Here is a 144,179-nt window from a genome sequence, read left to right on the forward strand (position 1 = left end):
CGGCCAAGGCCAAAGCATGATCAATTTGTCTCTTAGCTTAGTTTCTCCACTACATATATCAAATTGCAGATTTTAGGGAATGGGTTGTGCCTGCCTAGAATTTACGATGACTGTTAGAGACACTGGCATGAGTGCAAAACCAAGACAGTGGGGGAGAGAGAATTATTTTTGTAGGGACTTTACTTCAATAAAAAGATTAAATGCAGAGCGAGCCAAAAATATTTCATTCTTCTGAACCATGGAGTGCTGTATTTATGCCAACCTATAATCAGAGACCTAAAGACTGAAATCCCAGAGGGGAATTGGATGCTACAGTAATGGTAACATATTGAAAAGCATAGCGCTCTCCCTCTTACAAGGCAAAATGAACTAATACAGCAGGATGGATCTCGTACTTCATGTAAAGAACTATTCCTCGAACACCACTGTGCCCACACTGACATTCTGTACTGTAACATGCATGTGCTTACAAAACCCTTATAGATACATATAAACAAAGACACAAGCACTTGCTTTGGAAACTGGCTTCAGCAGTACTGCCAGCATTACGTGCGCTTGCTTGAAGTGCTACTAAATTTGTTTTCATCTTCACTGTCGTCTGACTCAGCAGCACCTTTCAGCTCACAGTTTTGGTTTTACAACCCGCATCTTTACTGCCTGGCAACAAATGGCAGATAAAGTTAGCAACTAGCTAACTAATGAGCATTTAGCTGCTAAAGAGCCAAATATTTTCCGAGGGAGTCTGTGGACACCAACATAAAAAGGCTAAAAGGAGACTCAACTTTGAAGTCAAAAACGAATGCTAATGTTGTGCCACATCTGCTGGATGTGTGAATAGGTAATCGTTTGCTAGTATAATCACTGTAACAACAGAGATACTGTAAATGTTATGTGTATAACTTGTTCACTGCACCTAAGAGTAAAAAAAATCTTTTAATGCTGCTGTTAAATATAATAAGAAAATAAATAATAAACAAAACAAATGAAAAGAAAGTCATTGATGTATCATTTCTCTGAATTAAATGCCAGATTAAAATATAGCTACTTGATTATTTATGTGTTTTCCTGTTTTTCATAAATACATATCAGTGGCACAGCTTCAGTACTATTGTAAGAAACAATTGGAAAACCAAACTTTTCCAGCAAATACATATTCATTGGGTAAATATGTGGTTGGTTTAGAACAATTTTCCAAAAAGAGTTTATCAAGAACAGGAGGATTAGAGATAAGTCTTAAGTGCTGCTATTTCTTAAGCAGAGGTTTCACCATAGCTGTTTTGAAAGCTTTGGGGAAGAGGTCTGAACTCAGAGAACACTTTATGATAATGGTTGTTTCCTGGGAGAGGCAGTGGAAGCTGGCTTCAAACAGCTTGGCTGGAATAGGGTCAAGAACACAAGTGGATGAATTCATCCTGCTAATTGCAACACTGATTGCATCTTCTGTCATCATATTATGGAATGACACTCTAGGTGGAGGTTCACGGACAGGGAAATGCCAGGGACTTGGTACATCCACATTAGCATTATTGACTCATATAGTGACCATTATTTTGTTTAAATAACATAATACTTCTTGACAGTTAACATTTTGAAGCTTGATTACTTAGACTGAAAGGAGATGATGGATTTAGAAGACTACTGATTGTAGAAGAAAAAGGCTTTGGGAATGTTTTCTGAAATCATCTTTAAAAAAAAAGATATAACACAACTATTGTACTGGCACTATTTCTGTAAATTATTATCTTTTACAGTGTTAAATGTTAAACACAAAGGGTTCCTACTTTGACTCTTGGCTTTGCAGCAATTTCTTTGTTTTATCTGATCATTAAATTTTTCTTATTTCAAACAAACAGTATCTGCTGAAAACTCATGTTTATTATCAAAGTCTACAAGGTTGTCAACAGTCAGGGTGAGGTGGAGGTGTATTCACCACATGTGTAATGTAGCTTTAGCTTCACAGTCAGGGTTTAGGCGTAAAAAGAAATGGAGTTTAAACACACACACACAAAGCTCACACACTGAGTCACAGTGAGTACAAACTGCTGTGCTCTAATGATCACCGCTATGTATTAAAAGGGTAAAGATCACAAAAAGAACAACTGGAGCAGGTGGAGGAGAACAATAGCAATTTCACCCCCTCTTTTTATTAGGTCTAGTATAAAAAGCTATACAAAGACAGTGTGACTGAGGCAGTAAAAGAAAGCCAATGTTGAGTTTGAAATACAAATTAATGCCATGCAGGGAGATAAAATCCCTTATGAAAAACTTAACAATAGTGTCTTGGCAAAAGTGGCTGACAAGACCAGTCCATCGCACCACACTGGGAAACGGTGGATTTTTGATGGACTCCCCCCTTTCTGGTGTTTTTTTTTTTTTTTTTTCTCCCCCCTTGCCTTGTTAATGGTGCTGGGTGAGGTCAATCAGGCTCTATTGGGTTGACCTTGGAAGGGCACTAGTGCAGCAGCACCTATTTACATGTTCAAAGGCCATGGCAGGAGCCTCCTTACAGGACCAGCGTGTGAGATTTAGCATGTAGCGGTGAGGTTGCAGACTACAACCAACTGAACACCCCTTGCCTCACCCCTCCTTTTCCAAGTGTGTAGAAGAAACTATGGTGCCTTCAGGTAACGTAAAAACACGAAAGGCCCTCTCTGGAGCTAGTCTTTTGTTTGTCCATGCTGGCTTACCGTAGAAACACAGCAGTGCAACATGGCTGACTTTATGGAGGACAATCTGCTCCTTATGTAGATATGAAGGGTGCATTTGAAGCTAATGAAAACACGATTCCTATTGTCTGGTGATTGTACACAAACGACAACAGAATTCTAAATATTATATTCCATTTCTGCCAATGGATCCCCCTAAATCATACACACTGGTCCAATAAGCCTAAAGAGGCCAACAGGGTGGGAAATTAACTTTTTAAAATGCGAATGTACAAGCCACTGACAGATAAATGTTCAATTTCACCAGCCACTCAAAAGTAAATCATTATTTTGTGTATGAAATCTAGCAGCCACGTTCATATTTTACCAGCATTTGGCTGCTGGCTGTTGCTAATTTCCCACCCTGGAGGCCAATATGGATTTGCTTGTACAGTATATGTTTGCAGTGTTCCCCCATATAGCCTGGAGAGAATGAACTTTTTGAGAATACTTAAAAGTTCTCAGTGTAATAGCACCCTGAATAATTCAGCGAACTGCATGTCTGTTTGGTGTCTGTTTTGTAACGACCTAGCTGTTGGTTTCATGCCCATGTGAAATTGATGAAACTGCCAATTGAAAGGCAACTGGAGCTTTAAATTGAAAAAAAGCAACATGGACCTTTGGAGATATGGCTCTTCACAGCAGACATTTTGACTTGTCATAGTAAGAACAGCACAGATGTTACTAATAACATGAACAATGGCTCTGTTCTATTCATGTGTCCCAGTAAGACAGGAGAGTTTGACAGTGAGCCAACACGAACAATACCACAACCCTGAAACTGAAGCAGCTAAATGGAGCCATCATTTATCAACAAATTCTTTTATTATCTACAAATGTCAAAATGCCTTCCGTGAAAAAGGCCAATTGGAGAGGGTTGTGTGTAGTAGATGTGAAACCAATATATCTACTGTAGTTTGTGTTTTGTGTGAAATGAAATATTGTGTGTTCAATCCTGTGAAATGTACAAAGGTGATGCTTCATTACCAGGGTGCGGGTTAGAAATGTTTCTTAAGGGATATGCTTTGATTCAGGGAAACATTACCAGATATGTCAAGTTATTTTAGAAAAATATGTCAAAAACTGTAAATCATATATTTATGCTTCAGAGTTCTGGCCTGTGTGGAAGTAATGAAATCAAGTGACCTGGTTCCACAGCCCACCTTTACTGTGCATTATGGTCATGAATGTAATTCTTTGTGTATGCACTGACCATGCAAATCACATTCAGATTTCCAAGACACATGTTAATGTGTATTCTAAATGTATTAAGGAAGACCACTGGAACACATGAGTGGGCCACGATAGACAAATCCCTGGTGGGCCAGTAGTTAGTTCATTATACTCTTTCAGACAAGTGACCACAATTTACCACAAGAGTCACCTATAAAAACACTTAATGTGATGGGGAGGTTTAAAAAAAAAACAGAGTTCTTTAATCATATCTCTCAACGCTCTGCATCTTGTGACCCATCTAAATCATTTTTCAGTGCTAAGTGTGTGTCATTAGAGAAGTAATTTAAAGCCACATTACAGTTTACAAGGCCCGAGTGAGCTTTCAAACCTACTAACAAACATCCTATTGAGCATATTAAGTAATAATACATAATTGATGGCATCTCAGTGTTTTCAGCGGGGGTGGAATGGAGGTGGGCTGCCCTGGATAGTGCATGACAGCTTACCTACATGTATGTATTAATGTTTCAAATAAACAACTGACATTTGTGTTACATTTTCTATGATTAAATCAAAAACTTGCGAGGAAATAATAGTACAGCAGGAAAATCAATATAAACTGTATGATGGAGGATATTTCAACCGGCAACAAGCTCAGCTGCTGCTGACTAGGTCAAAACTGCTAAAATGAAAAAAGAAAAAAAAAATCTAATACAGATTCCACATGCGTGGGCTGATTACCTCCGACTTTGTGGTGTTTTATTTAACATGTTATGATCAGAAAGAATACATTATCATACATTAGCAGTAAGTGCATTAGAGGCCATCACGGCCAATCACGTTACTTTCATGCCCTTTACATACAGGGCTCACACTGACAGTTTGGCACTCCTGTAGAGAGGATTCCTGAGAGGGAACTTATTGTTATGTAGGACATCCAGAGGTTCACACGTGAAGACAGCAGCTCAAACGTACTGCAAAAAGCAGATATTGACTGCTTTTACTTGAATTCACTTTTGCGGACAAAGATCCGATGGCTTCCATATTTTCTCTGTGTAATAGAGGGCAGCCTGCAGTTCAAGAGCACTGCAGTGCCATAAATAAAAAGGAAGTGGAATTCATTATGTGGTCTAGTTTTTGCATGTTCTTTTTTCTGGTAGTGTTTTCAAAGTTTATTTGAGTTAAATTTGACTGTTTTACTGGCAAAAAGAAATAATTGCTCATAATTTGGAAACAAAATATTTGCCTCTCTAGTCTTCATATTGCCACATGAATGTGGTCTGAGAATAATCCACAAACAAAATGAGATTTGGAGATTTTTTTCAAACACTATGAAACTAAACCCAAATAATTTCCATTACAGTCACACCTCTACCTGTAGGCTTTAATTCAAAATGCAGAGCTTCAGGTGACACTTTGGCCAGACTTGTTGAAAAAAGGTGACGTGCACAGCCGTCCCCACCCAGGTAACCTGGTTACTGGATGGGGACACCGTGTGAAGACTGGCAGGAACAGATGGACCTGAGGGAGAGACGGCAAGTTTGATGTGCACATATGCATGGAGTTTTCTGTGGTTATTTTACAACAGTCTGATGATGCCCAAAATTTCACCAGCGGATGTGCCATGCGCAACTGTGGCCTGATGGTGTGCAACACACCAACAAGTTAGAGACTACAGATGAAACGGATACTTGCTGCCTCAGGATGGCTGTAAAGAGAGTCACCTAATAACTGTCTCAGATGGCAGGGCTGGTGAGAATCACTCATTACTCTTGGCTCTGGCATTGATAAAATATTGTGTGTCACATACCAGCTGGTTGTAAATTGTAGAATAAAAGTGGAAAGACGAACGAAAGGCGAACCAAATACTATGGTACAATACAGCCCTGAGAATTTGTTTCAGCAAAACAAGAAAACACTGGATTTACAGGAAGTGCATCCACCAGGCAGCGTAAAAAGCAGTGTGAATTCTTCACAAAAGTGCCTGGGGAAGTACAGATAACAGCCTCACTCTCACTACTAGACGCATGTGTCCCTTTTTTCCATAGAGCCTATTTTTCAGTTGGCTTTGGAATATTTTCAGTCAATGAATATGTTATTTTATGTCCAGCTATGTTGAGCGGCTCCTAGGGGTGGGCGATATGGCCAAAATCGTCTCTCACAGTATATGTAATTTAACATGTATTTTAGCACAGTAATGGCATATATCATGGTATAGCTCTTGTCAATTAAAAACATTTAAAAAAAACCCTACTACTACATGCTTCATCACATTTTATTCTCTTTCTTCTTTTTTTCGAACATCCATACAAACAAAAACAACTGCCTCACAAGACAACACTTGAGTGTTGAGTTACAAACAAAAGACTCAAACAGTAAAACACCCTTCATTATCGCCACAAACTACTAATGTGAGAACTTCGTAAGCAGTCCTGCTGCCCAAATCACGTGACCCTGTGAGGCAGCTGTATTGATACATCACACTGCTGACCCTGAATATATAGGAGAGACACCAAGCGGTTTTCTCATTTGAACTCCGGATGTCGGCAGAATCGGGTCCAGACATTGTCCAGAGTTGCCCTGTCACACATGCAGCACATTTGTCTTTGTCAGACGTGTCACTTAATGGAAATCCTACATTTGGTTTAGGCAAGCGGTGGCGCCTGGGCGGAGTGTGCAGTACGAGAAGGACTCACTATAACGATGAATGACTGTGTAGATATCAGTATTACATGTATTAGCATGTACCCACAATATCAACAAAGGAGCGGAAAGCGATGGACAGACAAGCAGAAGAAGCAGAGTATGAAGCAGCTACACTCAATGTCATCAATAGGTCTACTCGCTTGCTGTGTAGCAGGGTAGCAGTGCACACACTGTGAATGACAGTGTGTAAATATGGCTTAGTGGGCTACGCACCTGAATGATTTCCTACTTTTGTCTGTTTTAATTGTGTTTCTTGATATATGATCGGGGATCTGCACAAAGTATTTTATTTTGAAAACTGACCAGAATATATATGGCGTTCCTGCGTCTGACTTCCACGTCCGTCAAAAATAGACTAGACTTTGAGGAAGACGGCAAAGAGCTGCTTCACTGTCCAAATCTTAGGTCTTTTTTTCTGATGTATACTTCAGCAAAAAAAGATATAATATGCTTAGCCTTCAAATTCAATTTTCATACTTGAACCACAAAAGAACCTGCAGGATTTAGCAAAATAGAAATTGTTTAAATCAGAGTATGTGAACTGCGATAGACCATTTAGTATCAGGTGAACTCAACTTAACTGATTAATCACTAATGTGATTCAGTGTCCTTTTATATTGTCTAGGGAGGGTCTAAATTTAAATCATATGCAAACTGTACAATTAAAATTGGCCGATGGGTCATGTGGAATGTAAGTCAGACAATGGGAGAAATGATGGAAAGAGAGCAGCCGATTTCCACCCCCAGGTTATGGGGGTTATGGCTGATAGAAAATAAAACGTCCATTCTTCCAAAAAGTGTTAAAGTCTATTGCTCTCCTCATGGCCCCCAGAGGCCATAATGTTGCTTACACTGCTCATGTGACCAAAGTGGTTTAAACTGACCAGTCCCCCAACCAGCCAATATTCAGAAAATTTCTTCCCACATTTCCAAGCACTGGCCAGGAAGCTTACCTACAGTCCTGACATACATGAAGGAGGACAAATCCTGCATCAAAGGGCTAGAGTCATTCACCTTTCATATCCCTCCCAATTTAATTCAAAACTACTCATTTAGATTATAGGACACTTTGGTGTAGAAAATCAGTTTCTACCTCCCTCAGTCTATAATCTTTTAAAATGTATACTGTTGTGGACTGTATAACTGCAAGCACAACTCCTACTCTCATCTTCATCGTTAAAAAGTCATTTGTGTTATATGTTGTTTGAAATACGTGATCAGATAATAAGTACATAAGTGATCCTTTTTTGTACTTGTCTGATTTTAAATGATTATGGCAGATTTTTCAAAAATAAGCATTAAATGTTTAACTTAAGTGAATATATCTGAATAGGTGTATTACATTATCCTGAATAAGCTCAGGTTTAAAAGCAACGCCATGGAAAATGTTAAGGGAAGATGCATTAGCCCACATGTGAAAGCAAAATATCTCTCACTTTCCTGATTGTGTCAAAATGTCCAAATCCTGAATATCTTAAAGAATTCCTGCATAATGCAATTCCTCTACATTATGGGCAAAAGGGAAAGCTCATGTATAGCTGATGAAGAGTGCATGTAGTGAAATTGTCCTGCACACCTCTCACTGCACCTAAATGAGGTGTCTGAAGATATTAAATAAACATTGTTGCTGTAGTTAGTTAGTTCGAATAGAATGTTTTGAAGCCAGCCCTTTATTGCATGCAGTGAAACATGTCTGTGGAATTTGAATTTCAAATGAGCATCCTTTGAAGATGAAAAAAAAAAAATCCTCTTACTTTTGAAAGAGGTGGATATGTCCCAACAAGGACTGCATGGCAGGGTGCAGCACAGTGATTTTATGTGGTCGGACAGCAACACTGGGTCAAACAGGTACACAAAGAATCTGCTCTGAAAGTGGATAATGATTGCTGGGTCGAAGGAGAACATGTCACGATGCAAGCCAATTGAACAGATGGACGTATGTGATTGAAGATTCAGAGGCAAGCAGAGTTATCGCCGGACGGGGAGGCTGGAGACTTCTCGATCGGATTGCGCCCTCGTCTAATTGAGCTGGTTTCAGATGCGGTGGCCTCAAAATGACAACAAGATTACAGCAATGAAAGAAACAGCTTTTTCAGCTGGACCTGTTTCCTCCTCCTCTGACATCAGCACATATGATTCTGAAGTGAAAGAGTTTCCTGGAGGTCAGAGGTCATTTTGTGAACACTTCTCTCTTTATGTTTTATTTACTTGCATGCCAGGTAAGATGAGGGGCTCAATGAGAGAGAGAATGGGGAGTTTTTGTGGGTATGTTTCTGCTGGCAATATCTGAATTTCCCTTGGGAGTTTTATTCAGCTATAGTGTTGAGCACTGTCAGGTTAAAAGATAAAGAAAACTTAATTTCCGGTACAAAATTGTCATATCTAAATTAAAAGGCAACACTTTTGGGCTCAAATAAAAAGTCTAAAGTGAAAATTAAAGATCCGAGTTCCCAAATTACATGTCTGGTGATACAATGGGCAGTTAATAACATGTTCAGGATTACTAGATTTATAATAGACTCTCAATTTTTTCCCTACTCTGAGAAAAGGCCGCTCCTGACCTGAGATGTTCAAAGAGAGATTTAGAGCCGGTGGAGGAACAGCGCATGAGAGAACATAATAATTAGCAGCTCAAATGTCACCGTCACCAACGAGCTACCAATTTAGCATGCAGACATCATGTCTCAGACTTCTTCTATTAAGGAAAGAGGCAGAGAAGAAAGAGATGTGATATCCATGTATCACTCTCAGGAAGTTAGATAAAAACAATCATGGGCAAAAACAATGTCTGTAGGGGCTGCGACCCCTGTACATTCCTCCCTGGAGAGGTTTTCCAGCCTCTCTGCCTCCCAGAGGGCTCCCATCTGTAGGCATGGCAAGGCTCTGCCTGTCCTCCAGGGATATGAGGCCCCTCCTGCTGCTGTACAAATACTCATCCACAAGAGAATCTCTGCTCTGTGAGGCAGCAATCAGACTATAGCCCATTTACAGTCAGAGCCACAAGAGGAGTGATTCTATTACACAAAGTTTGACAATGCCATGTTATCTGTGTGTGTCTGCAAGCCGTGTTCTCCATTTGACGGGCATCGTCTGTTTGAAGTGAGGGCTTAATGTCGGCATGTGTGGCATGTGGCCTGTGCGTACAGGAGTGTTGTGGAGTGCTATCGAGGAGGACAGCTCAGCAGAATAAACTGCACTCACGTTTGCACGCAGAGCTCTCGTGATTAGATTCTCTAAGGGCTTCAGTAAAGATAACACTTGTGAGGATAAGCCTTTGCATGGCAGGATATGTACAGTGTGTGTGCGTTTGGGGGAGGAGAAGGAGGTGCTTTTGGTGGTGGGGGTCATACACCTCACCTGGTGAGCATGTAATGATGTTGTCAAGGCCACAAAGACCTCCACAGAGCACGGATGAAGGCTGACGCTTCTCTCCTGTCATTTATAAGCTGATTATTTCTCCTCTGTATTGAACTCTTCCTGTACGCTTGTTGTGAGCTCTCCAATACACAGACAGGAAGTAATGCTAATCAGGAAAAATAATCACAAAAGTTAAGTCACAGTCAATATCAAATGAAAACCTATTCAGTGCCTGCCGCTGAATCCTGTGGAGGCACTTTGTGACATCAAGCCTGGAGCTTTAACAGACCCAGGCATTACTGGATATCACACTGCCACAGGTTTAGACGATGGCAATAACCATCTTTATCACATTAATCAGCTGTGGCCATGAGGAGCAATACCTCCAATTCACTTCACATATTAATTAGCATCAACATAAGACACAAAGAGATGGCAGAAGAGGACACACAGACATAAGACAACTGAGACACTGCTGCTTGACTTATTTCTCCACGAAGGAAAAGATATGTTCCTGTACCATTATTTTTCTTCTAAATTCGTACAAAATGTTAATGCTTACTTACAACATAAAAATGTTGAGAACATAGGATATTTCTTCATAGACAGAGAAAAGTTTTCAGACTTGTCTCACACACCATCAGCTACTCATATGTCCCTGAGTGAGAGACTGAGTGCCACAACAGCATTCCTCTTCACTTTGGCAAAATGAAGACTCCCTCCCCTGCTTGTAGATTCAAATTATTGAAGGTTTGTTAATGTTACACTTTGAGAAACATTATATTTTCAGGAAGTCACAGCTATCAATCTGAGTCCTGCTCCTCTTAGAGACACACTGAATTGTTTTTTTCTCCCATGCCTGACCTTCTGAACTAACTGTATATTTTATTGTAAGAGATGTGGAGAGGACTCTTGCATGCTTCAGCAGTTGAGGCAACCAGGGCTGGTGCAGCTACACATCACGTCTCCATGCTGAGGCCCCAAGGCAGCAGTGTTAGCGCTAAATTGACAAAGCAAGTAGATGTGACAGGAGGAGTCATAAAATTGCATTTTGTAGGATCAGTGTTTTCCCGTCCTCTCTTGTCCCTCAGCACTTCAAAAATTAGATCATTGCTCAATTCAAACCAATATGATTTATCATCGGCTGGATCCACGTTGCCCGCTCGTTGAGTGAAGATGGAAGAGAGAGAACCAAGGGGCCTCTAGGGACAGAACATGTAGATTTGCTGTGGTTGTAGTCACAGCACAACACTGCAATTTCTGTCTTGTCATTGACGAATGCACATCATCTTTATGACTCTGTGACTGTAAGATGCTTCATCAGAGCTGATATTTTTATCAGTGCCATCTCAGGCCATTTGTGGCTTTCAGGTACATCATTTTCGTGTTTTCTCTCATATATTATAGGGCAAGGTGATGGCTGCAGGAGAGCCATTCTGACAGCAGCTCGTACAATCATTTTTAGGGAGATTGAAATGTTTGCCATCGGCATCAAATGTGTTCATAATCTGGAAGATGGTCATGTGGTACGCCACACCACAGTTGTGCATGCATTCATTACAATGGAATAATTGTTGCTTCCCAGGGAATAGCCTATAAAACCCCAATGGCTTAGCAACGACTCATCGCTCTTTTTCGCAGGACACTGCTGGGCTCCAGCTTCTTTATCGCATGAGAAAGACAGCCCTTCGAGCAAAGATGAAATGTATCAACGCTACTGTGGCTCCCTCCCATCCCTAATTTCTTGGGTGCTATGGTGGAGTAGATTGCAGAGAGACTCTGTGAAGCATGAAGCCCTGACTGAATACTGGGTCAGCTAACAATCTCAGACCCCATAGATACAGTACAATGGGCCGAGTTTCATATTGGCCCACACCTACTGTCAAGCAAACTGAGATGAGATATAATTGAAAACATTGGACTGAAGCTTTCTGCATCTCTAAACTGCTCCTGAAAACCGCCCCCCAAATTGGCCTCTCATTGGCTTTCAGTGTACATGTATATAGGTCAAATTCCCTTTTGCAATTATTCTTCTTTTTACAGGAAGCTGCAAAAAAGGTTTTGTCATACATGTCTTTGCATTGCTTAAATAGCTCATGGTGTAAAAGGGCCACAACCTTCTGCCCTCGGTGATGAATTGTGGCATAGTCTGATCATGTAAATTATCTGCTCTTTATGCAAATCCACATCCAGTTAATAGGTGCTGAATGCTGTGCTATTACTGAATGTTGGTGTTTAACATGATCAGAGTAAAATACTGCAGCATTTCCATTTATTGTCTACCATGACCTTCCACCTCTGTACAACCACATACAGGCAAGTGCATTTCACAACATTAATATCATGGGCTCTAATAAAAAAGAATAATGTGATGAATACGATGTCCACACATTCGTCGAGCTCTGAGACAAAGGACAAATCCCTGTCCATTTGCAGTAGTATTTCTGCATAGTTGCAAGCATGCGTGACAAGGATGAAGCCTCATTTGGCTGCTCAATTAATTTTAAAGGTTTTTACACTACTAAGCACATTGTCTACAACGTAATGACTACAACAATAAAACGTATATTTAATTTTGTTGATATGTGTGAACTGTGATTATAATATTTTTTAGGCAATTTCAAGAAAATTTAAAGAACTGTTTGGCAAAGTTATAAACATCGATGTTGAACAGAGCCTCTCAAGAGGATCACTTTCAGCTTTTCTGTTACATTGTCAAAGATTCACAATATGCTGTGGAGTTTTTAGAAACGTATTATATTAGTTTTTCACTGCCTTTAGCAACACAAACAAAATATACTGGGGTGCAAATGAAGCAATTAATGCACTGCAATGTTATGCACATGTACAAATACTTATTTCTTCTTTCCATTTAGACCATAATTTTGATTATTTTTCTCACGTTATACATGGTCTGGTATTTGAATCAATTTGTACAACTGGTTCAATACAGGATTGCTTCCTTTCTCCTTTCGTATTTTTATTTCATATACAGATGTCTGTCATAGTAAATATCAAAATCGCCACACATTAAATACTTTCTTATTAAGTCAGATTAATCACATCCACCAATAATAACCAAACGATAACCAATAATGCCAGATTTAGGGAACTGGTAGTGACATCCAAAACTTAAGAAATTATCATTTCACGAAAAAAAAAACAAAAAACAAATGTGAGTTTGTGACGTTGGACATTGTTGGCCAGCTACTGACATAAAGTGTTTAAACTTTTTTTCTTTACATGGTTATATTGTGTATTTTTACATTGTTTTTATGATTGCTGCTTGAGAGATGAGAAAACGTATATGAAACTGAACTTTCAGAGAGGCAAATATCTTAAACTCACAGCACCTAAAACTGAAACTATCTGCATGGTCAGATACCACCTAGGGGTGAAAAGACTCTTTGATTAATCAATTTAAAAATACTGCAAATGAGCCTCTTTGAAGGTTTAGATGCCATGTGTCAACAACCATTAGCGGTGTCTATAAAGTTTAAGGCTACAGACCTTGAAGTTGAGACCAATGTGAAAGTGGCACATGAAAGCCACCCTGAAAGAAAATGCGATTTACCGCCAGCACACATTGGCATGTCATATATATATTATTTATCCCATCTCTCGCTTTCAGTCTGCTAGTCTCAAGTATTTCAGTGAAAAATAACATTGAAAACAACAACATAGAGCCACTTGTAAACCTAAAACGTTAACAACAGCACCACATTTCAGCCACAGATTTGGTTGTTAGAAGGCACCCCTGACATTTACAGTTGTTTCTTCTTGCTATTTTACTATTCAGCTCTGCAGGGAAGCAAATGCTACACTGAACCGTACCTGTCTTCAAGAACTGTGACAGCAGCAGGATGATTGCGAGGGTGATTTGCTTCCGCAGAGTCTTGTTTATTGGCAGCCATTTAGCCAAGCGTGTCATCAAAACCTCAACAGAATAATTTATCAGTTTATAGTATGCAGCAGTATTCTCGCAGAGATACACTCCTGAGCAAAGGAACTGTGGTACAGACAGGAAACATGTCAGGAGATTACAGATATCTAGTCTGGTTTTACTGTGTGCAACACTGGGAGTTCACCCCATCCAGGTTTTGTAGGAAAATATTCTAATTTCTTTTCTGGCAATAACATGTAAGCTGGCAGCACGCTGAATAGTAACAGAGTCAACCCACATTTGCTGATACCAACACGTGACTCTAAGCTATTCTTCCTATTGATTCATTCATTATTCTTCTTTTTTCTTACTTACTTAAGATATCACATTTCATTAGAAAGGAACCTGCCCCTAATCCTAACAACAAAGACACATAATGGGAAATGGCTCGTGTCAAGTGGTGCTGCGATGAAGGGAAAGATTAAAGGATAAATCCTGCTTTTTGATGTGATATTCACACAGTTCTTACGCCTGTGAATAGTTTAAGAACCAGATTAGACTGGAATACAAGTGTTGGCTCTCTGAACAATTAAAACAAACTGTGGTATTCCACATTTGCCAGGTCCTTTGGAAAGGCTCACCTCAGCTTTACGACAAAGTAAAGCGGCAACATCTCTAAGGAACCATGTCAGCTCTGCAACTCTTGCATTATTTGCATACTTTAATGTGAAGTGGTGTCGGTGTAAGGAGAAAAAACAAACTGCACTTTACCATTATATAACATCTCATTTCTCAAGAAACCCTCACAACACATCACATGAACACATACTATGAATGACAGCATTTCTATTTACAGTAATTTACAATGCGCTGTAAGATGACATACAAAACAACCGTCTTGCCCCGTGGCTCACAAACAACAGTATGGATTTTATCTAGCTGAAAAAAATAAGTGAAGAAATCTGAATTTCCATCTTGGACTTAATCTGTTCACACTGCCTAGGGCTTGGTGTCCAACCTCAGGGGAGCCCTGGCAATCCCCTGACTCTCTCTGGAGACCAGCAGAGAGAAATGTGCAACAGAATGGAAATCACAACACTCTCAGCCCTCCCAGAATGCTATTGAAAGCATTTACAGTACACTGGTTAAGACACCCAACCAAGCATTGATAATGAGGGAGAGAGTAAGAGAGAGAGAGAGAGAGAGAGAGAGAGAGAGAGAGAGAGAGAAAAAGTGTTACTTGGCAGTATTTACAGGCAAATACAAAAAGAGAGTCAACTCTAATCTTGATCTACCCCTCTAGTGGACTTGGCTATTGGGCTTTTCCACTCCTGGCTGCACCGGGTCAAACCGCGCTGATTTGCATTTCTATAACTAGTTTAGCTTTCAGGTCAAAAACACGCCCGACTGCCTCCAAGCTGGTTGCTGTGACATCAGATGGGCTTCGTCATTATTCAGACATGATTCAGCGACATGTTAAAATAGCCTTTGCGCTTTCTTTACAGTTATTCAGAGAAATCATGTCAAATGTGGAGAAGTGACTGGATATCCCAGACCTGAGAGAGACGTAGCTGGAGACAGAGTTTGATTTACCGATAAAAGTCCTGCAGCAGCTGATTTCCGCTTTCAGCGTCAGACATTAAAAAATCTGTCTCCAGTTTTGTCTCCACTCAGCAGTCTTTTAGCAGGCCGATCATCCATGCTGTGTTTCTCTTGGTGTTTTTTTCGTGTCTGTCGGCTTCAATCTGGTCAATCTCTGTGTCCTCAAGTCTCATGTGTCTTAATATCGTGTTGTTCTTTACTTTTCTCGTCTTATTTGCTGGGGACATGTAATTCTCCAGCCAAGTGTTTGGTCTTCTCCAAACAAATTAAGAATAATGTACAGAAAATGCTCCATATTTTGCCAGTCAAATCAGCTGGCGATTTGTTATTGAGCTTGGTTCATTAACAGATTGCCCCTTTAGTCTATGACTGTTGGGAATTCCTGAGCAGGCGGTCATCAGAAATAAACACTGCTGAATTTTGGCGATTGACCAATCAGAATTGAGTATTTAAGAGTGCCATCTTCTAACTTGTGTCAGTACATTATGCACTGTGCATTATTTTTGTTGTCATTGAGGAATGCACTTTTTCAGTTTGTTTAAATAGAAATGCTTGAATCTAACTTGTGCCAGTGCATTAATTTTCTATATATATTTATTTTTTGTAAACTTCTGGAATGCACTTTTTCAGTTTGTAATTCTGATGCATGTATCAGCACCAGTTCAAGGGGCCTTTATTTTGTATATCAGTAAGTAATGCACCTTATTTAAATTGATGTGAGATGTCATTAAGAAAATGTTTGAGAGGCTTGCAAATAGTTTTTCATTGGAAAAATAAATATCTCTTCATTTAAAGAGTCAAAGCTGTTTTTGGTTTTGTTCGTGGTATTGATGTCATGATGTTAGGTATATGTGTGTGTTATCGGTTATCAGTATCGGCCTTAAGGAGCTGAAAGTTATCAGTTATCGGTATCGGTTTTAAAAAACAGTTATCATGCATCCCTAGCAGATACTTCATCAGTTTAAATCATCCCATGTCCATTTTTCAAGCTTGGAGTAGTAGATGGCGAGCAAAAATCGTAACAACAGCCTGAAAATCCACAATGATAAGTCGCTGGATACCAGCAACTGTTTCACAGTGCAACAGTATACAGCACTAAAGAAGGCCCTGCTTTTAAACACCATCAATTCAAGACCAGCACGTGGTCAGCTAAAGACACATCTTCAAGTGCGTAGCCCTGTTGTAATGGAGATTCAAATCCCTGCCATGCTCGGCTGATATGAGTCAAACCAAGTCAAGCCAAGCAGGCACATGTGCATAGTAAAGGGTTATTACAGCAATGGCCTGTGTGCTTCAGCCCTTTGATGCAGTGTTAGTGAGTTTATGAATGACCGTCATGGGGTAGGTGTGAGGGGATTACAGATGCTGGAGGACTGGGGAAAAAGAGCCCTTCACCATAGGTCTACCTGAAATGTGCAATCATCTGCCACAGAGAGACAGACAGTTAAACACTGGGGGAGAAGAGAGAAAGTGAGAGCAGGTTCCATAAAATAATTATCATAGACAGGCGTGACATGCCTTGTAGGGCTGATTGCCTCCCCGGTGCTGGTAACAGGGGGGTTTCAGAGGGAGCACACTCTGCAGATGACTACATTATTTATAGATGAAAGAGGATCCAAAACAGAGCGATCAATGCACAGATGAGACAGGCTACCCTGCGACTCCAACCTGGGCGTTTGAGTGCACAGCAGAATGAGATGTGAGCGCTGCCGAACGTGCAGGTGCAGGCTATTTTAATGGCTCCCTGTCCCCTTTCCCCTAAAACAATCAGCTATTAAGTGGCCACTTCTGTCATCTGACTGTGGGGGACAAACTCCAGTCTTGTCCTCATTTGGGAGAACGAGTAAATGAGCCAGCATGAGCATTGAGAAGTTATGGCCATTTGGGAAGATCCATCAGAGCAGTTTGCCGCCATGTTTCCAGGTTTGAACACGCTCCTGCACACAAGCACCCTCACAAATCTTTTGTTATCACCGAAGTGGCCGCTGTGAAACCACCACACCATGTGTGATACGGACCGCTCATGCTAGCCAGGGAAAGGGATAGGAAGTGGGACCTCAGAGAGTACATTAACCTGCACCAATCTGCCAAATACAGCAGCAATTTCACACCTGAGTGGATAAAAACATGACCATTCATTTTTGCTGGTGACAGGGAAAACCTCACGGCTTAAATTCAACCATCATGTATGAGACATATGTTCCCCATCATTCAATAGAGCATTTGCAGTGGCTGGCAAAGACACTATATTTATTTAATTCGAATTATCTACTCAATTATTTTCTTCAATTATTCTCCTCACAAACATCTTCGGTGTTTAGATGTCATTTCACAGATTAGTGTGATCACATGACATCATTTTTAGTATGACTAACTCTAATTGGCCATGTCTGATGTGTGGGCTGGTAAAAAGCAAAACAACAGCTTTCAAAGGGAGCATTCATTCATGATTGTAATCAAAAAGCAATTGTAAAAAAAAAGTATACAGTATGTTAAGTGTGGCGTTCTTTACTTGTCTTACTTGTTCTTCAGAAAATGGTTATAGATTATTTGGACTGTGATTTTCAGCGGCTGCAAATGCTTGACTAGACGAACATAGTCTGCTGCACCGTACAACATTTTGCCTTAAGAAATACAGAAAAATCTTGCTTCTTTAACATTAAAGGGCATTTGTCAAGTCTCATTGGAGTAATAAGTGACACCGCTGTTTTGCTACTGTGTGTTTACAGAGAAGCTCTGAATCACTCTGAATGTCTCAAATCTCTTTTAAACGTGATTATTTTCTTTCTATTACAACATTTAATGCAAACTATTGTTGTATGTATTGCAATCATTTCACTACAGTAATTGCAGTTAATGTTTTAACAATAACAAGACAGTGAGTGCATTTAATATTTTAGAGATAATCTCAAAAGAATGATGGAATTAATGATGTGTACACTAGATGTGTACTGTGGATACAATGCTGGCTGGCCCCAGTTTGATGATTTCTGCTTTCCCTTTCCTGAAAATTTTTGATGTGCAGTTCCTATCAGGACCTCGGTGGTATGAACTTCAAGTTGACACTGCAGGAGAGGAGTTTTTAGATGCTTTGATGTGTGATTTCAAGTGAACAAGGGCGAATGTGATGTACATGCGAGAAAAGACACCAATTAAGGAAGGCACCACAGTCCCAGGGAAGTCACACCATTATTTCTTTGAGACCCACTCAAACTCTGACAAAGGGCATGAATCAAACCAAACCCTTAGGCGAGGGCAGGAAAGGAAAAGTGTGTGTGTGTGTATGGTGTGATGTGACTGTCTCCAAGTCGGTGTGTGTGTGTGTGTGTGCGTGTAGAGTGTATCTGGCACAGTCGAACTCTGAGACTGGGCAGTAACAAACAAGATAAGACAGTCAGTCAGTGAAGGAAAAGGAAAAGAGGAGAAATTTTCAAGGGATCTTCAACAAGAGGAAGCTCTTGAGACAGGCAATGTGATACTTTAAGCCATACGGCACAAAGGCATGTTCACAGCAAGCACTTTTATGGCTGTTAACTTGAAATCTGCACAGGTTAATACTTTAAATTGAGCTATAGAGAGCTACGGAGCAAAAACAACTGCAAATTACTTAATGCCATGGGTATAAGAATCTTGACAACTAGCTTTTAAACCTACAAAAGCTGAAAACATGAAAATGAACAGTCTGAAGTGATGTTCACTCATTTTCAGCTGTTCCTCAGAGTGTTTTTAATTAATATGAACCAGAAAAGGTCAATTGAAGCTCAGACAGCAGTCCATCATTTTGAACTGAAAATATAATTGTTTTAAGTTGCAAAGGTAGACAGTGTGAATTGCATGGTTTACCCTCCACATTATTCTGTAACATCTTGGTCTGACAAGGCACCAAAGGTCAGTCCAATGAGGGAGCCAGTGTAGGCAGTGTAACTTTTCTTTGCCTCGTTTTGCTTGTAATACAGGAAACAACCACTCTATATTATACTTCTGCATAGCAGTTCTTCTAAATGATACTGTTTTATGTGCCAGAGACAAATACTTCCACTCATGGCTGCTACAGAAAAAGCAAAGCTTTAATGTTCTCCCATTGAACAAACACAAGCTGCATGTTAACCTGTAACAGCCCAATAAGACAAAGCTTCTTGCAAAATATAATAGTCAAGGGTAAATGTCTAAATGTCTTGCCTTGACAAGAGGAACCTGGCACACCACTATTACTGACACCTACATGGACAAAATACAAAAAACCCTATTAACCTTTCACCATTCCATTTTCTGTCACAGAACACTCTCAGATTCCTAATGAAAGGATGAGCATGGTTCACAGTAATAACGGCAGTTAGTAACAAATATGAGACGGAAATTTTCAACTGCCAAGTTGTTTAATAATGTTGGCATTGTGAGAGTCAACTTCAAAAAGGGAAAAGAAATGGTTTAAAGGACCCCCGCTTTGTAAATTAGCCATGTCCAGGTTAGAAATGATTGGCTTGTGCAGTGGCAGTAACAGCCCATCAATAATCTCAGCAATGGCAGCTGGGCTGGTGTTATCTGTGAGAGCTGAGTACTTCAGTGCTACTGAGAGTGTGTTTTTTGGTGCTTATTATGCTTTGGTAAGTAGCTGCAATAAATTTGGAACTAAGCAAAGCCACGTCTATATGGTCTCTGGTTTGGCTGCACTTACATGTCAGTTGTCTTAATGTCAATTATATGAAAATAAATTTGCATCCCTATCGTTAATATACTACTGTAGATGGTTTTAGCGACTTTCATTGCACTGTTCTCTGCAGTAAAACTACAACTGGACTGTGGAGTGTAAAAGTGATGCACAATGTTTTGAAAGCATTTTGAAATTGCACTTTTTGAAATTACACCAGATCATTCACATCATCCACCATGTTAAAGGCTATAACTGAGTTGTATAGCAGTGGAATTTATTAAGTACAGTTAAAGACTCAGATCTTGTATGAACTGCAATATCTTGATATTAATTTATTACCATAATTGTGGTATGAATGAGTGTCTAATACCCTGTGTGATTCACAGTTTTGTGTGTCAATGTGGTATAAGACATATCAGCTAAAACAGAGTGTCGCTAGTTGTCAGAGAGCCCAGAATTCATAGTGGCTCGTCTCCAGACAGTGCTGCATGGTTGTGCAGAAAGGACATCAGATATAAGTCACTTACTACATTTTAATAGCCTACACCTTAATGAAACAATGTACTTTCTATATTTTACATGAAATTACAAGTCATTTACAAGTCAGCCAAGTCAATTTTAATGACTTAACTTCATCTCTAAAGACCTTAAATCAGCATATCACAAAAGGGATTTTGTGGGTTAGGGTTCATGGAGAGATGGCTAGATAGAAATTCATAATAATGTAGCCACTGCTGGTTTTACTTCATACTTTCCTGAGTTTGAAAGGATAAATAGAGAAAAATAATGACATTTTTCAAAACCTCTCAAATGGAAGAGGTTTAGCAATTGCTAAGTTACGGTTGCTATGGTACAGGATAATTAGAGAGCGTGCACATGAGGGTGTGACTCAGCACTATCAGTGTACGAATGGGAGCCAGTGAATAAACATTAAGAGGATGTGAAATAAAGCATTGTTTATGCAGCTGCTGCCTCCGTCGAGTAAGTAGCCTATGCCAGAATCTCAATTCTATTCCTGTTCTTCAAGACTGTCCAAGGAAGTAGAGAGAAGTTAAAAGACCAAAAAACAGCTTTTATGGATGCTTATATAAATGCAGATGAGGAGTCCAGAGTCCTTAAATCTGTGAAAAAGTGAGTACACCCTCCAGATAAGATGCAGGGGTTTGTGCTTTGAGCTGGGAGAATGCAGAGATCTGTTCAAAGCGCTGATATATTTAGCAAAGATTAAAGAACCATGTGATGCAACAGTAACACAAACGGTTGAAAGATGCACTTTCTGTTTTGTGATTTTATACGGTTCAGTGTGTAATTCATTTAAAAGAGGACAAGTCGATTCCACACAGTGGCAGGTAACATGAAAAGATGACTCATTCAACACTTCTCTATGTCAAGGCTCCCCTCTTACCTTTTCCCTACACTTTTTTTCCTACACTTTAGGATGAGCATTACAGTCTCATAATACTTGTCATGCATATGAAGGCAGACCTCCATTCCCTAAGCTACAATCTCTGTTATTTACCCTTTTCATTTTTGGAGGAATATCCTCCCTAACATTACATTTCACTTAATGGTATGTGAGAATTTATGTCTAAAAGGATTTTTACGCAAGGACTATGTAATAACCACACATTGAAAAAGCAGCTCCAAACATCCATCATTCCCTGTTCTGCTCTGATCCAGTTTAAACACTACTGGGCTTGGCAGGAAAGCTGCAATAAAAGCAACCTGACATCGTACATTGTCACATGATTCCCTGCATACAATAGTCTTTCTATGAGAGCTCAGCTCAAGAGGGATAAATCTGAATAAGCACTGTAAATATATAAACAACGTCTCACGACAGATTTTCCAGGAGATGATGTCTGAGTTTTGTACATCTTATCACTGTGTCTCTGTCATGTAAATGACAAAAGCTCTGAGGTTAAAGGTACTTTTGTTCATATCTGTAAATCCTCAGGGTCACCCTCAAGGAAAGCATGATGTACTTTAGTGGAGGCAAATGTAGATCTGCTGGTGCATGACCCGATCAATAAATGAGACACGGACTCTAGGTTGGGGTGTCACGGATTTCTTTCTATTTATCTATCTAATTCTGCCAGCAGCAACTAATGCGTCACTGTCAGTCTGCAACTGGAAGGCGATAAAAGAGTAAGACTCCAGTTGCAGGTCACATGGGGTAAGGCGCTGGACTTCACAAAATTCTCTGAGCAGGACGAGAGAGAACTGCCAGAGGCAGTTTGCTTTGTGGTGCAAAGCCTCGGATTACGCCCTGGTGAAGAAGCTAATTGGCCCATAGTGCGTTTTAAGTCTAGTCCGCTCATGATTTAACTCTTTCATTAAGTGGTGCTTGTATGCATGCTCTGCACTCACAAGGACCGAAAAGGAAATAGTCTATGGAAATGATAACCACAAAGGACCTCATTTATGAAATACTCAGTGATAAAGTGCATTGTGTGCTGCAGCAGGACCCAAACTCAATCACTGTCCTCAAAACACCAAACACTTCATGTTGGGCTGTTGGCACATTGTAAAAAGGAGTATACTTCTTTACACACAAGAAAAAACATGTAGACATCAAATTTTGACAGGACTCGTCTTGTGGGGAATTTCAATAAGCTGATTCTTCAAATGTGCAGGTTTGGAGGTACAAAGATGGAACAACCAACCTTGAGCATGGTGAGACAGTTTAACAAGGAGTTCAGACCCAATTATTGACTGAACAGATGTTATATTCTATTTCAGGGCACGGTTGTCATGTCAACCAACAGAAACTCAAAAGAACTCATCCATTTCTCTTTTCAGGCTGACACTTATTGAGGGACAAACTAATAAGCTTCTGAGATGTACTGCAGTACTGTTCCCAAGCAGTGGCCTGTTTTTAAGGTTTTTTTGCCTGGAACAAGTCTGACGAAAACAAAAACAACATCAGGACAATGCGTGTGTCTATTTATACATGATACACGTCAGCTTTTCAGAATATATTTGGACTTGTTAGACCATGCAGGGAGGCAAAGATGGGCCGCTGACCACATTACTGCAGGTCAATTAACCAGTGATTTTTGCTGTCATGGGCACTGAGCTCCGCACAACATCAGTTATGATGCGCAGTGGTTGCTGGTGCAGCTGCCACGCTGAACACCAGCAAAGTTCGGGCTGGCTGGTCATGGGTGACTGCTGCAAAACATTACATTTTACAAACAACACTATCACACCTCACTAAAAGGTAATTTAAAACAGATAAAACCAGATGGCCTAAAAGTAAATGCATTAAAAGATGAAGCCAGCCGTTTGCTGTTATTCACATACTGTCATAAGGCCACAACTTTATGTCTAAAATAAAGTACACATTTATGCAAATGATCGCTCCGTGTAACGTTTAATTCAAATTGGTGCCTCTATCCTTATCACATATTCATGGGGCCACTCAACATGCAATGAAGTATTTACATTAAGTCCCTTTGTAAAGCATTCTACATACTGGAGCACTTCGAGTTAGTTGCACCGCCCGGGGCAAGAGTAGAAGCAGGAGGCCTTCTGCAGATGCCACCGACTCACTGATTACGAAGTCCAAAAATCACTGTTGCCACTAGAAACAGTGTGTGCGCTTCATTTTGCTGCACACCTATTACTTTGCACTCTGTCTGTCTGGGCAGAATCTATAGGGCAACAAAAATTACCCGCACGTAGATGTTTGAGTGTTTCTCTGAAGCATTTAAGGCTTGATGTATGTTATTATAAAAGCAGTGTGACGGCAGCTGCATTGTCAGCACTCTGCTGTTCCACTGGCTGATGGGGGCTGGGAGCTGTTTGAGAACTGGCTGACTGAGGATATGACAAGATAGAGAATATTAAATTACACAGTCCCAACAATAATTACATTTTAAATTAAGCATCTACGTATTAAGGGATATTGGTTAATTTCTAATGATTCTCTTGGGACAACTTATACTTGTCTCTTCTCTTTTTTGACATGGTAATTACAACATCTCTAAATGTGATTTTCTTTTTTCCTGCTATCTTTCAGCTGATGGCTAAAATAAAAACAATACATATTTACTGATCTACTGATCCATGCATGACAGACAGACATAATATCATCATGTTTGTCAAATAATGATACAAAAAAAATCCCATTGGTTGCTTGCTGTAGAAGAATAGAAGATAATAGAAGTAATTCTAATAAGGCTGAATCAACGTGTAATATATGACTTCAGCCGAAGCTTATTTCTGTGTGACAGAATCAATGTCCAGGAAAAACCGGATAGGTCTGTTGGTGTTGGTGTGTGTGTGTGTGTGTGTGTGTGTGTGTGTGTGTGTGTGTGTGTGTGTGTGAGACATAGTAACGTAAATTATTACATTTTAGGGTGAAGACTTGGGTTACGGTTAAGGTAAAGTTAGGTTTAGACTAAGCTCAGGATAAGCGTCAGGGTTTGGCAGGAAGTGGTTATGGTTATCTTTAGGGTCCAGAAAATGAATGCAAGTCTAAGTAATGTCCCCAAAAGTGATGGAAACACACTTCTGCGTCACGTGCGTGTGTATGTGTGATGCCATGAGAAGTTCACTAAACCATTTAAGTGTACTCCCTCCCTCGACGTTCATATTGAACTGTCGTCCACATCAGGCAGTCTTCCAGGAACAGAGCAATCAAGGAGAGAGAGCAGACTCCTGTGGCACTGTTCCACAGCACAACCTAATTTTTCTGTTGTTTTGCACCCTGTTTCAAACATATAGATGGACAATTACCCTGATTCATTCAAAATGTAGATGGGTAGGGGTAAGACTGGGGGGTGGGGTAAATATACAAATCCAAATTTAATGTTATGGATTAAATGAGGAGAGATACATACTTCCTGTCTGATAAATACAGCTTCTCAAGTGTGCATGATGACTGAAATCAGGCGTGGAGAAGAGTACCAGGTCGTGCTGTGAGGCTGAGCTGAGTTCATGGCACCATCACCACAGAGAAATTATTTAACATCACTTTTAATTAAGTCAGCGTACATAGCAGCTCATTACAATGGAAGGTTGATTTACTCAGTATTTCCAGCTCAGCTCAGTTCAGTGGTGTTTATGCCTGTGTCTGTGTCCATTCAGGCTTTCCCCCATGCTCAGTGGTACCACTGCAGGCTTATGAACATTACAACATACATGACAGCAGTAATATGGAAACTGACAGCTGAATAAGAATAGCACTGGTCTTTGTGATGCATTATTCTAAATGACCTCCAAAGAGATAGTAAAGGCAGCATAACCATTTTGTGCATGCATTGTTTTTCTGAAGGTTAAACTTGCCCTTCATGGAATTAATTCATTCTTAATGCACCAGCCAGGTCCTCCAAAATGTTGTTGGGTAAGGAGGATGAGGCGTGCTCCATGCACAAGTGAGAAACTTTTCTCAACATGAGTACTGTAGTTCAACAATGTAAGAAATGTGCAAAAACAAAGGTTGTGATTGGAAATAGGAATCGCCATATGCCTATGTGTTAAGCTTTACAACCTGGGTTAAACTCTTAGCTTGCACTACAAGTATCTATTATACCTGAGGCAGATTTTTTCATGGACCAAACAAAACCTGGCATTTACTTTAGTTGAACTGCTGTAAATGCTAATCCATAAAAGGATGGTGCTGAATATTGTTAACCTGATACTTTTGCCATTGATTTCAGTGTAATAATGCATATCTATAAATTTAAAACCAAAGCCTGGTATTTTCCTTGATGCCATAGACCTCTGTTGTTGTTCAAACATTATAAGTCACATTGTTGCAGAGTGTAACATGTTCCCTGATTACTGTCAGAATGGGAACTGTAATTTAGTCAATCCCACATACACCATCCCAATGCAATAAATTTGCACTCATGTTCCAAATCTGTGTCTGAAAATAGTCCCCAGCAAATGTACTATTTACTCATTCCCAGCTGTCTAAGCAAATGATTTAGTTCTTTCAAAAAAAATGTTGTATTTGTGACTTGTGTTTAAAGATTTTCATATTCCGATTGAACTAGAACAAACTCATTGTTGGTTTTTGCTTTACACTTTATAAAATGAAGAAAAATGGAAAAAGAAAACAGTTTAAAGTTTAAAATAAATTGAATTATTCTTTGATCAAAATTTACTTGCACAAACCAAACAGTCATCGTAACCACAGTTGTTCTGGTTGCTTACACTTGACCGTAAGCTAATGCTTCCACATGCACAGATGGAAATAACTTGTCCAATTTGTGTTGTTGCCACAATCCAATTTGTGGTGGGGGAAAATCGTTGTCATATAATTCCTGTCCACAGGAGCTAATTTTCGTCTCAGAGTTTGTGCTCATTTCACAGAATTCTATGACTCTTTTAGAAGCATTGGCATTTAGCTCATTAAATATCGAAATACACATAACGTGTTAACTCCCCACCTGAGGGCTGCATTAGCCACTTTCATTTGGATGCAGATCATTTAGACCAACACAGCAAAATAGCTGCTTACAGAGCTGGCAGAGAGAGCACTCTTAGTGGGAAAAATACAGAATAAACAATTCCACCAGTGTAGAGGGACAGGTTTCACATCAGATAATAGTTGAGAACTGAGGAGGGATTATTCAGTGAATAATAAGATGGGTGCTTTCCTGCTGGAGTTACTATTGTAGGTCTTGCTTATGAAAATTAACGTGACTCCAGCAGTACACTTTATCATAGGGGATGAAAGACCAATTAGTGATTTATATCGTCACTGTCCCACAGTTCTAATTCTGGCTTTATCAGAAACAGTTTTGGACTAATAAATTGGTTGTCATGTATGTTCCTGCCTGAGTGTTACAACAGGTAACCATGGTGACAGAGGCAACTGCGCGATCGGTAAATCATCTCTTTCTGAGAAATGCCACAATGCTGCTCTCCCCCTCCGGTATAGTCATAACTACACTAGATGCTGGGCTTTTCATCTGCTCTCTGTGCTATATTGGATAGCCTTTGCTCCCTATCTGCAAAGCAGATTTGGTCCCGCTGCGTACTTTGGCCTTTGTTTCACCACTGGCCAGCCAACTCGCTGGCCCTGAGCAAACATACATTTTTGTGGTTTAACTAACTCTTGTCCTAATTAGCTACAAATCAGAGTGCATTTGAAAATCATCACTAACCTTACCTATAAAGAACACCAATAAAAATGAGCAGGTCTTCGATTAAAGCATTTAAAGCCCATATGTAGAGTGGGGCAGTCGAGTACATTAAGTGATTGTACTGGATTTCTATTGGCATTGTGCTATGAAGAAAGAGAGATGTGCACACACACTAGTGCAACCACAAAATACTGCAAACATGAACTATGAGGTCCATGATTTCTCTGCTAAATACTCCATTATTTAATGGTAGGCTCTTTAACTCTCAAAAACAACTCTCAACTCTCTCTTTCGCTTTACTTTTTACTTTTCAAGGTCCAGAAAAAAACTCTCTACTTTAAGGACCAGATGTCATTCAAAATTGGACGTGTTTTGATTGAACACACAGCAATGTCAATATAATCAATATGTTGCTCAGCATGTTACCCAGCACCATATCTATAGATAATCCTCGCTCTGGTTCCTGTTCAGGGCTCTCTGAAATCCTCTTGACCTGTCAAATCTGTGTACAGTGTGTGTGAGACTCTTACTTTACTAATAACTGTGCTGCTTCACAGCCTGTTACCACAGAGGGAGACATGTCGGACACATTCTCTCAATCTTCAGATGTGGAGACTATGTCTAGCTATTTGATTAATGCTGCAGCTGGGAGCGAGATCTAATTGTAAAAGCAGGATAAACACTTACTCGGAGAAAGGAAACGGTGCAAATCAGACCACTCCCCAGAGTATTGAGGAAGGAAATTGGTTTAAGGATGAGACACACACTTGCGTACCAATGCAGAGCCCTGTCACCCCACTCTTACTCTCTCTATCTAACCTTCTCCACCCGACTGCGGCACCTTTGATTTAAAATTTCACAAAAAATTGAGAATGTGACACAGCTCTTTTGCTTTTTCCTCCCAACTGTATTAGCTATGCTTGTCCTGAGAGCACTAAGTCAGATCCTTGGATCTGATTGTAACTGATGACTTGAGAAGATATAAATCACACTTGAATTGCAGCCCTGAGATGTCAGCCATTAAAATACAGTGCTGGGTACCCGGAATACATATGAGATGATTGGTAGTCTGCAATGCTGGATGACACGACTGGATAACCTTATGCAAAGGTGTTCAACTGAATGTTTAATATCTGGGTCTGTTTAAATAGCTGTCAGGATGTATTTCAAGTAAAGCAACTGAGAGTATCATTTAGGGAATCTTAACACATAGAATAAGGAATATATATTTAAAGCAGTTCTTCCTCAGGGTTGTAGAAATCATTTCCACACAAGAGCTGAAGAGCTGATCGAACAAGTCCAGCTCAAGATGCTGGATTTAGGTGTTTGCAAATAATCCACTGGCCTTGACTGAAGACAACACCGTGCCACGAGGGGAAAGCTGATAGCCACAAATCACTCTAGCCAAAAGTCAATTAAAGAGCCAGCTAAAAAGCATTTTACATCTAATTACATCACACAAATCGTCCTGGACAGCACACACATGTTCACCACAGCCATTTATTTGCAATACAATGACAGCAGCACTCACTGCAAAGCTTACAGTATTAAGATTTTCCCCCCCAAGCTTGCCTAGTGAAAGGAGTTTTTAACATAATTACCTATGTCTGTGCCACTGCTGATTCTATTACTTTTTACTGCCTTTTTGTGATTCCTTGGGAGCTGATTATAAAAGTGACTTTAAATGAAAAGATAGCGCTCTTTTTAGTGCTGGCACCATTTTACTGGATTGCATAGCATCCAACTCTACAATGTTTTCAGACTCACAACCCCAGAGATAAGTATCCTGCACCTGCACTCACATTAGAAAGAAGTGATTTTAGGATATAGATTTTATTTAACTGGTCTCAGAAGCCATGCCATAAAAAGAGGAAGGTATGAAATTGTGTTTAGTGAGACAACCGTGTGTGAGGGGTTCTTAATCAGGGGAAAACCAATGGATTACATGGGATGATTTGGTGTAATTTATTTTAGAACCATGATTTTCAACCTGGCATCAATGTTTCATTTTAGTAATGGTCACAAATATCAATTTTCAATACACAAATATCAATATTAGTGCACCATTAAATGTCTAATTTTAATTTAATTTTCCTACTCTAATATTCAGTCACTGGCGTACCATCATAACTAGTCCTGACAGAGTGAGTGGCAGTGCTGCATGTTTTGCTGAACACCTCATCTTGGGCTAACATGGCTCACCATTGGCTGTAAAAAGACTGGCCCTAGACTCACAATAAAAATCTCTGACCTGTCAACAGGGGAGGAATTTTACACTTTATGAGATTAACACTGGGGAGATTGAAAACCCCATACCTCATTACTAATTACACTTCTACGAAGAAAAGCCAAATGAAATCCCCCAAAGGACAATACTTCCATTAAACATGATAAGTGGGTTACTGTGCTACTGTAAACCTGACACGAGCAGGCCAGTATACAATTCAGAACCTTACAACAGTTATCACTTCTCCTGCTGGCCCTTCGGTAATTAATGTTCTCGCAAATTCCCAGCTCTCAGCCTGGAGCTGTGGCTTTGGGGGACTTCTAGAACCTTTTTCCTCCAGACAGCCCCCAGCAAAAATAAAAACTAAAAATTGTGAAGATGTCATTATTAATGACACCATGGAAAGGTTAAACTCAAAAGGTCAGGGAAACTGATGGAAGACCTTCAAATTAGATTAAATGAATCCCATTTCCTTCAAACTTTCTGCTCTTTCCAGCTGTCTGGTGTTTGCTAAATAGCGAAAAGACATTTCATAGTCTGCACTGCTGTGACTGTTCAGTAACTCATCTGAATAAACAGGCTATGATCCAATACTTCTTTGGGTTGATATTGTACATGTGAAACCTGTCAAATGATTCCACTACAAAGGAGCTTGGCACAACAAATAAAAGACGCTCTGGTGTATTTGTAGGCATTGGAGAGCATTAAAACTCCAAAATAAATGAAACAGTCTCCCAGGGTGCCCAGGTTGACCCACTGGAGTCTTGGATCCCGTGTACAGCTATTGACATTCCAGCAAGGATGACCTGCTTTGGCATTATGGGGCTCTGGCATGTGTAGAGCCTGGTTCACTGGTCCTTTCAACCAGTTTAACATGATACTCCATCAGAGCCAAGTCCATCTATCCACAACGTCCACCTTGGCCCTGACAGTCAGTCAGCAGTCTGTGTTTACTGCTAATTCTCTCTCACTTGGTCCACAGTTAACACTATTCCTGTGTTTATGTAAAGCATATCGCAGCAGTTTTAAGCCCACCCAATCCCTTCCTCAACAACCTGCCCTCCCTCCAGTCCTTCCCTGCCTCCCCTCGTCCTGGTCCTCTAATTTCAAAATAATGGGAATCTCTGAGAAAACTTACCTCATTGATTAAACTGTCACACTTGACCACTATGATTGATAAAACTTCATTCAAACATGTCATGCGATGACAGCACTTTGAGTGACGCAGCAAAACACAAATAGGGAGGAACTAGCGGTAGGGTGTTTTGACACAAGGGGCTGTGCTGTCACCTTTGTGTCATATCTGCATTCAAATGCCTCATGCAGCCTCACTGTTCAGTTTTTTACTTACAAGGCCATGGAAGATTTAGGTCTCCTGTTTCACATCAGAGTTGAACCCGTCTACTTATTATCTGTCAAGACTCGACAGGTCTGTAAAGACCAGCTGTATTTACAGAGATATGTTCGTCGGGGGACAACTGCAGTGGGTTCAGGCTTAAACGTGAGGTGAGGCTTAGAATCTATAAGCCTATAGCCACACAAAACTATGCATACAATTTTGACATGCCTGAGACGACTTCAACGCTAATCGTGTTTTGTATGACTCATTTTCTGACTGGAGGTCTTGCCCAAAAGAGCCCATATTTTTCTGAACAGCTGTGATGGGAGAAATTAAGCACTAAACCATTTTGAGGCAGGGCCCCTGAACATGTGTCCTGCATGAAATAATGCAAATAAAAACTGGAACACCAGGTCTTGCCAAAATGTATTCCCTTTCATATTAGGTGGGAATTTCCATGTATGGTTTCACACTTGCTCGATTGTATCAGTAAAGTGAGATGTATTTAGTGCTTTTCTGCAAGATGCAGCTGATTAAACTATTCAGGATCTCTCTGCAAAAGTCAGCTAGGGTTGGGCCATATGGATAAAACTCTAAATTGCAGTATATGTAATTATATATTACAACATCAACATGTATCAAAATATAGTAAATTATATTGAAAATCAATAGATAATCAGTTTGGATGGATAAAATACCAGACAAGAATGTATGTTTTTGGCTAATCCAGTGAACTAAATTCCTTACAAAATCACATAAAAATCGAACACTTTCACAAACATGTCCTGCTCATTGATTTGCACCATTGTCCTCAATTGCCTACCATTCCCAGAGATATCAAAAAGATAACTACCATGGTATAAGCAGTATGGCAAAATCATTGATGGCAGACAATTTTATATCATCCCATAACATACATTGTTATATTGCCCAACCGCAAGTCCAGCTACAGTGAATATACAGTGCTTCCCGCTGCTGTAGAAAGCTACAATTCTTTTCTGCTTAAAAAATTACTTTATGACAATTAATCAGTTTTCAAAATAGGTGATGAATAATTTTATGCTTATTGACAAGCACCACAGCAAACTGGACAGCTCTGCTTAAAGAAAACCTCAGTTCAATATCGGCCTACAATTAAACAGAAACTACAGTGTTAAACATGTGAATGTAGTACAGGGCCATATTCATCAGGGATTGATCACATGTTTAAAACTGAAATTTGATTTACCTACAAGTTTGTAATCTGGTATGAGCCTACAATGTAAACAAGCCTGGTCTCATTCCCAGAGCGTCAAATACTTAGGCTTTGTCATGCCCCTCGGGCCCCAGGCTTTCAACTAACTCCACTGTAAACCCATCCACAGCAACATCAGACACTCCAAGCAAGGTGATGTAGTATTAAGCGCGGAAAAAGTCTGCAAATGGAGGAAGGTGGAGTGGACAGATGAGCCAAACAAACACATGATGCTCTCCCAGGTTTGGTGTCTCATGAGGAACCAAAAGTGAATCTTTTCCTACATCTCAACAAGTAATTTTGATACCTAACAAAGGAGTTTTGGTGCCTAAACCTAACCAAACTGCAACCATTTCACAACATTAACCACATGTTAGAAAGGCTCTCTGGCAGGAGGGTTTTGTGTGTAGCTGGGATCAGAATGTACAAGACAGCCGGAGCAGTCTTGTACAGCCCGGATGGGTTTACACTAGAGTTAGTTGAAAGCCTGGTGAGTCTCATACAAAGGCTACACGGTACCTTCGGCGTCTGTTTGAAACGCCGAAGGCCGTGACAAAGTGTCGGTATTTGATGCTCTGGGAATTAGAACAGGTTGTGTAAACATGACAGTTACTGTGACAGGGCCATGGAGGGCTGGACTTGGACTGGTATGGAACTGCACAAAGAGAGCAATCCCTGTCAGCTCCAGGGAAAACAATTTGCAAAAGAATGCAAAGTTTTTGGATGGAAGGCAAGAACTATTGCAAGGGACTACAAACGTTATGTTAAACATTACCTATGGCCTTTTAACAGCATTGCAAAGTGGATGCACACAGTAATGCAAGAACAGTTAATAATTATTGCAATGTAATGTAAAATCATATTAAAAAATTTCAACTGCGACCTTCAAGGCTTGAAAATGTTACTTCAGAGAAATAGACTGTGTGATAAGGCAGGCACTGATGGAGCACAACACAACAGCAAAGAGCGTCAGAAATCGATCACATTTCTCAGAATGTTTGCTTTACAGCATTTTTTCTGCATAGATATTGTTACACTGTGTGCAATTTTCTGTCCCTATAATTTTCATTGTACTGTGAAGTTTACTGTCCAGGGTCCACCTGTATATAGTTGAGTGAAAGTCATTTCAACTTTTGACAGACCAGGGTTGTTGTTTTTTTTTTTGTTTGTCTTGTTTTCTTCGTGCACTACAACACCAGGGCAACTCATGTCAAAGGCTACATCAACACACACTGAAATCCTTGGGAGTTTTATTATTACCATTAGCTGATGTGTGAGGCCTTTATAGTTTCAAACTTTACAGCCTCTTTCCACAGGCAGACTAATTCCAACCACCCTGGATATATTAACATTGTAAGGAGCAGATTTACTCCTACCGTAGCCACTCGTAATAGTCAGTGAGGGCCCACTTTACACAGAGATGAAGTGGAAGATTCATATTTTAAAATTCTATTCATGATAATGAATATGAGTAATATTGAATGGGTCATTATGGGACTCCAGTCCTACAATGAATTTAGGGCATAATCCTAAATACCACTGAGAAATGTACGGCCCACGCTGACTAGGTCTAGCCAGACAGCTTTTTCCCCCTCTCTTTCTTTCTTTTTTCAGTCAACAGTGTGTGCATGGTACCACATACTGATTCGCTTTATAAAGCACAAGTTCAGTAAAGATGTTGGGGGCCTGGTGTCAGTGACACTTCTGGAGGAAAGAGGATTGTTCAGAAAGCAGCAAGATAACAATCTAAAAACTGTGGATTACAAGTGCCGCGTTCAAAGTTTACACTTGAAATCTTGACTTAATGACTAAAAACTGCACACTAACACATGCACCAGACATGAGCACCCCCCTGTGTCACGACTGCAGGAAAAACGAGATTTAAACAACAGCTTCGATGTTGCTAAACAAGGAGGAATAACCAGACATCAAGGCCTTCTGGGGTTCTATCACCAAATCAGAAGCGCATATACAAAACCACACAAAGCAACGCAAAACATGCCAAACCCTACCATATCAGGTGTGTGCCATATGCAAAAACACTACAGGAGCACAACACCGGTGGTAAAAGTAAAAAAAAAAAAAAAGTTTTACTCACCGTTGAAACCGCTGAGGGCAGCGAGTGGGTGTTGAGCCATAGCTGATGACGTCCTTCCAGTCATTAGTGCACTCGCAGGTAACGCTTCCCTCAAAGGTTAGCCGGACCCCCAGCAATGCGACGAGCTGCTCCTTCAGTGTGTGATGTTAAACCATGACTTGCAAGCAAGACAGTGACAATGAATATGAGTAATATTGAATTTTTTACGAGCTTTTACGAGTTTACATCAACATTTCATAGAGGAATTGGAGAATAGTCTGGGCATTTTTGCTCCGTGTTCATTTCAGGCTGTCTGGGTCCACTGAAGCCCGAGCAGTGAAAGCTCCGCGCAGCGTCATTTCTTCCGCACACTAACGGTCACTCCGGCCTCTTAGACTATGCACTCGCACTGGAGTGTTATTAAGCTTTGTGTAAATGGACTAGTTAGGTGTGACCACCCTTACTTTGTTGGTCCCCATGCTCCCCACAGGGCAGCAAAGGCGGGTGGACGACCGATAGCCGACCGCCCGTTAGCTCCACAGAGTTGAAGTTAACTAGCTTAGTGGTCAAATCTCAACTCGGCTGATGTTCCTCACTTGTTGCTCTGTCCTCCTTCTCCACTGTTCCCTTGTGCGCTACAGCAGCTCACATCCCTTCTGGTTTACACCTCTCAATCATAAACGAAGACGAATGAAGAAAAGTCTGTCGTTTTAGTCCGTTAGCTAGCTTAATTTTGGCGGCCTCTCTCGTTATTTGATGCCTTTCTGTTGCGCATTTTGTGCTGCGCATGCGCAATAACTGATGACTTGCTGGGAAAAGTACTGCACTGATAGCTGTCAACACCAAAAAAATCAAGTCTCCATATGCAAATACATAGACTTGAATGTGAAAGTTACAAATATGTAACCAAGAATATTTTACCCAAATCAAACAAACTGTTATTTCACAAAATTAGATAAAATGCCTTATTCGCAGTTTTAACTTTTTTTACCAATATATCTGCTTTAAATTATTGCACAATCCAAAAACATATGCACAATAGTACCCATATTATGCAGTTTGATGAGTCATGTTTACACTATTTTTCCAGTTTTGATTTTCTAATGAGTCTATGATCAGTAATGTTGCCATATATTTTCCAAATATCTCCTATTGCACTATGAAGCATATTTGCGTTATTTTTTTTCCTCTTACTTCTATTTATCAGTGTCAGTGTATTTACATCTGATCTGATAACACAATCTGTAAAATCCAGCCTAAAGTAAAGGAAGAACAGTTTGATTGCTAAAGTCTTCAGGGCAGGGTATGGAAACCTTCTCACTCGACTGCCACTATACTTCTCTCCTTTTAGTTCACATCCATTTTCTGTGGCTCATTCAAAGCTATTCTGGGAAACTTAAGAAAGAATCTTAAGTTGATGTAGATGAGGTAGGGTAAGGGGTCTAACAACTAAATAATTAATCATCACAAAAACCCCGAACATAGTGATACCTAAAATGGCTGGTATGTGTAAGAATATGAAAAAGTGGATTTGTGTTGTTCGTGGCTTTTCAGTGATGACTCAGACTGACTTTGATGTGCGATTACTGACAGCACTTTGGGAAAAACAGACCGTTCATTACAAATACTTTGTTGCTTCAGATAGATTTATCTACACATTGTGCACTTTCTTGAGTCTCCCACAGCATTTTCTTCACAGTGTGATGTTTAAGAAACACCACCAGAAGACAGAAGAATTTGTTTGATGTTATAAACTGCACTTTTTTTAAAGAGAAAATAACCCACAACAGCACAGCAACCCAACTACAGAAGTAACAAGAGCATACTGTATATAGCCCTCAAGTCAGTAATGCAGACTATACAGGAGGTATGCATACATGATATAATACCTTAATTAAGCATGGCAGTGTATTTGGCGGTGTGCTTAAACTCATTTTACCTTTGAGAGCAAAAATTATTCTTTTGGAATTCCACTTTCCCAGTACTAAACCTTGCTACTACAACTCCAATCTGGCAAAGTGGCAAAACAAAGCATAAAAGGAAAATGTGGGTTCACAGGAGGGCAGAAACACAATACTTCAGTTTGCAGTACAGGTAAGAAAGAAAGAAAAAAACAGTGGTTACATTTCAACTGTTTATTAAGATATAAAGCAGGCACATGAATACAAGAAACGTGTGCACTAATAAGTCAGCTCTCAATAAAAAAAATCCACAGCAAAGTAGTGTGATATCACTCGAGAATCAAATCCAAACTCAAATACAGCAAGAGACAAACTGTGAGGAAAAACGCACTGAAATACTCTCTCGAAAGGCTTGGCTCTACAGTACAAAAAAAAATCCACCTGTCAAATAACCATACATACCATCCTGCTTTAGCTCACAGATGTCAAATGAGCAAGACAAAGATTCAGCACCAGGACCAAAGCAGCAGGATTTCAAAGCCTTGCTGTACACCAATGCACCACTATGCAGGAGAACATCATGTATGACTGGAAAACAAGCTGCACAGAGCAACTGCATCCCAGTAGTTACTTGAAGTATCTCCTGATCATTTTAAAGCTCCAACACCTGGCAACTTGTTTCTAATTTCTTATAAAGACTGTGCATGATGTAAAACCTTGATTAGTGTTCAAGCTTAAGGACAAGGAATACAAACAATAAGCAAGAGTATAAAGTCAGTGAAATCCCCTCATCTCCTCATCTACCTCTAAGCTCTGGAGAGAAAACATATTGATCCCACAATTTGGACACATTTTTAGACTGTGGAGGTGTTTGGTCTCGTTGACAGTTAATGAAGCTTGTCGGCTTTGGAAAAGACCGACATGGGGTCTGCTCATTGTTGAGCCCACTGGGTTCTCCCAGACTCTGAGGAGTCGAGGCTTATTTACAAAGTTAGACTGAACTGGGTGGATCTGTGTGCCTTAAGTGTAGGATCAAGCACATGAACCAATTATGCAGAAAAATAGAAGTCTGGAAGGAATATTCTGTCACCTTTGGTTTGCTTCATCATGTGAACATGAAAAAACATCAAGAAAATAAAACTTGAGATGCTTCAATTATAAAGAAATGACAATTACCAATCCAAATATAAAGGGGTACAAATTCAGCGCTGAAAATAGTGTTAAAGATGAGTTTAAACTCATTCAAACAGTTTATAGTGGCATAACAAATTATGTATAAAGTTATTAAAATGCAGGCACACATGGAAATATATTGACTTTGGTTCCTGAAGGCTGAACCAAAACATATTTAAAATCTTACCAGTTAGCCCAGCACATCCAAATGAACTAAAGTTAATGCTTAAGTTAAAACAAGGCAGTTGAGATTTTGCATAGTTGATATTTGCAGTACAGATGATATTTAGCCATAATCAAAAATTATAGTGGAAAACATCAGAGACCCCGCAGTACTACTATTAAACTGGCTAGAATACAAAATAAACAAAAGCCTCTTGGAATTAGTTCTGTTAACATCTATGAAATCTAATTCCCTTCCTCCCCTAAACAGGAAAGAAAAAAATGGGAAATGTACAAATAATGCTTTTGTCCAGTTGATTTCCCTCAAACTGAATTTTCCAGATCAGAGACAGTTAATGCTACAGATTAGAGCAAATGTAAATTTATGGAATAGAAATGAGGCAATGTAGGAATATAGTGGGTCAAACAGACAAGCCGTCTATGCAAAGGTGGAACGAATATCATAAAACCCTTTCTTTGTGACTGAAAGACGACATCTATCTTTATATAAACTCATTGGTCAATATTTTGTGTTTTCTTGAGTCAAACACAAGGAAGTCTAGATGCTATCCATGGCTTTAAACTCGCTCAGAGCCTGCACAGGGTTGATATGCTTCTTGTGAGAGGATCTCTTGACTCTATTGGTTTGGCCATCATCCTGCTTCTCTCTCTTCACCAGAGGCTTTTTCTCAGGAGCTTTCATCCTCCAGGAGATAGCTGGCATATTGAGGGCCTCCATGCCTCTGTTCTTCTGGTACTTAGTTGATGCAACATAGGAGGCCTTGACGGTGGACACCACTGTGTTCATCAGGTTCTTTGCAGCTTGAATAAGGGACATGGCGCTGTCCAACTGAGCATAAGGAAGAGACAGGAGAGAATAACAGAGAAATGGTTAGCCTTGTAAAATGGTAAAAACAAAGCAGGTTCATTTACATAAGTTTTGAATTCAAGTCTAGTGAAAGTAAACTGTTTCGTCTTTCAAATGTCTTCCAGTTTTGTAATGCAAGTTTTCTGGGGGAAAACCAAGATGCAAGTGTTTGTACAGAAGAATTAACGACCTTTCCGAGTTTGTCTGGCATACAAACAGATGTGAGGAATTTGAGAATATGGAAAAAGGTCACACTAATTTAATCTCCACAATTTAATAGCCTCAGAGACACCGGTGACACTTGACTGGAAGTGTTGGAAGCATAGGCTCATTTCAGCTCTACAGAAAGGAGGGAGGAATTCATTAGTGACTGCACACAGAGGTAACCGATTTTAATTAATTTGCCTGGCAACTAAGTGGTTAATTACTGCTTAAAAGGGTCTGTAAACATTGGTCTTGCAGTGTTATCTTAAGCAGTAAAACATTTGGGCAACACTAGTCCTTTCTAGTGCAGAGATAGCCATTATTTCAGTTTCCTGTTTATTCTATATAAAATATAAGCAGCAAATTACAGGCAGAGAATAAATTGTAAACCAACAGCTGATGCCAGTAAGTCTATTTTTGATTTATTTGAGCAAAATCAGATAATAAAACTTTAGGAAGCAGCCAATGCATTCTATTGATTCAATTATCTTTCTAGCCAGGAATTAAAAGTACCCTGTGGAGATTCAATTGTAAATGCAGTTCTGTTTACATTCATTATAACCAATGTACATTGTGTGTATCCTGATTCACTTTACTTGTTAACCCTTTAGTGTGAATGTTTTGAAACCTACACTGTTTCCATGAGCTTTCGTTAGTGTCTGGCCTTTTGCAAAGTCAAGATTGTAAATCAAAGACAGTATGTCCAAGGTTAAAATGATGTTGAACTTACCCCAGAGACAACCAGCTCTCCTCCCAGGTTCTGCACCTCAGCCTTGACTTTGCTGCAGATGTTGAGCTGGTGGCAGTACAAGGCAATACGCTGCAGGTAAGCGAGCAGGTCCTGCTTACAGGTGGAGTCCGGGCACTACAACAGAGAAAGACAACATGTCAACTAATGTGCACGTCTGTTCCTATATAAGCACAAACAGGTTTGTGGTTATAAGACCACCTGCTTGCAGATTGAACAGCAAATCAATTTCACTTTAGTCATGGCACAACTCAATCTGAATATTTATGTGATTCCAGAGATGCAATGATCTCACACTATCAGGATGAGTTAGTAGCAGTGTGACAGGTAAGGTAGACACCCACATTAGGGACATGCTCAGAGCCAAAATGACAAGCTCACGCCTACAACCTGGTAGATTGATAACTCATCTTCACAGGGTTAAGCATGATCAAGTCACACAGAATGCAAATTCTATTAGAAGGCAAACACGGCTGTCAATCAATTTACTTTTAGGTGATGGTAATAATCTTGTGTGAAGTCTTTTTGGAAACAAAAAAGATTTGATCTTAAAGCGTAAACAGCAGCCCTGTTTGTAGTCAAGAAATGTTTTCAAAACCATCAAAACAAAGCCATCATCCCAGCTGTCAGTTATCTGGGTTCATGCAAGAGAAATGTTTGTGAACCCTCCATCCAATGACAATGACTTTAGGTGTGACCGGTTGAATAAACTGCTTGGGGTCGTAAAAGCACTCAAACACGCTCCAATACATTCAATTAAATCTTAGAGGATACATGCAATGAGTGAGACAAAGTTTAGTTTGTGTGGAAAAACAATTTTGACACCATAGGCTCAATACCAAGTTGGAAAAGCCTCTTATTCTTGTGTCCGACAAAGCATTAACAACACTGTCAAAAGTCACCTCCAAAATACATTGGAGCCATAAAAAAAAAATCAAATCAACTCCAAGAACTCCAATAAATTATCATAAATCCCACTTGAAAGTGGCAGTATGTGAAGCGCCTTAGAAATGCATCTCATTTATCATTGGCAATCTTTTTTAATTATTTCATCTCATAATTAGACTCAGGTTTTACCTTGGAAAACCATTTTCAATCCCTCTCTTAGTTTGCTAAACAAGTCCCCTGCCAGCAAAGTAATTAGGCCATAGTACTCTTCTTTGCTGCTCATCAAGTGAGGGGTGTAAACACCCTGATGGGGCTCTAAGGCTTTACATCAGATAGCAGATCTGAGCAGAGTGAGCTGACATACAAACAGTATGTCAACAAAGATCATGATAGGGTGAGACTGACTCTGTTCCACAAAATCAGAGGCTGGCAGCTTTACACATCACCCACTAAACTAACCATACCTGTGAAAAGAACTGGGGTGACCATATGAGTGAGCAAGCCAAGAGAAAACACTGGCTAAAACACCAGCGTTTGCAGGTGCTTGGCTGTCTCATGGAGGAGTCCTTTGACAGCTGTTGATTCGGAGTGTTTGCACGGCGCTACTGGTGATGTCAGCACTTGTGCTATAATCAGATAATAGCAAAAGATGGCCAGAACTGCTTGTACACAACTCAATGCTATACTGTCTGGCCCCATATGGCATAGGGCTGTAATGTTTTCCTTGGAAGACCTAGGCATGGGAAGGGGACTAAAAAGTCAACTCCAACCCCAACTGCTTGGGCCAATCCCCCACCAAGCTTTAAACTAAGGTTACTGAAACCGCATCAGGAAGCAATTACTCTCAATTGAATCAAGCAGGCCACGAGAGTCCCAGACCCAGAAGAGAGCTGCGAATGCAAGCGTGCAAGAGTGTTTGTATGTGTCTGGACAAAATGAAGACGCATTGACACAGAGAATGGATATCTCTCAATAATGACCACAACCACCATTTAAGTGAATTTATCTACAGAAAAAACGCTGTTTTCTTTTGCAAAATGTTTTTGGGTAGAACAGACCAGGACTTATAGGTTTAATAATGGCTGAGCATATTGCTGAGCATCCCTGGTGTGAGTGTAAAGCGCTCCTCTGAATATAGGGCACTCAGTCCCAGATATGTATACCCATGCATCCACCACAACTGCACTCACTCATTCACAGCATACATCAGAGTGATGGGCTGCTATAGAAGGATAAGGACACATCCTTTCACTGCTCTCAAAGAAACCCACCATATGTACATGCATAAAGACAAACAAAAGGTCACAAATACAACTAAACCCATTACAAGGATGCCTTTCATGGGAGCTTTATAGACATCCTGTTACAATATTAGTAAAGTCTTCTCCATCACTCCCATCCACTACTGATTAATAGACAGTTGGGCTAAGTAGAGAGGAGGGAAATGTAAGAGTTGATACACTATTAAAGAAGGGTATGCAAGAGGAGATGAGGGGAAAGAGTGCTGGAGGGGGCGATCATCATACAGGAGAGGAGTTAATACATGGCTGAGACGCTGGAGAAAATAGAAGAGGAAGGAAGGTTAAAAAAAAGCAGAAAGAACCAGCGAAAAATAAGCAGTTGGAGAAAAGATGAGGATGAAGAGTGAGCCAGAGGGGGAACAGTATGGAGGAGTAAATAAGGGGGAGAAATCCAACTGGGGAAACGGGACGTAGACAGGAGGCTTCAACTGTAGTTGGAGGGGGGTGTAAGTAAGTAAGAGTGTGTGTGTGTGTGTGTGTGTGTGTGTGTGTGTGTGTGTGTGTGTGTGTGTGCGCGTGCAGACACACACATGCTATAGCAAAGACCTGGGATGAGGCTGAATGCAGCAGCCATGCTAATGAGGGCTTGGGGAAGTATTCAGACGGCTGAGAGCAGGGCACTGTGAAAGCATCACTTGTGCTCGTACTCAGCTCAGCTGCTGGCTTCACTCAGCACTCAGGAAACTCTGCAAGGCTGCTCTGACTGTGACATTTGAATACATAAGTTGCACAGAAAAGAGACAAGAACACCTTGGATTGTTTTAGTAATGCATATAGAAGGCCTGTGTGTGATTAACTCGGATGGTATCCACAAGATGATCTTTGTTTCCGAAACCAAAGTAATTTACTGACTACCTTTATTTTAATGTTTCCAGGAGATGATGTTTCAGTAGGTAACGCACTTTTCACCACAAAACCTTCGGGTCTCTTAGGTCTCCACCACGGGAACTACCCCTTAAGAGTATTCACCACTACCCTGCTACACAGCAAGCGAGTGGGCGTGTTGATGACATTGCACAGTGTAGCTGCCTCGGACTCTTTTCTGCCTGCCTGTATATTGCTTTCCACTCCTTCATTGACATTGCAGATACATCCAAATACATGTAGTATTGACATCAACGCAAAAATTGTCATCATTATGGATGAGTCCTCCTCCAACTGGACTTTCTACCCAGGCACCACCCCTCACTTAAACCAAACGGAGGATTTAGGAATTAGCGTCTCTGCTATATATTTAGGGCCACCAGTGTGATGTATCAATCCATCTGCCTTGCAGGGTCACATGATTTGGGCAGCAGGACTGTTTACCATGTTGATGTGAGAGCAACAGTTGGTGGTGATAATCCACCGCTGTTGCATTTCTGTTCTCATTTGGAACCTTAAACCCTCCATTTTTAAAAAAAAAGCTAGTTTGGCTGTTTTGAGTCTTCTGTTTTTAACTGAAGTGTTGTCTCATATGAAGCAGTTGTTTTTGTTTGTATGGAAGTTCTAAATAAAAGAAAAATCATGTCATTTAGTATAGTATTATTTGAAACCATTTCGTAATTGAATTCACATAACAATTACTATACCGTGATATACTGTGATTTGTATGAATAATTAATAATAGTGTAAATAACGAAATGATAATGGGGCATATAATGTAAGTGCATTGGTTCAACTTATATGTTAATGTATCTGCAGGTTGTACAAACATCACTCAGCAGTCATGTTGAAAATCACATCTAGTCTCATCATACACAATTGGTTTCCATTTCACAAAACAAACTTTGCTCTCATGTGAAAAAGAAATAGATCATTACAATTGTTTCCACTGAGTTATGCACTCCTCTAACAGTGAGTACAACTGTAAGAGCCCATCATGGTAATTTTTCTTTTTTTTCTCTCCTTCCAGTGCTGTAGAATGTGCCTCAAGCCCGATGATATAGCCACTTTCTTTTTTTTCCCTACATGCTGTGTGGCCAGTTATGGACTGGGATTGTTAACCTTGCTTGGTCAGCTAGTACTGAGAGATGGCAAAGCATGAAGAGGGGCACTAGAGACTTCATCACACAACTCTGGAACCTCCTTTCAAGGAAAACTAAAAGAAAAGGTGAGTCACCATCTTTCAAAAGAAGCCAGCAGTTCATGTAGAAATGTCAGTGATTCTTGAGAAGTTGTCCTGGTCTCTTCAATGTTGGCTTTAAGTGCTTTCTCTGAGTAGTGGATCATTATTCTATTTTGTTAAATGAATCTCTTAAAGTAACAATGGCTTACATGACTTGTAGTATATTCCATATTCATGAGGGTCTCATTTCTGTATGTGTGGTTAGCTCTTCCTTTATTTTGCATTCCTTAGCATTTAAGCTGTTGCTCCAGAGAGGGTTCAGTCTAAAACAAAAGCAAAAATCTTTCCTTTGACAACATACAGCTCACGGAATAAGAAAAGGAAATGAGGCAATAATATGACAGAGCAGGATGTTAAACAAAAGGATTTCAATGTGCTACGTGTTGGGTAATGTCCATGATATAAATGATGATCAGGAAGGTCAGGTCCCATCATTGGAAATGCCATGCAGTTCCGCCGAATTCCATTATACAGAGCAGAGGCAGAGCCACTGTGCTACTGCCGCCCAGCACTGACCTTTCAGGACGCATCACCCTGAGGAAATGCCAATTTCCAATATTTACTGACATGGCAGCATTCTAATGTGCCGCTGCCAGCTAACTGTTGGGGAGTGCCACAGGGCTGTGAACACAGATGTATTCTGATATGTTTTGATTTTCAGTCACTTCCTGTCATGAGAAAATAGATTCCCCCTCTGTTCTCAGATCTAAGCGAGGTGATTTTGAGTGTTTTTTTAAGAGGCTCTTCATTGGAGGGACTTTGCCCATTGTTTTATCCTCTAGACTTTGGCCTGGTTATTCAGAGAGCCAGAAAAAGTGTAGCTAAACGGCTAAAAAAATCCATTCTTATTTTCAAATGTACACTGATAATAATAATGTATGTAATAATGTATACTGATAATCTCTTATCACAACATAGTGACAGCCCAATATGTTCTCCTGCCACAGTTAAAAGACAAGCTCAAACAAAAACAAAAACTTTGGTTCTGACAGGCTTCACTGTGTGGTGTTGTGGCTAAATCTTCATAGCCCAAAGGAGAGAAAAAAAATCCAAAACCTTAAACCAGGCAGCACACGCTCTGACATGTAACACATCTGTCTGGTGGAGAGGAAAAAAAGCAAGACATTTGTGTGCCTGTGTGTGTGGTAGAGGGTTGTGGATAATTAACCGCACCTAACCTGAGAAAGAACCTTCAGGACTAGAAGCCACCAGGAACCATAATCTGCCATTACACCTCAAAAATGCCATGGGGGTTGCAGTGATACAGCGATATATATGTTCGAGTATGCTGACTGCCCAGGGAAAAACAGGGCGACTGAGATCCAATGGCATAGTTTAAGGAGATACAGGAAACGAAGCTCTGAAGAGACCATTCTGTTCTGTAGGCGGAAACTGAAGCAGAAGACAGGAATACACAGGGATAGGAAATGATCGATTCCAAGATGTAGTCAGTAGACACCTCAAGGTGAATACACTGCAACATAAAAAATGTTTAATATATTAAACAGACTTTAAAACTTGAAAACAGTGGCAGTGAATACCATGATGAAAAATGACTGAAAAGTCCAAGTGAAGATAGATGAGATGGCTTCAATCCACTGAGAAAAGTAAGAAATCTAAAAGAGATTTCCCATTCACATGACCTCTGATGAAGTCGAGTATGCTCATGTTTTCTGTGTGCAGCCTAGTTAATGGGTTTTACAGTTAATGTGCTGTACATTAGATTTTGTCTGTCTGCTGCTGATTCTGTTACCGTTGATGGCTAAATATAAATCTGCCATGGCCTACCGATATGGAATCAATTCAATATCAATTTCGAACAGAGTGATGATAGCCAGATCCCCTTTCCTCATTGCATTTGCTAAAAAGATGCTCCACATTTGCGTGGGGCCAATTCAATCACACTGGCACTTTGGAATGTTAATGTGGCACTGAAGCGGACAGGGATTCTGGGTATGACAGGAGAAAATCAAGCTGGGGGCAAGCCAAAAATGGCCAACAGTAGAGGTAACCACAGGGACCAATTAAATGGCCCTCATCAATGTTTAATGCTCAGGCTGCACCTGTCAGTCAGGTAATTCACTTTAGTACTTGTAAGCAAAACTGATAACACGGCTGCTACAGAATAGGCAAGTACAAACAGGCATGTTTAAAGATTTATACTTTTTTTTATTTTTTGACATTCAGACTTTTATTTGGCCACATCCTTTATTCCTTTGTATCACTTGATACCAGAGTGCTCCAAAACCTCAGATTTGCATTTGCAGGCTGAAAGACAAAGATGCCTCAGGCTTTCAAAGAAATGTATTCTATAGCTATACACTGTTTCGCCTGCCCATACTCATCCATTCTTGACCCATCCTGAAGAGGGTCTGTCCACAGGTAGGAATAAACAACTTTATACAACCGTCGTTGGCAAGCCAAGCAGATTCTGCACCTCTAGGAGCTCTTTGGTTACCAAAGGTGGCTCTTTCAAGGCCAACCTATTTTTACCTCCAGCACTGACAAAAAAAAAACAAAACATGAAAATATTGAAATCGATTGGGACTTGATACATTTTCTCAACAAGCAAATAAGGTGGGCCTCACTTTGTTCGGCTGAACTGCAGTTGGCTTAGGGCTGACCCTTGAACTGCTGAGCTCAGAATTTGTGGACTCTCTGGGTGATTCTGCTTCTCCACCACTGCAGTAGGTAATTTACAGCCCTGTCTGCTGTAATGCGTCCAGGGCCAGAGCCAGGATTAGACTATGACCAGCAACAGAGCCCATGGATCACCATAAATCACTACTGATTGAATGCAAATTGGAAAAGTACACTATGTATGTCATATACATCATGAGAATAAAGCTTACACGTGCACACGCATACGCACACACGCGTGCACACACACACAGCTTGCACGTGCCCATTCTCAAAATGTGCAAGCCTTATTTTATGTGCATGTGTATGTATGTGTACATGCAAGTGTTTATGTGGTGAGCAGACAAGCAGCAAAAATTTATGGGCTACATACTGGCTAACACATTTGCATTATAAATCTCAATTACATTGCATTATTTGTTTACCAGCCTGCTCAGATGGAATTCTCATAAGGTGCCCTGCAGAGGAGCGTCATAAATTCTTAATAAACTGCAGTGCAGACCTTTGTACGGCTCTGACCTAAATCCTGCAGCTCATCTCTGCACTACACTCATTTCTTTAAAATTTAATAAGGCTCTATTACACATATTTAACTGTTTTTCAGTAACCCCAAACTAGACCATGTCCACCTGCGCATCTCTGTTGAACAGAATGTGCATGTACCAAAACACGCTACAACACAGTGTTCCGAAGGAAAACGTGGAGTGAGATGCTGTGCTATCAGTCTGGGACCATCTGCCGAAGTGTTTCATATGAGGAGTAAACCCTCATGGACCCTGCAGGCCAGAGGCACAGAGCACAAGTGATTAATATGCCTAGGTTAATGAGCAGTCCCTGCATTGCGTTTGCTCCTCTGACTCTAAGTCAGTATGTGTGCATCTTGGTGGTGATTCACTTAACTACTGCTGCTGGAATATGTAGACCATCCCGATGTGCCATGCTTTTGGTATAAGCGGGCCTGTGGCATCTCCTGCTTTCTTAGAGATACAGACCTAAATATAAACTGCCTGCGTAAATAAATAAATAAATAAATAAAAAATGCCACCTGGCAATTATACTGCTAATTAAAAGGCGAAGCACTCTTAATGGATTCATCTCTCAGGAGGGATGTTCCTCTCTCCACACAAATACACTCCCCGTTTTTTCTAGCTCTCTTATTTCTCCATCTCCCCCCCCCTACCCCATGTCCATCCCTGGGAGCCCTGGCTGATGTGTTACGGGTGAGTGTTGCCTGGTCTGCTAGTGTTTTGGTCTCTGCTGAGAGAGAAAGGCTAAGAGGGACAGCTGGATGGGTTCAGAGGCTGGAGGGGTCCTTACTGTTGGCAAAGACTTCAGTTCCAACAGCCAAAGCTCTTCATTTATTCATACTTTGAGTGCTTCAAACCCCAAAATCCCTTAATAGTGTACACACACACAAACATACACATACACAGAAGATAAAGAAACGAGTACTTACAAATAGTTGAGGATGGGAGAATAAAATAACCACCCAAATCTAACACATCCATACACATGTGCTTGAGGAGAGGCAGGCCAGTCAAACGGAAGTGTTCGTATGTAGGCATAAACACACACATATATGCATGCTCACACACTCACACACCTGCACAGTTGCCCATCTGTTTTCTTTGGGGGATAACACTGTTTTCATTAAAGTGAATAAGCATCTTCAAAAGCGGCAGTGAGGCATAAAAAAGTCACTTTCCAGAACGGCTTATTCCCTATTCAGATGATTTGGATGCAATTAGGTCAGAACAGATCAGACTTTTACTTTGTGATAAACGTAGGCTGTAATATTAAGGATCTGAGGGCACCTTAAATAAAATATCAAATGTGCAGGGCTCTTGGAGGCCAGCAACTCATTATGTCAGACTGTGAGGGAGAGATCTATGCTGAAAGCTAAATGCAGATGTTTCCAGTGTATGTTCGCATAATTGAAGCCCGATCATTCACCACTGAGACAAAGGCACTTGACATACCTCTTACGTCCCCTTAGAATGTGAGCCAATTTCTTTCTTTTTTTTTTCTTTTTTGGCCATTATCAGCACATGTGCCAGATAGTTCACACGAGCCCCAGCAGCCCCATCTTCTCATTATACAAACAACAGAGAGGAGCTAGGATGTAAAACTAAATAATCAAATCAATGATTAACCACAGCGTTGTGTATGTAAACCTGGGCTGTTTAAAGACAAATATTAACTAACGGTCCAAAACAGATTCAAACAGATTTGTTAATGACCGATTCATAGCATTAAAATCCATGTGTTGTAGTCAGCCCTTTAACATTCACTTAATCTCATTACTCAACCAAGGCTTTCTGCTGTTGCAACGTTTTGCCAACATATCAGTAAAGATGTCAACAAAACCAGAGTAAAAGAGAGACTGCCAAACAGTTCCAATGTTATCAAAATTGAAATCTTACAGCAAACATCTAAAGCCATAGTATGCCTGACTGAGCATGTGTTCTTGGACAGAAATGGAAGAAACCCACAGCTGGTACATCTAAACTATATAAGCAAGCAATGTCTTTACAGTAGGAGACCTCAATCTGACAACCATGTCTGGTTGCAAACATCACAACTAAACTCCTTCATGATTTAACAACAAAATGTATACATATTGCAGTCACAGAGGCAATAAGTCTCTGCCTAAGAGATGCCCCATGAATAAGTTGGGGGATAAATCATGTACAGTATCTCCCTGAGGTGTGGTACAGTGCAAGTATTTAAGTGAAATATGAGGCCACGGATAATTGAATGTGTGTTTCCCTATGTCAAGGACCATAGTCTCTGGGGTGAGGGATAGACCTGGAGAGATGATGGAATCGGGAATTGGGGAGTGGGAGATGGGAAACCGAGAGAGAGAGTGTTTGATCCAGAAAGAAATTGGCAAAGACTGGTAAGGAGTGTCTCATGAATAACACAAATCATAGCGGTTTTCAACATCTGAAGAGCTGTGCCGTGGCAGCTTTTTTCTTAGATTTGCTGCTAAATGTGCAAATGAGAAAAAATAAAATAATGAAATAAAAAGTATGTCTGCAAAAAGAAATTTCATGTACTAGATGTTTTTAAGCAGCTTAAAGTAGTAAGGACACGAAATATTCAAACAAAAAAAGTTTGCCTCCTATTCGGAGTATTTAAATCTGGCTCATGTGCAGATACTGTTCAGGAAAACATTTAAAAACAAAAGGCAGGTGTGTCAAAATGAAATCACTATGAAAGCTTCATTTTTTCAAACTCAGTGCAGCAGCACACAGCAATGTCAGTTCCTTCAGCAACACAGTATCTGAGAACGAGTTGAGCATTCCATTAACAAAAACCTGTCAACCTGTGTACCACAGTCTGAACATTCATGACTTGGTAGATATTAGTATATTTAACATATGTGCTCTTGTCTTCTAACAAAGCAATTACACACATTCTGAGTTTTTTCATCAGAAATTCTCAACAGGGTAGTAAAGTTAATATGATACTGGAGCAGGGTTTAAAGGATGTCATTTTACTGCAGACATCATTGCTAAGTCTGTACAATTTTTCTATACAAGTGAGTAATTTTTCATTATGTGTTTGTGTTGCTAATTTATTGACTGATACAATTCTTAATATATTGGGGTAGCTAGCACAGCGATGAAATGTATATCAAACCCTTTGGGATGAAGCTTCATTAACGACTTACATTGTCAGCAATGGTGCGGCCCAGCTTGTCCATTCTTGATCCTGCCTCTGCAATTTTCTTGGCAGCGCTGATGACATCAGAGGTATTCTTCAGTGGCCCTTTCCCCCTGGGGAGAAAACAGTGAAAAGATCAGTCACTGTTTCTGATCTACTGCAACCTCATTGAATATGCAGGAGTAGCATTTCAGTCATGGAGCAGGAGTTTGTTTTGGACAGTTTTTTCTTTTCCTTTTTTTCAGGCAGGCAAGTACGGCTATGGGACTACTACAGCATCATGTTGTTCAGTCAGAGCCGAGAACGTTTTATAACCCATTAAATGCAGAGGGGCAGCTTCACTCTCAGGGCTGTCCTTAAAGACAGACTGTGACGGTGTGCTGTCACACTCTGTTGTAACAATATCCACTCCACTTACAAAATAGGGTGTTAAACTCATTTTTTCCTGTAGTTTTAGCATATGATACATAAAATACAATGGTAATATGATTTTAAGAAACTGACAGTGCTATCATATTCGAGAATTCTAAGAACCCCTGATTCATGGTATAGCGCCACCAGTGCTATATGCTTTCACAGCATCACAGCATAAACTCTCAGGTCAATCTATTTAGCTCCTTCTATTTAAGCAGCTTTGAAGGGTTTATTAGAAGGCTGAGAGGACTTGTTTCATGTCTGTTGGAGGAGAAATATTGGTTACCCTCTAAAATGCATCTGACATATACACACACACTCTTCATTTGTGTGGTCATTTCCATCCAGATGTGGGACAAAGAAGGAGAACCACAGAAAAAAGGAGAGAACTGGAAGAAGAGAGTACAATTCAATTTAAAAGGCTTTGGCATTGTCCTAATGTTAAACATCCAGTCTTGACCCTTCTTGAGCCAAACAAGGCTTGTCCCAACATGGGTCAATCCAGCCCTGACCTGACCCACTGTAAGCTTGTCAGCCATTTGCCGTTTTTTTCTGCCCCCACAAGGGACTCTGGGACACAGTTGGCAAGAGACACAAATTGGATTCAAAGCTGCTCTCTCTAGGCTAAAAAATGAGCCATCCAACCCAGAACAGATGGAATTTTGTGTTCTGTTCTCTCACTTCCTCTTCCCTCTGCTCCCATCTCCAACCCTTCCCCTCTTTTGCTCTCCCTCTGCTGGAAAGCAAGTCAGGGTCCTAGCAGAAGAGGCCACGCGTCAGAACACAGACTGGCAGCACTCTGGAGACTAGACAACCCCCGGAGACAGCACTGGAGGCATTGTGATGAGTTCTGGGTGGGGAAAAACCTGTATGGAATGTTTTGAATAGAATGTTGCTTGTACAATGTTGTAGTTTGTCCAAATAAAAAATATCACATCAATATGCACACAGCAACCACTGATTCCCTTTTTAAAAACATAGCTTCCTTCAGCCTTAAGAAATGAAGGGCCAGCGGCTAAATTCCCTCACCATGTCCAGCTCTGCCTAGGTGGTCAAGTAATGACAGGGAAAAGCACAGAGAGGCCAGGGAAACAGACAAGAGATCTCCTGACAAGAGAACACCCTTGTAAGATTTTTGTAATGGATTTATACATTGAGGAGGGACTGAGGAAGTCTGGTCTGGTGACAGCTGTGGGCCTCCAGGTGGGTGTAAGCCACATCGGGCCGAGCACTCCACAACACTGAATGCTCTAAGATAGGTGCCTCCCAAATATGTTGTATGTTTCCAAGCTACACATGCCTTATTCATGAGAGCTGCCATTCAGCCATAAGCGATGCAGAAGTCAAGAAGAATCTCTCTCACTCGCTGCAGATTTGTCAAGAGAGAGGTCTACAACAATTACCTCATACAGCATTAACCTTGGCAGGGCTTTGTGCCAGCTCAAGGTTGAGGGGGCAATCATTTGGGTGGCGGCTGAATTAGCCAGCAACTGACCTTCCATGTGCTACTGCTGCAAGTGAGAGTCAAGGCATAATGTGAGGATATATATTCAGCCCGACAAATATCCATGTGTGTTCTGTCAGACACACATACAGTCATACACAGAGAAATACACAAAGTCTCAAGAGTGCCAAATAAGAAAAGTCACAATACTAAGATGTGGTATTAGCTAAACTCTAAATGTAACTGCATTACTAACAGTACAGGCACAAAAGCTATTCCAGCAGCTTTCTTTTATGAACTCTATTTCTGATGGCAATAACAGAGCATAGAGAATATAATGTACTCATTAACACTGAATTCAAGTCATATTCACCAGTCACTAAGGTCAAAGACATTAAAGTTTGACCCAAATTACTCAACAATATTGTATTCAAGGTATTAAATCCCTGATCTACAAATTAGACTTCAGAGTTGCCATCTCAGTTTCTAGAGTGCAAATCCAGATACTACACTGGATTTATGAGCACATGAAATTAGAAAAAACATGCAAGCAATGCAGATAAGATCAGGACATCTCATGATTGCAGTTTCTAGGTGACGGTGGCACAGATGAGCCATGGTACATAACTTCTAATACAAAAAATTTCATTCGGAAAACCATAGCTGTTGGTGGAGTCCCATTATGGAGCAGCATTCCAAATTAAAAGCATCTTTTCTTGTAAACGATTTATGGTGATGGTTTGTTGAACCTAATGCTCAGTATCAACACAATACGTTCTTGGTTACTTAGTATAAACAGCCAAAATCGGGCCAAACATTCACATCCAGCATTCAGTGCTGGACAGTTTGATACTAGCATGTCAGTACTCAGAGTTGAGAATCTATGCTGCAATTCTCAAAAATGTAGTCACAATTGAGCTCATAATGGTTTCCGTTTGTTTGCTTTTCCTTTGCCTGTCTAGCTTGGTTGTTGACTGAAACATCCCACAAAAAATTTTTTAAACATATTTGGAATTAGACAAAGTTAATATATTTACTTAAGTAATGCTCAGCCAGTGATAGTAGGGCTGTAATGATGTAAATGGAGAAAGCGTTCTCCCGTAAATGCAGTATTGAACAAGCTTCAATGGGCTGTTTTCCCTATGGCAGTGATTTTTTTTTTTTTTATGTCACTACAATCAATAACCTCTTAAAATATATATACACAGCTGACACCATCTAATAAAGAAACATGGATGGCACTCTGAGATGGAAGCAGCTTCATTTGCATTCCATTCACACATGTGTGCAGTGGATGAAATGCAACAGACAGAATTTATTTTTTCTTGGCCCTTCAGATGAATAAGAAGCTAACAGAAAATTGCAGGGTTCTGTGTAACTTAAGTCAGATCTCTGGCAATGTTAATATTTTGAACTTGCTACAGCTTTCCAGTATTGTGCGTCTTTCGCCAAGGAGACAGGATCTTTGACCCGTTCAGAAGACGAAGATAGAGAGGCAGCATTTCATAGTCATTACGGATGTGACTCAGAGTTAAGCACAAAATGTCCTCTGAGTAATTCACTTGAAAATTTAAAAAGGCACAGTCATACAAATACAGTCAGGCGCAAATAAAGTCAGCCACTCAAAATGTCTCCTCATATCCTCCACACACCAACACACAAAGGCACGCACACCGTGTGAGCTATACAATCATGCAGAGCTAGAAATGCTGTCCAACAATAATCAGAAAGTGTCAATATTATCACATCTAGCCAAAAATCCCAATGTCGTGTACACACAGCACAAACACAAAATATGGCTGGGATCCTCAAATGATCTGCTAGCAAGGCTTCTGTCATGTGTACATATAAAAGGTTTTTGGACTCCTTTACCAAAAAAAAATCTTCATTACTGTCATTTTTTCTATTCCTTAAAAGTCCCTAAATGTCTTGTTTATCAATGTCATATCCCTTGGCAAAAGGCCGTCAGAGGGAACAAAAACATTAGGTTTTTATTGCTGCTTAGCTAGAGGCACAGACTAGTGGGATTCATAACTATGGCATATAAAACTATGATGGCTACACGCATTGTGGTATCGAGCATACGGTGCACTAACATAGACTTGGCTTGTAGAGCCACTGTACTGTCGAGTGATGCAAAGGTCTGTGAGACCTTGAGAGAGTTTGAACACTGTGCATTCGTTAAAGGGTTCAGGGTTCATTATACTTGTCTGTCATAACAGTACTAGTATATTTAAAAAATAACAAAAAAATTGTTCTATCCTGTTATGTTTTTAAGTGTTTACAATCAGTACTTAGAAAAACAAATATGTTACAGTGTCAGAGACCATTACATTAATGTTGTCTGGGCAGGACTACCAATTAATTTAGAAGTGGTAAAGAGGCTCAAAGCCTCTGATTCGAATTCTTTATTTACATTTGGATCATTCTTGCTATAAAGTCTATGTGATGTTGATTAAATTCGAACACATTTTTCATCTCTCTTAAGTAGTTCGTTACACAGGCAAGATGTGCAAACAACAAGCTTTTCTGCAGAAATCAATACGTAGTGATGTATAAAATATGAATCAAGTTCTAAAGTTTACAAAAAATACCCTGGTTGTAACAACAGAAACTTTCAGACATGCTCAGTTTTTAGCAGAGGCATATTTTTCATATGCTATTACTTCATACTACATCATGATTCCTAAGATGTTTTTCCCAACCATCTCTCCACAACCTTTACTGTCTCAACAAACCACTGACAAGGGTGAATATGGCCACCCTTTAGCAGCTCTGCTGAGTGAGACTGTCCATTTTAGATTTACAGTGCACACCCAGCTTTATTCATGTACCAGAGAGAGGGAGAGTTCATGCACTGCTTATGGTTGTGCACATAAAGATTAGGGGAGGATGAAAAAAAATAATCAAGAAGAAAATCCTACCTACAGTGCTGCTCAAGGAAAATGAAGAGCGTTGATGCATGAACAGTCGTGTTAAACTGGGTGCATAGTATTGTGTAGATATGGGCAAATGTTGGGAAACAAATGCAGGCTTACTGAGTGATTGTATTTGGCTTAACTTAAACATGCTTTCTGTCTTGGAGGCATTTTGGTTGAATTGCACAAGTATTGGAATATTAATGTGAGGATAGTAAGATGACATATTCAGATCAGCCCTGTGAATGGAGAAGGCACTACAAATACTCAAAAACAAATACAGAGACTACAAATTTAAAATGTGCTGCCACACTACAAAGCATCCATTCAAATGTCTGGTCTGAAACCAGAAAAATATCTACAATTCCAAAATGGACCATCACTTACTAGGGAAGAAAAATTGCTCTGGGTGTGAGCCAAACCTGTTAGTCCAAACTCACCTGGTGAAGTCTGTCATCTCCATCATGATCATGCACATCTGCTTAGCCAACACAATGATGTCATTGCCACTGTCATCCCACTTGGACACTTCAGCATCCAGCTTGCTCTTCTCTTCCTGGAAGCTAGCCACCTGTTCTGCAATCTTCGCCTTCTGCTCCTGGGGCAACTGGGCCATGATAGCCTGAAGGAGGAATTATGGAAAGCATCAAGGGTGAGCACACTAGACCTCAACATACTTTTATGGAGGCCATTTCTATCTCCAGGGTATTTTGTTTTACATCATCCCCTGTGGCTTCCATGGATGCACACAAGACTTCTTGCCAGGCAATAGCATTGTGTTGTTGGAGATCAAAGCAGAGAACCACTGTGGTACTATGGTGCACTTAACTTCTGTGTCCCTAGATTAACTTCTTTCATACATTCTCTTGTGATGTGTTAGCTAGTATATAGCCTAAAATATATACTAAAACGTGTTTCTAATCTTCTTCCTCATGTTTTAAATGGGGTGGGCAAAACATTAGAAACACCTCTCAATATGTTGCAGTCCAATTCAACACCACGGCACACTATAGCCTGAATAATGAACATACAGTTATTAATACCTCTCTAACAGTATCAAAACTGCACATAGTCAAATGTAGAATTTATGGCTGAGCTGCTATATTAAATTGCAATGGCCACTGAATGCATATTTATTAAGATAGTCACTTGTTTTTTTAACTCTTAAAAAGCTTTAAGACTGAAATGGCTGTATGAATAAATACCATCAATGTACAGAATGGACATTTTGTTGATTTGTTCAGGTTAAGTGGAGATTGTATTTCTTTCTTTCTTTCTCTATTTTTTTTTTAACTACAAAAGCTGGGTTCAATACAGGGTTCACAGCCACTATTATGAGACATCTTTCTGAGAAAAAGATACATCTATTGAACTCTATGCCTCTGGCCACTGAAGAGGATCAATATAAGGGCATTTAGTTTAGCGGTACTTGATATCATGTGCAAATGTGTTTAGCACCATTTCTATCCATCCTCTTGGGCTGGATGGTTAAAGGGCAGCTTCCAAACAGGCAATCAGACATTCAATGAATGAGCTTCTGAGGCCAAAGTGGGCAGACACTTAAGAGTAGGAAATCAAATATCATCGCAAGAGCATTCACTCCACTCCTGGTGAATGGGACTCTCTCTCTAGAATCACCTAAGCTTAAACAAAGCCGTTCAGGGTGGCGCAAAGATGAGAAGCCCCCACCCAACAAAACAATCAGATCATCTGTGATGAACAAAACAAACAGCTTTGAAATATACTTCTGGCCTCAAGCCTTGTTTAGTCTTGAACTCACCTACGGTGCATGTTTTTCAGTTGTGGGTAAGGACTATTTTAAACACAACAAACGAGACCATGCTGTAAACAAGAGTTCTATGAGGATAAACTTTTCACAAATAGTTGGGTCACATTTGTTATGGTGGCACCAAGCCAACAGCGCGTAACCAATTAACAGTAAGTATGGGGGTGGAGTGTTTGAAAGAACAACCGTGGCTCGAACAACATTAACATGATATCAAACTGCTCTTCTGAATAAGTAGTATTCTAAAATATACTTCTTTGCACCAGACTGTCCCCTTTGGGCACAAATGAATGCACCTGGAAAATATTAATATCAATGTGTGTACTTTGTGTACTATTACAAATAAAAATAACACACACACACACACACACACACACACACACACACACACGTATAGTGTGAGTGTGTTTGTCCTTGGCACATAACTACCATTTCTCACGAGGTATTTTTGATGGCATCTGACAACTAAAGATTTTGATGGCAGGAGATCAGACTCAGGAATGTCTATAAATACTCCAAGAAACAATGGACAACTCACCCGTGCACTCTGGCCAGCAATAAGTTGATCATCCTCTGTCTGCACACTGGTCCTGCTGCGAACATCAAAGTCTTCAGTCTCAAAGTCAGAGTCGTCCAACTCCTCTGGAGTCTGTAATGGGACAACAGAGAGGGGAAAAAGGGCCAGTGGCCAAATGAACGGTTTGGTGAGAGGAAACAAGAGAAAGGGTAGAAAAAGGAGAAAAGGGTAAGCTGTTAGTTGTAAGTGGAGAACATAAAATAATATTGCCATACTACAGCCTTTTGAGCACTATTTAATAATCAACCTGCTTACTGTCTATGAGAAATGCCTTGACGCTGCCAGCAAGGGTAGCATCAGATAAATGTCTTCTTCCCAATAGCTTGGTACAAGAAACTGTAAACTCTAAATGAATTTGTAAATCAAGTGTAATGTGCTGTCTGTGCATTTTGAGAGGGAAAATGAAGGTACAAGCTGGTATGAAACATATTGAGAGCAAAACGTCCAAGTCCCATCTGTCGCTTCTATCCGTAGACAGGCGGGTGAGGCATGAGTTGTGTTCTTCTTGAGTGCTGCTACTTCATCTCTGATCCTTCACCTCTTCCCTAGCTCTGAATGCAAAACAAGCTACAAGTATTCTTCCATAAATATTAATATTAAAAAGAATTTCTCAACAGGTCATGCTTAAGGCAAAATACAATACTGACTGACAGGAAAATGTATTTGGTGGTGATATGGGCACAGGGAAAATGATGTGGCCAGATAGAGGTGCATTATCACGCCTGTGCCGTACTTGTGCTTATCCAGCTGTCTCAATACCTCCATTCTGTAATGGATTTGGAGGCCTCAGATCTAAAAATAGCTGAAGGTCCCTGAACAACCTTACACTGCTTTATGGAATGTAGAGATGCTCTTGTTCTCAAGGGAAGAGGAGTATGGTTTCAGATACAAAGCTGTAGTGACTCATACGCATCTCTTTCAACCCAGACAATGTTGTTCAGTGGGGCAGAGATATCACCTGCTGTGGCCTGTGCAACAGATAACCTGTGAATGTGGGAGGCTCAGAAATGATAGCTCATGATGAGGACCCGACGGGATACTGCTGTAGAGAAGTGACAACAATAACCTGCAGTTGAATTAAAAAAAAGGTTAAGCCAAGCTAATACTGATGTCACAGTAAACTAATTTTTAATACCATTTTTCATGCTGTGGCAAAAGACATTAATCAATATTTATTTTTGTAATGTCCAGCATCTCCACTGTGTGTCTGAAAGCTGAATCATGCTCCTCTGTATGGCAAATATGACCAGATAGTAAGACAAGACAGGGAGAGAGCTGAAATTACAGTATCATAACAATGCTAGAAAGTAGGCTTTATTCTTATCTAGTATTTTTTGTCTGCTGCTGTAGATATGGAAGGGCAGTCCAACAGTAAAATCCGCCATTGTTATTCTTTTTGTGACATTCTGCTTATAGCCTCTGCGAGCAGAGCAGATTTTTTTTAAAGGACAGAGCCAGCAAAATCACCTTGGGCCGTGGAGCACAGCACAAATCATAAGGTAACGACAGCTGCCCCCTGTATCTCGCTGTCAGCAGCTCCCTGACTTCGAGGCAGTTTGATGTCTGGGAGGCATATTCTCTGATGTCGCTGCAGGTGGGGAGAGGGTTCTGTCCGCCTGTCAAATATCCAAGGGACGTCCAACATAGGCTGCCTGTGCACCACTTACAGAGGTTAAAGACTTGTCTATCTTAAGTAGCCCCAACCACACACTTGTCTGTTCTGATTTAAGAGTAGGCCACTGTGCAGCGCCTGCATGTGAGGGATTTAGCGTGCAAGCGCGTGTTGATCTGTGATATTTCATATTTCTGCAGACTCAGAGCAGAACATGCCTAGTTTCATACATAAACTGTGCCAATGAAGGGCAGTTCAACCAAGCAAAGGGTTCTTCGAGATAGAAATAAATGTTTTTGATGCACTTGTCTCATTTTATTAAAACAACCATAATTAAGAGTAGGAGACTGCTGCATAGATGCTGTTGGAAATTCTTTAACTGTCTAAGCAGCTGAGATATTTTCTGCTGAAAAATAACCACAAAACCCCTGATTATCACCCCACACAATTGATCAAGGAATCCTGGTAAACCTATGGGGAAATGCATAACTTTCCCCTTAAAGATAATGGAAGCAGTTTGAGTTGAGTCTCACCATTATCTCCAGCTCACAGTTAAAAATGCCAGAACAAATCTGATGGATTAATTATAAGCAAGCCAGACTTTTCATAAATCCTCTGTTATTTTTAACACACATGCACACCTACACACACCCACCCACCAGGTAGTGTTCAGCCCGCCCCACAGGCCCAATGTTAACAGCTTAATCAATCTAGATAACAAGAGCGGAGCTGGGGCAGATGGAAATTGAATGGAGCTCTCTGGCTTGCAGTCCAACCAAAGAATGCTAATTAAAACCTCCATCTTAAATCAATTGCTTATTATAATGCAAATACTGCATAATGGTCCCCCTCTCATTTGGTTTTTGTCCATGTCTGAGCAGCATTATTCATGGAGGCCCAAGCACAGTTCTGGAGCACCACTGTCAAAACAAAATGTGCTGTCAAGACTAATGATTCCATTTCAAAAGATTAAAGTGTCGAAAATAATGCAAGATGGCATAATACAACCAACCAGCACATTGTAACTTAATGTAGCAAATACATAATTAGGTAGTGTTACACATGAGAAGTGGTTTAAACAAATCCACTTACCTCTTAATATATACAAAAATTACATTTGGCATTGTTAAGTAGTTAAACTAGTTATTCTACAAAGCCTTAAGAATTATTAATTTCTCTTTACTGCTAGGGTGGGTTTTGTTGTTGGCACATTGTCAGTCAATTATGTACCCAACTACCATCTGTCTCAGTTATAGTTCTACTCAAGCAAAAGGCCATTAACCCACAGACAACCAAGGCTGCTGTTACACTAGATTGCAAGTCAGGTCAATTAGGTCTGCACTTGCATGAGACAAGTTAATCATTGTCTTCTAGGGCTGCACGCATGTAACAGTTTCTCACATAATATTAAAAACAGCATCTGGTGCACAGACCAATGGCCATATTTATATAATTACATTACACTACAATAACCAAGGACTCTCGCAATTAGATAACTTCTGTTGAAATGTTTTAAATTAAACCACATCAAATTAATGCTGTCCATTGTAAGATAGTTGTAACCTTCACGGGACTTGTGTGGTTTTCAATAAGTTGCAGTTCCTTCATGTGGCCAAAAGCTTTTTATGTGAATGAAAATTCCCTAAAGTGCTGTCAGCTTGAACTCTGTTCATGTTCTAGGGTGGAAAAGGCATAAAACATAACATGCACTGTCCCGACTACAGAGCTGGGAAGAGCTATTGTTGAGGATTAAATAAAGCATTTTTAAAATCATGGCAGCGTGAAAATGAAGCCGAGTGTTGCAGAGGTAAAATAAACAGTGCAACTTACTCTGATCATGAGGACAGCCTTGCGAATGTCGCGAATTCCATCATATACCAGACGGGACGCGTCAATAAACTCATTCTCATCCACAGGTAGTGAGGGGTTTGCACTCAAGGCCTCTACTGCAGACTCCACTTGTTCTGTGAACCGTGGCATGACTGCAGAAGGTGAGGTGAAGGACAGGACCCAAGGAGGGAAAAAGAAAGAGGAAAACAACGGTGAATCACTCCATAAAAACACAGAGACGCACACGTACCTTGCGTGAGGAATGGTATATGTTATACTACATGAATATTTAAAAATAATTAACAGACAGAACTACATGTTGAAAAACAACTGTCCACCTACCACTTCCAACACAAACCCAACACAGAGCCAGTGGGTTTGTGATAGCATTTTACCAGAGCAGTGTGCATACTTGTCAGTCGAGATAATTATATTTGAGATTATTATAAATGATCCCCACAAAGACAATAGTTAGGCCTAATTCTCTTCTGTGCCAGTGAAGACAGTCGTCTCTGAATGATTAATTAAAAAGTGCAGTTATTACATTCAACTTTGGCAGATGGTATTTTGCACTGTTGGTCTACTTCTTACTGCACTGTCTTCTATAGCTGCATGAGAAACGGGACAAAATACTGAAGGGAACAGTACCCAGATTTGACATAACAGAGTTTTCCAATAGAAGGTCTCACAAAGCTGTCCCAGTAGGCATGTATTGTCCCCACTGATAATACAATAACAGCTCCAGAGGGCTCTCAAGCACATCTGCATTCATAATATTTCTAATTCAGTTTTTAGGATTCAGCTTGGTCTTCATCGGAGAGGCATGGATGTCAGGTTGCACATGTGGAAGCAGAGAGCAGCAGGAGCAACGAGAAAATAAAATAAAAACATTTGGTTTTGTGCTTACAGACAACTCATAACCTGCAGGCTTCCGTATGAAAATGCTAGTCAGAAAAGAAAATTTTAAATTTTGTAGTACTGTGATTGTTACTCACAGCAATCACTTCCTTCAACCAATTACTGATGAGTCTTTTAAATAATCTCACATTAAAAAGAAAAAGCGGCAACAATGCATTGTCATTCATGTCTAATTTACAGCTGAAGAACTCTAGGGCCACAACCAACTTTCAGTCACATTTTTTTCCCCTCAGTGACACAATACCACTACCAAACCCATCACAATATACAGAGAGCATTAGCATGCATAACATTTTTCAAATAGATGCTTATGTAGAGACCTTGTGATTTTTTTCCCTGCATTCAGTATTTTGTGATTACTCAGCCACGTAATTAGAGATTGCCATTTTTATTCTTGAAGTGCATTGTGAAATATAGCCACACTTTGGATCTGTCAATGTAATTAGCTTTTTGTAACTAGAATTCTTAACAAATCCTCAATACCTATACAGACGTTTACATACATAATCTTTAAATTAATGACAAAAGAAGGGAGGCAGAAAGCATTCAAACCTATTAAGTGACATACTGACTGATGAAATCCAAGTTCATTTAATAATCTACAAGTCTCTGAAACTTGACTACAAGCATACGTATGAAGAACTTAAAACTCTTGCCTAGTTTAATGCACTAATACTTGTCTACACAGATGACAGTGCATGTCAGAAGAGAAATTCTACAACAAAAGAGTGGCTCTGTTGAGTTTTCACCTAAAACACATCATTTTACACTGTGGAGAGGGCATGAAAAAATCTTACAAATAACAATCTCACGGCAGTCTGGGTCTCCAGAGCTCACGGTCTCTCTCAGCCACGGCAAAAATCCTGCTTGAACTGTAGCCTGCATTTCTTAACTTTAAATAGGCCCACCTTCAAGAGGGCGAGCAGTTTCCAAATCTGACAACTGACAAATCGGTGGCATCTTGTTAGCTTGATAGTAGTGAAAGCTAACACAGCATGCACATACTGTACTCCCTGATAATGATATAGTAGAGCATATGGATGAAAACAGCTTGTAACTATGAACCTCAAATTTAGTGGAAGATGTAACTCAGATATAACTTTGGTTAAAATATTGTGCAGACTAGTAGTCGTATCAGTCGAGTTGGAGGTGGTTGGATCCCACAATGCTGCATTCATAATAAATAAGGGAATGCTGTATACAGAGAGTATCTGCAGTAAAAACATTAAAAGAGCTCTTTAAGAGCAGACTTCTGACAAATAGAGAAGTAGACAGATCTTATGGTATACCTTTGGCTGTGACACAAAACACTGTATCAGGCATGAAGTGGACACAGCACCATACCTTAACAACATAGATTCAGATAATCTAATACATGCTGCTTACATGCTGAGCAATCAACAATTAACTAATATTTAAGGAGGGTTGGGTATGTTCACCACGTCCACCTTACTGACCTACAAAGGAAATAAGGTAAGAAAAAAGGCAGGGATGTCTGACTCTCTTCCTTACCACACTGGGCCAACATATGGCAACCCTGAAGGGCCCACTGTCTTCTAGTTTCACATATATAGTGACATGGATACAAAGCATAGCTTCTACCTGTATCCAAGAACCTTCTTATGCCGTGCAGAACTTAAATTAAGGCAAAACAAGCCACAATAATTCGAGTTAGACATGGTGTAATCATCTGAATACTTTCACAGTCAAATTATTTGAATATATGTAAACAGAGACTCTGGGCCGAAGTAAATGTAACTATTCATTGGCTCATAGCATGATCACACTTCTGGGGTACCTGTGTCAGTGAGGAGCTTCGTGGCCTCCAAAACTTTCTCTGTGTAGACTCCAGGTTCATAATTGTCCATTTCAGAAGTGACCACATGGACAACTCTGGCAGCACGGCCTCGAATAGCCCCAGCAGTACGATCCAAACCGTCAACATCTTTCTCCTGCAGAGCGATGACACACTTGTTCACATCCTCCAGGATGTGATTCTCTGGAGACATAAAACAATGATGCAGTTAGTAGTGTGTATTTTGCATTACTCAAAGACTCAAAACCTGACATCAACCTGCCTGGATGTAAATATGTTAGTGTGGAAGTATAAATTACAACAGTATTTTCTTTTTTTTTTTCATTTAAGACATTCTTTAATCAAAGATACATTATATGAGTAATGAGAAAATACATATAGTCGGGGAATTCTCAGCCTTCATTCATTAAGAGGGCCACTAGGAAGCTTAAGCATAGGATGGGGAGGGTTGAAGACAAATTCTGAAACTGCTTATTAATGGGGAGCCTGCAAAATTTAAATGTCCACTGTGTAAATTACAGCCTGTCCTTGGCTAGAGGTGAGAAGTCACTCTGCTCAATGTTTAACGAGAACTCTTAAATGGTATGTCTGACAAACCATTTATGTGCTTTAACACGTGACAGGATGTCAATTTCAGACATAGTGCTGCTGATGCTTCAGTAGTTTTCTCTGTGGAGCCCAATCAGCCTTGGTATGTATGGCTTCACCAGAAAAGACTTATACCACAGATCCTTTACAACTGTTTAACCTTCTGTTAAGAGTGGCCTTAAGTGCTTTGTGCAAATACATCGTAATACTGTCCAAAAGTGCTGTCTAGCAATCAACAGTGCATTGTACATTTTAACATTAAAAAAAAAATCCAAAATCATCTGTGATCATGATATGCAAATGAGTAACACTCACCAGACACACAAAGGAAGTCATCAATTGATGTTATGTCATCAACAGCATCAGTGAGGACGCGGACCTGCTTCTCCCACTGCTCCTTGAACAAATCCATATTGTCCTGGGCCACCTTACTGTTGGGCTTGGCAGCAAGGGCTAACGCTGCATTAATCACCTGTAAACACCCAATTACAGCCATTAAAGCACCATTACAGCATAGCCCTCAGCCACAACATTAGCATAGGTTGATTGTGCGAAGCCCCCCACTCTCCCACCCCAATGTTGGGACTGCAGCATGAAGCCAATTCATTCGTGGGAGTGATTAGAGCCACGCAGTGTTTTGAAGGATTGAATGAAATAAAACTAATAGCTGCTTGTTTTGGGGTAAGAAACATCTGTGGATATCAAAGCTCAGTGTGAATGGGAGTCATTAGACAAGATTAAAAGCAGCAGTGGCAGCAAAGTGGAGAGAGCTGGCAAGGCTCAAAGGCACAGATGAGGGACTAGTAGTTAGCATGGAAAGGCTTGAAAAGATGGGCTCAATGGTGGACAAACCATTTGCAGTTCTGATGTGAAAAACTATGTATCCAAACTGTTAAATCTGGACCTACAGGTTTTTGTACATGGATGGAAGTTTTGGAAGTACAGGTGTGGGGTGTGCAATTACAGATAAAATGGTGTTCAGAGAGTCAGAGAGGTGAGGTGGGGTGGGGTGAAAGTGAGTGAATCAATACACTCACAAGCACACACACAACACGGTTACTGCAAATGAGCACTTTTAGACATTTAGTCTTTCTACTGTACTTTTGTTGTGTTTCTGTTTGTTTCACAGTTTGATACAGTGTGTTGCTCCATGTAAACAGCATCCTGACTTGCTTCATGTACCATTTCCTGCATATGTTTACATTTGTACTAATATAAATGGCCTATAGAGAGATATTCAGTCAGTTTTTCATGAACTACTTTGCCAGCACAGAGTCCTGGAATTCAATTCCAAGGAGCATTACCTTCGGCATGGTTGTATATTCTAGCAAACAACAAACAAAAGCATTTGCAGGTGAGAAACCAGTGGGGGATCATGTCCTTGTCACTGCACTTGCAAATCCAACGAGGTATTATTTTGTTGGTCTTCCCTATCATCATTACCTCTTTTGTGGCATGTTGGTGGCTGCTTTCCATATTTTATTTAACTTCATTGTTGTTAAAATAAATAGACTGTTGGAAGAAAGACATTACCCACACACAGTGTCATGTCCAGTTCACTCCACTACCTTTTTAGCACAAATGCAGAGTCACAACAGTGAAGGAAACTAGAGTGCAGCGTATAAGTAGCACACTAATTCAAAAGACTGACAAGCAAGCTATGTCTGTTATTTGTATTATGCTAACTCTGACTTTGACATTAATTCAATAACCCAGCTGAGGTGTGTACATGGCAAATGCAAAAACGGCATAGTCCTAATCTGCTAATGAAACACCTGCATATATATAGGCTTGAACAGTTGAAGTCATGATTTAAGAAAAAAACAGCAACCTCAGAGCAGCAATTTAAATTAGAGTTTGTAAATACTGAAGCTACTATGTGTATGAACCAACAATTTTTACATTGGCAACACCTCGTGCTAGTAGTAAAAGACAATGTGGCTCCCTCTCAAAGAGGTACATAATAGGCTGGGTGGAAATTGTGGGCAAAACAGCCAGGTACCTGGGGGCAAAGACTTTCCAGTTGAGATGCTGCCATGCGGACCAGCTTCACTCCCTCTTCATTGTTGGAAATGGAGCATGCCAGGTTGGCCACCTAAACAGAAAACACACATATTCAATTTTTAGCAACAGACGAAAACTGTGACACAGTCTTATTTCGAGAGAAACAAAGAAAGAGCAATACATAAATACATAATTAAACTTGGATAAGTTCATTATGGTACCAGAAATGGAGCAGCAATACAAGTAATCCCTGTGGATACAAACTCACTGCTGAGGATTCATTTCTAAAGCTGCTAAAATGATACAATATGATGGCACCCAAAAAATAGTTAATGTCTCAGTGAACATATCACAACGCTGCCAGACTGCCATTACACTACTGGAATCAGAGAGGCAAATATTCCTGACACTTTCAAAAACGAGTGAGAACTGGAACGCTGAGCAAAGCAAGTCTTGCTTGTAGCTGCCAACATTTATGGTTTGTGAGTATATTTTCTTGTATTGACCAACAAATCAAGCTCTTTCACAATTATTTCTAAGTATTCTTGCAGCTTCCAGAGTAACATTATGTATCTACTCATATTCACAAAAATATAGGTCAGAGACTTTGAAGATCCCCATTTGTTAGTTGGGATGCGCTGGCAACAATGCTGAAACAGAATGCCTGGGATGTGAGGAACTGTGCCAAAGTGGGATTATCCAATGGACAGAAAATGTGCTGAAACATTACCAAAGGCAAAAACCAACTCTTGATTGTACTATAGCAGGAACAAGGACCGCAAAGTTTCTTTCTAACAATATTGGTATTTTGTTCTTAGTTTTAGCCATCAGTCTATATTTTACTCATTAATTTCAATGCTGACATCTAGGTCACATAGCAATATAATGCCCTATGCATTGTTGACTTTTTCATGTCTACTGGGTTCTGGGCTCAACATTTAAGATCATAAAAGTTATTATAAAAGCATAGAAATGTGGAGCAAGAGAGTGGGACATGAAGGAAAACTGCTGCTTTATGGTGAGACCTGTGTTTTTATTTTCATGATCTTTCACATAAGCTTTCCCTTACTCTCAATGTGATACCACTGGTAAAACAGCCATTTCAGCATAAAGTGACTGTGGAGGAAGCCAAACAAGTAAAAAGTCTATCCTCAAGTCAACTAACACTATTCCACTTGCCATTCTGTGCCAAACTATTTAAAGTGTCAGGGGAGTCAGTGTGTGCCAAGTCTGCGCAAACATACACCAAAATGCACCAATCTCATTTCTTACTTTCTTTTACTTACTTTCTTTCTCTTCTCCAGAAAAACACAATTACAGAATCATCAGGCCACAAAGTTTTACAAACTGATACTCGTCAGTAATATGCATTTCATTCACTCACTTGAAATAAGCAAGAACCAGTAATTCAATTATGCTGCCTAGGCAGATACACAGAGGAAGGACAATCCTATAAACTTTATCCTCATTGCTTCCACACAGTCCACCGTTTTACCGCACCATATTCAGTTCACACTGGCTTGGTTGGAATGCTGTGTGTCTGAGTCCAGATATAAACGTGATGGAAATCATTTAGATTTTAAGAGGAGATGACAAACTGAGCTCACAGCTGATCACAAATGTGTACAACTACTATTTTTTCAATTCTAACATTATGCAAGAATACCATGTTCAATGAATCACACTGTGTCACAAATATCATGCACAATAATTTGTATCTGCCTTACTGAACCGACTTTTAAATGCTAAGAAAATGCAGACATGAAAGATCAAGGAAATACAGCTAAACAAGGGCAGCTACCAGATTGTAAATACTTCTCCTTCGCTGCCAAGAGAGGAAAGAGGACAGGGGGAGAGGAAGGAAAAGGAGAATGTGTTTTGGAAGCTAAATATGCAATGTCATCACTCTATTAAATAACATTGGAGGTAAAAATCTGTGGCTGTATTTCTCTTCTAGTAGTTCTCTTAATGAAAAAAAGGTTGGAAATTTGATGAAAGGTAAGTCATTCTTAAAAACTGGCAAGCATTCAAACTTGCCCTAATGGAGGGAAGGCATTCGATTTTTGCACATTTTTACTGATCATAAATTAAATAAAGAAATGTCAAAATATCTTATATTTGGGTATTTTCTGTGTTAAAATGCCTGAAAAACAAGCTTTTACCACAGTGTAATAATTATAAAAAACAAAAAACAAATCCCCCAGTAAATTCTAGCAATTTCCAACATTGATTACACTAATCCAATGGATCACTGGTCACACCTCAATGGAGGCATCTCTGCAACTTGATTTATCATGTTGCAAACTTCGATCATTTGTAGTAGCTTTTCACTTCGCAGCTCATAAGGAAACGAGAATGTGCTCTCTAAATAAACATAAACTTATCTAAATAACGGAAACTAACTCACTATCTAATGTCACTGCCATGGCCTGGTTGAGAGCATCAAAGCTTGGTACATTCATATTGAATCAACTGTCCATTCCCTCCATTCTTTAGTTGTCAATCTTTCCATTTCATCTTCTCATTAGGATGACAAAGACACTTGTTTTTGTAATAAGGAGAAGGATTCAAACAGATTTACAGCATCTGATGAGGACATCACAGGTTGTGTATAATCAGCTGTTTTTCTAGCCTATACTTTTCCTCTGCTAACTCAGTGCCATCATTCTGAGCACCCTGGACCCTTTAAGAACATGGCCTTGAGGCAACAACACTAAGCTCAGTCTGTTTTTCTCTCTACTCTTAAGATGATGAATTTCACTGCTTAAAAATGGGAAATAGCTAAAACACTGGATTTGAAAACAAATATTAATATGAACATTTACTTTCATGGTTTAAGATACCAGCAGAACACATGAATGCAAGGTGGAATGTTTCAGTCCAACTCCCAAGAGCAAAGGGCTCCAATGGTGGTAATGTCTGTTGTCAGGTCACACAACTTTATTCATTTAGAAATTGAGTGAATTTTGACAACATAGAGTTATAGCATGCTGTTGATAGCCTGCACAAAGTCTGAAAACCCATCAAGTAAGAACTCTAATTTTGCTTTAATCATATAAATAACAGCTTTCAAAAGAATGATGTGAACAAACAAGAGTAGAGAAGCTGCTCAAAGAGGGCTACAAATGAATGTGGGTCAGTCATAATGTTGCTTTCAAACAAATGTATGCGAACTAATGCATCATTTGCCTTAAGGCAGCCTACACTTGCACAACTCATGATCTCATACAAACAGCCTGAGATTGGTGGCACTTTGCTGTCCCTATTTCTGAACAGAGGACATATTGCATTTACAACATACTCATTCCTCATGTGCTAAGGAACCAAACATTTTGTTACTTCTCACTTTGGATATTGCAACTCCATTCATTCACATCTATTTGAAGAGGCTCTTTACCAGAGCAACTTACAGTACCATTTAATACCCACTTTGCATGATGTATTTGTAGTGAAATGTCAACCACTTTCAGTCAGCAGTGAAAGCCAAGAGTACTACTGTGACGTGCCTATTGCTCAGTCCACTGCACTGATGTTGGCTTGCTTTACAGCAATGCTTTTCCTGAAAAACTATACCATGCTTGTGTTGCTAAGAGTTAATCTGAAATGATAATTATACATGATTAATTAAACATAGGCTGCTCCTGATAAGTTTGCCACAATGCTTGCTTGCTAGCTTGGAATTTGTAACTGAAATCCTACTACAACATTTTAGAAAAAAAAATAAAAATAAAAAAACATGCATGACAGTTTACTGATGACATTATTAGGACAATCAACTCATGCAGACACATCTTTGCCTCAATTTACTGAAGCAAGAATGAAGGACTGCCTGGTTGCATCTGCTCCTGCCTCTATGCTGCCTTGAGATGCAATCACACTGCCTCTAGAATTCATTTACCACCTGAACATACTTTAAGATTAAGTCAGCTGTCTGCATTCATGTCTTTTATTGTGTGTGCATGGTCATCCTCAAATGACATTTGAATTTCATATACTGTACAATAGCGGTGCCTGAATGCAACACAGAAATATGTCATTTGACTGCTCCAATGTGTGTCATTGCACTTGCACAGTGTAATAAAAAATATAAGGGAGATCGTGGGGATCATGGATCATTATTTACAACACTGCTGTAACAACTAGAGTCGACTACCAGGCAGATTTGAGCAAAGTTGCCCAATGCTTAAAACAGAACTATCAACATTATGTGGAGGACTTTTTTTTTGTTATCTTTGTAAACTTGTGTCCATACTGTCTTTTGTTATCTTGACTTGACTGTTTTCAACTGACTTGTGTTTACCAATGTCTGAAATAGAGTCTGTTTTTCTTTAGCAGTGTGGCGCAAATTTTGTCTCTCCCGGTGTTTGTGACAGCTTAATAGAACAAGCAAAACAGTTCAAATGTGACAATGTGGTCAATTCTAACATACAAAACAGCGCTCATGTCCTCTTCAGTGGCTCCTCAGATATGCGACAACCATTCCTAATATATTTGTGAATAAAAGCTACTTTTGCTGATGAATATTAGTTGGGGTTTTTTTGCAGTATATTTTTCGTTAGCTGAGATAGACACTGCACAACAATGCCTATTTCAATGCTAATATCTTCCAAGTTCATTGTAAAAGGAACTCCAGCACATCCATCTGCATGTAATAACTTGAAAAGTATGTTTTTTTAATGCTGTTCCGTAACGTAAGAAATTTGAGTGATCAAACCCGTGTTTGAAGTGTTATAAGTACATGTAGTACCGGAACATTAGGGGAGTCCACCAATGTCATGCTCTAATGCCACTTCTGACACTTCAGACCTTAAGGAGCTACTTAAGGGCCTACTCCTCCTTCCCCAGTGAATACTTATGCTGCCCTGCTTTCAGTGGACCAATGGATCCAGCTAAACTCATGGTCATCTGGCCCTGGGGAGAAGTCACTTTCAAATGTCAGAATATGATGCTATGACACAAGCATTCAAGAAATAGAAGGAAAGTCCTCTAATGGGGACAGCTGATGTTTCTGTTAGCTTGTTGCCAATCCATCCATGTCCATCACTTGCTCCTCGCACCTGCATTCTTGTTGCTATCTATATACTGGAGATACACAAATAATTCCCAAAACATGCTTGTCTGTTAAAACATGAGACCAGCCACAGACAGGTGTAAGATGCATGATGCACAAGGGCCCTTTCAAGCTATTTATCTAACTATCACCAGTACTTCAATCTGTTGCGGCAAGGACAACATTTTCCCAGAAGCAGCACTTATCCTTGACTTGTGGTTGTTTCACCCCTTTGGTTTTCCTTAAAAATTTGATCTGTTACAACCACATATAGCAATCTTCTGTTTGTCTGCTAAATATAGCATCATATGATTATCAGCATGGCCTTCAATCTAAAAAATGCTGTATGTGTGCATGTGAGACAGACAGACAGACAGACAGACACACACACACACACACACAGACACACTCACACACAGACTGAAAGACAAAAACAGCAGCCACAGAAAATAATTTTGATGTTTACAGCTTCCTTTTCATTAGGGGAAAAAGATCCCAGATTGCTGCTTTCTGAGGCACTGTAATCCTAAAGCTGTATCACAAGGGAATCTTAGAGAACAGAACACAGATACTGAACAAAAAACACTTGACAGAGTCTGATATTTAATATAAATTAAGCTAAAGTGCCATTCACTGATGGGATGGAAAGTAAAAACAGGAAAAATATGAATGCTCTATAAATGGGACACATCAGGTTTTATCTGTGAAAGCATAGAAAATTCTGCATTACCTCAATCAGCTTGTTGGCGTGCTCACGGAACACCTGTGCATATTCCTTGACTTCTTTCTCATTGCCATTCTTGGCAGCTTCAATCAGGACCAGGAGGGGAACATTGGTCTCCAGGAAAGAGTCAGAGACGTGGTCCATTACAGCTTTACGCAGCTGTAAAGTTAAAAAAAAAAAAAAAAAAAAAAGGGGGGGGGGGGCATTGTTAAAATTGTGATGGAATTTTTACATGTTTCTATACTTTTCTATTTGTTTTCCTATTTTTATGTAGCTGATCTGTAGTCTTAGCTGTTTTACTGTTGTATTGACAAGAGAATGTCCTGGTGGATTAGTTGTTGTAACCTACTGCAATTCTCCTCTTGGTGGAGAAGCAAATGACATGAGGAAATCACACCTGACTGTCAATTCAAAACAGGATTCCATGATGTTTTATTGCACACAACTGTTTTCCTGTTGCCATCTGTTAAACAAGTTCTGCTAAGACCAAAGGCATGTCAGAGTATAAGAATGGGGTGAAAACATCTGATCAGAGAGCACAACTCTGAACTGCCGTGTGGTTCTGTGGCTGTGTCTCCTCTCTATAGTGATTAAACACTTAAACACTTAGTGCATGCTACTTGCTTTCCAGAGTGGTTTGTTTGGCTCTCTATAGGCAGACCAGGAAAATTTTCCACAACAAAATAATACAGTATATCATCCTGAGCATGTGCATATAGTTTGTTGACATGCATACATAGCACCCCTTGCTTTCATATTCAAGACCAAGACAAAAAAACTTTTTCTACATTAACCCTCTGACCACCAGCAGTTTTTAAAGGTTTATTATCTTAAAAAACACACAACATTTATAATAATTGCCAGAAACTGTAAAAACAGAAATTATTGTCAGACTGTTACATTTCTAACAGTTCTGGAATGAAACTTCCATCAGTAAAAAGAGCCTAAAGTGATAGTTCATTCACTTTATTCTATGTCTTGTTTAACATTTTGTCAAAAACGAAGTATTTGCACTGATCAGGTCATGTAAAAAACAAACAAACACAAAATTCTGCCTTCCTCAGTGTAACTGGGTAGCCTTGAATGACAACGCTGGGACCTATGGTCATATGAAAACGATTCAGCAAAGTATACCGCCAGTCATTTTGAGTTCCCCCTTCTTCTAGTCATGATTGTGCTGTTTCCATAGAGGTGCAGAACTTACATATTGCAGTGAAAAACGAGCCCACAGTGAGTAAAAATGCGAGAGGACCAAAAAAACACCAATAAACTGCTTGGGGTTCAGAGGGTTTAACGTTCAACAAAAACAAGTTAGGTGTAAAATGAAGGCACAATGGAAAAAAATTAAGTAGAAAAAACCCAAACCTGTCTGCGCAGGTCTCTGGTCTTCTTGGTCATCCTGTCGATGGCTGTGTTCAGAGCATCACTCCTGTCCTTCCTTCCTGCCTGAAACATGAGCATGGGAGAAGAGTAAGTATAGTATGGTGCAGTGACAACCATGTTTCCAACATTATTTGCAGTGGATGCCCAAGGATCAGACTGAATTCAATCAACTGGTATGTCTACAGACATACTGTAGCTTCCAATATAAAGTTAATAGGAATGTTTCAAGTCATGTATATCTCACTTGTTTCTACTCAGTCCACTTGCATTTGCTTCCTCTTTCACACATTTTCTCTTTTTTAAGTTTTTTACTCTAATAGGATAGTTGGACAACCTAAAATGTATTGTTATTTTGCAAGGAATTGCTGCAAAATGGCATAACTGTAAGACAGCTGCAAAATTATTTTGTTCCAAGAACTTTCTGAATGAGGTCAGCATTATATTATGCTATTAGATACTGGTGGGTATACATATCAGGATGTTTGGTTCGTCATTAATGAATGTGACTGAATAACCCCATGAGGGACGTTTCATGTAAATAACTAGATACAAAAAAATATCTATTCATTCATCTATCCTTCTATTTGAATGTAATACATTAGAGTGACAGAAAAAGTGATCTTTCAAATTTTAGTGCAGCTGGTGCTCTGCAGATATTCAGCCTGATCCATTTCTGATCCTTTTATTTATTGTAAACCATTGTGCTCTGGATAGATCAGCTGTGAAAAGTGCCCCACTGCCCTCTGTTAAAGCAGTGAAATTATTTCCTCACTCATATGACTGGGAGTGAATCATGGAGCACATGAACAAACAGTGGCCAATAGCTTCAATTAATAATATATACACACACTGAAAGCGTGTATCCATAAAGGAACAGCTGCTGTGGGTTAAAAAACAGCGGATTTGCATCTATATTAGAGCTATAATTCATGAGCACCACACCCTCTTTAGTGCAGGTGTAAACCGCATTTACATTCAAACTTTTATTTATGCTGGAATCGAGAGAGGCTATCCAAATCCTGTCCAAGCCTTCCTGCCACCATGGACAGCATTCAGAACATTGTACAATATATTACAGTAAAACACTGAAGAAAACAAAGTGTTCCTGAGCTCATGCAGTAACATCCTTTACACAATCATGTGTTTCACAAAGTGGTGAACCTCGCTCCATTCTTGCTTGTGAGAGACTGAGCCTTTCCAAGACGCCCCTTTCATACCCAATCATGATACTATCACCTGCTACCACTGAACCTGTTTACCTGTGGAATGATCCAAACAGGTGTTTTCAGGGCATTCCACAGTCTTCTTCCACATCTTGTTGCCATCAAATTCAGAATAGGCAGATATTTACAAAAGTCAATGAAGCTGATAAGATAAAATGTATCTTAAATACATTGTCTTTGTATTGTACAATTGAGTATTTGAAGATGAACAAATTATCATATTTAATTGTGTAAATGTTTTACACAGCGTCCCAAATTGTTTTGTAATCAGGATTATAAAACTTGATTCGGGTTTCGTATTTTAAGCAATTTGTATACGTCTTTTTGGCTTAACAGGCCAACACGGCAATGGCTCCCAATTGTGGAAACCCTGGAAACACTATTCTTGACAGAGCAAGGATTGGCTTGTGTGAACAAGCTGATTCCCGAACACTGTTCCTACGCAAAAGCACGTTAACCATGTCTAACAAAGGCTGACATGCTGACAATCATGTCAGAATTTTCAAAAAGCTCTGCTTTCCCCATCAGCAATACACCCTAAGACCGGCATTTCCAGATTTCCATTTTTGCAGTGGAAGAAGGCAGCTTTGATGTTGTTTGTGTACAGCAATCCATAAATAAGGGCAGAATGTATGTATTTAAATGTATCCACATCAATGTGGACCTGGTCTATTTTTTGTTAATAAATAAAAAGCAGCTGTACAAAGGTCAGACTCACTGTGACAACACAGCACTAATAATGTAAAGAAACACTGAAAACATTATCATGATCTGCTCCCCACAGGTTTTTTTCTAATCTTCAATGAGAAATTCGTGTTTATTAAAAGTTTACAATTTATTATACATGACTAGCTGTGTAAATGATGTAGAGTATTATTGCAACATCATTGGAAGTAGTCACGCAGCTAAGCACTACAGAATAGTCAAAGCCCTAACCACTGGTCCCTGCTGAGAGCAGAGAGATGTTCAGTCACATTCTGCAAACTGCTCAAGCAAAAATGTGGAAAATCGAAAACTTTCAGGGAGGATGAAGCAATGGAGAGAGAGAGAAAGAGAGTGACAGATAGAAGGACAGATACTAGAGAATAATAAAATTAGAACAAAATTAAATGAACAAAAGAGGACAACAGGAAATACAAAGAACCAGTTCGACTCTGGGCTTGCAATGTTCAAATCAAATGCGACAGAACACCATGGATGGTGGTGGCATTGACCCGCCCCATCCCCCACTGCCCTTTGCCCACTGGGGGGTTGTGTACATAGTTCGGGGCCAGGGAGCTCCAAAGGCACTAATCCCCTGTGATTTTGTGCCGGTTGGATGCAGTGCTGTGGTAGGGCTTTAGTCTGCTCTGCCCCTACTCTCTCAATCCTATTTCATTCATGCCTAGCCTATATTTCATTTCCACGCCAGAGGGTTCTAAAGCACTTCTTCAGGTGCTTATTATGGAGGCAGTTTCTCTGCGGCATCTTTTATGATACTAAAGTGAGTCTCTATCCATCTCCTTTAGGACAGATTTAGGAACATCCCTTTTCTACAAAACCCCTAGTCCACCAGAACATGGAAAAATTCAATTGAAATAAAGTATGCCCCACATGCCAAATGATCAGAGTTCTAAAACATTGTTTTGTGATATTTCAGCAAATTCATTAATTGGACAGCCACTGATGATTTTGTTCTCTTTTATAAATGCTTTTTTTAACATCCTGAACCCTAAATGTAAAGCTAACACAAATCAGATACTGGGAACATCCACCATGCCCCCTGAGATTTAAGTGTTTTTCTCCATGTTTTCCACTGTCACATTCTGCAGAGGAGCCCCAGTGGGAGATGTAGTCTACCACTATAAATTTGGAGAATGACAGCAGCATGTGACCTGGAAAGTCCCAGGCAGATGCATGTTTTGTCTTAAGACCTGACAATTACATAATAACATTAATTAAGGAGTATACATGATAATACTAATTTTCAAACTCTATGTAAAAACTAATTTTTTTTACATACAAAAAAAATAAAGTTTATTTTAGTTACTCTTACGCTAACACATTATCTACTATCAAAACACACATTCCTTGTTTTCCTTAAATACAATTTCTTGCTTGTGAAAAAGTGCAACAAGAGTTAAAATCCATATCATACTGTGACAGGCTCCAGCAATATGAGGTCATGTTTGAGTATAAGAGCCATGAGTGAATGGTTGGCTGGGGTAGAATGCCAAAGTTAAACAGTATCTGTGCTTCATACTGTCTCTTGCACATTGTTTTTGGGTGCTTCAAATCTAGTTCATTGCAATTACCCTCACATCCATCTGCACCCACATTAAATAATTAAAGGGGGAAAAAAATCAGCATTTTTATGCACTGAACTCAACATCACATTCTGTTTAGGACTCTAAATGGTGCTGAAATAAAGCGTTCTTTTTCATCTTTCAACAAAACCCCAAATCAAATCAATTTGTTCAATCTCAAAAAAAGAAAAAAATGCTAACCACATTTTAGTTACTTTGACTTGTGGTTCATACTGTCAAGTATTTAGCCTTTTCAATTACATGGTAAAAGCTAACTAAATTTAACTTCAGAGCAGCTGGCCATACATCACATGCCAGTGCTCAAAAATTAAAGCACTGCACTCAGGATATGTAAATTATGAATATGAACCACACACCCTATGTTAGCATTGCTACAGATATGGCAATGCAGCACACCTTGGCACCCTTGTTAATGTTTATATTGTCAAGAGCCACACATTACAAACTGCATTTTGCTCTTTTATGTTATTTTGTTTATGCCTATGTCTGGTATATATTCATTCATAGCGCATGCAGAACAACAGCAAGGCGAGGCTAAGATTTACAGCTGTGGTTAATTTCAACAGCAAGCTGCCGCAACACGTTCAAGATATCAATATTCTGATGGTGACGAGCTTGTGGGAGGGAAGGGGGGATGCAAGAGGGAGGTGGAGGAAGACTGAGGTGCACAAGCAGTGTGTACGAGGCAGAGAGCAAGTGACTGAGCAAGAGAGTGAAAGGGTGTTTGTGAGTGTGGGAGAGAAAAAGAGAGAGAGAGAAACAGTAGTGATGATCGACGCCAGGCTGCCACCACTCTGTAGCAGTGAGTGGCTGCAACAAAAAGCACAGAATAACATCCCTGACTCCCTGCTCTGCTTTTTTCTCTCTCCCTGCGTCTCAGCTAGCAGACGAGAGCTCCGCTTACAGCTCTGCAGAGGCTATGCTGAGACTGAGCCGGCGTCGGAAGCAGGATCTCTGGCTGCCATCAACAAGTTAGGGTTGGAAGACCACAGCCATGAAAGACGAACGCTTGATCTTCAATTAACCATCTGAGCTGACATCATTGCGGTGGAAGGGAAACAAAAGGGCAAAAAAAAGAAAAAGAAAAAAAGGAGAGGAGGGGGGGTCTGTTCACCGGAGTCGCTCTGGATGCAACTGATCAACTTAAAAAAATATATATAATTATTTATTTTAAGGATTCGTTGGATGAAGGAAAAGATTATATCCTTTCTCTGAGCTTGGATTTTAAAGGACTGTCAGCAAAATAACAGGAATAACCATCATCTTGTGACATGGAATTTCTTATTTTGTTTCAATTGGGTGGGCTCAGAATTGCTTTATTTCCAAAGAGGCTGATTCCTTTTGTGCTTACTCAAAAGGGTTTTTTCCCTTTGGATTTTTCTTCAATCTGGTTGCTCCAAGAGTCTGCGGAAAAGGACAGTTGAATGCAGCCTCCGATGTGCACAAAAGAATGGGTAAGTTAGCCCCTTTATATGTCAGGTCTGGACATGAATAGGGAATACAAGTAAGAGCGAGAGAGGCTAAAGACTAAAAGCTCTTCAGCCTGGTCTATTTACTGCAATTGTCCTTCATTTTTCCTTCTTCACCACTCAACACACGCATAGCATATATACACATTTTAATTAACCTTTTGTATTCCATAACAGACCTCTTAAGTGCTGAAGAACACTTGAAAAAAACTCAGATTAAAAAAAAATCCAAAAGATAAAAACATTAAAGCGGCTCAAAAACGAAAAAAAACATAGAGCAAATAACGACAAATGAATGACATTTATCAGCAGAAATTTGAATTTAAGCCTAATTAAAGAGCACAAAATGAGAAAAAAATGGGCTAAATATAAATAGCAAGGGAGTGGAAACAAAGTCCAGCTCATGTATGTAACTGATCATTAGATGCCAAAAGTAAATGACATCTCCATTCGACCAAAGCTGAAGGAAATCATGTTTACATATATTATGAAAGTTGTCAATGTTAAATATCTATGGTATGTGCATGTGAAAGATTGAGAGCACACACAAAAAGCACAATCATCACCATGAATTACTAATAAGAGCTCTGCAGAGATACGCTTTCCCGCCCCACAGTTCATTTTCTTATCTTTGAACCCACCCAGGTTTCCATTCAAGGTGGCCATTGGTGGGACCTGCACCAGCGGCTCTGTGTCTGTGTGTGATCAGCATGCTCCTAGTGTGCCTGCTGCCTCCTGCATCGTGCACAACTTGCCCTCAAAAATGCCGCTGTGAGGACCTGCAGTTCTACTGCGACACCCAGGGGCTTCAGGCACCCCCAGATGGTGTGGACAAGGGTGCCCTGGGGTTATCACTACGCCACAATAGCATCACTGAGCTCAGCCCTGATCAATTCTATGGCTTCAGCCAGCTCACCTGGCTACATCTAGACCACAACCAGATTACCACAGTACAAGAGGATGCCTTTCAAGGGCTCTACAAGCTAAAGGACCTCAATCTGAGTTCCAATCGTATCACCAAGTTGCCCAACACAACCTTCATCCACCTCATCAATCTCCAGATACTGGACCTGTCCTTCAATCAGATGACTGCATTGGAACCAGAGCTATTTCATGGACTGAGGAAGCTCCAGATACTCCACCTCCGCTCCAATTTACTTCGTACCACACCTGTTCGGGCATTCTGGGACTGCCGCAGCCTGGAATATCTAGGCCTAAGCAGCAATCGCCTGCGGAGTCTGGCTCGGAATGGATTTGCTGGGCTCATTAAGCTTAAAGAGCTCCACTTGGAGCACAATCAGCTGACCAAGATCAACTTGGCCCATTTCCCTCGCCTTGTTGCCCTCCAGTTTCTATATCTGCAATGGAATAAGATTAGCAACCTAACATGTGGCATGGAGTGGACCTGGACCACTTTAGAGAAGCTGGACCTCACAGGAAATGAAATTCGTGTACTGACACCTGATGTGTTTCAAACGCTGCCAAATCTAAAGATTTTGCTGCTGGATAACAACAAACTAAGCAGCCTGGACCCCCAAGTCATGGATATGTGGCAGTCTCTGGGTACCATTGGGCTGTCTAGCAACCTTTGGGAATGTACCAAAAGGATTTGCTCTCTGGCCACATGGCTCAGCACCTTTAAGGGAAGGTGGGAACATTCCATTCTCTGCCATAGTCCTGAATATGCCCAAGGTGAGGAGATACTTGATGCTGTATATGGATTCCAGCTTTGCCAGAATTTTACAGCGCCGGTTGTTCAAACCATTAGTACAACCACAGACGCTACTATAGCTGCAGAGATCACAAGCTCCTTGTTTGGAATTATGCAGCCAACCCCCACGCAGGACTATGCAGAGGATTTTGGGAGCTTTACCACAGTCACTACCACAACAACCACAACACAAACACCAAGCACTGCTCAAGCAACTACCGCTACATCGGAAGAGGCGGCTGTAACGGATGACTTCACGGCAATGGACAACACTGTTATGACTCACAGGGTTATCATTGGAACTATGGCCCTTCTATTTTCATTCTTTTTCATCATTTTCGTTGTGTATATCTCACGGAAGTGCTGCCCTCCCACCCTGCGCCGGATACGCCACTGTTCGGCTATTCAGAACCGCAGACAGATGAGGACCCAGCAGCGGCAACCTATGGCAGATCTAGCCACACAGGTACCCTATAATGAGTATGAACCGAGCCATGAAGAAGGGGCACTCGTGATCATCAATGGCTATGGGCAGTGCAAGTGTCAGCAACTGCCTTACAAAGAGTGTGAAGTATGAACTCTTATTTATTCCTAGAGCATATGGTTTGCCATTTGACCATTTCAGATGATACAGGGTTTGCTTTTTTGATTTTTTTTTTCCAGTTTATGTAAAAAGCATAATTTCTACAAGTGAGATTTGAGAATATGTGAGAAATGATGAATGCTACAATGACAGAGGTTGGACATGACCGTTTAGGGATGATGTAGAGATAAGTCACAAATTTATTTTTCTATGAATGCAAGGTTCATATCAGGCAGGGGCAATCATTTTAAACAAGAAAATTGTAAACTGTGAGATTTGTCTCCACATTGTCTCTATATTCTGCAGCACAGAGAAAATACTTAGCTAAAAGGCCCTCTTCTAAAGGAATACATTAAGTGGAGATGTGATTTATGTCTTACTTCTTTTAAAAAGTAAATATTCAAAATGACGTATCTAACTGCATCACTGGCAGTGTAAGCCAATCACTGGGTCAAACTAATTGGATCAATTATCAGAATGCTTTTGTTTCACAGTTTCATTCTTTTGGGATAACTATGATACGATAAGGCCACTGAGATCAAAATCTAACTCTGAATTATAACTGAAAAATTAGTAAAATCATTATTTTGTTACAAATAAATATCAATCCTCTCTTGAGGAGAGAACCCTGACATTCTATTAACTATAAATGAATGAATTATTTTTTTCTCCCAAATCAGACATTAATCAATTAGGATAACCTTCCATGAGATCCAAAGGCTCTCAGTGTTTCCTGTTAACAGAATTTATTTAGGTGGCCCATCTCAAAAAAACTACTGTCTGTACCTCAAAAAGGAAACTTTTTTGTTTTTGGATATCTGGATTTCTTCCAAAACTTGTTATGTGTGGAAATGCAACTTGGAGTACGTACTGACTGGCAAAATGGTGAATTTATGTTCATTTGTATATATTGGAGAAATGACTTCTTTAATCAGACCTTAGCTCATAAATGGAAAGCTGTTTTGCAGCTGACTCTCAAGTTGCTGGATGTTAAAGCTCCCACCCACGAGGGCCAACCACCACAAATAAATTCTCAACCTGTGGGAAACACTAAGCATTATTCATCTGTGGTTAATCTCCAATATACTGCACTGCTTAGCAAACACATTGATGGCTTTCTCACCTTGGGCATCAAGAACACAATTATTAGACCTTTAAATGTACAATGACCTGTACATGGATTCTCTAGCTCCCATGCTGTGACCATAATATTTCCAACAGCTTAACCTAGTAAGTACAGTTTGCTTATTTGCTATTATGTACCAGGATCAACATAGAGACAAGCTAGTGTGAGGGTAGCAAGTAAAAGGGTAATGAACAGCGCAAATGCCAGACAGGAGAGCATTTCATTCTGAAAATAAAACCTTTCCCAGTAGCCCAGGCTCTGTACTGCTTACACACTAATCAGGACTGACAGGCTCAAGATTGAACCAATTAAGGCAAGGCAAAAAGAATCTAATATTCTGTCACCCACGCCAGTGATCCAGCAACATTTAGCTTGTTCAGCCACTCAAAAATAGTTCTAGTAGAATCATCCTACGCACCACACAAAAACATCATTGAACCTTTTACTTTAAGAAATTGGTCTTATTAGGGAAACAGAGTTGTCATTCACAGTCTTAAAAGGGGGGTAACGTTAAATCATATATACATATATATAAATAAATATAAAATATATAACAGCTCCTTTGTTAGCAGTCACAAATGTCAAGTTAAACTGTGGTCAATACCCTGAAAGCAAATGGAGATCCAGTGATAAGCAAACAGCAAGCCTGGGTCAGAAGACATTTGTATGCAGCAGGGAGAGGATGTGCATTAGCATCAGACTAAAGCTGCTGCCGCAGCCCCGCACTTCTTTGTGTTCAGTTTGGTGGTGGGGGCAGGGTAAAAGAGAAGAGGGATTGAGAGAAATTGATGGGACGATGGAGAGGGGCAACTATGGGGTAATGTCTTAGCTTATTACAACCAACCAATCTTTCTGGCTGAGTAAAGGCATTAGATAATGGACAGACAAATACTGACTGGCAGCACCTTGGGCTTGAACTGCACACTGACCACACAGCAGCAACAACTTGTCAACTGATTTGTCAACATGTCAACTGATGAGCTATCCAATGTTTGACCAGTGAATGATTCAAGTAAAATGCTTAACACCAGAAATCAGAATGTGTCATTTTCTTGAATTCTGAACACTGGAAATCAGAATATGGCATTTTCTCAATGGTTCAACTTCAAGCTATGTTTGAAGAAGTCAGTTATTAAGATGGCAAGATGCTTCTGACAGTACAGCGCCTTGGAGCAAGATATCTGATTTTGAGCAATTAGGACACAGTTTGCTGGCTTGTGCCCCCTAGAGGTAGCCAGAAGGTACCATTTGTGGCTTTGACTCTTCATTGAGCCTATCAAAATTTGGCTTTTAACTTCTAATTGAATGCTTGTGTCAATGTCTCTCTGCACATGCTCATAGGATGCCTACAACAACTTCTGAGAAAGTGTTTGTGTAAACCAAAAAGTTGTTACACTTCACATCTGAATTCAATGAAAGACATTATATACACTGATCATACCGATTTCCAAAGCCAAGCACCTCCACTTTGTTTCTATTTTTTTTTTCTTCCAGCTTCGCACTGCTTTTTCTACTGCCCTTCTAATCTGTCTTGCATGTTCAAAAGTCAAAATTGAGTTGAATATTTCTTAATGTCATTCAAGCAAACATTATGGAGAGACCTCATTTTTGAGAACACCAAGAATGGGGATGTATGTGGTACTCCTATAAAGTTCTGTCAATCATTTGACATTTCACTGTTGAAGAAAACGGTTGTATTAAGTGACTGAAAATCCACAAAATTTGTAGAAATATGCATCCCTTTGCACTCTGGCTCTTTGTAAACTGTTTTTGTTTCCTCTTGTCATCCTCTAGCCCTGGTTCCCACCCTGCCTAAAAATAAAAAAAGAAAAAACAAAAGAACCAATCCCCTCTCTCTTACCCAACCTCTTTGTGCAAAAATGAATGCTTTTCTCTTCCCATTTTCCTTTTGTATTGTAATATGTACAATTTCATATCTGTATAGTGGATAAGATGTGCCAAACTGAAAAAAAAAAAACATTTTCCCCTCAAAACATATATTTTTTAAATAAAATGGTTATAATTTACAGTGTTTGCTAACTGATGGATATTCACAACTTGGTTTGGTCTTTCATTATATTTTGGTTTAATGTGCAAATCTTTAGCTTACAAAAATACTTAAGTAAATTAAATCAAAGCCAACCCTTGATGAAGTTGATGGGCATCAGCATATTTTGAAAATTAAGAAAAATAAGTTTCTTATGTGAATTCCAATTCCTTTCCATCAATGCATGTCAGCATATTGATTAGGTTTAATTTAAGTCAACGATATAAAGATTCTAATTACACTGTCAAGCAAAACTCATGTCTCCAGGGTTCAGAACGTAAAGAGGCTTGAAAACCCTGCTTTAAGGTGGAATGATGTTGTGTTTATGCAGTTCTGAATGTGGCCATTTAAAAAGAAAGAATGGGTAAAGCATAAAAAAATCTATTTTGTGGTTTCCTGTTATGACAACTGTTAACTAAGGAGCTTCAACAGAAGGCTGCAACTATTGATCATTTTAATTATCAATTACTTTCTCAATTATGATCGTTTAGTCTATCACGTGTCAGAAAATAGCAACAGATGCCCATTACAGACCAACAGTCCAAAACTCAAAAGGAATTGAATTCACAGCAATATTCAAACAGAGAAAAGTGCTAAACTATCACATTTGAGATGATGGAAGCAACAAATATTTGTTTGTGGTATTTTTGCAAGGTAAATAACTATAATGAATAATCAATTAACTGACTGACATTTCAGCACTACTTCAATAGTTAAGTTCACCTTGCAATGAAAAAACGATATTCTGAATAATGCTACAGACACATCAACCTTCAGATAACATTCGAGAGAACAGTCAGGGTGTTTGCTGACAGCTGTCAGTTCATGCTCCACTAAAATACATTTCTTTCTGGTGTATTGCAGTATGCCCACTCTTATTTCTTATTATGACTGATCTTCTCGGGGACCAAAACACAACAGCCCCATCAGGAATTCTTTAATCCAAGCTTTTCCAATTTGTCAGAAAGTCCAGATAAGATGAAAGTGTTCAAAAGAAATTCTAAGAGTTTCCATTTAAGGCTTCAGATAGCCACTTTTCGAATGACAGTTTTACTGTTGTGTGTACTTTATCTGAAGGCAACCTGCTGTCAAAGCAGGTGGAGTTTCAAAAATGTGAACATTGTGAGGAATGTAGGCTGACATGGCTATCCAACAGCAAGAGCCACTTTAATTGTATCTGCTCTTTTTTGATGAGGCTTAAAGAAAGAAAGTGCCAGTAATTAACCTGCAGAGTGTACCCAGGTGGGGGAGAAACTAAACTGATGAGTCTGACTGCATAGCTTTAGTAGTCTACAGGGTTCAAGGACTCCAAGCCCACATATGTTTTGTCTATTCATTATGAGGCCTCCAATAAATCTACAAAATCATTAAAAGGAAGGACATATTGATCTAGATGCCCATCAGGAAATACCTTTCTAATATATTTATTGCATAATACATTTAAAGCCATTCCTCAATCATATCACTGGAGGATCCAAGTGAAAACAACAGAAAGTTGAGCAAACCAAAAGTCCACTCAATGTCTATGGACAAAACTTAACTTTCCTGTTGATGTTTTGGCAAAGACGGCAACTTTACTTCACAAACAAAATGAACATTTGGGTCATCAACATCTTCATTACGTTCTTTCTTAATCTTTCTTCAAATCAAGGATAGGATGGGATGTTTTGGTAACCTTCATAGATGTTTGTGCCTCTTCCATTGGTAAGCAGGCTACGTAGGTTAATGGTTTGTTTGTCAGTTTTGTGTTTATTGTTGATATGCGATCAGGAGTCGGTTTTATTTTGAAAATTGACCAAAATTCTCCATGCTGTTCCAGTTTCTGACTTCCAGCCTAGCTCGATCTGCTCTGTACAACCTGACACAGCTTTTGTCGAAAACAGGCTAGACCTGTATTCTTCACAGAGCAGAGCAGAGACTTGTGGGATGTTTCTGAGCACTTCTGGTGGAATCACAAGCACTGTCCGGAAGGGTTGCAATCTGTTCCAAGAGCTACAGTGCATCCGGAAAGTATTCACAGTGCTTCACTTTTTCCACATTGTTATTTTATAGCCTTATTCCAAAATGTATTAAATTCATTTTTCCCTCAAAATTCTACACGCAATATCCCATTATGACAACATGAAAAAAGTGTTTTTGGAATGTTAGCAAATTTATTAAAAAATAAAAAACTAAGAAATCACATGGACACAAGTATTCACAGCCTTTGCTCAATACTTTGTTGATACACCTTTGTCAGCAATTTCAGCCTCAAGTCTTTTTGAATACGATGCCACAAGCCTGGCACGCCCATTCATCTTTGAAGCACCTCTCAAGCTCTATCAGGTTGGATGGGAAACGTCAGTGCTCAGCCATTTTCAGATCTCTCCAGAGATGTTCAATCAGATTCAAGTCTGGGCTCTGGCTGGGACACTCAAGGACATTCACAAAGTTGTCCTTAAGCTGCTCCTTTGATATCTTGGCTGTGTGCTTGGGGTCGTTGTCCTGCTGAAAGATGAACCATCGCCCCAGTCTGAGGGCAAGAGCGCTCTGGAGTAGGATTTCATCCAGGGATTTCTCTGTACGTTGCTACATTCATCTTTCCCTCTATCCTGACTAGTCTCCCAGTACCTGCCACTGAAAAACTTCCCCACAGCATGATGCTGCCACCACCATGCTTCACCGTAGGGATGGTATTGGGCTGTGATGAGTGGTGCCTGGTTTACTCCAAACAGGACACCTAGCATTCACGCCAGAGAGTTCAATTTTTGTCTCATCAGATCAGCCATATACTTTTTCTAAGAAGTGGCTTCCATCTGGCCACTCTACCATACCGGCGCGATTGGTAGATAACTGCATTTTTGTCTTTCTGTAAGGTTCTCCTCTCTCCATAGAGAAACGCTGTAGCGTTGACAGAGTGACCATCAGGTTCTTGGGGAGGTGACCAACCATCCCCAACCACCAGTTTAGACGGCGGCCAGTTTTAGGAAGAGCCCGAAGCGATTCCGAATTCTTTCATTCACAAATGATGAAGGCCACTGTGTTCATTGAGACCTTCAAGGCAGCAGAATTTTTTCTGTACCTTTCCCCACATTTGTGCCTCAATCCTGTTCTAGAGGTCTCTCGACAATTAACTTGACTTCGTCCTATCAACTAAATGTACCACAGGTGGACTCCAATTAAACTGTAGGAACATCTCAAGGATCAGAGGAAGCAGGATGCACCTGAGCTCAATTTTGAGCTTCATGGCAAAGGCTTTGAATACTTATGTACATGTGATTTCTTAGTTTTTTGCTAAAATCTCAAAAAAAAAACTTTTTTCATGTTGTCACTATGGGGTATTGTGTGTAGAATTTCGAGGGAAAAATGTATTTAATCTATATTGGAATATCAAAATGTGGAAAAAGTGAAGTGCTGTGAATACTTGTCAATTTGTGGGTTAATGCTATAAGCAAGCAGGTAATAGAGTAGCTATCAAAATATTAAACTTAAGATAAAATCTGAGTATAAACATTGGAGAGCAAAAACTAATGAGCCAAATGTAGAGCAGCATTGCAATCACTGATAAAGACTATGTGTCCATGAAGGCACTGGCTGCAGTTAGAAAGTGGCCAAATAAGAACAAACCAGGCACTCCAGATGGCAGGTTTGGTGCCTCCTAACCAGCAAACAATTCTCTTTAGTTATAGGAAAATGTGTTACATCATTACTGCTGAAAGCACTTGCTTTTAAGTAACAGTTCTGAAAGTTCCGCTTCAAGTCTAAACAATCCTTGTTTTCTATACACAATAATTGGATGACAACAAATACTGATGTGTAACCCTGAATACCTCCGTAAACTGCATGATTACAAGCACTATTGTTTTCTGATAGGTAAAAGGCCCTTTTTTTTGATTCTGTGTGGAGTCTGAATGTTCTCCCCATGTCAGTTGGTGTTTCCTCCAGGTGCTTCAGTTCAACCGTAGTTTAAAGACATGCAGGTCAGGTGAACTGGAAAACCTACGGCCCATCGGTGTGAAGGTGAGTGGGAAAGTGCTTGTCTATGTATACGTATGTTAGGCCCGTGATAAAGTGGTGGCCTGTCTATGGTGTACACTGCATCTCACTGGATGTGTGCTTGGAGGGGCTCCAGTCCCCTGAGCCCTGAGCAGGATACAAGGTGAAGATAATTGTTTTAACAAATAAACATTAAATATGTTGAGTATGTGTAGGTGTACATGTGTATATTTTTTATTTATTTATTTATTTTTGCTTAATAATATGATAAAGCAAATCTCATTCTCCTTGGTTATTTAAAAGCAGGGTTGTGAAGCGTAATTTCCTGTTGCCAAGGTCAGTGGCATGACTGATGAAAACAAAACTTGTGAGAGCACAAGTTACAACATGCATAGATGTGGTTTGCCTAACATCCCACACATATTCATCATAGCTCAATTTGCTTCAACTCAGTCTACCTTACCTTCAACCCAATGTAATTCTCTGGCTAAACACACATGCAATGTGCAGATTCTTGTTATTTTTAACAATGTTTATCAGACTTTTGGGACTAAGAAACAGACACAAAAGGTGTAACAGTGTTCCGCATAAAACTGCTTTTGTTCATTTTACTTGTGTGAATGTCATAATAAAATGAATACATTACAATGCTCTTCGGGCAACAGAACAAAAAGCGCAATTAATATCTCCTTCTTTAAAGCAACGATAGATAAAGTTGTTATATTACCAACGAATCACACGACTATTTGTATGTGATTGAACAAACAGAGAATTATAACGTGCAGTTCCCCTCAGCTTTATAGCTTCTTCAAGTTCCAGTTCATGTATGTACGTATGTATGTATGTGTATGTATGCGTGTGTGTGTTCTTGTTAAAAATTTACTTTATAAAATTTTGTAAAATACAGTTCATATATGTAACTGACTTACCTACTGACTTTGATTATTAGTAATAAAAGTTTTTCTTTTTAACCTGGACTTCTAAACTACTTTTACGCACTCCATAGGAGCAACAAAACTCCAACAGGAAAACAGGAATGTGTGTGATAAATTAGACTGTTCAGATGCATCTAATCACAATGTGTTCACAAAAAGGGATATTTGGAGGTATTAAGTAATCCCAAGGGCCAAAACAGGGAGCTTTTTAGGATGGAAGGCAAATTGTACACTTAAAATCAGTACTGCAGCTTTCTGTGGTGACAACACATTGTGCCTCAGGCTGTACAACAAAAGGAGAAAATATCAGACAGGCAAACAATTAAATATTCATCTTAAGAAATACAGATAAATTAACCTACAGAAACAAAGGTTGCCACATTCGCTTATTAAATTTTCCAGTAACAAAAGACTCTTTCAAGCCTTTAAAATCAGCAAGCATGTTTCCCATGGTTTATTCATCCATGCACCTCTAAGAAAGGGGGATGCTAGAAATCAGTCTCAGCATCACAAAATGTCAATTTGTGAGGACATGGCACTCTTTATCCTGTTTAAATGTTGTGGGAAAAAGGGTGCATCTCATCTACCTGCCAACAAAGCAAATCAAAAAGCCTAGAATTCACCAGTAAAAGATCAAGGGCAAGGTCCAGGAAATGTTGCCTGACAGGCTGTTACTGACAGACCAGTGTTTTATGGGGGCTGTAAATATACGAAAAGCCTTGGGGACACTAAATCTTTGCCCTGTTACATTGTATGGAGTGTAATTTGTTTTAATTATGCATTTAGATAAGATTACAACTAGACACACTGGACTGCTTTCACACTGGTCTTGCTTCTTACTCTACTGCTTTTAAAACAATTGGTTACAAGAACAAAAAAACAAAAACAGCTATCAGACAACACATGGTTTGTTAGTTTTCAAGGCTTGGACATACATCATGCCTTATGTTTTAGAAACTTGTCTCAACACAAACAAAAGGTAATATAAAATGCGGACTGGTTTCCACATTAGGGATAACTTGGTATGCAGCTGTTTATACCTTGAAACCAATCATCATTTTCTCTGTTAACACACACACACACACACACACACACACATATATATACATATATATATAGACATACACGCAATACATACTTTTTATATTTTTTCTACATATTTTATTTTCGTTTTATATAGTCAAATTTCATTTTGCTTTTATAATATGCACATATATATACAGTCTACTTTTTATTTTGTTTTTTTGTTTTTTTCGAATTCTCTACCTCTGCTGCTATTTTTCTTCAAACAGGAAGAGCCGTATTGCAAAGACGAAGAAAACAGAAAAGAGGATTTAGCAAGGAGAAAGTGGAAGAGAAATGCTTAAGAGCAAAGAGTGGGAGGACTATATTGTGATACACAGAAGAAAGGTAAGTGAAAGGAGAGGCAGGGGTCCACTGCTGTGGCCAGGCATGTCCTTTTTATGCAAATCCAAATGATTACATATGTGATTACATACTTTAAGTTAGAGGACTTTAAATGTCGGTAGCTTAATATGTTTCACACAAGAGAATGATGCTACGTGCCACATAGCATCATTCTCTTACGTGAAACAATATCGTGACAGATGCTGGGACCTACAGATGCATTATTAATAAAAAATGGCAGAAACAGTTACACTCAGCACATGCCATGCCAAACTGTTATGACAATATGGAATAACTGAGGATAATCTTTAGTCTTGTTAACTCACCACGACACCACTGTGCACAATTTCAACTTCAGGAATAGAGGAAAACAAACGCTTATCCATAATCCAACAACATCATGCATTCTGCATATCAAGAAATTTCGCCATTTCTGTTTTCCAAATCTCAAAGTGAGCCTTTTGTGCCTTGCTTTTTCAATCAATTAGCTGTTCTCATGCATATTCTGAAAACATTTTCCAAAAATGTATTTACTGTACTGTTCACCCAGTGTTGTGATGTCATATTGTTAACTGTAACTTGCATGGACAACAATTGCAAGCACATAGCATCTGCTTTAGTAAGTAGTAGATGTAAAAGACACTGTTTTTTAACTAACTAATATATTCCACCTCTGCTTAAACAGCTGTGCTGACACAAACTGACTGTGCAGTAAATCTGCTGCTGGGAAATGCATTAACACACAGCTTGGAAAATTAGAACTCAGAAGAACACTTAAAAAAAGGAAGTGTTTGAAAAAAGGTATGTTAAATAAAAACCACACAACACACATTTGCTCTGAAACAAAATGGAACAAGGTTCCACTGCCTATTAGACTGAAATTTAGCTTTTAACCCACTGCTTTAATTGCTTTTATTACTCCAATCCCTGCTCTGCAAAAATCAGAGACATTTAATTCAGACAAGGCTAAAGAGTACTTTTTAACAATCAATGCAAAGCTCTGTTTCAATGCTTGTGTTCTAGTGTAGGGGTTGTAGCATTTGTAGTATGCATAATAAAACAAATCTACTCACAATTCAATGAAATAAATTAATAAAAGTGTTTTTGACATGCATTACCAGAAAATAACATCTTTTGCTCTTAAATCTCTTCACTGTGTGTTTCTTTTCTGTTTAGAACATTGGTCTTATTTGTTCTGATCATGGTTTTAATATAGCCTTAATTTTGCTATGGTAGCAAATTTAACTTTGTCTTGCATTATCCTAATTATCAGAACAGAAGGATGCTGAAAAATGACTTTGAACAAAACCCTAGCATCAATCCTTGAAATTTCTTAGGTAAGGATGTCCAACAGAATTTCTGTCAGAGTCTGAAGGAGAGGCAGAAAAATAGAGAAGGGGGATAAACACAACTTGTAGCTAGAGGGAAGGAATAGGCAGAAGGGATGGGAGAGAGAAAGAGAATGAGTTAGGAGTCCATCCAACAGCCTCAGCTGTGAGTGTAATCCCATATGCTGTAATGGCAACATACTGTTTAATGACTTGCAGTGCCCCATCTACAATCAGAATAATAGGCAGACAAAATCATGGACAGCAAACTGCATGGGCTAAATTCCCCAGCAAAATCAGTGTTGGTCTACAGTGTATAATAAGGTCAAGGAGGGTTTTTCTTTTCCATGAATTACAAATTTCAAACACACCTTTACAGCTCTGCCATACAATGACAGCACACACATCCTCATCAAGCCAGTGTGAGGTTTGTTTAGTTAAGCTTAATCACAGTCAGCTACCTGTCATACTGTCTACCATTGTTGATGACACTAGGTTGAGACACTAACTATGTGTCAGCCACAGTTCTCAGAGGATACATACTAGGTCATTAAATGCACAAGAAGGACAATGACATATTACGCTTCTCATTGATTTCCTTCATCTGGCCAAATGAGTAGCCAAATCCCTGTCATGTCCACTCATCATCTCTGTGATGATGAGATGTTTTCCTCCATAAACCTAAGTTCTCAAGTCATACAGGGCTACATGAGTGGCACGAACAGTCCAGTGAAGTAGAAAACTTGTTTTGAAGCAAACCAGAGATGCTGCATGAATGGCCTGAACCTTAAAATAAACTGGCAGTGTTCAGGATGAGCAATGAGAGCAAACCGTGGCTGTAATACCTGAGCACGGAAAGGACAGTATTGAGAGAAAATGACATGTATACTTGGCTGACATCTGACCACTTATCATTTTGTCTGTCGATGTCCAGTGAAAACATATTTTAACACACAGACAAAAGGGGTTTGTACATGATGCACAATCAAATTAAACAATTTTGTCAACACTGACTTTGTAACAATTTTCAGGTTACCAATGTCATATCCACCAGCTCCTAAATGATTTAAAACCTGTGCGTATGTTACCTGTAACCTTATGTAATGATTCTCCATATTCCACATGTATTGTACATATGAATCCGAATGAAGACATTAGCATTGAAGGAAAAAATTATAATTGGAGTAAAAACAAAACCAGGGGTTTTAGTATAAAATACCCCCAAGGCCTATCCTGACCAACTGTGCAGTAACAAACTTCTGCAGTGTTGTACCAAACTGCTCTAATGCTAAAAAGCCCTACTACATACCACTGCAAACTCAGTGCTCTGTCTCAAGTACCACCTCGATAAGCAGTTACTGTTTCTGCCAAAAAGGTTGTGTTTATCCCTTAAAAAACTACTTAAAACGATTTCTGTGACATTGCATGCAGCAACATTCATTTGCTCACTTATTAAGCAGACAGGCTTATGTCATTGCTCAATTCTCTGCTCTTGTAAATGCCCTGGGCCAGCAGCTATGCAACGGATGTGCCAGTCCTAAAACCCCACAAAACCCACAAAATACTAAAATTAGACAATGTTAGGTTACCTTGGCTGAGGCGGGTTATCACTATAGGTAGTAAGCTAGTTAGATGGGCATACTAAAATCAGCAGCTACCTTTAAGCCTATAGCAGATACTTTGACCAAATTGGAAATCAATTAGTAGCATCTGCATTATAAAGATATTTGAGCTCTGGTAAAACTACTGCTTATTGAGTGAACAAGAGTTAGAATCTATACCACAATCACACCCTGCCTGACTAAACATCCATTAGAGCCACAGGACCACTGCAACACTTCACAAATGAAATGGGCAAGCTGTGCAGTTTATGATTTTACCTCTAAAATCCAGCAAGAACAGCAGAAAGCAGATAAAGTTCAAACTCATAGATAGTTATAAACAATGCATTACCACAGCAATGAAATTTCTCTGGGTGACTGGCTCACACTGAAATCCTGCTGTAAAAAGGGAGGATATTCTGGAGGTGGTTTAACAGAACTGTTTCCAAACAGAGAATATAAAAATGTGACAGGGAAAACAACGTAAAAGAAAATTAGAACAGCTGAAGGACAGCACAGAAACATTAAAGAATTTCTCAGTTTCATTGCTCCATTCTTAATACAAGACCTCACCACTGACAACAAGATATGTTCTACTGTTATGATCTGTTGGGAAAGTTCGAGTAACAAACACAGTTCAAAAAGTCATTCTTTAAATATGCCAAATAAAAAAATGAAGCACGGCCTTTCTCTGCCCCTGAATGTCAAAATGATTAAAGATGAATTTATGTTAAACAATAAAATACAATTGTTTACAACAAAAACTGTGCTAGTGCGAAACAAAAAGCCTACTACTGAAATAATAGAAAAATCCACTGCTTTCTGTTGTGACCTGGGGTGGTTACAAGATTATGATTCAATATCCACATGACAGAGTTCCGAATTAAACACTGACAAAAAAACAGTGCATTTTCAGTTGCTGAAACTAAATTGTTACGTAATACTGAATGCATTTTTAAAGCAATATGAGAATAATATAGCCAGATAGTTCAATGATTGTGAACAGTTAACATTGATTTTGTAGATACATCATTTGGAAAAAAAAAAGAGTTCACTGCCATCACAGACAGCAACAGCTGATAACAAATCTTGATGATATCTAATTAGATTTAACAGTGTATGATGGCTCATCACCATTTAAGAATTTTGGATTAATTATGGTTATCACACAAGTTAAATAAGTAAAGCCAAATGTCTTCTTCCTAAAACAATCAGATAAAATTTCATTCTATAAGCGCAACGTATATATAAAAAGTAAAGTAAGTATGCAAAATATCTATTTACTTTTACTCTAGAGTACGTTTTTTGTTTTTATTAGAGTACCGTGCAAGGGAAACCATAGTTTGAGATATTATGCTAAAAAGAAAGCATTTTATGTTATTGGAGAGTTGCACTATAATAACCACACAACCACTTGAAAAGTGACTTCAACAACATACTAACTTATCATTTGTTTAAAAAAGTAATAAAATAGACCATCTGTGTTGTCCCAGAATCACACAGACTACATTTACACTGACTGGACAGCTATGTATCCAAACTCAAAAAAGCTAAGTGTAAATATATCCAAAAGGCTTTCAAGATGGACTGAAATCCAAGCAAATGCAATGTTGATGTTGCAAAGGTGTAAATGTGTCGATCTCTCCAAGACACCCAAGTCATCTTCTATCCTCCCATAGTGTAACTATGTCTGAGAACAGCCTGTGGAAACAGCCTTTCACTGTCTGGTTTTCTTAATACATCCATGGACTGTCTCCTTTGTCCTTGTGATAATGGCAGCTAAAGCTACACTGCAATTGCGCTGACATTAGCCATTGTTCTCTCTCATTAAAGCAACAGGGAAAAACAGGTCCAGCAATTTTCACACGTACGATCAAATACAAGGCACGCAGCTCTGCTGTAATGTTTGTCTGATCTCTGATCAGTTTTACCACTGAAAGATCTGAGTGAGTGAGAAAACAGCATGAGTTAGAACTGTGAAGATTAAACTTTCGTCTCACTCATGGTTCATATATACAGTTCATTTGTTTGTGTTAGGCTACAGATAGTTGTTAGCTAACGCTAACTAAACTGTTAATGTTGTAACTAAATTGCTTACATGCAGAAGTTATTCTTCTTCTAGCATGTTTGGCCCTTACCAAACAGCTTCAAGTGCATTACCACCTATGTCTGAAATGAAGGGCTGGCCCTGATTGCATATGGCCCAGGAAAGCAAAGACGGATTATAATCAGATTTGTGATCTGGCCAACAGAGATGAATATTCATATGTGCATAAGCATATATGAAAGTGTCTTAAATCTGATCGGGATTTTATCTGGATAAAGATTAAAAATGACTAGTGTAAATGGGGCCACTGTCTTCCTACTTAAAATCCAGCCCTGTAAAACAATCTAACAGTCCACATCAAAACCAAAATCTTACACAAAAGTAAGATGTCTGCCGAGGGCTTCTGTTCCCCTGTCTCCAAACCTGATCACTTGTTTTTGGAATTTGGAATTTACAGACCCAACCCCACCTGGGCCCTAAATTTATCTAAAGCCTAAAGCATTTAACATGTAGAGCTTGTTGGGAGCAGCACACCCTGAGACGTCGACAGAGTTGCAAGTACAGTACAACAGTGTTAAAAGTTCAATTTCACTGAGTCAATTTATATGTTAACTACACAGGCCTGATTAACGGGAGACACTGTTGATTGCAGCACAGTGTATTCAATTTATTTCTAGGCACAGTGACAGTGTTGATTTCCATAGTTTAATCATGTAATAGGTAGGACAGCGCTATTATCAAGAAAAGGCCTGGAAAGAGGGACTTACATTTATTCTCAAACACAATGTTAACTTTCTTAATACATGTTTAGAAAAGGTATGGAAGTAGTTTCAAGTGTAACTGTTCAGCTCACAAGAAAATACTAGATCAAATACTGTGATAAAATTTGCTTGGAATCAGATGACTCTTCAATTTTTTTCTTTAGAACATAAAGCAAGGTAATTAGGTAGATAATAGATCTAACCATGATTTTTTCTACAGTGCTCTGTAGAGGCAACTGCTGGGATTCACTTGGATTTCTCTTTGAAGAAATAAGACCATTTGTATAGCAAGTTAACATCATCCAAATAAGTGTAATAATTAGGTCCTCCAGAGAGGTAAATAATAAGTCGAGTTTAGCTAGGCTGAAATTAATTCATTTTTTTAAACTTATGTCTGTTGACCTTATCAATTTTGCTGTCCAACTGTCCAATAGACGCAAATATCAACCACAAAAGAGAGCTGTTGTGTTGTGAGTAAAGAGAAGGAGGTGGTGTGGTGGCAATGGGAAGGGAATGCATAGTTAAGACACTTACATTGCCCATATACTCAGAGAGAAGATCCTGAAGAGCCTGGCGCACAGAATTGCATTCAGCCACAATGCGCTCCCTGCGGTCATCACGCGTGCAAGAAGAGTCGGCCATGAGGGCAGCACCACTGATAATGCTCTCAAGGCGCTCCTCCAGGGAGGGACGGAAGCGCTCCTCACTAAACGCCAGGGGGTCCACGATGATTTGTTTCTGTAAGGAAAGGGAAAGAAAGTCAATTTTGCCTTAACTTGACGGTAACTATAAAGTGATGTCACCAGTCCAGTGTAGTAATAAACTGTAAGAGTTGAATTGTTGTCATTGTGTTAAACACTTCTTATCCCTCAAAGAAAACAAAAGACAATAAAAAAAAAAAATCTTCCTCACTTTCACATTAAAACACAAAAAAACGTTAGAGGACCAACAATATCAAAATATTTTTTGGTGTTTTTCTGCACTAAAGTAACTCTGAAGAAAGGAAAATGTTAAACTGTGCTCGAACAATTCAAACAATTCATAACCAAAGCAAAATGTCCTTATTTAACCAGAAGTTCAAACCCAGTGAGAAAAGCGTGAATAATGCAGTGTTGAGAAGTACTTCAGTTTTCCAAAATTGCTCTGTCTTAAAGCAAAGCTTTGCCTCGTGTACACGCTCAAATGAAAAAAAGACTTGATTGGTGTTTGCTAAAAACATAACTGGCTTTTCTAATTTGGACTCATAGCTGTCCTGTTCTCATCTGTCACACACAGAAAAAGAAATGCTCCTCCGCCTGTTCCTCTCCCAGTGCCCCAACTAGAGAAAGTCACAAAACGTAACTAAATCATTTGAAATGGTAAAAACACAGCAACAGAAAAGTTCTTCTAAAGACCAAATGAATGAATAAACAATTAGGCAAAAATAAAGCAGTAATACCCCGTCTGCAACGAAAACTACAAGATCCATTTCAGACAACAGATGAGCCTATAAATATGTCATTATATATATAAATATATAATCCCTTTTGTGAAAGGATCTGATTTTGCTACCTTTCATTTGAGTCACAGAAGTGCAACAGTAACACACGCTCCTCTCTTTAATATCTGCGGGATGATAGAGAACACTTTAATGTCTGGCTTCATAAGGGCAAGCCTGTTGAGAGAGGCAACTAGTTGAGATGCTAGAGAGGCATTTAAGATGGTTAAGGTATCACCATGATGCTTGAGGCAGCTCAACAAAGAAAGCCAACTTCCTCAATGATAATCAAACTCTGTGCTTCTGCAGATGCCTTATTGCTACAAATTATTCAACAATTCAGATGTTACAATTGTGGTTTATTAGGCAGCCCGGCCTCTATCACAGCCACCTCCAGCCCCCTCCATTCCGTCTAATCTGACCTCCTCTGCTTGCGTGTCATATCACCATGGCAACAGGCACACGAGAGACACGGAGGAGGAAAAAGAGAGATAGAGAGAGAAAGAGAGACAGAGAGAGAGAAAGAGAGACAGAGAGAGAGAAAGAGAGACAGAGAGAGAGGGTGACTCATTTACTAATTTTGCTTTGCACTTGAAATTGGGCATCAGAAAGGAGGCCTGCACATCCGTTTTTGGGGGATGACTTCAAGTATATGAATATAAAAAATATTCATTTGGTCTAATCATAGGCTACAAAACTCAACTAAGGTGAGACCAAGGCTCAACTGAGGCAAGAATAAAATAAAGGTAATCTGTATAAATGCAACTAGTATGTATATAATAATATAGTAGCATGCCAGATAAACCCAGCACCTACAGCAGTAATCCCTGAGTCATGAGCCACTGGCACTGACAAATGACCCAAACAAACCTCCACAGTGTAGTCAGACAAGCAAACAAGGAGCGTTAAGGGCCAAACAGCTCAATGTTCTTGACTGGCCACGTCAATCTGACTTCAATCCAAGTGAGCATGTGTTTCCCGAAAGGCCCCCAAAACAAGCAAACCTTGAATTTAGCCACAGTATAGGCCTGACAGACTACCATCAGGAAAAATACCAAGCCTTTGGTGTCAATGGGTCACACACACTGCAGACAGTTACTGACTACAAAGGATTTTAAGCAAACTGTAAAATTTTCCAACTTGAAGGACAATTTAGGATGTCTGATGTATTTTCTGATTATGAGCTCACCTAAGGAGCAGCATTACCCAAGAAGTGACAGAATGTTGGCAATGTCCACAGAGGAATTACATATGAAAATGAAAATTGCATGTGTGAAACTGGTATCCTGTAAATTGCTTGAGATCCTATGGTTTGCTTTGCAATAACCATCCTTAAGACGCCTGCAAAAGGCCATGAGTAATTAAACAGTGCATCATATGGCCATGGGCATGTAAAACATGAGCATGCAGATTGCATCAATCACGTGAGTAAACAATGTCACTGCAGGGGAAACACATGAAGTTACACACTGCTGCTTGCTAAATGACTAAATAACAGATCAGCACAAGATGTGTGATGTGTTGAATGAAAGAGCACACAATGGAAACCTGTACTTCTATAGAGCTCATTGAAAATGATTTAATTTGTCACATTGGATCTGTTCAGTGCCTTTGGAAGCTCTCTGAATATGAACAATTCTCATGTAAAATAAGACAGGGATTTTGCAAGTCTGAAGGAAGTCAGCATCAGTGAGAGGAGACAGAAAAAAGGTTAATCATCTTTGCATTTATCACCCCAGGCAGCAATAAGATGATTAGCTCAATGTTTTATCCAGCTGTTATATCAACGTTGTTTCAGGTAAATATTGTGATGACTAGTATGTCAAAGGTTTCATATACCCTTTAGTTTGATATTTTTATTAATATTAAGCATAATAAATAGTTCGTAAAAATACATTTCGAGGTAGAAGTGTAGTCCTATGGGTAAGGGGTAGGGGTAATATTGTATCACGGTATAGTAATTACGATATAAATTCAATTAAATGGTTTAAAATAGTCATAACCTACCATACTGGATCACATTTAACTAATTTCTATTTTTATTTGGAACTTACAAACAAAAAACAACTGCCTCACATGAGACAACACTTTAGTTCAAAACAAAAGACTTAAAACAGTAAAACTAACTCTCTTTCAAAATGAAAGCTTTAAAGTTCCAAATGAGAACAGAGATGCAATAGAAGTGCATAACCACCACCAACAGTCGATCTCGCATCCTCGTATCAACTCCAGACAATATCCGGAGAGCCAGGTCTGGACATTGTCCAGAGTTGCCCTTTCACACATGCAGCATACTTGTCCGTGTCAGACGCATTCTCACTTAATGGAAATACTCCGATTGATTTAGGTGAGGGGTGGCACCTGAGCAGAGCATTCAAGACAAGAACGACTTATTCATATTGATGACTGTTTTTGCATTGATATTAATACCACATGTATTAGGACGTACCCGCAATGTCAACAAAATGAGTGGAAAGCAATATAGACATGCAGAAAAAAGGGTAAAGCAGCTACACTCTGAAACATCATCAACACATCCAGTCGCTCGCTGTGTAGGAGGGTAATGGTGCAAACACTTTGAATGACAGTGTGTAAATATGGCTTAAGGAGTAGCTCCAACAGTGGAAACGATATTGCTAAATCTCTACAGGTGGACAAATTTCTAATGTTACACTGTATATCCCATCAGCCCTAGTATCAACAATTAGAGTACAAAGAATAGATAAATTCAAAATGTATTGGAAAAAACAAAAAAATGTAAAGTTACTTCCTCCAAGTCGGTTGAGGATCTTATGGACAGGCTGGATATAATGGAGTTGGAGTAAACACTGAATAATATGAACTGACTTTCGGAGATATAAAGATTTTAAGTGTGAATAAATCAGGGACTAGACAGCAACATGCAAGTGGTTTTAATAGATTGGGGTTCCTCCCTGTGCTAAATGCCAAAATGTATTCTTTTCTTTGCAATAGGAGGACCATGCCCAAATGATCTCACTTCTTGCCTAAGCGCCAATAACGACTATAATACACTTTGCTGTATTCTTCAGAACCAACCAACTTAGCAATAGTAGAGCAAAGCTCAGTAGCTAACGGCAGAGAAGGGGTTAACCTATATTTACATAAAGTCGAGATTATTACAAGATGTACTTGTAGGTACAGCACGATGTATGTCTCTTTCTGAAAGCTGCAGTTGTGTAAATCTACTTCATTTGACATAGAGATAGGAGCAAATCAAGGAATGAAGCAGTAGTGACTCAAGAACATATTCAAATGTACCCCAAAGCCATGTCCCAATTTGTCCACATATCTCGTCTTAATTTCCACCTCGACCCCAAGCCCTTCAAGGGCTTTTGGTCATTTTATGATTCAGTTGGTTTTGTACACACTTACACTTTGTACACTAAACATCTAGTAAAGTATAACCTTTCTGAACAAGGCCATGTGTACATATGTTCACAAATAAATATTTTTATTATACCCTTTGAACTGCACTTTACTGTTGCCGGGAAAAATATGATTTTAAAGTTCACGCTTTGTGTTAATCTGGCAGATACCTGGATGTCCAGCTGGAGAAAAGGCAAATGGGCTGTGACTTGTAAACCACTCATTTGACTTACATCAAAATTGTTGAGGGCGTAGGCGAGTTCTCCACCCCCTGCTGGCTGACTGAGTGCTGAGTCTTCAGTGGCAGTGGCCTGGGCGGCGTTGGAGATGCCAGACACTGCATGCTGCAGCTGCTTGTAGATCAGGTCACGGTTGGCCTTGTAGGCTGCCACATCAGGGTGCTGCAGGCAGGCACGGGATGCTGTGTACAGCATGGGTATGTTCCTCTGCAGCACCCCACGAGCAGCAGCCATTTGGTCCTTGTGGTGGACATCCTTTAGCTCCTAGTGGAATGAGATGAAAATGATCATAGAAAAGAATGAAAAAAATAAAGGGTTAAACTGGAAGATGGAATACTTACAGGGAGCTGGGTGGTAACGTACTACTCAAAATGGGCCTGTCATACCCTTATGGAGACACTAAGTGTGACAGAGTTTGTTCTGGATGACCCAGATATATTTCTGTCCCCTGCGGTAACACAACACAGTCATAATCAGGGCATTATAATATGCCTTTGCAATTTAATGCATTGCTATTCAGACCTCAGCATTATATTGTAATTACATCTTCATAGGAGGGAGAAGATTTAGTCATCACTGGCATAGATTTATGGCATGAAAAACCAGCTTGCATACACAAAACAAAAGCGTTCACTCCAAATGGAAAGCTCCCAGGGTTTTTTCCCCACTATTGCTTGAGACATGCTCAGAGAGAAAGAAAAAAATCAGCTTTTAAGCCCCATTACTTCCTGCATTCACTTTTGTTAAAAACATTTTGCTATCCATAAAAAAGTGCAATTACTAGTAAAAGTAATTTCTTCACAAAATCATCAGAGATCGTTTTGGCAAGTTTCCCATTTAAAAAGGGGGCAACACGGAGAACAAGAACCGTCTCATCTTGGGGTGAATTTAGAGATGTTATTTAAGTGCTTTTGAGGCATGAAGCTGGTGCTCATCACTGCTTCAAATTTTTGGAAAGATGCAATTCCATCATTCAAACATGTTTCCAGTGTGATGTGTCAACTGGAAAAACCTTATTGAATTCTTTATCCAACTTCTCTAAATCAGTGTCTCAATCAAGCTTGCATATTGGTAAAAACAGTCAGATATTCCATGTCCAATGTAATTCAACAATAGTTAATGTTGGAAACTGCAAAACATTTAGTAAAAATCAAAACTTTTTTACATTTATTTTTTGTTTTTGATGGTTTAGAGTGTGTGCACAGCATAGAGAAATGCCAAAATGTTGTAAACTTGAATACGTATACTTGAGGCTAGCATGGAGGATACCTTAAAAATATTACAAAAATGTATACAACTTCCTTTGTAGCTAGTTTGATGACAATTTTGACAAATAAAGGGGAAAGAAAAGGCATATGAATGCAAAATAAAAACATCATTGAGTAAGCTTTCTTTATTTCCAGTAATTAGTAGGTGTGTGCATCTCATGGAGCCTTAGTTTCATTTGGAAAATGGATCATGAAATGCACTTCATGACTACAACTTATAGTATATTGGCGAAAGACAACATGCTATTTCTTACCACAAGGAAATGGGTTTTGGTCACATTTAGAGTCAAGCCTTCATGTCCTTTTCCCACACTCCCAGCCCACTTCACTGCAATTGGTAATAAGATGACTGCTCATGCTTACTGCATCTAATCGCCCAACTAAAGCATGAGGCATTCTTCTTGCTTACTCCCTCCTAATGTTTTACTTATAAATTGCTATGTGGGTTGGAGACCATGTTTTGATAGGTGTAACAAGACTATTAACACCCATTCAGGCACCTGATAACCTCCCAACTTAATTAATTCCACCAGACTCCTGTGCTCCCCCAATTTGATTTTGCCTGTCTTTTTGGCCAACTGCACATTACCTGCTGTCTCTTGGCAGCCATGATGTTCAGCTTGTCCACCTCTGGTTTCAAGGCCTTATATTGGATCCCAAGGTCCTGCTCTGTTCCTGCATTACGCACTTTAACCAGATTGTCCTCCACCTGAGCCAGGCAGACAGAAAAAGTTAAACCATGCAATGTACAAAAGTACAGTTCTTTACCACCCCGCTTTCAAAGACTCATTTTCAAAATTGCAATCAAATCAGGACAATCAAGTAAGATGTGATTTTAATTAGCTGTAGCCTGTTATCTTACGTGTCAAGTGAAAAGGTGAAAAATTCGAGTTGACTGAAATTATATCAGTTTGGTATTAAATCAAAATTCAAGAGACTCACCAAGGACCCATTTTTTTGTTTTGATACATTTCTATGACATCTTGCCAGAGATATAAAATATACATATATGAATTCCTTTATTAAAAAGAAGCAATAAATTCCACTTTTCTGTCAAGTACTTCATTATTTACACTCACATGGCAAAAAGTATGTCTACAACTTACAAATCACTCTTGACCCAGAAATACATTATCCCTGATCTTACTGGATATTATTAGACAACTCGTGTAAACTTGCCCTACTGGGTGAAGTGGATTACTCCAATCCATGCAAATGCTTTAATCTAATTAAAGCCTTAATGTGGTCATCAACAGTATCCAGTTGTAGTACATGCATATAGACTCCCATGTCATTTCAGAGCTCAAAATAATTTAGAATTTTTATACTTTCATTTTCTGAAATTCCAAATTAGCTTGTAATATACAATATGCACAAGAATGTAACTATCTCACCAGTTTAAGCTGCAGTAGAAGTTTGTACACATCAGACATGTCTGCCAGCACCAAGAGATGTGTGACTGCTGACAAGAGGGCTCTGGCAGCACGAACCATATTGCCCCTCTTCACAGATGAGCAAGGGTCTTCTGCGAATTCTCCAGAAGCCTGTCGCATTGACTCACCTGAGAATGTGTGACAAAACATCTGTTATAATTCCAAGGTCTTCACTTGAAACAACTGTTCAAAACATTGATTGTTTCACCAACTACGAACTAGCATTCAAAGTGCTGAGACGTGTACTTAATCCCTGGTTGTCTGAACAGGAAACTGATTTCCCATCTTTTGCAATCATGAAAGAACAAACATCCTACTATCAAGCTGTTAACATGTTTTAACATTACCTTGCCTGACCAATAGTTTGTGATATGGAAATATCTATAGAACTGTATATCAATGTATTGCTAAGTCACATAAAATAATTGTTTTTTCAATTCAAACTGCATGCCTCTGTTATCCATTAAATCTGACAAAATTCTTGAAGTGTGAAACGTGTTTTTTTAATTAATAGCAGTTATAGTAATATTAGTCTACAGTAGTAGTACTACTACTAGTAGTGGTCTACATGAGCTGACAGCAGATGTCTGAGAGCCACCACAGTCAGTTCCAGGCTACAAGTTAATTGCATCAGAGGAAGTTTTCATTTGAGACAAACAGGAGTGTGTGGGAGAGATGAAACAGTCTGACGAATTTTCCCTTCCTGCTCAGGGTCAGCTCTTGTCACACAGAGTGACAAAGACACACACACCTCTTCAATAATAATGTCTGCTTGCACACACAGCCCTCTTAAAAAAAAAAAGAAAAAAGAAAAAAAAAGAGGTCACAGCCAGGACAAAAGGCTCACTGTCTGGTTTGTCCGGCACCGTGCTTTGTCCTACATTGGGTAGGCCTGTACAGTCCCCTGGGCACACAAATAGACTTTGTAGGCTCATATTATGAACAAGACGTTAAATGTGTAAATAGTTAATTTGAGTGGAGGCACTGACAAATTCAAACTCTAAAAAATGCCTTCAACAGCTACCTCTGCATTGGAGATCTAAAGGCAGCAAAAAGATAAACACTTATCTTGTCCACTTTCCTATGATGTGGAACAGTTCTATAGACTGAAGCTAAAACAGATGACACGCACCAATGGCATGAACTCTAAAAAAAAAAAAAAAAAAAAAAAATTCAAAACTAATTTGCCAGCAATTTGCACTCATCAGTTGTTACTATCTTGCTAAATACTTTTTTTCTGACTATCGCATATATCCAGAACAGCCCCATTCTTTCGGCAACACTGCTTATGAAGGTGTGCTATGATTGTAGGTGAACTGACTGCAGCTACCACAAAACTAAACAGGGTAAGCACTTTGCACAATTTCGGATGCTTTCAAGGACAAACAAAGGCTATAAGTACAGATGTTACAAAATGTGTGGCATGGTATTTCATGAAACAAAAAGGCAACACTGAAAAATAGATAGTGCTATCAACTCAGTCTTATACACTGGCTATGTGAGTGTTGCAGAGTAAGAACAGAGTGGAGTAGAGTGCTATTAATGTCAAAACTCTCACTCAATAACGAGCAAGCTGTATTTAGATACAGAGTAAAGTGACTTCTTGATTTTGACCACTGGGATGATTTCTGTGTGTTCCGGCCACAAGCAGTCAGTGGATCAGCTCCCTAACTGATGTTTGCTGTGAGAACAAAAGGCAGCAGAATGTGTGACATTTCAGTCAAACAGATTTCCTAAGTTTTCAGGAACTCCAATTTCTCTTATTTTCCTCCAGACCATCTCCTTTCTGCCCTAGTCTATTTACATACATTGAGTCATGAAACTCAGAATAACTACATATTTTCACTCGGGTTGAAATTTTTCCACTCCAGCACTTCTGTCCGTCTATATTCGAAACTATCTGCTAACTTGCATTGGTGCCGTCTTCACAACGTCGGCATGACTTGCATTCATGGCACCTCTAAATAAGAGAGCACAAATGCCAGTTGACTGGCTGAGGAGTGCTCCTTCATAAATGAAGATATCAAAAACAGATGATCCAAGGACATATCATAAGACCAAAAGAAAAGAAGACAGAGAGAGGTTAGGGTTAGGGTTAGAAAAATTTAAAAAGCCTTTAATAATTGACCTTTGTGTGTTTGTGGTTCAACTCACAGTAGACATGCCCTGATGAAGACTGAGCCGAAACGTGTTGGCACTAAGAATTACAGTGATATGATAGATGAACAGTAAAGCACCAAACACTCATATTGAGACACTAAGATTCAAATGTTGGTAGCTTTACTGGGAAATTACTGTTGCCAGTTTCTTTTTTGCTGATCAATAAACCAGCCATTTGTTCTTTTACTGTTCCAGTAAGGAAACCAAATTTCCAAAAATTGTCAAATTTAGTAATGTTTTCAAAAAGAGAAAGATAAAGACAAAAGTTGCACTATCAAACCTGTAGAACAGAAATCTCACACAGATTCTGACCATTTTACCCCGACAGGCAGCTAAAGCAGTTTGTGCAAATGATCGACAACACAGATCACAAACACAGTCCACAGCTTCAGGCTGTTATTCCCCCCCTGCGAACAAAATCAATAAGGCCATTTTCAGGGGGCAGATAGTGATCAGTGCTCCTTTAATAAACTTCCATCCTTCTAACGCTCACCTGCGGTCCACCAAGTGCATGATGAAATGATTAAAATGTATATCACACAAGAAGACCTGCAAACAACAGGACAACAAAGACGCAGACAGAGAGAGAAGGGCAAGCCAGAGAGATCAAGGGCAGGAGCTGACAGAAATGTCAAAGTAAAGAAAGTCTTGTAACTGTTGAAATGAAATGACTAATGATTTTAGTGATGTCTATGGCAAATAAAATATGAAACAAACATCCACTAAATATTAAATCATTTGAGAACAAAAGACTTGATCCATTTCATTGTATGCACCATCACCCTTAATCATCATGTGAGAATTTTTTCTCCCATTTTAAACAGCTGGTAAGTCACAGCTGGGTGGAAAATGGAAAATGCTGTCTCAGTCGGGCGGGTGTGTGTGTGTGTGGGGGGGGGGGCTACTCAATAGCCATATTATCAGTCTAGGCACGCTCTACTGAGCAGCATGGCATAGCTGACAGCCAGGCCTAGGCACCAGCTAACAACAGTCACTGAATTCCAGTCCAGTGACAGCTTACCACAACTACAGTAACATTCCTGGGCACTGCGCACTGCACAGGCTATCTAGCGACATGTCATTTACCTCCCAACCACTCAGAGCAGAGCTCAAGCAGGGGACGTCTAACTCGCTTGGCATCTGGGGAGAAAAGACACCGTGACACCAATGTCGCTTCACAAGGTGATAACAGCCACCCTCAAGTCATAGCTCCCTGGTCTCAATGGCCTGCTAGTGTGTCAAGCAACAGTCAGATATCCAGAGCAAAAAGGAATAAATGAGACTTGAAAGTGTGATGGATGATGGAATCAGCTACTGCGAGACAAATTGTAATTTAACTGGGTGGTGATTTGATGGTAGTTTCCTGTCATGGAATGTACAAGTTGTAGAATAACATGAGTGTCACTTCCGTCACACAATGAACTGGCATGTCACTCAGCAAGCAGTAATTAACCTTTTACACAGAATGCCAGACAAATCTGCATCACCACCATGCTCCTTCCAGAATGTACGTAGATAAGATAAGCCCTATGGTGTGTGATGATTCACTTTTGATTTTGTCATCATCAATAAAGACAATTTTAGCTGTGTTGCAAACTGATACATCTTGCAAGCTGACAAAAAGACCCAGCAAGGCCCCATTTTTGCCACTGGTGTGAACAAGACAACACAAGTAAATCAAGGCGACTATATGCTGCTGCTGCTCCTAACAACAGTCTATCAAAGGTCTGACATCACTCAAATAAAGGGGTGAAGGCAGCTTTCTACAATAATAGGATTACTATAGTGGAATTATATTGCAGAGCTGAGTGATATAGGGTAGGGCTGGACAATATAGTTAAAGTTGATAGCAGATGTACACTTTGGTCTCTCCTTTAGTCTCCGTAGTGAAGATTAAAGACAATAGTTCATTTTATTATGATAGCAGCAATTCACTTGTCTCTAGTCATTGGGAGACTATCATAGACTGTATACAACACCACAGAGGAAACTGCCAAAAAACAGGGGTCAAGTCCTACCAAATACTAAACAAAAATCAAATAAAGGGAACACACAGAAAGCAACACATGCGATATTCAGTAGGACGGTCTCTCTCTCTACTGGTCTAACAATATCTAATTTTTTCCTCAAAGAAGAACAGACTAAAAACAAAGACAAGGGGAAATACTACACAACAGCTAAGAATACAGGATTGAGGTGTGTGATGCTCAAGTAAAAATACCTCCTAAGCAACTTGACACTGAGATATAAGAACATATGCACTTCTAACGGAAAACATATTAAGTGGATCCTGGTAGAAGGAAAGGCAATGACGGTGTATAGCTTGATATAAATGTGAACCGACTGCATATTTAAATGAAAAGTCTCTATTAATGGGCTCCCTGAAAATGCAATTGCAAAAGGAAATCTATCAGGCTCAAAACATTCTTATTTCAAGGTCTTCCACTGGGGCAGATGATATGTACATAGCTTCTGATTTATTTATCATGCTTCCTATCTTAAGAAGCACTCTGTACAAGCCAGAAACCACACACTGATGCAATATGCATTTTCAATATACCTTGCTTGCGGACATCTTCCACAGCAGCCGTCAGCTCATCCTTAAGGAACTGACTTTCCTTTGCAATCTTTTCTCCTTTCTCCAGGAAGTTCTGGGTAGCAGTCTCCACTGATGCTGCCAAAACGTGGGCTTTCTTGGAGCGTCCTTTCTTCTTGTTAGATGGGCCTTTGTTGCTGGAGTTTACCAAAGTGGTGACCTATGGCAGGGATACAAAATAGTTCAACAACAGAGACAGCTGCTACAGGACCTTAAGATGTATTTGGCAGACTACAGTTGTGCCAACAGTACTTTTCACACATGAAATCTATGACATTGCTCTTTTGACTCATAAGACCTAAAGCACTGCTGTATTAGCTTTCCAGCAGATGCTAGTAGTTACTTCTATCCACAGGATTACCATCCACCTGTTATGTTTTTATGTAGAATGAATTGATACAATGAAAATCCAGAAAAGGTGGTGCAAAGAAAAGTGTTTCATTTCATATGACTGAAATAATATGCCACTTGCTGTTGCTCTACAAAATATGGCTGGTGAGGAGCTCCTTTTCATACTATGAATAGCAATTCTGCTTTAGCGTCACATTGAAATTTTGTATTTTCAAGAATTTTTGGTAATCAAGAGCACTTGCCCATTTCAGTTATAAACTATCTTCCCTATTATTCTAAAAAAAATGCAAACTGTGTTAATATTACCTGGGTGACCAGGGGCTCCAGTAGCCTTTCCACTGCCAGAGTACGGATCTCCAGACTCTTTGGGTCCCATTTAAAGTTGATGTTAGCTGTGTTGATGCTTGTCATGATGACTGGAATTCTAGGGGTTAAAATAAAAAGACAGAAAAAAGACAACAATTTAGACTGCACCGAAAATAAACATGAACATCTTTGTCTTCCACAATAATGAATATATGTTGTCATATGGTAGGATTGTGGCTGTACCTTGCAGATGACAGCCTTTTACTTTGACAAGAAGAAAACATTATAAAAAATGCAATGAGTGAAAAAAGTTCAGTGTCAAGTTTAACATAGTAAGGGAAGATTCCTTTATGATTTTCAGAACAGTTAGTCTCAAAAAGCTTGCGTAACAATCACAATACTAAGGTCTCTGTTTGAGGCAGACATGCTCCAACCCTAGGAGAGTGACTACCAAAGGCAGAGCACAGTAACGTGGCCCAATTTCGATATCTCTTTTCAAGCAATGACTGCAAATCCATTGATTAGCTTTCTAAAATGGATGGGCAGGGATAATCAGCCAGCCCTGAGGGCAGAGGGGCTTCAACTGAAAAGTTGGTCAGCTGTACTATGAGAACAATGTCGCAGACAGCTATTATCCTACATTGTCAACAAAGAGGATAAAATATTAAAAACACAAGAGCATGTGAGTGATGACTACCTAATGTTATAGTGAACTGCCATTTATTGGGTGGTTGTGCTCAACAGTTTGCCTTCAAAAATCCTGACTAATGTTTGCATTTGGATGGGGTATACTCATGATCTATGACCCTTTTTAACTTTTAATTTAAAAAAGCAAGCCAGTATGAATTGATGCAAATTGCCTGGTCCAGTCATAACTCATTTTAACATGGACAAAAATGTTACAGCACTTCCTTACTACTCACAGAGGCTTTAATCTACGATTACTTCATCATCAGCAATAATATCGAAAGGCCACCTCACACAAATCACCAAAAGCTATTGTCCCCAGAGATAGCTAACCACGACAGTTTTGGTTTTATTTGCTTAGCTGTCAGATCTCCACTGAGGGTCCTGAAACATCTGGGGCTACCCTGCTACCATACAAATTAATGAACTGGTTTGATTGTGGTTTGCAATGCATTGAAAGGCTACATGTAAAGAGTGAAACCTTTTCACAAAAATGCCACACTTACTTGTGGCGACCCTAATGGCAACCCATTTCTACGAAACATATTTCAATCTAAAAAAAAACTCTTCCGTTTAAAACTGGATTATTGCAAGTACCTGGGACAGTGGATGTGAAATTCTTTCACCTCCATAGTAAGGGTGTGGCAAAAGAAGTCTGAAAAATATTTCAAAATCTGACCAAATGACACCAAAACTATCTGGAAGGCTAGATACCACCGGGGGTACATGCGAGTGATTCTGGTGAGTCCTTGCAAACTACACCATTTAATGTAAGCTAAAGAGACAACTGCAAGACAGCGTAATTTATGATAAATTAATTGAAATGCCTTATCCAAGCAAGAAACAGTCAAAATAAAATAATAACACATTTAACACTAATTCCTAGTGGAGGAGCGACAGGGTAGGTCGAATACCTGGTCAACTAACTATAGGTGCTAACACTACCGTTAAGTAGCTTAAATTGCACCTGTTGTCTTTACCAGTACGTAAACTAACGTTTATGTAGCTCATTAAGTAACGTTAATGGTCACTAAAACATCTTACAAACTTTTAGACCGGTGTTGACAAAGTTAACCGATTTTCAACAGGTCACAGTTAACATTTGAGCCAACTTATCTTAACGTTCGGTCTGTTACCTGCTAACGTACAGTGTGCCAAACACGGCACCTTGCTAACGCTAATGCTAGCGACACAACAAACATTAACGCTAGCTCCGTTAGCCTCCTTTAACGGGCTAATGCGAAATAACCGTAACTGTCGTGTTAATAGGCTGTCCAATTAACTATTCCACGTAATACCGGCTTACCGAAGTATTTACCTTAAATTTAATAATAAGGAAGCGTTGTAGACTTACCGAAAACAATCACCTAGAAAACTGGAGTTTAAAAGTTCAAAATGGAGGAATGAGAATTACGGAGTTCCTTGCCTGAAAAGTTTTCCTCCCTTTTCCTCCCCTTACTGACTCAATTTAGTGGTTCTCTTAACTGGCGAGCTTGCAATGTACCTCCTTCGGAACACTGAGAAGTAAATTCGGCTTCAAAAGATCTTCAGCAGTTAGTTACCTGAAAAGTTTCGGTTAAGATTGTTTCGATGTCGCAGACTATTGCCCAACAATGGATGAGGCGGAGGGGGGCTGGGGCGGTGACCGAGTTCCTGAACTTCCTGGCAGCGGGGCAGGGCGACCACAGGACACAGCAAGCCCGCAAAACGAGGAGGTGTTTTGGGCGTGGCGCTCACTGTATGTGTCCATATATGGATTGATTATTGCTTCCATAAACTTAGTGTACGAAGTTGTGGGAGACCAGTTTCACTTCTTTCTTTTTTTGTTTTACAGTTAGTCTAAAGAAGAAACTAGTTAACAGGTATGACAAGACAAATCCTGGACTGAGATCGTCATGTGGGACTGTGCAGTTAAAACTGTAACAGCTAAATCATGTGATCAGATACTCTAGGAATAAATTCATATCAGTTAAATATAAAATAACTATTCTACAAACCTTTGGTCTCCGTAGTGTAGATTAAAGATAATAGTTCATTTTATCCTGATAGCAGCAATTCAGTTGTCTCTAGTTGTACAGTACAACCAGAGGTCACTGCAGAGCCAAATGGGTGGTCCAGCTCCACTTCCCTGAACCTCAGGTTGGGGCTAGAGTTAGGGGGTAGGCCTGGACCGGACTAAGGCAGCATACAAAGTCCTATATTGCCAACTTATAAACCTCTCCTTTTTTTGGATTTTAGTTCTCCACTGTTGTAGTGGAATTAAATCTTGCCTTTGTCACTTTGTCGCTTTAGTTTTCTAATATCGGCCAGCTGTATCATGTCAACACTCACAACCAACATTAATCAAAGAAATGATCCCTATCCTTGGTTGCATACATAATAAGCAAATTTCAGTTTCCATAACACAGCATATTTTCTTCATTAAAGTAAAATACTCATTTAGGTTGACACTTTCATTATCAATTAATTATGAAATAGTAGGCGAAAGGTCCATCATTACCTTTTGTCTACTTCTACATTGCTTGTGATAAAATCTTACCTTTTTTTTCTTTGACTAAATGAGTGTCAGACATAGTCTCAGTAGATTTTAAAGCTATTTGCCACCATATGACCCATTCTATTTCCTCTATTTCTTCACATTTATGTTGTTTATAAAATTTAGAGCAGCTTGGTTTTCAATCAGAAATTACATTCAATTGCATTCCTTCATGCCAATCATAAGCTAAGGTTATATGTTTTGGGTTCAAATGTGGGATTAACAAATTCAACAGCAGACCACAGAGAAAGACAGTGCTCCAAAGTCAGCTGATGCAGCATCAGGTGTACACACACACATACAATGAGCAAGTTGTAGTTTCAGTTTCTTATATTTTATTAACATGTAATAAACATCCTACTGCAGCAGCACTGATATTTCAGATAAGACTTTTATTTAAATAGCTAGTCACAGTGTGCAAATGTCACAAATGCTACAATTTCAATGTCAGGAAAAACTATATAAGCTATGATCAGTATGCAGCAGTCACCCTTTATGGTTTGTTGCAGCTGCGACTGATAACACTGAGACATTTGATAAACATATTCAAGAGCCAAGTATTTTAGTTTGGGCCTAATGAAGTGTGAAGGCCATAAATAGATTATCTAAAGAGGGCAGGTGCCACTCCTCCCGCATCACTTTTTCACTTTACACACACACACACACACACACAATGGATATGCAGTCTCTCTGAGTAGTGGCATCATAACAGTTTTATTTCATGGCCACAGAAAGTAACTGGAAAGACTTTGACAGTTGGTAATTACATTTTTACAGCTTGCATCTTTTTCACACCTTTTCATTGGTGTGTGTGCTCAATAAACCTCATTGTCTAAGGATAAGTATTTGCAAAAGAAAAAAATGTAATAGATTACAAAACACTGCTAACAGCCCATAGTTCAAATTATATAGTAAACAGAGAGAAAAATGCTGAAAAAAAAGAAAAAGGAGACAGTCATCTGCAATTCAAGGAGGTGGTCACAGAGAACATCACAAACAACAATGGTGTTTTGTTCTGCAGGCAAGTACAACTAACACACTTCTATTTGTTGGCTGGAGTAGGTGTTAATTAAGAAGCTCCACCAGTGCAGCATAAATTGCAGTCTTGAAGCGAATGAGCTTACAAATGTACTTAGCTCTTAATGTAGGCCTCAGAATGTAATTATTGTCTGGAAAGACATTCCTGAATATTTTTTGTGCAATAATATATCACAAAATAATTGTTTTCTCCAAAGGGCTTTTACCATGCCAAAACTGAGGGGTCATGCATTTAAAAGGCAGATTAAATTCCTACAAACAGAGATATAACAGTGAACTATCTTTAGTGCAATGCTAAGTTCAGTCAAGAACAGGAGGACCTGCTACTTACATAGCCGAGATTTGTTTATCCAATTAATGCTCTGTGGTGAAGAGGGACTGGATGTGGTGCAATTGTGTGCTTGAATGATGAATGTTTGTCCCAGGTAACAGCTTGCTGGGAGGACGAGTTTGGGAGTCCTTGACCTTCAATCTTTTTGTACCTGTTGGGCTCGACAAATGATAAGAGCACAGCATGCTATAAATAATTCCTTCTCATTAGGAGGAAGTGCACATGTTTGTCACACACTGAATGTATAATTGAGCACATGCAAATCTGTAGCGTGTGGCACTACGGTGGCTCAAGAAATAGAAAGGATGGTGAATATGTTATCTTTTGCATTCTTTACGTTTATGTTATTTAATGTGTCCTTTTTCAGAGCTTTCTGCTCAATCATACTAGCCCATAGAATAGTCTTACATTTCTATCCAGGAAACACAACGTCTTATTAAATGGCAGTCTTGGCACTGTTCCATACTGGTAAGAGAAACACTCATGGTTGTGGCCACAGGTGAGCTTCTTTCACTGTCGTGTTATTATCTATTGTTTTGCAGACATGGAAGTTACTGTATGTTATAGATTCCCATCAAAGCAGTTACTCATTTTTTGACGTTGACTGAACTGGAAGCTCCCGCCTTGCAGAAGGATTTTGTTCCTTGACACAAGGAACGCAGCGACTTTCAGTCTGCCCACATTCACCTGACTCATCCTGACAGCTGTCCATGGAGCTGCATGATGTCATCTGCAGGCTCTCCCCTCCCAAGTAAAACCTTATACCTATATGATTAGAAACGAGTGTGGTGCAATGTAGGCGTCACCCTTCTTCAGCAATTCCCGAGGGGCGGAGAGGAAAGTCAACAGGCTAGTAGCACCAATGATTACCCTCGATAGCAGTCATTCACTGTGACTTTCTTGCAGAGGTGAAAGGAAACATACATTATCGCAGTGAATTAACAAAAAGTCCCTTGGGAGGACATATCAGACATGTTCACAGTCGTGTGTTGGGACACTGATGTCATGGCTTCTGACGCCAGACTTACCATCTGATTGGATCAGCTCTTAACTGCTGCTAACCTATTGTTGGCAGTCTGTTGAGCGCCACCTGCTGTTTAGATAATGGTATCAGACTGTTACCTTCTGTTCTGGTAGAGTTAGTCTGGTGCCACCTCCCCTCAGCTTTAGAAGGGGCAGGAAGTAACTGTGTGACATGGTTTTGTGCCTGCTGCTGGACCACTGCGTAACCTTTGATTGGGAAACATTTCCTTCAGATGGTCTGTTTTTACCAAATGTAGCTTACGAAATTTAGATTTAAGTGCCCATCTCAAGCATTATGTTTAGTCTGAGAGGGATCTTCAAAGTCAAACAGTTCCATTTGAAGAAGTGATCTTGATATTTCTGGAAAACATTGTTGTTGACAATATTAAACAAATGTGTATGATTTGCTTTTTCTGCTCTCCCTGCAATTCTTGCGATTACCTTCCCTCTGTTTGCCGGATGTTTCGCAGATGGGGAGACAATAGCATGTTCAAGATCATTTTAACACGATCAGTGATTACTGACTGAAATGCAATTACCAGCAGACCGCAGACTGCAAACATACTTGTCACTCACAGTACACGCACTATTTCAGAAACCTTGTTTTATTCCAAAATTCTCCTGGGAGCTACTGCCCTAATTTCATGCTTTCCAAGTGGGATTCAGGCTAAAAGGAAGGTGAAGAACGTGGAGGAGGCCACAAAATTTAACATAATACATTTCAAAGCTGTAATGAGTCAGAGATTCTGACACCCACTGAACCTTTTGATCCAATAAAGTTAAGTCAAGTCACTGAAGTTTATTTCTAGAGCACATTTAAGCACAGCTTAAGATGACCAAAGTGTTAGAGTATAAAGTCCAAAGTAAAAACACAAAGAGAAACAATGACAGCAATAAAAAACGAGGGACGACAAACAGTTCGAGACACGACAACAGATTAAAAGATTAGTGGGCCAAAAGGCCAGTGAATGAAAATGTGTCTTCAGCCTAGATTTAAAAACAGAGATGGAGGGGGCACATCTAATATCTAGCAGCATCTGATTTCACAATCGTGGAGCAGCAAAAGATGCCTGTGTACTTCAGAAATACAGCATACGGTGTACACTTAAGCACTAAACATGCACAAGGTCACAATATTGCCAGCACTGAAGTGCCGAAGACAGCTTATGTAACATCAGACTGTACATAGCTGTGTGGCTTTCATTTTTTAATAAGGAGCTCTGAGGACATCTGTGTGCCGGAGACTTTTTTTTAAAGATGTGACATTTGGAAGCTAACTACATTTTTTATAGTGTACATATGTTGATATACATGCATTTGTTCGTCAATTGAATAAAAAACATCATCACTTTTGCAGAGTACCATATATTTTTAAGTGAAACTGGTATGGAAATGGAATGAAATAGAATGCGTGGAAGGATTCGAACTGATGGAAAGTAAGACTTCTTTGAGGTTTCAAAACTAATTATGCCTATGAAAGTACCACTAGCCTAAGGCTCCTCATTAGAACATTACAAAGCAGCCTATATAAAAAAAAAAGGTAATTCTGGAGTTAGTTCTGGATTTGTGAAAAGTTTTCAGAGTATGTTGTCGCTTATGACTGCTAATGTGCCAAAAGAGCTGGACAGTGTCACCTATATAAGTTAACAGAAAAGAAACTGGATCTTGAGACTATAAATCTTTGTTCATGACTCAAATAATATTAAAGCCTGAAGGATTTTGATATCCAAGTTAGAAAATGTAAAAGTGTAATTCTCCTTCTTTTTTATGATACATGTGTCATTGTCAGTATTGTGTATACTGTGTCACAGTATTGCACATGACACATGTATATGTATCTACTGTGCAATAGAGCAAATACTGTGCATAACTAATCCATACCAACCATGTGCAATTTTTGTTTTTGTTTCAAACCTTGTGCAATTTTTCAATATTTCTCAATACTTTCCACTGGCATTATATTTTTTTATAGTCTTTTGTTTAAAATGTCTCTACATATTATAATATATTTTGTATTTTTATTTTACATTGCCGTTGCTATTGCTATTTTTATTGATGCTGCCAGGAACACCAAATTTCCCCAGCTGGGGATTAATAAAATTGATCTTATCTTATCTTATTTTGAGAATCTAAATCTCTGTTGGCCTGTTTGATATGACAAACGCTAGGCAAAAGTATGCTATATTTTGCCGCCTGCCCAAGTCAAGGGCTCCATTGGAAACAATAAAAGAAGTAGTCAGCTAATTTTTGAATGCATTTTATAACACTGGTGGGTAGTCTCGGATAAACAGTAACAATGACCCAGGCAGTCTTGTGGCAAATTGGAAATTGAACCCAGCACGTGATAGACACGACTTCCAAGTAGGGGAAATGACCTTTCAATATTAATAATGCAGAGAGCCATGACATCATGAGGACCTGCCTGGGTCCATGTGATGCATAGAAAATGAATAGACATGACTGTACGAGAGCACCAGCTTACCCACAGCCACATTTACAGCATATTTACTTTAATAAAAATGTATCAAACCAACTACCACGCTCCAAGCTTGAGTCACTCTTTATTGAATGCAGCAGCAGAAGTGTAGTAATTCAATGAGCATATCCTCCCACACACCACACTGCTGAAGATGGCTTGTTGAAATGCTTTTTTTTTTTTCCTTTGTCTGGCTCAAGCAGAACTGATACCCCCAAACATTTGTTTGTTTACCGGCCTGCTAACACAATATCTCACACAATGTATTGCAAAATCAAGTTTTGTCCAAACGTAGCAAATGCAGTCACCTTCGCAGAACCACATAAGTCTTCATCAGGCAACGAAACAGCTGAAAAAGGGGGAAGTAATGTTGGTCTTCCTGTGTACTCGGCCATGACTTGTTTTTGACACAGTGCAAAGCATGGGTCATTGAAAGTGTAAAATTCTCACACATCAAAGAAAATGCAGTGAGGGAAAGCGATGCTCTGTCGGTCTGACATTGATTCTTTCCGATGTAAGGACTCCTGGTGGGGAGGATGTCACCGGCATCATTGTGTGTTTATGGTTTCCATCTTGAGCTGTTGTCAGTCACTTTTACCTGATGTGCTGCTGTGATTTGAATTGATAATGAGGTGTAGAAGAGAGTGAAAAGTTTTTAGCAACACCTGATAGCAGCAAAGACATCTTCCCCCTTCAGGGCTTTCAAATTCAAGAGGCATTTCTTGCAAAAATAGCTGTGTTTTGAATAATGAATACGAGATTGAAGAAAAGCTGATCCACTGATATGCAAAAATCTTGTACAAAATAAAAAATACACAAACTACAAATGCTACTCAGGAGATTATCCATTTCCCAATACCAACATGGTAAACAGCAATTTTTATTCCTCTATGAGTACTTACAAAGCTGAAGGGAATTCAGCAAAAATGTTTATCATCAAAGTGTGATGGATAATTACCCATAAATTACCCAGAGTGACATCCCTTACTCTCTCTGTAAATGCGCGATACCTGCAAGTGAAAATAGTTTGAAGAGGTGTCAGTGCAGGCAAACACAGCAAGGCTGTGCTGCAGTTTAGTCAGAAAACCACTAATGTTTACTTGGAAGTGTGTGGTTGCTGCAAACCTGCTTGATGATGGCTCTGAGGAGTGAGACACAATGTTGAAATACTGCTGGACCAGACAGCAATAAACGCCCAGTCGTTGCCAGGGTCCACCACAGTAAACAATCGCTGGGTATCTGTCAGCTGGATGTCTAATCAATCATGAGGATGTGTCCACTTTAATGCACTGTCAAGAGAGGTTTATGGATTTCTATTTTGACACGTCAATGTTGCCAATAACAGGGAATCCCAAGCGTCTATTATCAAAATTTCATGATATTTCATAAGAGGACATAAATCGGTTGTAGCATGAAATCAATGGACAGACTTCTTAGACTGGACATTTTTAATGCACTGATTTTTAACACCAGATTGCCTCATCCAACCACGCAAAGTAAATATGAGTTTGTGAGTACTTTTTACACCTGTTGTGCACATCACCATGCTCCATCTACCAATTACTTCCTTTATTGATTATTATTTTCTTGATTAAATCTATGGACCATGCAGAAAAAAGCAAAAAATGCCCATCACAAGTTCCAGAGCCTGAGATGATGTAAAAAAAACAGCGAAGCAAAATGACTGAAATGATTAATTGAATATCAAAGTTCAGGTAAATTTTTTGTTGATCGTCTAATTGATCCAGCTCCATTGCACACTGCACCCAGGTTACAGCTATGAGGTCACAACAGGTTCAGTAATTTTGTGAGAAAAAGGCTGTAAATGATATTTTTAACAATAACAACCCATCAAATCACAATGTGAAAACAATGTGACAATGTGAGAGGGGTTGCTTGTAGTAATGAAACACCAGGGAACTATTGCCTGAATCTGCAGCTCCCTTCGGCTTTATAGAGCTTTGTAAACAGGTTCAACTCATTGTTTAGCTGTCTGGCTGCAACTTCACTGTTTTGGTTCTCTCTTGCCACTGTTCTAGCATTGGTTTTGGCTGTTTTCAGTGAAGAAGCACCAAAAACCCACTGTATACTACTTGCTCAGCAGCAAACAGCAGACAGACAGAGTCAGAGACTGGCTGGTGAACACAGTGGAGCTAACAAGCCGGAGATTTCCCTCAGGAATTGGTGGAGACCAAAAACAGAGCTAAAACAGAGTGACTATTGGACCATACTAGCCAGCTGGTCAGAAACACGAATCTGAAATGAATGATAATGTTGCTCCATAACTGCTCGATGTGTAAATACTGTTGGTTGACAAGTTCACTATATCAGCTTAAGGGCTGATGATGTATCAGTGTTGTGTTCACAACTTGTAATTTATTATTCACACATTCAGTCCATTTTTTTCTAATAGGCACTTCTCAACAGTTCAAAATAAAAACAGTATTTTATCATCTGTGAGACGTGAGACAATGCTTGTCATAATACGCATAAAGTCAAATTATGAGACTACCCTCTCTAGCAATGTCCCATCTTCAATATTGTTCTCAGTTTGCAAATTTGAATTTAGATGTCTGGCATAGGTTAAATATCAAGGTCCTAACACTGATAAGATGAAATTATTTGTCCAGTAATGACGGGTGTTGCAAAATGACATTTCATTTAGTGACCTTTCATTGAAAAGCCGACTGCTTACACTTGGATGTGCACAGACGACCTAAACAGAGAGACAAGGATTTATGTCCAGAAGAACCTGCTCACACCCTGCCAGTTTACATTTTGTGTGACAGAGCTGACACCCGCTCCGTAGCAGCACAGCCACAGTGGGATAAAAGTACATGGCAGCGAAAACTAATCCCAGGGTTAAACTCCAGTTGAGTGTAGCTGTCTTTGAAGACAGACAAAGACAAGACAAAGTGATAATAGAAGACAATGTCACATTGCAATTTCATCTGGGATAGAACCATTGTCGCTCCATTTAACATACCAAGGTTATCTCGTGATGGGAGACAGGCCTGGAAAAATACAACAAGCCTGTGACAAATATCATGCAGCTTATCCAAAAATGTGTCTTCTCTTAAGTATAATGAAACCATTAAGCATGAAGCATGAAAAGACGACAATAACAAGCAGAATGTGAGGACTGACCCAGCTGTGTTTTTACAGAATCGGAGAGAGGAAATGGGTTTGGAGGGGCAGAATAAAAGGAAAGTGAGAAATGGACCTAGTTAAGAGGAGGCAGTGATCAAAGCACAGCAATACGTAAAAAATCTGCAGCCAGCCTGTGTACTGCAGCATCAGGGCTCCCACTGCATGTGTGTCAAAGAGCTTTGGTTGGCCCATTCTCACATGTAGGACCACAGTCTGCACCTTCAACCCATTTCTTGCTGATTGCTCAGCTTCATTTCACTGATTGTGGTAAATGTTTCATACACTATTGGAGGGGGTATGCCCACAGGGAGGGCTTCGTTATGAAAAATGTATCCCGACAGATGTCTAGGTCTGCCGTCACTGCCACGTAATGCTCATCGAAGCCAACAGAGAATTGATTAGAAAGCTATCTCACTGTGAGGACAAATTCTTCAAATGCTGCCTTGCATCGAGTTGCATTTGAAGAATATAACACTCACATAATTATAAGTCATCAATATCAAAGTTATTGAGCCCCTAAGATGAGAAATCACAAATTGTGGTGGAATAATGGATGCCATTTGTATTGCAGAATGAAGATATTTTTCTGTTTCCTAACCTCAATAAATAAATCGTTCTGATTTTAACATTCAATAAAATATGTATAATATGAGAGGTTTAGCTCATGGGGACAAAATCATGGAGAATTGATGCTCTTTAGCGTTACAGATCATTTTAAGTTGTTTTAGCACATTGTTTTGGTTTTGCAGCTTATGAATTTACTGTAAGGTTGAGTAGGAGCCACTCTCACTAAACACTGTGACGGATTAGCTTCCACCTGGTGAGGAAAATTGGACACCTAGCAGCTCAAAACCCACGTATTTTCTCTCAGGAGCAACAATCAACCTGAACCCTGGATAGAGCTGAAAAGGAGAGTGACTATGGGAAGTAAATACATCAATCATGCAGAAAAATGTCTCCAAATGTAGCCAGGTGTCTGGTTAATGTGGACAGTAAGTAGCACTTGTTTGCTAACATATTAGCCATTACAACGTTATAACCCTGGTAGTGACTGTGGCTGCCACTACTGGCCAAAATGGATTAGTGCCACTGTAGCACGAGTCCCTTTAATTCAGTTTGTGGGCTGCATACTATGACAGTCCATATGGAGCATGTGTACAAAATACTGACATTTCCTCACGTATTGTTTAAGAAAGATGATCAGCTTCAATGACAATGCTGGCAGTGTGTGTGTGTGTGGGGGGGGGGTGTGTGGGTGGGTGTCTTATGAGCTGGTAGATTGAGTCAACACATTTTTCATAATAAGTGCCCTTCACCCGTCACTAGATGCCATTCTATATAGAAAGATGAGCCACTTCCTAATCTCTTAATAAAAAAAGTGGAAAGACAGTTAATACTCTTGACAGATTCCAGTGTTATTTAATTATTCCAGAAATGTTGTCCTTCCATGCTGTCTAAACTTTCAACATAACATAAAACATTGGCTTTAAAACTGTCACCGTTCTTGCTGTTGACACTCTTTGTACCATTTTAACACACATCGCGCATACTTAGTGCTGTAGGTGCACTGCTAGAGAATTAAATAAACACAATGTGGAGACTTCAAGATGAACTACTCTAAACCAAGTTAAAACTGTAAAAACACACCATCAGGTCCTGGAAAGTCTCCAGCACTTGCCAGCTCTTCCTTAACAACGCTTTAAGACACCATTTGTAAATTCAGCTTTCGTTTTTTTACACTGCTTTGCTGATGACTCTCAAATTCATTTAAACATTCAACAAAATACTTTCTGTGCAACTCCTAATGTCATCCTACAGACGTGTGTAAATGTGTTGTCCAGAGACTTTCAAGCTAGCTCAACAGGACACTCCTGACTAGTCCAAGAGTTTTATGTCCAGTCCTTGCTGGGAGGTGACATTTAGGTGCAGCAAGCATGTGGCATATTACTAGGATTAACATCATCCTGTTTATCAGACCTTGTTGATACACACTGCTTTGCAAGGTGATTACTATCAATCAATGCCACCAAGTAGCCTTAACGATGCTCCCTTGCATTAGAATGACCTGTCTGTTGAGATTGGGGAGGCAAACTCTGTAGATCTCCTTAAAGCCAGGCTGAAAATGTTATTTTTTTCCCCCTCTAATGTGGTGAGCCTCAGCTCTCCACAGTAACTGCAAGTGACTCAGTACCTCATAGTTAGCATTAGGTCAGGTTCCTGCTGATTGGAATTGATTTTGCCTTCCCTGCTCTCCAGTTCCTGTGTGTTTCTGTTGATTAAAATTTATACATGTATTTGAGTGTGAATGAGAGTAAATCATAAGGTTAAATGTGCATTCTGTGCGTGTGGCTGTCTACAAACTCACCATGTATTAATTATGTTGCAGTGCTATTAACTTGGCCAGTGCTGTTTGAAACAAGGCATGATTAAAAATACATGTTGTAATGATTGAGTAAACTGAGGTAATAAGCATCCAGCCTTGGATGCCTCAGAACATTAAATGAATGTTTGTATAAATGTTAGGCTTGCTATTGTGAGCTGTGGACTGTACTGAGGCACTGCAATCTGACTGATAAGTTTACATTCTGTAAAGCTTTTTTTTGCATTTTACCCTTTGAATTTAACAGTGTTGCAAAAAACTGGGCCAAAATCCATCCTAACTGTAAGACAGACGAGCTTAAGGAACTGTAGAAGCATCTTTTGACACTGGTTTGCTCATTGATAGGCTTACAGTATGTTCTTCCTCTGACCTTCCTCCCTACTCTGCGCTGAAATGCAAAGTTGTCTGTAGCAGAGTGGTCAGGAATGTTGAGTAGCAGAGGGCCAGGGTTCAGACACAGATACAATAGCCAGAGGTATGAGTGGGAGAAAACCATACCATTGTCAGTCCTTGTTAGTTAATGGTGTTACAACGACAAGTACTTCTACTAATGGGTTGAAATAATCTGTTAGTTTCAAATATGTAGGAGAAAGTTCATGACTATGTATGAGGTGATTGGTAGGTGATATGCGAACTTTCTATTTTTTAATAATCCACCATCTTGTGCACGTCTTATATAAATGTGAAAATACATCACTGGGTTTTCAGTCAGCAGTCAATGATGTGTTGTGAAATCTGTCTGGAGCCTGGTATGAGCGTGCTATATTAAACCCGAGAATGTGGCAAGAACCTGCTGCTGTTCTGATTTTTTTCTGTGCATGTGTGTTGAAGAAAGGAGGATTTGTGGGCCAACTTAAAGCTGTTTTTTTCTGTCTCCACATGCTCACCTGCGCACCACGGATGAAACTGCAGTTGTCTTATACCAAATCGTATTGCATCTGCGGCAATGTGTGAATTTCACCATCCAATCTGAAAATAATTACAGTCCGTTGAAACTTGTCACAGTTTAAAATGAAATTCCACGTCAACGTATGCAAGATAATGGCCTTGAGGAGCAATGTATCGGCGGCAGATCGAAGACTGCTTAAAAATGAATCCAAACCATGTTAACTGACACATGACTGCTCATAGTGCAGTACTAATACATACTTTATTTCTTATATTAGCTGCTGCCTCTGCCTCCCTACTTTGTCAAACCTGCAGCATAAAAGCTGTCATCAAAAGAATTTTGATGGCGAGTCATTCATCATGCTCTGACGCAAGGCTATTGTGCTGCAATCATGAATGTGTACCGTGGTCCATTTACAGTGGAGGTGAGTTAATGTCAATTGTATATCATGTGCTCTACCTGGAGGTTGTAAATGCATAGGCAATGGACTGTTCATCCTGGGAGTAGCAGAGGACATCATAGCTGGTCTCAGCCATGCCATTTACAGTAATGTGCTGGGTTATTGGAAATAAATGAGTGGCCTTAGGTGTGTGAAGACATTTGGACATCAAGACACAGAGCAAAGGTAGGAAACCACAAAAGCAATCTCATGAACAAGTACTACATAGAGAGTATTTTCCCCCATTTTCTTTTCTTGTTCCCTAACAAACTCCTCGAGCATTTGATTGTAATGTTCTGGCCTAACAAACTTGAGATTGGGATTTATTTTCTTTTCCATTATCTTCCTCTTGATAACAAGGTAAATTATTTGGTGATTATGGTGGATGGGGAGGCACTGAGTCAATCAATTTCCAAATGGAAACTGGATGGAACAAATACAAATTGAATATGGAAAATCTGTCTCCAGGGACCCAGCAGATAGATAGACGCCTGCTCAAATCTAATGCTAAACAACTTTTGAATGATTCTAAGTCTCGCAGCCTGCCCAATGGATGGCATCGGCCAATTCAGCTGACAGTATAAACAGAAAAGGTTAAAGTTATACTGAGAAACTGTGAACCAAAATAGCTGGGGGAGAATTTTCATTAAAGAGCAAGAGAAAACGAACCACTTTGCATGGACCCTGGCTATAGTCATGGTTGAAATTTCCTCACAAAGCCTTCATCACAATGCTCCACTGACTTTGATAAATTTCATTCTACATAGCTTCAACCCAGTGATGCCCCGGCACACTCACCCTATACACACACAAGAGTGTAGCATGCACATAAACACACATGAGAAGGGAGAAGAGAGAGAGAGAGAGAGAGAAAGAGAAAGAGAGAGAGAGATGCGTGAATTAGAAGAAGAATGAATCCAGGCTCCCTTGCTCAACATTTATTGTCAGAGAAAACACACTTCCTGTGGCTTTTCTACTGTCACCCCTCAGGGACCAGTGCTCCCTTGTTCACGATATTGTCTGTCCTATATTATAGCTTTTCCCCATCTGGTAAGTATCCTGGAGAACTGCACAGCGATATGATAGGTTTTCACTATTAGCGTGTTCTTGGGTGAAATCCTCTCCTTCAGTCATTCTTCTCAACCCCTCTGAAGAGCTTGCACGCCATAACTCACACAGCCACCCATGCTTTGCAGCCTAGCCCAGGAGCTTCCTCCGAGGAGATTAAAGAGGAAAATTCTGAACGCATGGAGAAGCATTTGCTACTCTGAACACTCATCTTCACTGTCAAAGGAAAACACATGCACAATAACATATGAAGGTAGAGGAAATTGCTCAGATGCAAATGCAAACAACACAGATATAGTGTTGCTTTCTGCCTTACTGATCACTGAGGCGCTGCAAATTGCTGTTTTTTTAAAAAGGAAAAATAATACAAAAATTGCAGTTTTCTATAAAACTCTGCTCCGTCCACTCCTCCATTATGAATGCACATCTTCCCATCAGCTATCACTGTGGAGACACAGGCTTGCTAAATTAAATCCAGCCTGTTGAGAATAAAGCTATTTTTACCAGCATCATGAGACTGAGAGTCAATCCAAGCTGGAGCTGCCTATAAAGAGGAGAGGCAATCTTGGTTCTGAATGGGTCTGAACGCTCAATCAGCAATATACTGCACTCCAAAGGAAATAAGGCAACCACTTCAATCCTGACATTGATTTCTTTCTCTGTCCTCTCAAACACTGTCTTCATGATCACAGACAGTCACATAACTCCACATTACACTCACGGAAATGAGTGTCTGATGAAACATGCGGTGCTATCCATGCACTTAGATTTTTTGCTCTCATGAATTGCAGATTCTGAAGCATAGCTCAAGCTCTGTCTCAGCCTCAGTATGGCTATCTAAAGCGCTAATGACCAGGTACAGTTGAGCCGCAACTGCAAACCAATGTAATATTGCATCAAACCACAAGAGGGGGAGGCACCACCTGTTTTATTCCCAGTAGCTGAACATCAGAGCAGGTTTAGATGACAGGCTCAATGCAAAATGCACCACAAGAATGGTTTTGTATGCTGTGCTGTCCTGTTTGAGGTGAAATTTGCAGCATGGATTAAAAAGGGATGCACTGGACAAATTAAATGCAGGGATACCTGAGAACAGGGACACAAATCAACACAGGCCTGAGCCAGCCTGCTTTGATAACAGCCATAAACCCCAGAGGCTGCCAGTGATATGCTCCACTGGCTGCAATCTATTATATAAATATGCTAAAATTTTACATGCGTGTCTGCTATCCGCCCCAATCTCTATTTTGCACCAGTAATTTAGATTTGTATCATGTGCTGGAGAATGAAAGGGAGGAGGAAGATGTGCAGTGTTACCACTTGACCAGTAGGTGGAAATACATGCATATTAAGTGGATGAGTCAGTGCCAAAGAGCTTTTGCTGCAGTGCCAGGAAGAAGACCCTTTCAAGCAAAAAGATACTTTTTCTTATAAACAATATCATGTATAGAACATAGGTATTGATTTTAAAATGGCATCATATGTATGTAGTATTGATACACAAGATACAGTATATTCACTATCACTAACAGTTCTGTTGGACATGACTCAGGGATTTTGCTGTGAGTTCTGGGTAATTGTATCATTATTTTGTGTATGAAAAGGATTAAAATAAATCTTGACATTTTACAAAAAAATCTAATGTCAAGGTGAGAGCTTTCAACCACATTGCACGATGTCCCTCACAAGTAGACTGACTTTGTTCAGTTGCCATGGAAATGCAAATGTTAAAACTTTCCATGATGTAAGCAGCTGTAAAACCTCTCATCCATGTTGACGTAAAAAGTGATCTGTATATACATTTATTTCAGCACAGAGAACAGAACAACACAAGAGTACTTGAAAGACAACCTTGAAGAGGAGACCTTCAGTCAGAATGATAAAACACAACTACTAATCTGATGGATTTCTGAACCACAGCACCATGCTGTAATTTTTAGATCCAGTGGACACAATATCAGAGAAGAACTCCTTTGTTCCTGTTTGCTCCTCTACCTGATATGTCTCAAATGACAAAAAAGTTGATGACTGTTGGATAGAGCAAAGATTGTCATTGGTCAGGTACAAATCAAGTTATTGATTCCTGCTCTATAGGCTTAGTGCTTGACAGTATCTCAGTGGTAAAATCACTGAAATGCATAGAGGATTATGTCTGAGGTTGGCTGCAGGTCGATTTGCTTGTGACCAAATGCACTGATGCTGTATCTACTTCTGTAAAGTGAGGCGGTGAAGAGATGGTATTTTGTAACACACTGTTTGACATGTTCATGTTTTATCTTAAGGGCTGACAGGCGAGGTTATCCCTCGTTCATAAGATTCAAGTGTGTCTGTTAGCATGTGCAGTTAAAAACTAATCAGAGAAACCCGCTTGACCACCAGCTCCATCTGCATCAGCACCTATTCAAATTATTCATCAAATTTTATGGCTAGTGGGGCAAAAAAATTGCACAACCCTTGGTTGATGGAACGACTGTGTTGAGGCCTATGTAGTAGTCATAAATATAGCAATAAAATACAGATCAACAAATGGGTGGGGGGGGCATGCCACAGAGTTATTTGCAGACCTGCAGGCATGTGTGCTGCATACTGATAATGCTGAAACCCCACAGACACTGTACGAATCCTCCGATGCTACAGAGAGGTGAGAGCTCTCAGTGAGGAGATGGTGAGCACTAATTCATAAAACCCACTGGGCACAGCAGGATTAATAAAGCATACAGATTTTTTTTTTTACGTCTTTGAGGTGAAAATAAGCTGTTTGAGTTTTGTTTAGTTCTGGAAATCTGACTGATGTGCACTTGCACTAGTCTTTACACAACCATCAAAAGAGCAGCTGAGGATAAACTGCATGGAGGCATTTTATACTTTCGAATAAAATCACTTTGATGACTGTCAGGAAACAACATTTGTTCGCTCCCTGAGGCCTGAGTAATAGAGTAATTATGCCATTAAAAACTCAAAATGACATCAAAAGAGTAGCGCTAGATTTTGTCAATTCCACAATGCTGCGTTTGGCACTCCGTGTGGTGAAACAGCAAAGGGCATGGCCGGGAGATGAATTGTGATTTTGTGCTTTGATTGTAGTTGCATGGAAAATCTGTTTTCAGAATCTGTAACCAAATGTTGCACACGCTACTCTGCAGTATAGACCTAATTGATAGATTTTCCACATCCAGCACATTTGGCAAACATATTAATAGATGTAGTTTTTGAAAATATGGGAGGGCAATCAGTCACTGCCCTGAGCATCAATGGATCTTCAGGAGCAAGGACATCAATAGGAGCCCAGACAGGAGGAATAAGAATAAAGAGATGAATGGGGCCTGTTCAGAAGAGAACAAACGTCTTCATCAGCGGGCTTATTGACACAAATGTCACTATAGTGTTCTGTCAAAAATAGAGTCAGTTAAGAGTAGAGCTATATCATTATTACAACGATTATCTTTCTTTATCACAAGTTCGGCTGATTATCACTGGCGGTGATGTCAGAATGACTCCACCTACAGAGGCAGCTATGGCACACCCTGACATTACCATCCCCTGCACAGCACATGCCGCAGATGTGTACATGAATAAATATGCATATTCAAACCTAATTATGGATAACAATGTTTACTGAGGTCTGTACGGTGCTGCGACCTAAATAGTCAGAATTTACTCAATGGGATAAACAGTTCCATGGGTTTCATGTTCATGCATATAGCAAAATGATCATTTCATTGTTTTCCCCCCTTTCATTTGGTATTTTGTTGGTCTAGGTGGTGAAGGGAGGAGAAGGGTAGCACTGAGAGTATCATCGTTGTAGTCTATTGGGAGTGCATGATTTGCTGCATTTAGATGTATAGTGTATGAGGTGAGAATTGCAAAAAAAATTGACATTTAGGAACCTAAATCTCAAACTCTGTCCATGTACTCATTTTGTTATGTGCAAATGATCTGCTTGATGACAGCAAAGACAATGAAGCGCCCATAATCCTAATGGTGGAGTAATTTTAACCCAAACCCCAGGCTCCTGTATTTTTCCAGCAGTGACTTGTAACAGTTATGAAAGGCACAGACAAATGATGATGTAACATGTCTGACATGTAACCTTTCCCTGGGTGGGGAATCTGTGCTGCTCATCCCGCGGTTAGTATCTAAGATATCGATATCCGGTTTTGTCCAAAACTTCTGAGAATCAGGATCTTACAGTTGAGTTTGGTAAGGCACAGACATGGAAAAAACAATAGAAAGCATTTATCAAATGTATTCCTCTGGTACACTCTGGTATTTAACTCAAGACCAACCAAATTACTTCCACTTGACTCCAATCTACCAACTGAGTAAAATAAGTAAAATAAGTAAAGTAAACTGAAATAAAATCAGAAAACCAGTAGTGTACAATGTATATAGTATATCCTCTGTGTGACCGACTCTTTGCTTTGAATGTTCACTTCATCAACCTTGGGTTTCTTTAATATATCAGCTTCAGTTTTGATCCCGACAAAAACAAGAGGGGGGAACTAAAGGCTTCTCTGGGTGGGGGCTGGAGTTAGACACGGCAGGGCAGGAAGCACCTACCACTAGCCCATTTGTGAGGGAACATGTGTAAATTAGGGCTGTAGAAAGTAAACTGGGTTACAGCGTTATCCTGCTGTTAAGGTGGTCAAATCAGAAACAGCTTGTGTGTCATTCTAAGAGGCAGTTACAAACAGTGGATTTTGTGTAACTGCATGAAATTCTCAGCTGGCTGTTGTTTATGTGTGATGTTTGCGACATTTTGCCGGCTCAACCAGGTCAAGAGTGCAGTGAACACTCATATTCTGTGCTATCTTTATCACTTTAGTTGGGAGGAAAGCATGTATATAAACCCTTCTAATATCATTCTATAATATTACATATGTTGCTTGTTTCTGTTTGACTCTTAGGCCTTACAGCTGACATATCAGTAAACAGTAAACATATCAAATATTCTTATGTCCATAATGCCAGGAATGCACACTATAGATAAATGTATAATTCATCATATCCCAACAGCTGCTTCCATGCTGCAGATAGGCCCTCCCTTTCAGTTGATTAGCTTTCGATACTGTCATATGAAGACGGAGGGAACGTGTTCTGATTAGAATGACGCAGGTTATCAAAGCATGCCTATGCATGCCAGATCCACTGTGGCTCCTTGATTGAATCTTGAGCACGCAGCTTAAGACCACATACATGTTTGTGATTATCTGCATTGAAAACTGGTTAGTTACTATTCCTGGGTTTCTAGTTTATGCAGTGGGTAGTGGAAGAACTTTAATAATAAAAAGCAGCATAATGGAGTCAGTCCATGCAATGTGTGGAGGCTGTGCGATGTCTTCCTGGGATGCGTGTGATTTTTAATCCATCCAGTGTGTTCTAAGACTACCGAGGGGTCCCCTTCTAGTTAATTGAATGCAAAATATATTGACTGAAGGGCATCAAGAAGGCGTCCCAATCACAAATTAACAGGCACAAAGGAGCAGTGGTCCTACTCTGGACTCCTGATATACTGTTATGCCTCAGCTCCTCAGACACCCATCGAAAGGAGTTCTCAACGCCAGGTATAACACCCACATCTCTGCAGATACCTCGCCAATTTACCTGTCAATGTCATGCTCCATCTTACCCTTGCCTGTGAACAAACCCCTACGCGGCTTGAACTCCTTCACTTGGGGCTGAACCAGGTGAGTAACTGCTCGCTGATAATTGGAGCACATCTTCCAGTCTCTGTTTATAAAAGAAATGGGAGCCACTCAAAGTCCACAGGAATGGCCTGTGCACTCCATGAAGCTGAAAAGGCATGTTTGCAAAGACAACCCAGCAATATCCACAGCTTTCTCTATCTCCCGTTGAATCTAATCCACAAAGGGCAAGTGGTCAGTGTTAAATCGTGTGACTAGCATGCTAGTTACAGTGTGCTTTACTAGAAGAAGAGATAGCTCAAGGAGAAAGAGAAGACACATAAGTAACTCACAAAAGTGTATGAAGCACAAAATACAAGTTATAAAATCATCAGAGAGCAAACGAATAGGCTTGAAGATTTTTTTTTCAATCATCTTATTAGGTTTCTTTGAGACTGTGAAGGCCGCTTTGCCAGAGCGGTGGAAGCTGTGACCTTAAAGGAGCCAGAAGTCTGAATATTCAAGGCTCCTCCCATTAAGAAACCATTTAATTCTTTGCATGTCAAGAGTTCCATTTAAAATCAATCCAACAAGCGTCGGGGAGCCAGCAGGCCTTTTTCACTGCAGACATTTAGACTTGCCATAGGAGGAAAAGCACAATTGTAAATGATACAATTACTGATGGCTGAATTTCATTTGGCTGCTTCAGTTTCCGGCTCCGGGTATTGTTCATATGGCTGACTGTGAGACTTGATAGAACAGATCCATTGGTAATGTTACTTGTATCACCTGTGATTTTCCTAACATGACATGTGAGAAAGGAGTGTAAAATGCAACAACAGTAAAAAGCAAGAACAGCACAGAACACTAACTGGAGTCGGCTTGTGTCAGGATGTTGTTTGTAACATGAGAAACAAAAAAAATATCAGTTTAAATGCTGTTTCCCAGAATATCTACAGATTGTACACACATGAGCTTTTGTTGAATTTTGGACAGGAATTGGAGATTCCTGGTTGGTCTGTAACTCAGAGGAAGTGCTGGATCTAAAGACCCACAATGATGTCCACCAGAAAGATGGGAAGGCAAAGTGGTCATCGTAGGCCTTTTTCTGCAGCTCACATTTTGACTTGTCCTCTTGTCATCTGTGAAAAAGGCCTATTGTGAGGGTCTCCTGCTGCTCCAGGCTTGCCATTCCACACCTGCCCACCAGCTGTCACAAATGAGTTTCCTGCCTCAGCTCATCATCTGACCCTGCTGGTCCTTGTCAGTTTTCAGACCTGGTATTTATAGGGGGCAGCTGTCTGTCTGTATTTGCCACGTTGCTTTTTGCTTCCATACCTGCCATTTCTGCTTTTATCACACTTGCTCAGCCTTTTAAACATTTTTTAAACATTCTTTTGTGACCCACATTTGTTAAACCAGCCTAAGCCATCAGCATGTGCTGTTGGTTATTGATCATTATTATTTGAACTTGAAGAACCTAGTACAGCCTTCACATTACGGTCAGTTTCCTCCCAGAGTCCAAGACATACAGGTTAGGTATATTGGCAGTTTTATGAAAATTGATGATGAATCGAAGAAGTACTTCAGTGTTGTGGGAGTTGAGAAGCCTCATGAGTGCCTCCGGGGTTAGCTAGTCAGCCAGTCACGGAGCCCTCTTACCCCGCAGTCACACAGACCACTACAGCCAACAGAGCATACTGCAGCAACAATGGCCGACCAAAGCTGTTAGTCTGTTGTTGCTTTACATTTTTGGCATATTCTATTGAAATCGTGCAGCTATTGCCAAGAAGGACATGTTCACAATATGACAAAACCAGAAAATACCATCAATTAACAAGTTTTATGAAAAGGCATCCAGTTGGATTGGAGCAATGATGATTAACAAGGATAATGTTACGCTTCCAAAGCAACAGAAACACCAGGAGAACTAGCTCTAACTCATGTTACATTTGCACTGAAGTAATGTGACAAAATGCTGGTGAATCTGGTTCTCTCCAGTTGTCAGACAGGTGCTACCCATCTCTCTGGTGAATGCTCATCTTTGGGAAAATTGTGAAAATCCACATTAAGAATTTCTCAGTTTTCAGAGCAGAAGGTGATGCTGCATAGTGGCAGTGGTTTGCCATTCGACGTGCTTTTGTTTACTTCTGCTTTCCAAAACCAGAACTTAATTGAACAGTTTCATACTGTATACTATATATATATATATAGAAAATGGTTGTTGGCAGTATGGTGTAGGCTGCTCTGAATACAGTGTCTGTGTCAGTCCTGTGATTGACTGGCAATCTGTCGAGGTGTTACAGCACCCCTGCAACACTCAAGGATAAGCAGGTACGGCAAATGGATGTATGGATATATATATATATAAATGTGATATTTATTCAAGTGATGGTGCTGCTAGTCCTGCTTTTGTAGTGTTTCAAAGTCTTTTTTTCACAAAGCACTGACATTATTTTGAGGTCCACAATCACAGCCTAATTTGTTTACAGTAATTGTACTAAAAGCATCGCAAATATTTCAATAATGACATGCAGATATTTGAAAATGCAAAACAAAGCACAACTAAATGAAACTAAATGCTCTCTTGCTTCTGGAGTTTGTTTCAGGTTGGGCACAGAAATAGCTGCATGCACACGAGGTCAAGGCTGATAAACATTGTTTTCCTGTGCTCTTTTCAGTGCTTTGGTAACCTTGGTCATGGAAAACCTAAACCCATCTGATAAGACTCTTAAAATGAATCAAGACAAAATATAAATCATCTGGTATGTCACTGATAAGAGTCAGGAACAGCTCGGGGGGGCGGTTCATCAGAGACTCATTTGCTTTAGTGTAGATTCTTCCTGTTATATAATGCAGCTCAATCACTGTAACATGACATAATTGTTCATACGAGGAAACATTATTGAGCTTCATATGTTGCATCCTGAGCAATTTAAACAGAATAAAGGAAGACTGAACTCCACACAGGTTTTGTTGTGTCACACAGACACCTTATTGTCAAGTTAGTCAAACTGCTTAAAACGACAGTTGACAGAAGGAAGTATCCAACTGGTAGATGATTGTTGTAATTTTACAATTTTTCTGTTTTTCTTCCAATATCCTGTAGAATGAAATTCATCACTTCCTTTCAGCTTGACACAGAGTGTCCTTGTGGCAATGAAAACACCTCTATTTGCGCTTTCATTCCCACAAACCGGGTTGGTAGGCTTATACAACTTTTAGTGCATATTACTTGTTATATCATGAAGAGTTTGAGGCTGAGCAGTATATTGCTGTGCAATATATTCATCCCTTACCACCATTACATCCTGTTGCTAACCAGTGGTTGCTTTGTATCAGAAATACATTTAATAATGTGAAATATGCTCATGTTTTCTATAAAACATTACAAATTGACTTTCTGAGAATTGCTAAGGCACTGTCATAATTGTGAAAATATAATTGATTGTTGTTCCAGATCAAATCTATAATTGGATAAACCACACAGAGAAAACTCTGTGCTTCCATCTTCCCAAACCAATGTTTAAACAGCATTATACATCTAATAAGATCAACAGCAGTCTGCTGTCAAATCTGTGCACTTTGTGGATAAGCGGAGAGACAAAATGCCTCCAGTGTATTCTTGATCTTCATTCTTGACTTTTCAGCATGAAGAACCGGGCTAACGAATAGTCGTGTGTTTGGTGAGCCAGAGCATGTTAAGGCAGACACCACTGTGCAGTCTTTCGGGTTTTAATGAAGCTCTGATGCACATCATCACATCTCTCATTTTCTCTCCTCCATGTAATGAGAAGGACACACTGGGCAGTGTTTTTTACACTAATTTGATAACAATATTTTTCTTGCCTTCTAAGACCATACAGTGCTTTCCAGTCTGAATCTATAGGATACAAGAGAACTAGACAGAGCATTGGAAAAGCCAGACTTTGTCGAGAGCCAATGAGAGAACATAATGTTGTTATGAACTCTTAGAAAATGCGTCTCTAGTAATGTGAGGTATTTGTAGCATCGCAGTATTTGTGTAGTTGCTTTATAAGTAAATGGGTTCACCACATTCCATGAATTCGTCTTGCTCAGTGCCCCCTGAAGGAGCTGCAGAAGGCGATCATATGCTTGTCCAAAGATCCTTTACAAGATCTGGGTCATCCAGCAGCCACCAGGGACAAAACAAGCATGTCGGGACAAAAGCTATGGTCAGACTCATGTCAGGGGAGCACCTGTCCAAGCTCATTTGCTTTTTGATGCAAACAAACACAAAGTACCGTAACTTGAACTATGAGCGTGAGTTGCGTAATTCTACAATCTGAAAATATACATGACTGAATGATGGGTTTTTCTGACATGTGTTGTGCCTGGTCCAAACTCATATTGACTGACTGTCCCACTGAGAGTGAGTCATAATCTGATCAACCATCTAATCAGAATAAATATAACCAATTTATGTGGGCAGGCACATCCGGAGGACGTTACATCTGTATGTTGTAACAGATAAACAAACTCAGAATCATGGTGTTGTACAGTACTAATGTTTTGTCAGAGTTGCAGGATTACATTTATTTTTCTTCACATCTTTTCTTTCTGTGTGTGAAATTTTCATGAATATTTCATCAGGTTTAATCTGAGAGGAATCTGAACAAATAGCTTCCTCGTAGTGTTATACAAGTCATACAGTGCATCTACCGAATACATAAAGAGTTAAACACTCTACTTATCTATAAGTGGAACAGACCCCCCAAAAAAACAAATTAAGACAAGAAACTCCATACTGACAGTTATAAGCAGAAAAAAGTGTAAATGAGATGACACACCAATGGGAATCCCTCAAAAGACATAAATACAGTGTGGGAGTGAATTATAAGAGTGAATTCTACACATTTCTTCTTGAGCTCGCCCTTTGTGTTCATCACATGTCATGGGAACGCTCTCGCTCTGAACACAACATTCTTCATTGTTTTTGTTAGTGTTAAATATAAACTAAACACTGACCAGGGCATTCAATTAACATTTGCAATGACCCGCAGGATTTACTGAGATGTTTATCTTATCTTGAAAAAAAAATCATATGACATCTGAGGCATGTGATACGATTAACTGGGAACCAGACAAGGCGAACTACTGTTTTGTTACTTCATGTTTTCTATTTGGATTTGTGCTCTGCTCTAACAACACATCTTTCAGACTGGCTCAGCTATATACCTGCAGCACAGGCAAATGTATACTGATGGCCATATCTGCATATGTCTGGTCTGACATCTGCAGAATTATATACGAGACTTAATATCATTAAAGTCGCTTTTAGACCCTGCGACAACTGTGGCATTTCAATACGCATTTTCATAATTCAATTATGTGCCTCAGGCATACCATCAGCATCTATTCAATTGAAGATGGTCTTAGAAACTTACTTAAGGTCTCTGTTATTATTAGTTTTAAACTCATCTGCAGGCAGCACTCATCACTAACTGTTTTCAGTCCCATGTCTATAAAGTGTATTTAAGGACATGGAGCACAGGATGTTCTCAGGTCAGTGTCGTTTGTTGTAATGGATGTTAATGTGCGGTGACCAGGGTTTGTGCCTGTCTGATAATGGTAAGTCTGACTTTGTTTAATCACCCAAATAAAAAGTGGTGAGCCACATTAAAACACAATGTATGTGTGCATATAATGTATTGCATTTATATGTGTATGTGCATATATTTGTTTATATTCTCAAACTGTAGATATTTGGTTCTCTACTCTGCAAATTTCTGTAGGAAATGTGGAAAAGTGACGTGTTTCACAGTGGTACATTTCATACACAGCACACTGCAGCTGATTCTTGCTGTCAATCAAGTGAGAATCACTGCAAGACCAAAAGCGCTCTGCTATCCCATCACCCGTGAAGTGACACAAAAAACAATTCAATGGAAAATATGCTTGTGTTGTGTTGTTTAAGCTATCCTGTTTAAGCACCGTTTATACCCCGTTAAACACTTGACTAAATGCTACCACCACGGATAAAACAAGCACACCCATAATGTGTGAAACAGCTCTAAGCTACCCTTTCCCTCTCTACCTGTGCAGAGAAACTGCAGGTTAATTCTCTCACAAAGCAAGGACTGATGATCCCACTAGAAATCAGTGCAAACTCCTTTAAGCTCCTGTCAAATAACTTAACGTCACAGGCAATTATACTCTTCACGTTAATGAGTGCTCATCACGGCTGAAGGGAGAAAAGCAAGCAGCCTCCACAGAGTCTGTGGAGAAATCCTCTTTTTTCCACATTTTCTGACATTTTCTTTATGCTTCATTGAATCAACCCTGGATTACTTACAGGGCAAAGCAGGCACTACCTGTTGGGTCCAAGGGAGAAATTACATTGTATCGATATAGAGGAACAATTCGACATTTTGGGAAATAAACCTGTTCACCTAGATAGATGAAAAGATTCATATCATTCTTGCGTATGTACGGTAAATATATATCTCAAGCCAGCAGCCAGTTATCTTATCTTAGTTGAAGATTAGCTAGCCTGGTTCTGTGCAAATGTAGCAAAATCTGCATAACAGCAACTCAGAAGCTCACTCCTGCAAAATAAATCTGTGAAGTAATGTGCGATTGGGGCAGAGTGAATCGAGAGATGCGCAAGGTGCACTGTAATCCTACTTGCTTAAGTAGGAAGTTCAGTGTAGTTCTACACACAACAAGTTTGTTTTGTTTCTTTCTCTTTTTTCTTTTCAACATTCCACTTATTTTAGCTTCGGTCCAAGCCCCTATCTGGGATGATGAAAGGTTCATCTCCAGTTTTTTTCTGCTCTCCCTGACATTGACAGTTGCTGTGTGATTAGAGGAGGCAACTTTAATTTGATCCAAAATGCCAAGCTAGATAGATCCTACACAAACCTTTCACACTTTCAACTTCGGCTAAGGTCTTGGATACTTACATGAACTGTGTGGGCTTGTTTTGTCTTCTGTTCCAACGTCCATCGTACATATTTGTGAATTGATTTTCTTCTTCTACATAACAGATTATTGTCAAGGGTTGCTCCCTGTAGTTACCATAGCATCGTTATCTCTAAACACGCCCCCATTTCTGTTGATGCAGGCTTTGGGCAATATGGTAAACCTTATAGGCAGTGGCGATTCAGTTCTGGCATGTTGGCCAATGGAGCATTTAAACAGTTTCTCTCAAAACAAATTTCTTTCTTTTTCGAAGTTAACGACATGTCCAACACTTTGAATTCTTTGGGAGGTGAAGCTGAGGCGACAGAGTAATCTGAGGAACTTTTGAGGGTGGATAGCCTGTATGTGGCAGCTCCAGACTCTAGTCTACGCCTACAGTCCAGACGGAACTTGACCTGCTGTTGACGGGTAAAGCTGAGCTTCAACTACTCAGATCTAAACAGAATTACTTTGATATTGGTGACAAGGCAGGTAAGCTGTTGGTCCGCACTGCTGCGGCATCTAGGTTGATTCCCAGACTCCAGTCCCCGACAGGTGAAATATTCTCTGACCCAGTCAGAACTTTATACCTCAGAATGCTCTCCTGAAGTTTGGGATGATGTCTGCCCTCTTGGTCAGATCCCCTTCCCCAAAATAATGAGAATCTTGTCAGGGGTTTGGGTGACCCCATATCGGCTCGGGAAATACAAGATCCTGACGGATATACTGTTGAATTTTATAAACTGTTTTCTGTTATGGTGTCCCCAGTTTTAAAAACAGTTTTTAATGAGGCGTTCTTGACCGGCAGATTGCCCTCTACCCTGTCAGAGGCAAATATTACTTTATTGCTTAAAAAGAACAAAGGTCCTTTTCTTATGTGAGTGACGCCTATGTAAACAGTCACCTGCCAATCTTATTCATATGCATGTATTCCGTATACCTATAGATCTTAACACCTTAAGGGCTATATTTGGAATCCCAGCGAAGGATAACTCCCATAGCCATGCAGAGACTTATACCACCACCTAACTTGGCTCCAGCTACATATTTACCATATGGAGATGGAGCTGTATTCATATTATTATCTTTCATGTGCAAATAATTTCTTTCAGATTGATTTTCCCCATGAAAATGAAGACTTTGAGGAAAGAAGCAGGTTTAACTTGAGAATAATGCCGTTTGTCACATGGGTGAATGGTGGACTACTTGATCTATTTTAGTGCACAAGCAATACAAGTTGTTATTGACAGGAACAACACACACAGTCATTTTGCTGCAATCATTTTCCACCTCCGCGTTCATGTGTGCGTAGAAAACACCATAGGCATTCAGTGCTGGAGTGCATACATCACAAGGAATAAAGCATATTCCTTCTCCATGTGCTGATCACTTTGAGGGTTGTGTGTTTGTGACTGTGTTCTTTTATCTGCTTCGAATGTTATGTCTGTCCTCTGATGGCACCATATTGTGGGCTTTATGTGATCTTTTCCAGCTCTTATGAGCCGCCTCAGGCTACTGCAGTGAGCATATTATCTCATTAATGAGGAATAACATATTGTAGGTTGTTACAATTAAGTGGTCCAGGACTGCATCGTCAAGAAGTCACTAATCCACATTTAAGGTGTCTGTTATAAAGGCAGGATTTTAAAGATGAGATTAACTATCCTCAATTAAGACCTACTTTGGCTTTGATTTATACCCTGAAAGTGGCCATAAAGATCTATACACTTTAACAAGCTGTCATTCATTGTGTTGATCCAGGGTGGAGTTTTATTAAGCACTCATGCTCTTTTTCAGCACAGGTGCACACCTTCACACTCGGGGGCTGACCAGGGCGAGCACCGTCCTCAAGTGTCGGCCACTGAGCAGATGGGAAGTACGACCCTACTAACCCTGCCGCACCAGTACTCACAGTGGCAGTTGTTGAAGGAAAGAAAAGCTTCACTGCTCAGGTTTGGAGATTTGTAGCAGCCACAAGCACAAGTTTTAAATCTTTGTAGTTCATACTAACGCCACCAGTACTGTCTTGTGGAGAAAGTTCAACTTTTTCTTTGCAGTAGCAGGCTGTACAAAACCAGACAACATCATTTATGGCTATTAACCTCCCATAAACCTGTGCTGTCTAGCCACTGTAGCATTCAATAATTGATATTTGATGCCACATTTTGCACAGAACTGGCTGTTGAGGAAGTAAGCTTTTAATATGTGTGAATCTGAAAGCACTGCAATCTGTTGTCATTGGAAGTTAACATTTCATGACTTTGAGTCGCTTTAGACTTTTGCATCAAATTTTGGCCACCATCATTGCTTTGCTTCACTGAGAGATCAGCGCGAGCCTTTCCCAGACATGACTGGACTTGCTGGGCTGTCATCGGCCCTGACCATCAAGCTGACAAAGCACGACTGATTTGGAAGTTTCTCTTTGATCTATTCATCAAAATCAGTTTCTGTTGTCACAGCAGCATCACCTAAACCGAGGTCACAATTGTTTGATGATGGTATGAGCTTCAAGCAGCGGCTGACAAATAATTGATCTGTATTGTTTGAGAAATATCAATTGAAATTATGTGTCACAGTATTTCTATCACAAATCAATTCAAACAGTTATACTGTGAGGCTGTACTGCAGCACAGTGTGCTTTGCCAACATGCCCACAGTGCAAATGCTAACATGGTGATGTTTAGCAGGTGTAATGTGTTGCAATTGTTCTTACATTTATCCCTCCAATAACTGCTGAGATAATTCACTCAAAACCCACAAATGTGAACCTCATGGTGACCAGTCAGGGGAACACCAGGAGACTGTCTGGGAACTATGAATGTCTGTACAAAGTGTTGTTCCCATTCATCTAGAAATATTGACATGTTTTACAGAATACATGAAAACTTTGATCTGCCGGTGGCACTACAAAAGAAAACCCCAATTTTGATTCATAAAACGTTCTATGGCGATCTACTGAATAGTTGTTGAGAATGCCATTCAGTATTGAGTAAGTACATACAAACAATTGATTGGTTTTGCTCAAGGACAATTTAGGAAAGCACGTGACCTCCATCATGAGGGACTGCAGGCCCTCAATTTGAAAGGTGCTCACTCTGCTCCTCTCTTGCTCCTGATCCCACTGCATGTGAGACCGCTGAGTCCAAACATGTTGACTGGTGGACTTGGCCGGATGTTCCACCAGTCAACATGTTTTTGACTTGTAGATACAATCATCATAGTCACACTGGATGACTCTAATTTCTGCCTCTGTAAAAAAAGGGGGTTATGCACATAAATCTAAATCCAAGAGATGAGTGTGATAAACTATGAATTAATAATGTGAATTCAGTTCAGGCTGGATATTTTATTTTATTTTTTGCTGTCAGCAGCAGACAGAGCTGAGTTCAAAGCGCTCATTGAAGCAGGTCCTCTATGTGTTCTGGACCAGTGAGAAAGTCCCAAAGTGTGTAAGCCTTTGTGAAAATAATTATTTTGTGGTGTATTATGGTTGGTAGTTGGAACAGAAAGGACACACCACAGGGGATGAACCATATGTACTTAAAGCCAGCATGAGGTAAGCCCACATATATTCCCACCGACCTGTGGTCAGATCCCTGCTGAGCTGCTTCAAGCTCTGGATCAGATGCTGTCCTTTATAGCTGATCCACAGTGATGTCTGAACAGAGCTATCGCGTCTTTGGTGAGGCGGTTACGCAGCACCCTTTGGGGCATATTCACCATTAAAAACCTTAATTGGTATTGATAGCTCGAATTAGTTCAATTCCCTAAAGCTGAAACACCGATAATTTGGAGAAAACAAAAGTGGGGATGATTAAATCCCTTTGGAGTAACCGTGAAAAAGTTATTGATATCTTTAGTCTTACCGATTCTTCTATTTTGCTATCTTAAAGTCTCAAATGCAAACCTTTGTTATCTAAGTATCACACTTCAGAATGAATATCAGTTGCAGCACTCAATCAACATGTTGTTTACTCTCCTCCTTAATTTAAATGTGTAATCACGATGTAGCGGCCCTGGCATCTAGGTTCAGTTTCGATCTAGTCCCATCTAGTCGTCATGTTATAAGACAGAGTGGATGATCTATGGAGGGAGGGCGCTCGCGTCCCCTGAGGCGAACGCTGCGTTTGGCACAGCGGATGCGCACGGTAAATGGTCAGATCATAGTTTGCTTCCACAGATAAGCATGTTCCAAGGAACACACTTGATTAGATTTATCATTTTCCTGCTTCAAATCATATAATCGTTGTTAGGGGAATCCACACCGGGACCAGCTCAAGCAGAGGCTACGCGCTCCTGGAGAGTGCGCGAGTTTGCTGCCCAACTTTGGAGAGCGAACGCCGGCTGACGGGCGCGTTAATTCCTGCCACACCGAGGCGATTACTCAGAGGACCTGAAGATGAACGACACGGGCATATTTTACAAAAACAACCAAACAGAGAACTTCACAGAGACTGACAAGTCAATCCCCTCATCTTACAGCCACATCGACATCGCCACTTTCATGCACATATTCCCTTCAATTTATGGCATCCTGTGCTCAGTAGGAGTTATAGCCAACGCGCTGGTCATCTACGCGGTCAAAGCATGCAAGAAGAAAATGGTATCGGACATCTACGTGTTGAACTTGGCAATAGCCGACATGCTGTTCTTGCTTGTGATGCCTTTCAACATTCACCAGCTGGTCAGAGACAGACAGTGGGTGTTCGGAAACTTTATGTGTAAAGCGGTCGTGGTGGTGGACGTCAGCAACCAGTTCACCACGGTGGGGATTGTCACTGTGTTGTGCATTGATCGGTAAGTTATAAATCATCCATATCACAGATCTCATGCTAATTCTTGTCCAAGTCTAATTATTCTTTCAGAAAAAAAGAGTTACAATAATAATAGCAGCAATTCTTATAGTTTTACTACAACTACTAGTTCTACTTGTCATAATAATGACAATAATAATAATAATAATGAGAAGAAGAGTAAAGATATTTTTGCCAGTGTCTGTGCATGTGCCATCATTATTAAAAAGATAATGACGCAACACTGTATATCTAAGAATGCCCAGTGCCAATGAAGTGGGGTAATCAGCCGTGCAGCAGCCCATGAAGACACAATGTTCCCTGCGTAAATGATGTACATATGTGTCCAGTTTATGATCTGACACACTGAGGACATTTCATATAGTCTTTATGCCCAATGTTAGACCATAAACATCTCCATTTGAAGGTAATCACCTGAGCAGCACCACCTGTACTTCAAAATATCCTTTAGCTGCTTCACAACACGAAGTGTTTGACATTATATCAGCACTGTTTGGACGCACTAGCTTTGATTTCACAACCAATTACTTGAAATATTTCTGTGAAAACTGAAAAAGGTTGGCTGCAGCAAACCCTGAAAAAGAAAAAGATCAATTAGCCCTTTGAATCCGAACCTTCAAAACCAGTAAATATAGGCTGTAATCTCATGTTAAAAGGAGATCAAACTTTATAGCATTTATCAAACAAACACACACAAAAAAAATCCAGCCCATGTGACACCTCGATAGGAAAAATACAAAGAGAGACATAATTACAGTGTTTAAAACGTTTCGCAGGGCTGATTAAACATCTTGCTTGTCATCCCAATTCAATGAAACTTGTGATTAGAGTTTTCCATTCAACAGCTCCAATGATACCCCGAAGCTGCCTCTGTCCAACGCAATCAACATCACTTTTCTTTCTTTATCAGAGTATAAGAGAGTGTCGCCGCAGTGACAAAGTTAACGTCTAATATCAGCTATTACCAAGTTCTATCAACATCGTGCAGTCATTGAGGACTCAAATCTCTGTCTTTATTTTTCCTCATCAGCGATAAGACACATCACAAACTGACATTCTGATTTTGTTTGTTTTCCCCTCGTAGTGCTAACAAAGAAAGGGTTGTTTTCATCACTGCTGTCCAAGTTGTTTCTGCTTGCTCCACTTTATTTCAGGATGTGCTAGAATTTCATGTCAGGCAATTTTTATGGATATCAATACGACCCTGTTTCCAAATCACAGCAGAATTACATAGAAGTATAGAACATTTGTTGAAGAAACAACTTTATTCAGGGTCACAAGAAATGCTTGAAGACTGGAGAGAGATTCTCGCAGTGTGGATGCTGTCAAAAGAAACCCCCTTTTGACCTGAATCTCTTTGCTCTGATGCTGTTTTTCCTTCCAGTACAGCAAGATCGATAATCTGCGCACATGGTTGCTACAGTTTATGCCCTTTACTGCAGCCAAGTCTGTCTCTGTATAAACCTAAACTGATGCAGTCACATCTATAACTACAGAGCATAAAACAGTCAGTGTACTGGAGAGTTCTCCGACAGTCCTATGTATAAGCCTTTGAACATGTCAATACCTAACTTGCAGAGGCGGAGCAGCGATTTTAAAAGTGTTGGGGCTCTAAGGGTGGTGGTGCCAGTCTCCACAACATGCTAAATTAAAATGAATCTCTTCACCACGGCCTTCATCCAAGATAGTATATATACACCAGCATTCAACATACCATAGTCTTAAGCAATGACTTCAGACTTTTCATAATACGATTTTTAGAAAAATATGTAGAATTAAATTGATTATTTCACCCATGATACACTACAAGATGACAAAATCCAAACAATTTCTTGCAGTGGGTCAGACAATTTCACTGATAAGACACTTTAATTTTTCTGAAATGCACACTCAGCAGCAGAAAATCATTACTGACCATATAGTTCTGCTTGTTTTTACTCTATTTTATATGTTCCTATTTTATCCATTGCTAGATTATCTTCTAGTTTATTGTCACTGAACTACACTGTCCAACTCTGCGTAACAAGATGACGTTACAAAAGAAAGTTCTACACTACTGAGTAGTTAAAAAGATATTTCATACCTCTTTGTTCTTATTCCTGAATCTGCCATCACAGCCAGTGAGTGACAGAAAGCCAGCTTCCCGCTCGCAGTTACTGTTTGCCTTGGCCAAATGGCTGTGATTGGCTGGACGGCCGTTCTCTCAGTCTGACTTGACAGCAGGTTTTCATGTATTTGGGAACTCATCCTCTCAAGTACTGTTTTACTGTTTCATCAATGAC

The 144,179-nt window shown here is 39.7% G+C and overlaps 3 protein-coding genes across 5 annotated transcripts in view; 2 read left to right on the forward strand and 1 right to left on the reverse strand.

Moving 5' to 3' along the window:
- Positions 1-36,177: 36,177 nt before the first annotated feature.
- On the reverse strand, positions 36,178-110,868 carry ctnna1 (catenin (cadherin-associated protein), alpha 1). 3 transcript variants are annotated; one of them, XM_041943478.1, is made up of 18 exons: positions 110,768-110,868; positions 108,519-108,636; positions 107,826-108,021; positions 103,067-103,233; positions 102,262-102,381; positions 100,399-100,668; positions 95,836-96,039; positions 72,765-72,845; positions 71,406-71,558; positions 65,624-65,716; positions 63,937-64,093; positions 63,016-63,216; positions 60,300-60,451; positions 56,819-56,929; positions 54,935-55,116; positions 49,726-49,831; positions 39,096-39,230; positions 36,178-38,143 (listed from the first exon to the last, which is right to left on the reverse strand). In XM_041943478.1, exons 2-18 carry the CDS (start codon positions 108,621-108,623, stop codon positions 37,853-37,855), a joined length of 2,724 nt encoding a protein of 907 aa, XP_041799412.1. In that variant the 5' UTR covers positions 108,624-108,636; positions 110,768-110,868; the 3' UTR covers positions 36,178-37,852. The 3 variants fall into 3 exon arrangements, with proteins under 3 accessions (XP_041799412.1, XP_041799411.1, XP_041799413.1); XM_041943477.1 differs by lacking the exon at positions 110,768-110,868 and adding an exon at positions 110,560-110,759; XM_041943479.1 differs by lacking the exon at positions 110,768-110,868 and adding an exon at positions 110,632-110,661.
- Positions 75,199-80,068, forward strand: lrrtm2 (leucine rich repeat transmembrane neuronal 2). The gene is made up of 3 exons (XM_041943921.1): positions 75,199-75,318; positions 77,192-77,282; positions 78,426-80,068. The coding sequence occupies exons 1-3, from the start codon at positions 75,199-75,201 to the stop codon at positions 80,066-80,068; spliced, it is 1,854 nt and encodes a 617-aa protein (XP_041799855.1).
- A 30,614-nt stretch (positions 110,869-141,482) lies between the features above and the next one.
- LOC121611925 (melanin-concentrating hormone receptor 2) overlaps positions 141,483-144,179 on the forward strand; it is a 4,098-nt gene continuing 1,401 nt past the window's right edge. The window contains exon 1 of the mRNA XM_041944658.1: positions 141,483-141,880. Within this exon, the coding sequence (XP_041800592.1) occupies positions 141,483-141,880 (398 nt within the window). The remainder of the gene's footprint in view (positions 141,881-144,179) is intronic.

Source organism: Chelmon rostratus, chromosome 9, assembly GCF_017976325.1.
Source record: "Chelmon rostratus isolate fCheRos1 chromosome 9, fCheRos1.pri, whole genome shotgun sequence".
NCBI lineage: Eukaryota > Metazoa > Chordata > Actinopteri > Chaetodontiformes > Chaetodontidae > Chelmon > Chelmon rostratus.

Coding starts and splice junctions, on each gene's coding strand:
- lrrtm2 (XM_041943921.1), top strand. CDS start 75,199: ATGGATGGTGGTGGCATTGACCCGCCCCATCCCCCACTGCCCTTTGCC. Junction 75,319..77,191: donor TCCCCTGTGATTTTGTGCCG/GTTGGATGCAGT, acceptor CCTGCGTCTCAG/CTAGCAGACGAGAGCTCCGC. Junction 77,283..78,425: donor TCTCTGGCTGCCATCAACAA/GTTAGGGTTGGA, acceptor GAACCCACCCAG/GTTTCCATTCAAGGTGGCCA.
- ctnna1 (XM_041943478.1), bottom strand. CDS start 108,623: ATGACAAGCATCAACACAGCTAACATCAACTTTAAATGGGACCCAAAG. Junction 103,234..107,825: donor GGAAGATGTCCGCAAGCAAG/GTATATTGAAAA, acceptor ACACATTCTCAG/GTGAGTCAATGCGACAGGCT. Junction 55,117..56,818: donor TTGCTGGCCAGAGTGCACGG/GTGAGTTGTCCA, acceptor TTCCTCCTTCAG/GCTATCATGGCCCAGTTGCC.